The following is a 134,112-nucleotide window of genomic DNA, read 5'->3' on the forward strand; positions in this document are numbered from 1 at the left end:
AACTAAATATTTGTTTGTCATAGCTATCTACGATCGAGGCTAGAAAAGGCGAAGAAGACTCGAAATTTTTGTTTTATAAATCCGAGCTTAAGTTCGTATATACAAAATGACGACGAGGAGGCTTATTTGTCAAAACGAGTCAAGGACGTTGGAAACGTGGTACGACATTGCAAATTTGGTGAACTAGTTTTGATGCCGTATAACAAAGGTGCGCATTGGATGCTCGTTGTCCTCGACCTTTGGAGAAATAGCGCTATGTTCTTTGACCCGTTGAGAAATAAAATCCCAACGGATTTAAATCGATTGATAAAAAGGTAATATTTTGATTTCTTAAATAATTTTTATTATAAACCGTTCTAGATGTTTTTTCTCTTATAATCTCCGTGTTATATAGGGTTCTTGTTGATTTCAAGCTCGAGCATCAAAACGCCAATAGTAACGGGCAATCAACGTACATCAAGGCTTGGGACGCTCCGAGACAAACGGGAAACACGGAATGCGGGTATTTTGTCATTTCTTATATGCGTGATATAGTCGTAGGAGGTGTAGGAAAATTAGAAAATAAGAAATCCTATACAAAAGAGGATTTAGAGAGAGTTAGGGAAGAATGGGTAACTTATGTACAAACATTTATTAACTGTGACGATTAGCTAGTTTTTTCGAAGATGTATATATTAGATTTTGAATGTTTTAAAGATGAGGATATTTGAGATGAATGTATATATTAGATATTTTTTGTATTGAAGATTATTTTCAGGTGCTAGTATCGTGTAAAAAACAAATTGTGGATTGAAAATAAATGATTCTCGCCGCGGCGAACTATACTTCTCGCCGCGGCGAGACAAGATACCGAGAGCAAGCAAATTAGATATCTTAGTCTCGCCGCGGCGAGATTTTTTCTTCGCCGCGGCGAGTTTTTAAAAAAAAATTCATCGCCTTCCTACAACGCTTTATATCCGTTGTAGAATCATCTCGCCGCGGCAAAGATTTGACTTCGCCGCGGCGAATTTATCGCCGCGGCGAAGTATATTTTTCGCCGCGGCGACGTGCTTCTACAACGGATTGAATATCCGTTGTAGAATGTTCTCGCCGCGGCTCGGAACGTACCTCGCCGCGGCAAATAACTCGCCGCGGCGACGTATAATTCTAGCCGCGGCGAGGTCCTTCTACAACGGAAAATCAATCCATTGTAGAAGCACGTCGCCGCGGCGAAAAATATACGTCGCCGCGGCGACATGTGTGAAAATATTTTAAAATTACACAATGGAATTAGACCGTTGTAGAAGCTTCTACAACGCTTAAGATTCCGTTGTAGAAGCGTAGTTTCTACAACGGATAATTAAGCGTTGTAGAAAGCTGTTGGATTCTACAACGGATTTTTAAGCGTTGTAGAAGCTTCTACAACGCAGGATTCTACAACGCTTAAGAAGCGTTGTAGAATCATTCTACAACGTTTTTTAAGCGTTGTAGAATCCTATTTTTGTAGTAGTGATTGTAGTTTACGCTGTCTATGTCGTTTACTTTCTTTAGTCATTTAATCGCTTCTTTATACGACAAGTCGTTTCTTGTACTTGTCGTTTAAAGTATGCTGACTGATTTGACATTTCCTTGTAATTTAAATACGTTGAGCTTTGACTCACAATCAATACAATTGATTTTCTTTTTGGTTTCTCTGAACTTGTTTCGAGTATGAGAACTTTCTATTACATTCTAGGATTTGAGAAGATGAGAATCGAATCTTGGGATAACATGCTCTGTTCATAGACTATTGTGTACAACGGCTAAACGACATATGAACTAAACCTAAGTTCTAATACTTTTCCCAAATTTCATCTTCTTCTCCGATCAAATTCTCAGTTGCAATAAGAGTTAATAATGAACCTCATTTTTTCTGATTTAGGAAGCTTGAATTTTATTGATATAATGCGGTGAAATTACTTGTTTGAGCAGACATCAGTTGTATATTGCTCTTGATAAATTAAACTTAAAACATTATATTTTAGAACCTGTACGAAATCAGATGGATATGAAAATAAAGTCCTGAATATTTTCTTTGCATTATTTAGATTATAGAAAATTTGAGGTAAATGAAAATGATAGGAAAAACTTACAGCTAAATGTACGATTTTATTTTCTAAGAAAAATTATGGAAAAAGAAAAATTCATTCAAATGTGTATATGTGGAGTCCACATTTGTGTTTTCGAATTTCCGGGCTCTAAATAGACCTTTAATGCATGATCTTTTTTTTTTTTTTTTTTTTTGTAGAATATATAGATGCAATTATTTATGTGACAAGCACACTCTACTTTGCGCAATGAAACCATATAATGAAACTGCACCAAATTAATCCCTTTTTCTGTATGACCAGTGATGAATGAAAGCACCACTTTCAATAACACATTACTAGTCAAACGCAACAAAGTGAACTAGTTCACCATAATTAACAAACGACTTTGTCGGTTGAGTTTGGCTTTGTAGCTCCAGATAAATAAAGAAACATAATAAAAAAAAGGTTTTTTTTGTTTTTTTTGTTTTGCACAAAGCTTTAGCTAAGACCAAGTGTCTATATATACACACAGAAAATCTCAAGACTTAGTCTTTGTCTATTCCTTCATCTCCATTTTTTACATTATTAGAGCCGCCTAAGAAGTTGGAGCCTCATTTTGTTATTCACTGCCAACCAACCTGCAAATTTCCCACAAATTTTTTGTTTTATTTTCTATTTCTTTACCATTTTCCTGTTTATTTGAAACCCATTGATCTGTTTCTTGGTGTTTAATAAGTATTAGAACTTAGATTTGGTCATGTCGTTTACAGCTTTAGTTTAGTCTAAGCATAGTCTTTGTTATGTCGTTTTTTTGGTTAGTTTTTATCTGTCGTTATTTTTTTGTTATAAAGGCTGATTTGGTCATAACAAAGACTACTATGCTTAGACTAAACTAAAGCTGTAAACGACATGACCAAATCTAAGTTCTAATAATAAGTATTCCAAAAGCTTAATAGCTTAGGATTCTTCAGGATTTTCTTGTTTTATACGTCAAACAAAGTGATACAGCTGGCACGGTGCTTTTCTCCCATGAGAAGTCTGGTTGCGATTCTAAAGTTGAAAAGAGAGAACACTTCTTCTTTCCAAAACGTGGAACCGAAGTTTCTTGCCTCTTATATCCGAGAAATTATTTTCAACTTAATCCATCTCTTCTTTTTCATTTCTTTTGTTTGCTTTGATTGCTCTCTCTCTCTCTCTCTCTCTCGCTCGCTCTCTCTCTCTCGCTGGTTTGATATCTTGCTGTTGTGCTGCTATGGCAACCTATGGTAAGTTTTCATTTTCACCACATTCATTTAGTAAAATATGTTATTCATGGAGTGCTTATCTTTAAATTATAGACATTATACTGCCGTATATCATCAATATATATATATAGACCTCTTAATTATACGTCATAAAATTAAATAATGTTTATCTTTACAAATTCAAGAGAAGCAGAATTGGAGACTACAAATACAAATAGGTGGATTATACGATGTACTTTGCACGAAGGTCTTTTAAATTGTCTTCATGCAAATATATATATAAAAAAAATAAAAATAAAAAATTGATTGCGGATTTTTTTTTTTTTTTCGTATTGGCTACATAGGGACGAACTAGTGGTCTTTAACTTGTGGTGTGGTTACTGTTTGACCGTTCAATATTTTTTGTATTTGATATTCTTAAGTTTTTTGCTCATTATATCCGGACATCCACTTTTAGTTGTTCAAAATGAATGAATAAATCTGATTTTGGTTGCTCAATATTCCAGTTTCATATCTATCCTCATCGCACAATCCCTTTTCGGTATGACCAGTGATGAATGAAAGCACCACTTTCAATAACACATTACTAGTCAAATCCAACAAAGTGAACTAGTTCACCATAATTAACAAACGACTTTGTTGGTTGAGTTTAACTTTGTAGCTCCAGATGAATAAAGAAACATAATTTTTTATTTCCACAAAGCTTTAGCTATAAGAATATGAAATTGCTTCTTCTTCCAAGTCTTCAATCTCACTATTCTCAGCATCTTGCATTTCTCAATACCCATATTTTATTATTATATCAAAGTATTCAAGCAATTTCAAAGGAATATGAAATTGCTTGTACTTGACTAGCTAGCACTAGTACTAGTGTCCAGTATTTGGTTTTATTATTATAGAACAGACGAGATCTCTTCCAAGGAGGCTTTATATATGAATCCATGCATGGGAAGGTACAAACTTACAAAGTATGGGACTATAGAGTAACAATTTTTTATTTTGTCTTCTAGTGTTAATTGAGATGAAATGATTTTTTTAAGCGGAAAGTTTAAACTTGGTTGGAAACTTGGTGTTACATGTGGGATTGAAGCTGTCATGTACTGACTAGGTTATTAGAATATCATTAATTAAGTAATCCCATACAAGGGAAATAATAATTTGTTTAGGTTAGAATATCAAAAAAATAATTTGTTTAGGTTAGGAAGGTGATATCAAATTCCAATGGGACTGCCTTCTGAGCAATTTGCATTTCCATATATATACTGACGTGGACGTGGCATGGACTAACGGCTAGAAATTATTCCAAATTTTAATATTCACTTGATCATTAAGGTCCGTTTGAAATCCGAAAAATATGAGAGAAAAAAAAAATCATCATATTTTTCTTTTGTTGTTTGGATGGAAGAAAAATATGATGGAAAAAAAGAGGGAAATGGAAGGAAAAATGTATAACTAAAGTGGAGATTCCATTTTTCGGAAAAAATCGGATGAAAAATGATAATCTCTCCAAATTTGTTTATGTAGGAGACCAATTTGTGTGTATCTTTTTCACTAATCCTTCAATTTTCTCCTCTATTTTTCATAACTTCCAAATACAACTTAAAATTTTAATTTTCTCTCTCATTCTCCCTCATATTTTCATTTTCTCTTGTATTTTCACTTTCTCTCGTATTTTTCGAGTTCCAAGCGGAGTTAGGATATATATATATTTGGAATATCCTATGATTAATAAAAATAAAAACATCTTCAATAATAAATAATTTTTGGTGGATATAGAATTCATGCACCGGGTCTTATTGTCATCAATATTACCGATTTATGACCGGTTAATTTATAACTGTTAAGTTAAATTTGACCAGTTTTTTCCTAATTGCCCGATTTTTTTTTTTATTTTTTTTATTTTTAAGGCCTCTAGGAACGAAAAAATAAGGTTAACTTTAACCTTAACTGCATTGGACTAATTAAGGTCAAGTTGTGTACGGATTGATCTGTTTCTTGGTTCCAAAAGCTTAATAGCTTAGGATTCTCCAGGATTTTCTTGTTTTATACGTCAAACAAAGTGATATAGCTGGCACGGTGCTTTTCTCCCATGAGAAGTCTGGTTGCCATTCTAAACTTGAAAACAGAAAATGCAAATTCTTTCCAAAACGTGGAACCAAAGTTTCTTGCCTCTTATATCCGAGAAATTATTTTCAACTTAATCCATCTCTTCTTTTTCATTTCCTTTGTTTGCTTTGATTGCTCTCTCTCTCTCTCTCTCTCTCTCTCTCTCTCTCTGGTTTGATATCTTGCTGTTGTGCTGCTATGGTAAGTTTTCATTTTCACCACATTCATTTAGTAAAATATGTTATTCATGGAGTGCTTATCTTTAAATTATAGACATTATACTGCTGTGTATATCATCAATATATATATATACCTCTTAATTATACGTCATAAATTAAATAATGTTTATCTTTACAAATTCAAGAGAAGCAGAATTGGCGACTACAAATACAAATAGGTGGATTATACGATGTACTTTGCGCGAAGGTCTTTTAAATTGTCTTCATGCATATATATATATATATATAAAAATTGATTGCGGATTTTTTTTTTCGTATTGGCTACGTAGGGACGAACTAGTGGTCTTTAAACTTGTGGTGTGGTTACTGTTTGACCCTTCAATATTTTTTGTATTTTATATTTTAAGTTTTTTGCTCATTATATCCGGACATCCACTTTTCGGTTGTCAAAATGAATGAATGAAATTGATTTTTGGTTGTTCAATATTCCAGTTTCATATCTGTCCTCAGAACACTACAAGGATCCTTTGTGCCTGAGAGATGAAAAGCTAAATGAAAATAGAAGATGCAAATTATGCGAAAAACCTGTGGTGGCTCCTTTCTACGTCTGCAATCAATCATGCGAATGTTACATCCATAAATCATGCGGCGATTTGCCTATGGAGATCAACCACTCTTTTCATCCTTCTCACACCCTCCACTTGTACACACAAGTGTCCAGGTCATGTACAATTTGTCTCAAAGACTTCAAAACCCCTTCACTGTTTTACATATGCAGAGATTGCGATCTCAAAATGGACGTGGAATGCGCAATGATGATGATGATGTCATCAGTAGGGTCTGAACAAGGCCTCCAACACTTGAGCCATCCACATCCTCTGTCTCACCAGATTGTTGTTGTCTCAGAAAGTAAGGCAGTGAAATGCGTGGGTTGCGAGTCCATGATTTCAGGCGAGGCTTATGGATGCGATCACTGTGACTACTTCTTGCATAAACATTGCGCCGAGTCTCCGCTGGAAACGTCGCAGCATCTTTTCCACCCTCGTGACAACCACACTCTTTCATTCGTTGTCACCGCAGAGAGCTTCAGCTGCAGAATCTGCGAGATGACAAAGGAAAGCTTGTGCAACTTCAAGCTGGAGTGCAATCACTGTGATTTTGAGTTGTGCTGGAAATGCCACCTCACTGTGAAGAATATCATTAGGTGTGAAGAGCATGAGCACAACAAACTTTGGTTCGTCGAGAGAACTCTAGGCGGAGAGGATGATATCGATCGCTGCGACGGCTATGATGCTTATTGTAATCGACCTGATCTCATCGGGGACGCTGATATTTTGAAGGAGTTCAAACGTGGTATTTTATCGTCGAAACTGAAATGCTTGGATTGCAGTTTCAAATTCCACCTGCTTTGTGGTCCCTTGCCGTCCATAGTTAAGGACGGGTGTCATATCCACTCTCTCACTCTTCACGACTCTCTCATTGAAGACGGCTCTGTAGAGTTTTACTGTGATGTTTGCGAGACTGAAAGAGATCCCAGGATTCGCGTATACTATTGCGAGGAGTGCAAATATTTTGCTCATGTTCACTGCCTAATTTCCAAGGTGATTCCCTTTTTTCCATAAATATCAAAACTAGGTACATAAATTGTTTTTAGTATAATAACATATAATTTAGTGTTTGATGAATTGATATCTAAATATATAAACTGACAAAAAATACATGGTGATCCCTTCAAAATAATCGAAGTACCTGACCACTAAACCAACCCACTAAGTATAAGTATTATATTTAAAACGTACTTTTTTCAGTTAATAAATGAAATAAAATTTCATTACTATCAAAATATGGACAGAGTTTATAAAAAATATTTATATAAAGACTTTTTAGAGGAGAAAAAAAAATATAATTCTCTATAGATACTTAAAACGCCATATGTTAAAAAACTATTCTTTTTATGTTACGTACCTGCTATATACTAGGTAAGGTATCTTCCAAATTGAGTGGTAGAAAGAAAGGACAAATATATTATGAAAAGGGCAAAGAAGCAAAATAGTTTTCTTAAGACTGAGCGGCTATTGTAAAATAACTATATTTTGTTTAGTTTTAATGAGAAGTCAATGAGTCTATTAAAGTCGGATAAGTTTACTAATATACCTTCATAATTTCGAGTAAAAAAATTAAAAGTTACAATTTTAATTTTGAAGATCGAGTATAATTAATATTTATAAAAATAATTTAATATGATACAGAGATATTTGAACAATCTGAAGTGACTATTTATTTGAGCATAAATTGGGAAAGAGTAAGAAATATATTATCAACATGCACAATTTAAAAAAAAAAAAAACAAAAAACAAAAGAGACACGATACAAAACAATATAAAAAGGGATTTATACTGATTTTACTATAAAATAGGAAACCAAAATATTTTCAAACTTTGGCCTTTGACTTAAAAGACTCATTTTCCAGTAAAAGGAGGAACAAGCCAAAACTTCTAAATGCTTCATAAAATAGAACAGATTTTATTCATGGTTTTACTCAGTAACAAAAACAAGCATTTTCCTTAAAGTCTCTAAGCAGGTAACACGTTTCTATTTTTTTCGTTTTTGCTAAAAAAAAGTGTTTGTTTTTTGTTTTTGTTTTTGTTTTTAAATATGGCTTTGCTCGTTAGGAAAATGATGAAACTAGTCTATGTTGATATTAAAAAAATGATGATAGTTTTCTTGTTTTGATTCTTATTTAGAATTTGGTTGTTTGGTGTTTTTTTCCGGTTGATTTTTTTTATAGCCATTATTGCTTTGTTCATAATCAAATGGACGAAACTCATTTACGTTGATATTGTAGAAAACAATCATCATTTTTTAAAATTGATTATTGTTTGCAAGATTGCCGTTGTTTAATGTTTTTTTTTTTCATGTGTCATTAGTTGATCGAGAAATATATTTTTAAGAGATTTGTAACTAATAAGATCACTTTAAATATGTGATTTTGGATCTAGTTTATATTTGACAATTTTTAGTGATATAGTCAAATGGCTTATGTGCCAATAATTAAGGTCTGATTTGCGCTTATTTATTAATAAATTCGTCACTTTCTCTCTCATATTTTTTTTCAAATAATTTATTTTGCATCAAAACTTCAAAAATTCGTATCTTTCTCATACGAACTCGAAATTGAGTGATTTCAGATCCTACAAACTCGTGGCGTCGAGATCTTCAAAAATAGACCCATTGTGTTTGATGAAATTTTTTATTTAATGCATCATATTTACATTTCCATTTATTTTTTTGATAATTTCAAAAAAATTCAGTTATTTTCATAATTAACGTAGTAACTCAGTTATTTTCATAATTAACGTAGTAACGTGATTTTTCTACATCCATTGTATTAAACATGATTTTTCATCAAACACAATGGATCTATTTTGAAGATCTCGGCGTCACGAATCCGTAGGATTTGGAATCACTCAATTTCGAGTTCATATGAGATAGATATGGTTTTTTGAAGTTTTTATGTAAAAAAAAATGTAGGAAAAATATAGGAGAGAGAAAATGACGAATTTATTAATAAATAAGGGTAAATCAGACCTTAATTATTGTCACATTTATTTCCCTAAAAGTTGTGAAACGTATACTAAAAACAAATTTCATAGTTTTATTTTGGCTATTTCGCTACACTGACCTATTTTTAATGTGTTAATTTATTTTCTGGAGGATTTTTGTAATATTTTTTTTGGGAGTTTTGACTTACAACAATTATGCATTTTGAGTGTTCTTATACGGTAGTGATTATTCGAATTTAAAATTTGTTTAATTGAATGTTATTGATTTGTTATATCCTAAGTGTATTTTATATTTAATCATGAAAAGTTATGATTGGTTTGTGTTTTTCTTTTTTTTTTTGGTTTTTACAAAGTGCTGGTTTTTAACATGTGTTTCGATTGTTAAGTAATGTATGTAAGTCTGTTTGTGGTGAAATCTTTGTTGTTTGTTTGTTTAAAAACATATTCTTTAGTTTCATTTTTATAAGATTTTAGTAGTTTGTTAGCGTAAAAAAAAAAAAAATTATTTGTTTGCAAATAAATAAACGTAGTATTCGCGTGTAGTAGTACTATTCACATGTATTAAAAGAAAATGCTTAATAAAAGTAATGGACAATCATGTCATCAGCTCAATGGTCCATTCTCTTTTTAAAAAAATAACTAAAGTTTCATTTTATCTGTAAATGAATTAACTAAAGAGTAATTTAAATTAACTAAAAGAGTAAATTAAATTTACTTTTCAATTAATTAATTTATTGGGAATCTGGTGGGCTATTTTATTAATAAAATGAAATTGTGGCTGAATTTTTTAAAAAAATTAGTGAATTAGCTAGTTGCAACAAATTCTTTTAAAAATAATGACATTATTAAAACTGAAAAAAAAAAAAAAAAAAAAACTGCAAGAACTTGCCACTCCCCTAAACTTCCCGGATTTAGTTTTTAAAATAGGAAAGTCAATACTTATAACATCATTAAAAAAAATCAACATGATTTCTTAATTGCAATACAAAAAAGGTAGTAAATAACTGCTAATTAAAAGGGAAAAAAAAAAGTAAATTAAAAAAACTAAAGGAAGGAATGGTAAATCGAGTTAATAAAAACCATATGAATTAATGAAAATGGCTAGTTATTAAAAAATAAAGAAATTTGGACTATTTCTTAATTACAATAGTTCAGGTGGCATATATTCTCTTATTAAAATTCATATTTGACATGGATCTGGCACTATTTTTTAATTAATTTGTAAAAACCATTGCCATCATATCCGTTGTGTTTCAATGTTGTTAGATTTTAAGTGCATTGTGGGGAGAGCTTGAAGGTGTTAAGCTGAAGGCCCTCGGGAAAGAAACTTGCGAGGATGAAGAATCGACAACGCTGACATTGAAGGATCTACTAGACAAACTAATAGGGTGGGAGAAAGAAAGGCTCCAAATATTTTACAAATGGGAAAACACTACATCATCTAACGACAAAGGGAAATCATCGAGACTCTTGAGCGACGAAGAAATCGATGACACTCTACGGCTCTCTCGCTTCACACGTGAGGAATTCGCCCATTTCTTTGGCAAGCTAGATAATCATTACTGGTCAGTAATGCCCCTGGAACTGAAACCTAGCGATTTGGGGTTAAAGTTGGTCAAAGTGAAAGGCTACTTCATACCTCGCTCCCTTGCCGATGTACTCAAAACGTTGTTGCAGCATTACGGAGACGATATAATTCATGGGATTGAGTATAAGGAGTACAAAGGTTTCTTGCTTTTCATTCTGTGTCAAGTGGTGAAAAGAATGAACGAGACTATGGTGAAGGACATAACCAAAGAGCTTCTTCAAGAATGGTATTATCATTTGAGGTTCCTGAGATGGAATGATAAGAAGGCAGGGTTTGCTGGAAGGCAGTTCGAGAGCCTTGTGGAGGCTTTCTTGGGTTTTCAGGCGCAAAAACTAGAGAACGAGATCCTGACAGAGCTGGAAAGAAAGATTGCGGGGAAGAAAAGGGAGATCCTGGAGTTGGAGCTGGGGTTGGAGAAGTGCATGGAGTACAAAGGGCCGTCTGAGAAATCAGATTACATGAAGCATTGCCTAAAGAAAGCTTCCGAGCTGCAGTGGAGGGATGGTCGTTCATGCTTTGCCTAAACAACACGTTCATGTTAATTGGCCGAATTGGTAGTAATATTATATTCATGTTGGATTGTCGTCTTTGCTTTGTTGAGGTTGTTTGAACTTAATTAAGTGTTTTTTTTTTTTGTTTCGTCGTGTGTTTTTTTTTTCAAGTTATCCAAAAGCTAGCCAAAAAAAAAAAAAAAAGTTATCCAAAGTGTGTATGTTGGAATTTAGGATTAATTACTCTATGCAGACATGATTTTTCTGTAAATGAGAAGTCTGATTGCAAGACTAAAGTTGAAAACTATATTTCTAATACAAGTTCTATTACAAATATATATGTGTGTATATATATATATACATAGTAAAAATATTTAGTTGATTCTAAATAGTTAGATTTTTTTTTTAAAATTGTAATTCAGCACACTTATTTGTATCTAATTCAGTAGCTTTTAAATGTTGATTACCCAGATTTTTATTAACAAAAATCTTTAATTCTCGAGCTATAACTAGCAAGTTTTTAGTATGTTATTTTCATATTCTCAAATTTGTAAGTGTTAAATGTTGCCGTCCCTTTTTTTTTTTTTTTTTTTTTTTTCTTTTTTATGTTTATCACCCAAACTTGCATTAACAAAATCTATGTGAATAAATAACACGTGTTTTGTAAGCTGTATCTAAATCCAAATGCACGGCTAAAATTTCCGCTTCACTTTTCTCCTCACATTCAGCCAAACACCTTAAAATAAGAAGAATTATTTTTTGAAAAAACCAGCACATAATACCAAAAAAAAAAAGTAAAGAAAAATTGAAGTATGTTGAATATGCTTGTTTGTACGGGATTTTACTATTGTTGAGTCTTTGATTCAAACCAATCCAATCTGCGCACAAGATTGATGAACACAGAAGTAACTTGAATCGCAAGCAACACACGCAAACACAAACAATAACAGAAAAACAAGCGGAAAAAGGATAAGGACTCAGCGATTTTATCCTGGTTCGGTCTTGAATTGACCTACGTCCAGCCTTGGGGTTTCTTCACTATCAATGAGATCAATCGTCTCTTGTAGATATTACAGATTACAAGTATTTCAGGAAATCCTCACGACTGTTCTTAGATCTAACAGTCTTTCTCTCTCTCTCTATACTTTCTCTCACTACAATATGACTCTCAGAATACAGAATGAAAAGTTACGTCAAAGAAGCCAAGCCTAACTCTATTTAAAGACCCGGAAGAAGATTGCTTGCACGCCACGTCATGAAGATCCAACGGCCAACGCACTGCTGTCCTTAGCTCGCAGCTCGCTCAACTCCTTAGTTCGCAGCTCGCTCAACTCCTTAGTTCGCAGCTCGCTCAACTTAGCTCGCAGCTCGCTCAGCTCCGCAGCTCGCTAGGATTAGATCACTTCATAACAAATCTCCACCTTGATCTAAGACTTCTCAAATCATCTAGATCAGAAACCCCTTGTCCATTTACTCTTCTTTTTCACAGCTTCCAACATTGACTATCTTCAGACAATGTTGAAACTTTGTAGCTGGTAGAGACTTTGTCATCATATCAGCCGGGTTGTCCTCAGTAGCAATCTTCATCACATTAACTCCACCTGAGTTAATCATGTCTCTGACAAAGTGAAGCTTCACATCAATGTGCTTTGACCTCTCATGAAAAACCTGGTGCTTGGCTAAATGTAGAGCACTTTGACTGTCACTTGCTTTTGATTGTAGCCTAGCTCTGTCAACAAGCCCTTCATCCAGAGTGCCTCCTTAACAGCCTCTGTGATAGCCATGTATTCAGCTTCCGTGGTAGACAAGGCAACCACAGATTGAAGTGTAGACTTCCAGCTCACAACTCCTCCACAAACTGTGAATATATAACCAGTAAGAGACTTTCTGGTGTCTATACTCCCAGCATAGTCCGAGTCTACATAGCCTTGTACCTGCACACTATCAGACACACAGTTACCATAAACAAGACCATAATCTATTGTACCTTTCAAGTATCTCAGAACCCATTTGACTGCACTCCAATGTTCTCTTCCTGGATCAGACATGAATCTACTGATCAAGCTTATTGCATAAGCTAGATCAGGTCTTGAGCAAATCATGGAGAACATCAAACTTCCAACTGCACTTGCATAAGGTATTTTTGCCATGAATCTCTTGTCTTCATCAGTAACTGGACTCTGGTCAGCAGTGAGTTTGTAATGATTTGCCATAGGGGTTGTTACCGGCTTTGATGACCCTGCTTCAAATCTGTTTAGAACTTTTGACAGATAATTCTTTTGATAAAGCCAAAGCTTTTGAGTTTTCCTGTCCCTTTTGATCTCCATTCCCAGTATCCTAGTTGCAGGACCTAAATCTTTCATTTTGAATCTCTCTTTGAGCTGAGATTTCAACCTGCATATTTCTGATTTATCTGGACATACAAGTAACATATCATCTACATATAATAACAGATAAATCATGACATTGTTGGATACTTTCTTGTAGTAGACACACCAATCATATTCACTCCTCATGTAATGGTGCTGAATCATGAAGTCATCAAATTTCAGATACCATTGCCTTGGAGACTGTTTCAAACCATAGAGTGATTTGTGTAGTAGACAGACTTTTGACTTGGCATCTCCAACTTCATGACCTTCTGGTTGTTGCATGTAGATGTCTTCCTCTAGGTCACCATACAAGAAGGCTGCTGTAACATCCATTTGCTCTAACTCCCAGTTGAAATGAGCTACAAGGGCCAGGATTGTTCTTATGGATCTGTGCTTGACTACTGGAGAATAAATCTCATTGTAGTCAATGCCCTCTTGCTGTGAGTAACCTTTGGCCACCAATCTGGCTTTGTATCTTGGCTTCTCAACACCAGGTATCCCCTCTTTGACTTTGAAGATCCATTTGGATCCAATGATCTTCTTTCCTGCTGGTTTGTTCACAACTGTCCAGGTGTGGTTTAGCTTTAGAGAGTTCAACTCTTCTGCCATAGCTGATTTCCACATGTCTTTGTTCTTGCTTTGACAGGCTTCATAGAAGTTTCTTGGCTCTTCATCTAGGATTTCTGAACCTGTCATGTAAGCATATGCAGTAAGATCAAATCCAAACCTTTGAGTGGGTCCGGGGACTCTCATCTCCCTGTCTCTAACAAGGTTGTAGTCTTTTTGATTTTGAACTGCATTCCTTGGTTCATCATGTGGTTCCTGGTCAGCTCCACCTGGATTCTGAGCTTCATCTTCATGCTCAATCACAGGTTCAACTTGCTGTTGTTCTTGAGCAGGTTGGTTTTGTTGTCAATGATGCCCACAAGAAGAGTTGTAGTCTTTATTTTGTACATTTGATGTAATAAAGTCTCATGAAGACTCTTGCTTGTAATTGCCTATTCATTCATTAATAAAGTTGAAACGTTCATTCATTCTTTCTTTCTTTGTTTGAAGCTTTATGATAAAACCTTAGTCTTTTAGTCCATAAACAAACTTAACAACTTACGAAGAGACAAATGTAGATTTGCATGAACAAACTCTTCGTAGTTTGCTTAAAACGATATATTCGCAATCTTAGGTTCAAAGGACTATTGACCTCAGTACGATTGTTAGAAGAATCTATGATGTCTGGTTATGAGGCATTGAGAGTTGGAGACTCTATAGTTCTTCTAGGTATCTTCCGAAGGTACTGAATTGACCAGTGCACTTCTAGAGACAAGATAAGAACAAACCATTTAACCTCTTATGTCTCGAAGTCACTATGTATGAATTGCATCATGCTTACCTTAATCCTGAAATGAGACATGCCATTTCACACCTTAGTATTCTCATTTGAGAAAGTCAGAGTTCGGACTCACTATGTGATTCCGAACAGGGCCTATTGGTGAAGTACTAAGTTGTGAGTATGTCATGAGTAACTTTGTGAAGTTCTCATAGATATGGAATTCATGTACAAGATTGCTGAAATGCAATGTATGTTACCTCATGCTTTGTTCCTTGGAGTGTGAATAAATGAACTGGCCAGTGTCCAAATTGAGTCCTGACTCTTTTGGATGAAACAATGTGACTTGTTAGCTCCTCGTCAATACATTGTTTCTAACTTATTCACAAGCGACAAAGGAGTTGAGGAAATAACAGCTAGAAGGGTAAAATGGTAATTTAGTAAATCCCGACTAGCTGATGACATTCATGAAGGGTAGCATAGATAATATTCAGTGGATCCGCTCATTATTATTAGGTGAATTCTTGAGTAGAAAATAAATTCATTTGAACCGAGAGATTTTCAGTGTCAGCTCTTTAGTGGAGTCAGTTGGCATTAAGCTAAACTTGGAAAAGGTTTGTGAACTTTTGAGTCCAAGTGTTTAGCTCAAGCTTTGTTCATTTGGGTCCATGAGGTCACTGTCCCGAATCACATCGATAGGAATAGTTAAACTGGAAGCTAAGTCAAAACAAGAACGAAAATAGTCAAAAGGGTATTTTTGTCTTTTGAGACAAAGGATGAAATGAATGTCAATAAATTTTTTGACAAGTTCATTTGATGACTTAATGTCACTCGGCCATGACTTGATCATTGGGCCTTGTGAATTAATTTCATTTCATAAGAATTTTATTGAAAATTCTTAATGGGCCTTTCTTATGTTGTCATGAACAAATGAAGAAGCTTCTAGAAGCTCCTTCTAGATAAGAAATGGGCACCCAAATACCCAAGAGAAAGAGAGTTCCTTTTGTGCATTAATGTATGAAGATACTTGCCAAAAGAAAAAGAGGAAACAAATTTCCCATACTTGTATAGGGAATTTCGGCCAAGGCAACCAAGAGAGAAACAAAAGAGGAAACTAATCCCTTGTGGATGTGCATGAGGTGGGCGCCTATGTTGATAGGAATGGGTAATAAAAGATTGCTCATAAAGGCTTGGAAAATAAGAGGAAACTACTTCTTTCCAAGGCCAACTCTTCTCCTATAAATAGGACCCTCATTCCTCTTATTCTATTCATTCCACACAAGTTAGAGATTGAGAGACTCTCTCTCTAGACATTGTGGTTGCCGAAACTCCTCTCTCTCTCTCTAGTTTATTTTTCGATTTTTTCTTGTTTTGGCACCTAGGTCCTCACTCGACCTAGTGTTTAGCTCTGCGACTTCAAGACTCGTTCTTAAGTCGTAGTGTTTAAAAGTGCCCACTCACTAATTCCTTTATTTCGAGTGATTTAGTGATAGAAACTTTCGTGGTTGCTCGAGGTGCCGAGGAAAGGAAGAGAGACGTGCTGCGAGGGGAGACGAGCGTTGCGACTTTCTAAGAGCTTCTCAAAGATCAAGCTTCAAGAAAGGTTAGTAAACTTCTTAGCTCATATTAGTTTTAATTACATGTACTTGCTCCTTGTCTAGGTTAGTAAAAACTGTTTTACTTGAAAAAGAAAATTTTTAAAATTCCGCCGCTTCCCGAAGCGTTAATTATTTTCTTAAACCCTAGATCGATTCCAACAGGTTTGTGTCTTGAGCATTTTCTGGTTGAAGCTCCACCTCAATCTGATCATTATTGATGTGGTCTTGAGACACGAAACTGTCTTGTTCTGAAGACTCTTTTCTGTTCTGAAAATCTTCTTCATTGAACACCACATCCCTGCTGATGATGCATTTTCTTTGTCCTGGTTCTGTACACCAGAGCTTATATCCCTTGATCCCATCTGGATATCCCACAAAGATGCATTTGATTGCCCTGTGATCTAACTTTCCCTGTTTCACATGAGCATAAGCAGTACATCCAAAAATTCTCAATTTTGAATAGTCTGACTTGTGACCAGACCAGACTTCCATTGGTGTTTTCAAGTCTATAGCAGTGGGTGGGCATCTGTTTATTAGGTAACATGCTGTTTTCACTGCCTCTACCCAGAAAGTATGAGGCAGTTTAGCATGAGATAACATACATCTTACTCTCTCAAGTATGGTTCTGTTGAACCTTTCAGCAAGGCCATTTTGTTGTGGGGTATGAACAACAGTATGGTGTCTTTGAATTCCTTCAATCCTGCAAAATTCATTGAAGATATCTGCACAATACTCAAGTTCATTGTCAGTTCTAAGACACTTTACCTTTTTACCTGTTTGATTTTCCACAGCAGTCTTCCAAACCTTGAAGGTGTCATAAGCCTCTGACTTGTGCTTCAAGATGTAGACCCATACTCTTCTTGAGAAGTCATCAATGATTGACATGTAGTATCTGCTTCCTCCATGAGAGACTATCCTTGAGGGACCCCAAAGATCCGAGTGGATGTAGTCTAGAATGCCTTCAGTTCGTTGTGTGGCTTTGCTGAACTTGGCTCTTACTGTTTTCCCATAGACACAGTCTTCACAGAATTTCAACTTTCCTAGGGATTTTCCCTCAAAACAGCCTTTCTTCTCAAGTTCATGCATTCCTTTTTCACTGACATGGCCAAGTCTGAGATGCCACAATCTTGCCAGATTTTCCCTGTTAATCACATTTGCACTACCCACAACAGTAGATCCAATCAAGAAGTACAAACCATTTTTTCTAAAGCCTTTCATGTGAATCTCAGATTTCCATTTAATCAAGATATGACCATTCCATGAGTTGAAACTATAACCAAGGTCCTCTAATGTTCCTAGTGAAATTAAATTCCTTTTAAGATCAGGGATATAGCGAACATTGGTTAAAACTCTGTCAATACCATCATACATCTTGATTCGGATGTTACCTGACCCTCGAACCTTGCAAGCCTTGTCATTTCCGAGTAGCACTGATCCTCCATCTTCGAGTTTTAGATCCTCGAACCATGATTTGTTTGGTGACATGTGGTACGTACAACCACTGTCAAGAACCCAGTTCTTTGATGGATCTTGGTCGGAGATGTTCAGAGCTTCAACGCTTTCAAACCCTTCTTGAGCTATGGCAGCATTGGCGTGTTTCTTTGGCTTCTCGAAGGTCTTGTCTTTATCAGGGCAGTCTTTCTTAATATGCCCTTCCCTGTGACAGTGATAACACTTGTACGGAAATTCCTTTTGTTCATCGGATTTTGAGTCCTTGGAATCTCCGCCTTTAGGTTTGAACTTGCTCTTCGAATTCGATTTCGAATTTCTTTTTCCTTTGCTGTGAATGTTCAAGCCTTCAGCGTTGGATCGCTTATCTGATCTTGATTCCTGATCTTTTGCTTTCATGGCGATCTGCACTTCTTCAAGGGTTAGGGATTCTTTAGCAAATTTCATAGCTTCGACAAGATTTGAAAAAGATTTTGGCAATGCATTCAGAAGAAGCACGGCTTGATCCTCGTCATCAATCTTCACTTCGATATTCTCGAGATCAAGAATGATCTTGTTGAATTCGTCGAGTCCTTCGCTGAGGGATTTGTCCTCTTGGATTTTGAATCCATAGAGTCTTCCTTTCAAGAGAATTCTGTTGGAGAGTGATTTGGTCATGTACAGGGACTCAAGTTTTGACCAAATTCCAGCAGCGGTCTTCTCTTTTGAAACCTCCCTCATCACCTTATCTCCGAGGTGAAGAATAAGGGTACTGTACGCCATTTCGAGGATGTCCGATTTCTCTGATGCCGACATTGTTTCAGGTAATCCCTTCTCGCCTTCCAGTGCCTTGGCAATCTTCATCTGGACAAGTATGGCTCTCATTCTGACTCTCCATAGTGCAAAGTCACCCTTCCCATCGAATCTTTCGATTTCGATCTTCGTGAGTCCCATCTCCGTTCTTGGTGCGTGTGAAGGTGGCTCTGATACCAATTGTTGAGTCTTTGATTCAAACCAATCCAATCTGCGCACAAGATTGATGAACACAGAAGTAACTTGAATCGCAAGCAACACACGCAAACACAAATAATAACAGAAAAACAAGCGGAAAAGGATAAGGACTCAGCGATTTTATCCTGGTTCGGTCTTGAATTGACCTACGTCCAGCCTTGGGGTTTCTTCACTATCAATGAGATCAATCGTCTCTTGTAGATATTACAGATTACAAGTATTTCAGGAAATCTTCACGACTGTTCTTAGATCTAACAGTCTTTCTCTCTCACTCTATACTTTCTCTCACTACAATATGACTCTCAGAATACATTATGAAAAGTTACGTCAAAGAAGCCAAGCCTAACTCTATTTAAAGACCCGGACGAAGATTGCTTGCACGCCACGTCATGAAGATCCAACGGCCAACGCACTGCTGTCCTTAGCTCGCAGCTCGCTCAACTTAGCTCGCAGCTCGCTCAACTCCGCAGCTCGCTCGGTTCCTCAGCTCGCAGCTCGCTCAGCTCCGCAGCTCGCTAGGATTAGATCACTTCATAACAACTATCCTAACGGAAAAGATTAAGAAAAGACTTTTCGGACTTTGAATTTGCACTAGATGGATCTCCATTAAATCCATTGTGTGGTTTAAATAATAAATAGTGGCAAAGTTCGAAACTTGTTTTTTTACCCGAGACTAGGCCTCAAAATCGGGTCAGTTCTCAGTCCGATGCGCGTATGAGTGCCCTGTGGTGATGAAAGTTTTCGAACATTTCACCTCTGCTTGGCTGTCTTCTATGTAAAGAAGGCCATAATGCTTTGCAGCTTGAAGAAAGTCAAGCTGAGGCGTTCTGTTACTCGTGCTCTTTTGTCGAAAGGTCTGCTGAAAAATGACGTCTCGGTATTATCGTTGGCTTATTGTGCGGAAAAGAAGTTTGTTAAGGTGTTTTTCACGCCTTATGTCGAGGAAGCTCCGGAGATTCTTGATTTGTACAAAAGCGATTCTCGATTGTTGTCTTGTAAATGAATTAGTTGCTTCTAAAGAAATGTGTTTGTTTTGTTGGCTTTGGATTTATCAAGTAAAAAAAAAAAAAAAAACTTGAGCTTTATGTTGATTTTTATTTTTGTATTGTTAGATCAGGTTGACACAAATAGAGTATTTTTCATTTGAAAACTTGGTGAGAATCCATTTATGATGATAATACAATTTTAGAGTATTATCATCATCTCGATGATTGGGACTATTGAAGAAATCTCACTGTCTCTGTCAATAATGATCAGGCCTCATAGCAAAACCCCGGACCAACTATGAAGGGAAAAAAAATGATTGAATAAGATTCACATATCAAAATGATTTTGAAACAGTTTATCAGCAACAACTTTTTCACAGAGTAAAAACTAAAAGCAGTTCTAGACTAGCACAATACCATTTATGATACAAGTTCTATTTCTTTATCGTTTTCTTCTTTATTTGAAACAGGTTGATCAGTTACTTGGGTTTAAAGTATACCAAAATCTTTATAGCATAGGATTCTTCTTTAGGATTTTCTTGTTTTATACATCAAACAAAGTGATACTGATGGTACCATTCTTTTCTCCAATGAGAAGTCTGGTTGTGATAGTCTTTGTTCAAAAGAGAGAGCACTTATTCTGATAAAAAGTAAAATAAAAACTTATTTCTTTCCAAAACCTGGAACAAAAGCTTCTTGCCTATTATATCCAAGATATTCTTTTCAACTTAATTCATCTCTTCTTTACTTTTATTTGCTGCGTTTGCTCTCTCTCTCTCTCTCTCTCTGGTTTGATATCTTGCTGTGGTGCTATGGAAACCTTTGGTAAGTGTTTATTTTCACCGCATTCATCTAGTAACCAATATTATTTGTACGTGTAAAACTATATAATGCTTGTCTTTACAAATTCAATAAGAACAGAATTACACTTGTACTGAAAAGAGAAGACGATTACATGAATTAAATCGCTAATATTTCCAAAAGCCCCAAATAGAGAACATTGATTTCAGCATATAATATCTCCAAAGAGAGAGCTCTAAAAAAAAGGAAAAGAAAGGGCAAGTGAGAGACCCAGCAACTAAAAGTACGAAGAGAAAGATATCCATTTTCGATAATGTGCTACTTTTGGTACTATGCTCTCCATTCAAGTTTGTATGTGTTTTTTCCTGGGTTCACTCAGAAGAGAAGCAAGAAACTAACTTTTGATCGAATTTGTTTGGGTCTCCTGTTCTTAAGCTACGGAAACAGCTCTGCTTGAAACCGAGAATACAAAATTGAAGTAAAATAAGAGACTTGTCACACACACCGTAATTTGACAAATTAATTTAATACATGAAAGAAAGGAAAAACTTCCAGATTCAAAAAAGAGGATTTTGTTCTTCCTCTGTAATAAGTAATAAAAGAGAGAAAGAAGATGAAGTGGGTAATTTGAGACTTGATAGTGAGAGTGAGAGTGAGACTGTGAGTGTAGAGAGAGCGCTTTGGCAAAGGTTATGCATTGAGGCCACGCTTGCATAAAAAATAGAGCTCTAGATGATTAACAACCGCCATTGTAAAATATTATAAACAATCTTCTTTTCTCCCACTAATCAAGTTAAATAATAATTACTTTGGTACATTAACTTGTTTGTAATTTGTAATTTAGTTAAGATGAGTTGATTCTGGTAATTTGTACTTTTGCTTACATAATTTGTCATTTATAAAATATTTTAAAGCCTCTTATTTTCTCCAACTGTCTCCAAAACTCTATGTTTTTAAATTTATGTTTAAATTATGTCTATGTATGAAAAGTATTTTTTTTCTTATTTGTTGTTCAAATATCATGCGGGGTATTTTTTTTTTTGCGGTATACCTCGCAAAATGTGATTTATCACGTGGTACGAGATACCCCGATGTTTATTCAATACCGCGGAATACTCTAATACGAGACGAGATACCCTCAAAATCATAAGTGCGGTATAGCCGCGAGATGTGAGATTTCAACCCTTGATTTCAACTAATAATAGTATGACATGTAAAAAATTACATAACACATTTATTACTCTAATCAAATAATACTATTCTTATCAATCTATTCTGCCTTTTGTTTTCTGATGCGTAATTTCCTGGTTCGAGCTCTCAAATGCAAGAAAACCAGTGATCGTGCTCGTCGACGTAGACTGAGAGAAAGGAAGAAGAAAACACGAAGCTTTTTATCCTGCTTCGGTCACCAATGACCTAGTCCAACCTCTGATCTTCACTATCAAGGGATTACAGCTTACAATGAGTTTTTGAATTTCCAGAAAAGAAAACCCTAGAATTACCCCCTAAATTATAGAGAGAAAGAGAGAGTATATACTCTCTCTTTCTCTCTATAATTTAGACCCAGTGGAATGTGTTACAAGTGATTTCTCAATCCAATGCATTCTATTTAAAGCCGTTAGACGATATCTCAGAGCGCATGCTCTGTGAGTGCCATATATCCAGCCTTTGTTATTGATAATATCACCACTAACTGCAAGCCTGCTCTCCAGCTCACTACTCCACCACACACCTTGAACACATATCCGGTGATGGATTTTCTGGTATCAATACTACCAGCATAGTCTGAGTCCACAAAGCCTTCAACCTGCACATTGTCAGTTTTACACATGCCATATATAATACCATAGTCAAGAGATCCTTTCAAATATCTAAGGATCCATTTCACAGCACTCCAGTGTTCTTTGCTAGGACTAGCCATGAATCTTGACACCAGTTTGATTGCATAGGCTAAGTCTGGTCTTGAGCAAATCATGGAGAACATTAGACTTCCCACTAGACTTGCATATGGCACCTTGGACATGTAATTTGTGTCCTCCAAGGTAACAGGCCGCTGAAATATAGAGAGCTTGAAGTGTTGTGGAATGGGAGTGGCAACAGACTTTGAATATGACATTTCGTATTTCTCAAGTACTTTAGACAACTAGCTTTTCTGAAATAGACACAGTTTCTTGTCACTTCTATTTTTGATGATCTTCATTCATAAGATACTTCTTGTAGGGCCAAGATCTTTCATCTGAAACCTCTTCCTTAGTTCCTTTAACCTGTCAATTTCATATTATCTTTGCACACTATTAGCATATCATAAATGTATAAGAGAAGATAGATCATAGTGGTTTTATTTAAGCACTTAAAATAGACACATCAGTCATATTCACTCATATTGAAATTCACTAGTACAAAAAATAGCATTGGGTGCGACTTTTTTCGCACCTAAAAGTCAAAAGTCACACCCAATGATACCTTTAGGTGCGACTTTTTCGCACCCAAAAGTTCGCACCTAAAAGTCTTGGGTGCGAAAAGTCGCACCCAAAAGTCTTGACTTTCGGGTGCGACATTTAGGTGCGACTTTCCGCACCTAAAGTCGCACCTAAAAAGTCACCAAAAATAAAAAAAAAAATGGCGACAATTATCCACAGCGCTGTGTTTTTCTCCATCCAAACTCGCCGGAACTCTGAAACCCAGAGAATGAGAAAAGGAAAGTCAAACCCTAATTTTCAGATTTCAACCAAATAAATTAAAGACTCAACATCATTGTAAGAAGAGAAATAGATTTCAACCAAATAGCTAAGATTCAATCCGAAATGAAATAAATTAATAAATCTTACCTTTCAATGGCCTGACAAGGCAGCGAGTGGGAGGAGGTCGACGGGGGGAGAAGCCGACGCCGAGGGGAGGGGGAGATCTGGAGAGGAAGATGGAGTGAGATAGTGAGATTGAGAGGGAGACAAAAACTGAGATGGAGAGGGAGAGAGACTTACCGACAGGCGGAGATCAGGCGAGGATGAGGCCCATGGGGGGAGAAGCCGACGCTGAGGGGAGGGGGAGATCTGGAGTTGGAGATGGAGAGAGATAGTGAGATTGAGAGGAGACAAAAGTGAGATGGAGAGGGAGAGAGACTTACTGATAGGCGGACCTTAGGCGAGGATTAGGCCGACGGGGGAGAGGGGAGAAGCTGGCGTCGGGGGAGCGAGATTTTGAGAGAATGGGCTGAGAGAGAGCTGAGAAAATTGAGAGTTAGGTAGAAGTAAGTGGGAAAAAGAAGAAGGAATCGGTGTTAAAAGAGCAGAAATTTGATTTATATAAAACTGTGAATTTGGGTGCGACTTTGTCGCACCCAATGACACTTTTGGGTTTGTCGCACCCAAAGACCTGTGTCAGTACTTTTGGGTGCGAAAAGTCGCACCCAATGATATTTGTAAAAAGAGCGGGAAAATTGGCCGCGGAAAAATTTAAGACATTTGGGTGCGACTTTTCGCACCCAATGATATCATTGGGTGCGACTTTCCGCACCCAATGATATTTTTACAAAAAAGAGGAGGAAAGTTGGCCGCTAAAATGTTTTCAACCTATGGGTGCGACTATGTCGCACCTAATAGTTTTGATAGACTTTTGGGTGCGAAAAGTCGCACCCAAAGTTAAAAAAATCAGTGAAAATTTTCAAATGTTTGTTTGAGTTTTGGGTGCGAAAAGTCGCACCTGAAAGCCTTATTTGGTGCGAATTTGGGTGCGAAAAGTCGCACCCGAATGTCTTCCGCACCGGAAAACAGTATTTGTAGTAGTGATTGTGATCAATCATGAATTTATCAAACTTGAAATACCACTGCCTAGGAGATTGCTTAAGTCTATACAGAGACTTAAGCAAACCTTTGTTTGTTTGTCTCCTACTTCAAAACCTTCTGGTTGTCGCATGTAGATGATCAAGCTCTCCATATAGAAAAGATGTTTTAACATCCATCTGTTCCAATTCAAGATCAAGGTTAGCTATTAGAGACAAAATGGTTCGAATAGACCTGTGTTTGACTATAGGAGAATAAATCTCATTGTAGTCCATGACTTCAGTATGTGAGAACCCTTTAATTAGCAACCAATCTTGCTTTGAATCTGGGAGCTTCAATTTCTGAAATCCCTTCCTTGACCTTGGAGATCCATCTTGTGCCTGTGATCTTCTGATTTTGAGGCTTGTCAACAATAGACCATGTCTCATTTTCCTTCAAGGACTTCAGTTCTTCTCTCATAGCAGCTTTCCAGGATTCCTTGTGCTTGCTCATCACAGTTTCTATGTAGTGTCTTGGCTCTTCTTCGAGAAGTTCAGATGCAGTCATGAAAGCATAAGTAGTGAGGTCATATCCAAATCTCTGAGTAGGCCTTGATACTCTTCTTTCTCTATCCCTGACTAGGTTGTAGTCAGAGACATCTTGAGGCTCACCTTCAGGTTCTTCAATCTGATCTTGTATCTCAGGTACAGATTGATCATTGGCTTCATGCTCCTCTTGCACTTGAGGCTGTACATCTTCATGAGTGTGTGGCTCCGCCTCAATCTCTGTAGCTTGTACCTATTCTTCTTCTGCAAGTGGTTTTTCTGCTTCATCAGCTTTCCTTCCCTGAAAATAATTTTCATTGAATACAACATCTCTGCTAATAAGAAATTTATTGTGACAAGGCTCAAGGTACCACAATCTGTAACCCTTAATTCCTCCAGGGTATCCAATGAAGATACACTTTAGAGCCCTAGGATTAAGTTTTTCTTGTTTCACATGGGCATAAGCAGTACACCCAAAAACCTTCAGATTAGAGTAATCAATTTTGTGGTCAGACCACATCTCCATAGGTGTCTTGAGTTGTAGAGCTGCAGATGGACACCTGTTGATCAAATAACAAGCAGTTTTGACTGCCTCAGCCTAGAAAGAGTGAGGGAGTTTAGCATGGTGTAACATGCATCTCACCCTTTCCATAATGGTTCTGTTGAACCTCTCAGCAAGGCCATTTTGTTGTGGCGTATGGACTACTGCGAAATGCCTCTGAATGCCTTCGCTTTTGCGAAATTCAGTGAAGACATCTATTCAAGCCCATTATCAGTTCTTAGGGTCTTGACCTTTTTGCCAGTTTGATTTTCAGTGACAGCTTTCCAGTTTTTGAAACTGTCAAAGCCTCACTTTTGTGTTTGAGTATGTAAACCCAAACCCTTCTTGAGAAGTTGTCTATGATGGACATATAATATATTCTTTCACCATGTGAATTGACTCTGGCAGGACCCCAAAGATCTGAGTGAATGTAGTCAAGAACACCACTTGTTCTGTGAATGCCCTTTGAGAACTTGTTTCTGGTTTACTTGCCATAGACACAATCTTCACTATAGACAAGTTTTCCAAGGTTAGATCCACCAAAGCACCCTTTCTTGTTGAGCTCATTCAGACCTCTTTTACTGACATGGCCAAGTCTCAAATGCCAAAGACTTGCCATTTTATCTGTGTCAACAACATTCACAACAACAAGAGTAGTAGCATTCAAAAAATACAAGCCGTCATGTCTAGCACTCTCAAGAACTACCTTAGACCCTTTAGTTACTAACCATTCTCAGATTTGGAATTATAACTTTGAGATTCAAGGGTTCCAAGAGATATTAGACTCCTTTTCAAATGGAATATACTTAACATTGGTTATAGTCCTAACAGACCCATTTTGCAGTTTGATACGGATGTTACCTATACCCTTGACTTTGCATGAGTCATCGTTTCCAAGTATCATAGACTATACTTTTGGATCAAAACGTAGTCTTCTTAAAAAAAGAATGTAGTTGATAAACAGTTTTGTGGTAGTGTCAAACTCTATTTATTGATTACACGCACTAAATCAGTATTATTTATTAAATTATTTTTAAGATAAGGTGGATATTAATACAGAAGGTATTTTTCATAGGAAAAGTTGGTGATATTGAAAAAATTAGTAAAGTTCAAACCTAATGATCAGATGGATTTGGACTTCTTTTCTTTTCATCGTGAGGCATTGCAATTCTGATTACATCTTTCAATCCTGATTATCGTAGTATAATATTAATGCAATTTGAGCTGGCTTTTTTTTTTTTTTTTTTTTGTGCATCTCAGAATCTGGTATTTAGAGTAGACTAGAGGGTCAAAAACATGTAAAACCATACTTGTCTTTGTCTATGAATTTAGTCTCCAATGTAAAGCTATATTAAGACCAGAAATTATCACATCATGAAATCAATCGTAGATGTGTATGTTATTTTATTTTGAATTGAAAGCAATTTTATTTCTTTTCATACAATATGACATTGCTTTTTTTTATTTTCGAAAATCCGTTGTATCAACTATCAAGTATAAGTCTCTTGCAATACTGAAATGTATTGGTGAACAGTCATATTCATAATTCAAACAAACGTGAATGTCGATTTTGTTTTCTTTACAGTAAATTAATATCTTTGGTATCCAATGGTATAATTTAAACAATAGAAGATGAGAATAACACTGGTGATATAGCACTACAAAACTTAGATAATCCATATCCTTAAACGCAGCACTACAAAATAAAATACTTCTATTTTTCATAGAATAAGATAACTCCAAATTGTCAATATATATATATATAAGGAATTATAATAAAGTATGTGAAAAAGCCCGCCAATATTGAAAGAAAGAGGGCAACTATGACCGTTTACCTTTGAATAAAAATCATGTCGTTTAAACTCTTTTCATGTCATCTAAACTTTTTTAATATCATCTGTCGTTTTCTTTCTCTTCTACACTCAGTTTGTTTGGGGTACTTTTGTTTTATGACCTTAAAATAGATTTTTTTTTAATCAATGATATTTTCTTAACAAAAGTTTTTTCTATCGGCTCCCAATTTGTAATTGGACGAAATCCATAACCTGTAATTTATATATTTTAATTTAGGTATTTATTCATATTTTATCAAGTAAGCACTAACATAACTCGTACTCAAACAAACAACCATAACAATCCGCTTGTCCATGTACTTCAATGAATATTGTCTTAGCACAATACAATCAGAACTAAAACATCTTACAATAATAGATCCATATATTATATTGAAAAAAAAAAATTAATAAAAATGTCGCACATGCTCGACATTATTATGTAAATTTGGTGGCGTTGAACTTATTGCTTCCGCGTCGTCCTCAAATTCTGGTATCGACATATTTTCTTGTGATCTACATTTAAATAAACGAAATTTAAATGCGTAATGCTTATGAAATTTAAATAAAGAGTTAGAAGAAGAGTTGAAATAGGATCTAGTCTCAACTTGAATAGTTCAGTCGGACCGGTCAAACTATACATATTTATAAAACCCCCAGTTTTTTTTTTCTTTCTATATCACCTATAAGTTTTCTTTTTGTTTTATATCGTTTAGATGTATGTGATACGTAGTAAAATTCTTTGTATAACTTTCTAAACTATTATTCATTGAGAACACCAACTATTATTTTGATGTTATTTCGGATTGTTTAGAAGAGGCTTTGGACAAGTTGATCCAATTCCAACCAACATATCTTCCTTTATTTTATTTTATTTTTATTTATTAATTTATCTAAGTTAGTCCTTCTCTGTAATGTTATATAATTTCATATGGGATGTTTTTATTTAAAAAAAAATTGGCTCAGATTCGGAGAGAGAGGGTATTTGTGTAAATTTGAAAAATAAATTAGGAAAAAAATGATATTACGTTAAGTGAGAGGGTCACGAATTGAAAAAGGTGTTTTTCTAAAGGTCACTTGCTTAAAATATCCTTTTGTTTCGAGTCCCTCTCAACTCCATCGAAATTCATATTCCATCGCTAAGCTTAAACCCTAATTAATCGATAGCTTCGCACAGAGAGTCTCTCGATCATCGTCTCAGGGCTCATTTGGCTCGCTCACTCAGAGAGGAATATTCGGCTCTCAGCGAATCGTAAGTTCATTTCACTTTCATTTTCAATCCAACACATGTCTCGTTTTCTTCGCAAAACCACGCTGTGTGTTCTACTTAATTGTCGTAGCGCGAGATCTTTAGGTTTAGGGCAACAAACCAGTAATGTTGGTTTAGCGAGTACCAGATTGTTCTCAATCGGCTCAGAAGATAGTCTGAAACACTCTTTTACTGTTTCTTACTTGATGAACTCGCTTGGGTTTTCCAAAAGCAACGCTTTGTTGACTTCAAAGAACGTGAGTTTCGATTCGAGAGAGAAAGCAGACCAGAATATTGAGCTCTTCAAAAGACACGGTTTCAATCTCCCACAAATCGCAGACCTTGTTAAAATCTACCCTCAAGTACTCTCATCAGATACAGATAAAACAATTTTTCCCAAACTGGAGTTTTTGAGAGACAAAGGTTTATTGGGACCCGAAATGGTGTCGGTTCTCTCAAGGAACCCTACAATATTTCATTCCAGTTTAGCCAAAAAAATCGTGCCCGCGTACTATTTCTTCCGCCGCGTGTTTGGCTCCGATTTTCAGACCGCTTTAGCCGTGAAACGATCCCCGGACATACTTGTGTACGGCCTCGAGAAATTCCTGTTGCCGAACATCGAATGTCTACGACGGAACGGAGTGGCCGTCTCCAATATCTTCAGGCTGGTCATGATCTCGCCGAGATCCCTCAAGCGATCCCCGGTCGAGTTCAGGAAGGCCGTCGAGGAAGTTGTGGAAATGGGGTTTGATGCTTCGAAGGCCAAGTTCGTAAAAGCCACAATTGCAAAACTGTTGGGGATGAGAGAGTCGAGGTGGGAGAGGAAAGTCGAGGCGTATAAGAAGTGGGGTTGGTCCGAAGAAGAGATTCTGAAGGCCTTCAAAGTGTACCCGAATTGTATGTGTCACTCTTTAAATAACATCACGACGAGTATGGAGTTTTTCGTTGCCGAAATGGGTTTGGAGCCGGGACAGCTGGCCAAATGGCCGACTATACTCTCTTACAGCTTGAAGAGAGCGAAGCTGAGGTGTTCTGTTTATCGTGCTCTTTTATCGAAGGGTCGGATTAAGAGGAACAATGTTAGCGTAATGAGATTGGTTTCGTGTACGGAAATCAAGTTTCTGGAGACGTATGTTACGCCTTATGTCGAGGAATCTCCGGAGCTGTGGGATTTGTACAAAGGAAAGAGTGAGGCCAAAACTATGCCTTAAAACTGTTTTGGCGATTTTCCCATTCCTTATAGACACTGTATTGGTGAGCATATTTCATTGTTATTGATCTTTTGTTTGGAGGTTTACTTGGGTCTGGGGTGTTAAGAAGAAAAAACAACCGAGTTATTGATAAGCACAACATGGATTTCATCAACCAAAAAAAACTTGGAGCTTTTTTTTTTTGTTTGTTTCTTTTTTCTAAATCAGTTGGACACAATACAAATGATATTTTTCATAGGAAAAGTTGGTGATTGATAATAGGGTTTTTAGCTATATAGTCATTTAACTTATAGCATTTTGTATAATAGTCAATTTTTTGTTAATTTTCTATAAATAGTCACTTCAACTTATTTATGGTACTCAAAAAGACAAAAAAACCTAAAATAGGCGAGAATGTTTTTGGGTATTTTTGTCTTTTTGAGTGTCGTGAATAAGTTGAAGTGCCTATTTATAAAAAATTTACAAAATGTTGGCTACCTAGCAATTCTTAGATTTTCGGAGGCTTATTTGGCTAATTTTTTGTTGATAATATTAGTAAAGCTCAAACCTTTCAAATGATGATGAGATGGGTTTGGACTACTTTTTGTTTGTAGGCGTTGCAGTCTTGATTACATCTTTGGTGTGTAAATGAAATGAAAGGGATAGAGAGAGTTAAGTTAGGACATGAGGCTGTCTATTGATTCTTATATTTTGATTTTTTTTAATACAATCTGAGCTGGTTATTTTGGTATCTTGTTATCCCATTCAATTATTGCCTAGTTTTAATTTTAGTTAGTCTCCAGTGGATTGCTTTGGGTGAATGATTTTCAGTGAGCAACGAAACTGAAGCCAGAGTCTGATCTAAGAATAATTTATTTCAGTGGGCTAATCATTTGTAGATGTTTATTTTATCTTTACAGCAATTTATTTATTTTATACAATACGACTGCTTTTCATTTTAATTTCTTGTTTGTCTGTTAGTGAATAATAATTTAGTTAATATTGTAAAAAATTATTATTTTACTGAAAGCCCATTATTTCAGGTTTCTTGGAGGAAAAGAAAAAGAATAATTAGACGGACTAGCCGAATTTAAACGTTGAGATTGCATATTAATCAACGTTTACATTTATTTTGAGAAATAACAAATTTCGTTGACTTGGCGTTTCAATCAATATTTGTGCTTCCAGTTTTGCCTTTCTTTAATATTTATTTTTAAAATAAAAAATAATTAGAGAAAATCAAATTTGATTGCCAATATATTATAATGTGATTGCCAAGATATTCTACCTGATTTGATTGCCTAAAATAATCGTCGAGATTTATGGAGATCTAGGTCTCATGTTGTCCATATTTTTAGACCTGGTGAAGAGAAAAATGATACATTAACTAAATTCATAGAATTACAGTGGAGGTTTAGGTCTCATGTTACAAAACCCGAATCATATTCGTTAATCCTCGACTTTTTTCCTCTGCTCAATCATCTCCTCGGCTTTTATCTCAAACGCAGACCAAGTGTTCGATGGAAGGTCCGACTTCGGAGGCGGTGAAGAGGGCCAAAGAGCTTGTTCACCGGAAGATGCTAGTTGGAATAAAAGACGGTCGGTTCTTCCTCGGAAACTTTCACTGCATCGACAAGCAAGGGAATATCATCCTCCAAGACGCCGTGGAGTACCGGGGAACTCGTCGGAGCTCGCCGTCTCCGATGGAGCAGCGGTGTCTCGGCCTCATCCTCATACCTTTCTCTTGTCGCTCCTCCTGCCACGTTGATTGCCCCGTCGACGAACGTCTTTCTCTCCTCTCCATTTGATTTGACCTAGATTTTAAAATATTAATAATGTTTTTTTTTTATGGAGTTCTTGTTGAGTTTTGTTATCTTCAATGTTGTGATTATCAGATCAGTTATTAACTTGATTTTCAGTTTCTCTTAAAAAAATTCGTAGAACTACATACATATTTTTAAATGAAACTATAAAATTTGTTTTTAGCCTACATTTCACAACTTTTAGAGAAATAGTCAACAGGTTTATGTGGCAATAATTAAGGTTTGGTTTGCCCTTATATATTAACAAATTCGTAATTTTCTCTAACCTACTTTTTTTCCTACACTTTTTTAACATAAAAACTTCAAAAAACCATATCTATCTCATATGAACTAGAAATTGAGTGATTTCAAATCCTACGGATTCTTACGCCGAGATCTTCAAAAATAGATCCATTGTGTTTGATGAAAAATTATGTGGAGTGGTATATTTTTTCGATTAAATGTGATAACTCTAAATTGTCCAAAAAAAAAAAATTAAGTGATGATTTAATAATTTAAAGTAGGTGAAAAAGCCCGCCAATATTAAAAGAAAAAGGGCATTTATGACCGTTCCTTTCCCTTTTATTAAAACATCATGTCGTTTATTAAAGTCTTTTATGTTAACTGTCGTTTTCTTTCTCTTCTACAGTCAGTTTGTTTCGAGCCTCTCAACTCCATTGAAAAATGTCTTCCTTCGTTGAGCTTAAACCCTAATTAATCGAGAGGTTCGCTCAGAGAGTCTCTCGTTCATCGTCTCAGGGCTCATTTTGATCGCTCTCGGCGAGGAATATTTGGCTCTCAACGAATCGTAAGTTCATTTCACTTTCATCTTCAATCCAACACAATGTCTCGTTTTCTTCGCAAAACCACGCTGTGTGTTATGCTTAATTGTCGTAGCGCGAGATCTTTAGGTTTAGGGCAACAAACCAGTAATGTTAGTTTAGAAACTACCAGATTGTTCTCAATCGGGTACGAAGATAGTCTGAAACACTCTTTTACTGTTTCCTACTTGATGAACTCGCTTGGGTTTTCCGAAAGTAGCGCTTTGTTGACTTCAAAGTACGTGAGTTTCGATTCGAGAGATAAAGCGGACCAGAATATTGAGTTCTTAAAGGGACACGGTTTCAATCTCCCACAAATCGCAGACCTTGTTAAAATCTACCCTAAAGTACTCTCATCGGATACAGATAAAACAATTTTGCCCAAAATGGAGTTTTTGAGAGACAAGGGTTTATTGGGACCCGAAATGGTGTCGATTCTCTCGAGGAACCCGAAATTCTTTAAGTCCAGTTTAGCCAACAAAATCGTGCCCTCGTACGATTTCTTCCGCGGCGTGTTTGGCTCCGATTCGAAGACCACCTCGGCTCTGAAACGATCCCCGGACATACTCGTGTACAACCTCGCGAGATTCGTGTCGCCGAACATCGAATGTCTACGGGAAAACGGAGTGACCGTCTCTAATATCTTTAGGCTGGTAGTGATATCGCCGAGAGTCCTCGCTCGATCCCCATCTGAGTTCAGAAAGGCCGTCGAGGAAGTTGTGGGAATGGGTTTCGATACTTCGAAGGCCAAGTTCGTAAAAGCCACGGTTGCAAAACTGTTGGGGATGAGAGAGTCAAGGTGGGAGAGGAAAGTAGAGGCGTATAAGAAGTGGGGTTGGTCCGAAGAAGAGTTTTCGATGGCCTTCAAAGCGGACCCAAATTGTATGTGTATCTCTTTGGATAACATCACGGCGAGTATGGAGTTTTTTGTGGCCGAAATGGGTTTGGAGCCGGGACAGCTGGCGAAATGGCCGACTATACTCTCTTACGGCTTGAAGAGAGCGAAGCTGAGGTGTTCTGTTTATCGTGCTCTTTTATCGAAAGGTCTGGTGAAGAGAAATGATTTTTGCGTATTGACATTGGTTTCATGTACGGAAATTAGATTTTTGAAGACGTATGTCACGCCTTATGTCAAGGAATCTCCGGAGCTTTTGGATTTGTACAAAGGAAAGAGTGATGCCAAAACTATGCCTTGAAACTGTTTTGCATTTTCTTTTTCCCTGTAGACAGACTGTTTTGATTAGCATATTTCATTATTGGGGAAATTTAATAGCTTTTTGTTTCTTTAGAAATTATTTGTTTGCATGAACTGTCCTAGAGCTTTTTTCTTTCTTTTTTCTAGATCAGTTGGACACAATACAGATGATTTCCCGTAGGAAAAATTGGTGATTGATAATAATAGTAAAGCTCAAACCTTTCAAATGATTGGATGGGTTCGGACTTCTTTTTATTTGTAGAGAAAGTTAAGTTAGGACATGAAATTATATATTGATTCTCATATTTTGACATTAATACAATCTGAGCTGGTTATTTTGGTATCTTGTTATATATATATATAAATTTGGTTATGAACTAATTGCAATTTTAGTAGCCAATGGAATGCTTGAGTGAAGGATTTGCAGTGAGCAGCGAAACTGAAGCCAGAGTCTGATATGATCTTAAGATGGCTTGGGCTAAAAGGCTATTCCATCTTCAAATCAGTTGTAGATCTGTATTTTATTATGTAGCAATTTATTTCTTTTGATACAAAATGACTGCTTTTCAACATATGAATCATGATTTAATATTGTTATTATTATTATTTTACTGAGCCCATTATATTTTCAGGGTTTTGGAGGAAAAGAAAATAATTGTGAAATTATGAGCAAGTAAACAAGGATCTCTTATTTTTAAGTTAAATATCTATATATAGATAATGATTCACCAAACATTGATTTAGTTTGTGTTAAAGGCAATACTGGAATTGTGTATGTAACCATTATTCAAACCAATGTCAATATCAGAAACTTAATGTTTTCTACACCAATTGACTATCTTCATTACCCAAACATATTCTTGACATAAACCCTGATAAAATATTAACAGAAAGCATATTTACGTTGTACACACCCATACATATCGCATTCGCATGTACGTTTTATTTAAGTAAAAAGAATAAAAGATCGACAGAAGAATTTTAAGCTAAAAGAAAGTTAGTAGGTTAAAGCAATTGATGGCATATTCGAGATTGAACCGTGAATAATATCAAACTTAAAAGCTTGAAAAATCAATAACAGATACACCATCACAAAATTTAGGCTTCTGATAAAAAAAAAATGTATATCACAAAATCAAGGCTTAACGTGTATATTATATGTTTAACATATGCATTATTATTTAGTAAGCCAAACATATAAACAAAAATCTGGATAAAACAACCATTAAGCTTAGTCTTTCCACATTCTCATCATGGTTGGCCAAAAATCCCAGCCACATTTCTTTTTAAAACATGGTCACAAGTTCTATTAGGCTACTCTGAATAAACATGGAAAATATTCTTAATCAGAAGGAAAAAAAAAAAAAAAAAAAAAACTCTACAAAAACCTGGACCCGAGAAAGAAACAAAACGAAAAACAAAAGTTGCATGCTAAATATGCTCTTCTTTCCAAATCCTAAGTTTTTTTTTACCCCCGTCAATAATTTGACCATTGAAGAATATCATCTCTCCCTTTTTCTCCTTTTTTTTTTGTTCTTTCCGGGCAATCAATCATATACCTTACTTAGAGCGAAAGTATTGGATCGGCACGGCAGCGGAGTCAAGTTCCCAGAAGCCCCGGATCTTTCCAAATTTGTCTCCGGCCAAACGAAAAGCGGGAATCTGGTGAGAGAATCTGAGGATCTCGACCTTGAGAACGCTCCGCAATTCTCTCGGTACCCGAGGCTTGAAGACAGTGTTGTACCCTTTCACGCGCTCCAATTCCAAGACCCTAATCTGCGAATCATCTTCCGAAACGACTTCCACTACGTCGTACTCGCAGCTTTCGGGTCCCGAGATATTCAAGTCCACGCTCCAATCCCTGTACAACGCCCAGACCTCGCCTATCCTGGGCCGGATTATATAGTGGGTGCTCTTATCGAGCGTCTGGGTCGTTCTCACGAGGTGAGAGAAGCAACTAGTTGACTCGTACGCCTGAGAGCTCTTGGTTCCTCTGGGCCTGAACCGGCCGCAAGACACGGGAAGCTTCGGGTCGGACCACTGGACCACGTTGCTCCCCAATCCGGTGGAGACGAGCCACAATATGTGGAGCTTGAAAACCGGGGAACGTTCGACCTTCCATATCTCGCAGTAGTATTTCGGGTACTGGTCCTCGTCGCTGTACAACGCCCAGACCTGACCCGCCTGAAACTTGTCCTCCGATTTCGCGGCGTCGAAATCGTGGTACTCGGTTTCCGGGTAATCGATCTCAGTCGGGGCCGAAGCCGAGGAGGGATCGTTCTTCTTCACTTCCGTTGCGGGTTTGGGCGGAGATTTGAAGATTTCGGCGGGCAGAGAAGCCGGGTCTAGCTCGAAGCATCCCTCGGGGACTCCTTTTCCCTCGTCGCCTTTCATCTTGAAAGATGGAATCATGTGAGAGAATTTCAGCGACTCGCCCGGCGGGATCAAGAACGTCCTCTTTCCCACGTTCGCCGTCCGATCGAAGAGGCTCACGAAACCGTCCACCTTGCTCAAGAGAGCGACGTGGATTCCGGCGCCGTCCGAGTTACCGGACAACACTTCGACGAAATCGAATTCGAACTCCGTCTTTCGCTGGCGGTTCCACTTGATATCCCAGTCCTTGAATATAGCCCAGACCTCGCCTTTCCTCGGATGTATCACGAACGTGTTTTTGCGAACACCCTTGGCAAAGTCGACGACCCGGTGGGAGAACATAGGATGATTTTCCGTCGTATCCAATTCCCCGTACTTGAAATTTCCGCAAGAAAACGGCAAATCTGCGGCGTTCCATTTTTTTTCATTTCCGTCAACTGGGTCCGGCTCTAACCAGGTTATCGCCAACTTGAACACCGGCGATATCGAGAGAACCTTCATGATCTTGACATAGAATCTGGGCATCGCACCTTTATCATCGTACGCTGCCCATATCTGCTCCGCCGCGAAGCACTCCTTCGCTCTGCCCTTCTCGAAGTCGCTGAATTCCGGATCGGGATAGCTGAATAACGACTCCGAAGCCTGCTCTTCATCCTCGTCCTCTTCCTCGTCCACCGCAGATCCTGAGTCTTCATCTTGTCGATCTTCGGATATTTCCTCGAGTACAACTTTAGGAGCTTCCTCTTCCTTGCCGTTTTCCTCGGCGGCTCTCTTCCCTTTTTTAGCCCTTTTCGAAGCTCGGCCGTTCTCGTCATCGTTAGATTCCTCTTCGCTCAAGGCTTCTTTTTCCTGGTAAGAGACCTGCTGCTTCTGCCGCGAAGATCTGCGAACGTTCTGGTCTCCGGGTTGACCGGAATTTGCTCCGGCTTTAAGATCGCCATTCTCATCGACTTCGATCTCCTCTTCGGAATCGCTGCTGCTCTCCAAGTCGGAGGATTCGGACTCGGATTCGGAGTCCCGTCTCCGTTTCTTGGAGCGGTTCTTTTCCCTCCCGAGATTCACCTTCGCTGCTGTGCCTAAGAAAAGGGGAGCCAAGAAACGTATTTTAAAAGGGGGGTCAAGTGTCAAAACTAAAATTTTAAGAGATAAAGAAGCTTCTAAGGGGGTCAATTTTAAATACTATTCGATGAATAAAAGAAAATAGATTAACATAAGAAATACGAAAGCACTACCTCCTGCCCTGGCCGTACCCGTGCCCGTGCCAGTACCCACATCGGGCTGCTTCTGACCCGGGTCCGTTTTCGATTTCGAATTCCCGGTCCCCGCGTTTCTCTGGACCCGCACTTCAACATTGAACGAGCTCTTCGCCTGAGGGAACACAGGTTTGTTGAGGTTGACCGACGGCGGACGAGCGTTGATGTCGTACGCGACAAAGGGCTTCTTGCAACTCTGGCACTGAAGAGACCGCAACATCACGTCTCTGAAGTACTGATACTTCACTTGGCAACACGGACATTCCGTCCAAAACGTGGATTTCGGGTCGGGCTGACCCGGGTGGACCGGACGTTGGGCTTGAAACTGAGCCGAGGCCGCGCGGTGGGCTTGGTGGGCTCGATTAGCGTTCCAATTGGTAGTGTGAGGCGGGCGTTGAAGACCAGAGCCGTGCCTCATATCGTGTTGCCTCCGTTTTTCCTTGTCCAAGAGCGTTCCCTGAGCCTGAGTGATGAGCTTGAAAGCGCCCTCGGCGCCGGAGAACTTGTTCTTGTCGGGGTGGAGTTGGAGAGCGAACTTCCTGTATTGCTTCTTGATCGCGGCCTCGTCGGCGGTCTTCTCGATTTGGAGGATAGAGTACCAGTCGAGGTCGTCGCCGGCGAGTTTCTTCGCGGCGGAGCAGTAGACTTCGCAGACGATTAGCATCCGAGAGATGTTCTCGATCTCCGGGTAGAGCTGCTGGGCTTTCAGGGCGATTTTTCGGGCACCCGCGAAATCCTTGCTCGCCATCTTCTTCTCCGCGATGCCTTTGGCCCTCATGGCCTCCTCTCTATTACAGTCCATCGGGTTCAGTGACTGATTCGACTCGCAAAATGGATTTTTACGCAGATTTCGACACGAATCCTGCGAAACAATCATTTTTTTTTTTTAACAAAAGTGTCTGTTTTTTCACGAAATAATTCACAGAAGAGAACCCATTTTGTCAACACATTGTCCCCAAACAATTTTGTGAAAACGCTCCGAAAGCATGAAATAATTTATGACATCCTAAGACTCTCAAAAGTGTTTTTTTTTTTTTACATCGTGAAATTGTTCATGACAACTTTAAAATCCAAAGAAAATCTCATAGAAGATAACCCATTTTGTCAACATAATGTCCCCAAAATGTAAGCCAAATGAAAAAACTCCGAAAGTGTTACCTTCCAATCATAAATTCATCAACTTTAAGTCAGCGTGTGTGAAATAAAATACCAGGCACAGGGTCTCTCTATTATAGCTTGAGCCCAGACACAAATACCTGTCCACCACGATGCCAACGAGTTAAACATTGCAGTGTTGCAGTGATTGAATTTCGGAATTAAGCTCAGCGTAAAGAAATACAATGAACTAGAGCGAGAAATGAGAAGTAAGACTAAGAGATAAAAATAAATAAAAAAAATCTGATCAAGACCAAATCGGTAAATATATAGAAATGTTTTTCAAAATAAGGAGTTTACTTGTGTATCACGCATGAGCACTTACAAGAAATTTACGGCCGAGAGACACAGATTGCGTCTCTGAAAAAATTAGGGTTTCGGAATTCGAGAAGACGAAGAGTAAACTGATACCATAATTTGGGTTTCGAATTTCTCCTCTCTGTTTATGAAATACGATGTGCACTTCGCCGTAATTACATGGAAGTTCAAGGGTTGTTTGTTCAGGGGTATTCATGGAAATGACCATTTTGCCCCTGCAAACAAAATTGTTCTAATTTTTGGACCTAGGGACATTAAAAACTAAAAAAAATCATCGGTTTTGACCTAATGACGCAATATTCTCACGTATTTATTCTCTATCGTAAAAAAATATTTCACATTTTTTATTCTTCCCGTGTGTTTTACACGATAAAAATTCAAAATTTCACCTTCAGTTTTGTCGAATTTTTATCTAAAAAGTGGCTAGAAATACTTTTTTCATAAGCGTGCATAGTGATGTCAATTGGACCCCGAGGATCGAGGGCTTGGTCTTGGGTTGGGCCTAATGTCTTTTTTTAGGCCCGGCCCGACCTAGCCTTCTGATTAAAAGGTCGGGCTCAGACCCGATCCTCTCTTGGGCTTGAAAAAAGGGTCTTGCCGACCCGCTCCGACCCAATTAAAAATATCCTTCAACTACGTATACGAGATTCTGACAATTAGATCGAGAGACTTCCGAGTGACCTAAATTTTTTTTTTTTTTACACTTGTGACCTAATTTTTTCTTAGTTTATGAGATGTCAAACGTAGGACCATATGCTTATCCAAATATTCTCAGCATCGCATAAGATACTTTTCTATAAGTCTTACAATTATTCACAACGAATAATGCATGTGCTAGTCTAATTTATAAGAATTATCAGATGAAGAAAAAAAAAAAATCAATTTAAACTATTGTATGAACAAATAAGAGGTTGTTTCACTAAATAAAAAATAAATTGAGGATTTTTAAATCACAAGCATAAAAACTGAGAGTTTTTTTTTTTAAAGCATAATTGAGTGTAGAACATAAGGGATGATAGTGTATTACGTAGAGGTGGTGGTGTGGCCGTTGTTCTAAATTACATAAAGAAATTATTTTTTTTCTCTAGACATTAACTTGACTTTTTATGAATCTATTATTTTTAATGTTGGCTGTTAAACTTCCTAAATTATTACTCTCTCTTAATTGTTGCAGCGGACAACCTACTGGAAGTACTAATTTTAAATTTTTATCAAGCAAGGGGCAAAAACGTCCATCTCTATAGTGTGTAATGACCATATCACCCCCACTTTTTGTGTTGGTTCTGACACCAGGGTATAAATGTCTTTCACTTGAATCCAATTTCCCGAAAATTCACAAGTGCAAATGAAATAATATCTCCTTCAAAACATTAAAATTACTAATGACCACCGTAATAATATGAAATTAGCTCCTGAAGAACGGTCTATGCCAATGCTAAATTATAGCTTTTGTACAAAAGCAAGGCGGGTCTTGGTCAATACTTAGTACGATTAAGCTGTCAGAAGAACCCCGCTAGTACATAACATTATATATAATTATATAATTATAATTTCTACATACATATATTCCTACCGTAGCTGTACAAGAAAACAAGTTATTTAACTACTTATCAACTACAGACTCTAACGTTGTAGGAGAACCTTTCTTTTCACGTTCCGAGACCTTCTCAGGGACATCGCCGGAATCAAGTTCCGATTCTGGTTTCTGGACCTCTTCTTCGGCATTGCCACCTGGCACCGTGGGGTTGTTTTCGTCTTTTGTTTCAGAGGACTGTTGAGGCAGATCGGTGCTTTCGGGTTCTTTGTCAACAGAATCACTGCCAGGATTCACCAGCTCCGTTCCAATCTCTTTCGGTGCTTCCGATACTTCCGAAACACCTGATAAATCCTCTTTTCCCTCGGAATTCCCGTCCTCCGCGATCGTACTACCGCTCGATATATTGTTTTCCAGTGCAATTGCCTGAGTATGAACACACAGTTATCAAATATGAGGCACAAGATCAAGAGTAGCACACAACAAACACACACATCCTCAATTTAGTCAACTAATGACAAGAAGATCAATAAACCCTTCCAATGGGATTTATAAACTTTTTTTTTATTTTTTATTATTTGTTGTACCAATTAATTTTAAGCTTACAATGGTTATGGCATCTTTTGTCTTTGAGGACCAACTTCAATTATATTAAAGTAATCATCGCCTACTGGGTTGGAAAGCCTTTAACACCATAGAAAACATTGATTTTATTTCTGGCAGAATCCCACCAACCTGGGACGTGTCCGCTTGATCATCGTTGACCTCGACATTCGAACCCGCCACTTCGACCGAGCTGCTATTCTTCTCAGGCACGGTCTCCGTCTTGGTCTCGATTTCTTCAGTTTCCTGCGTACACGGAGGCGTATTTGCTTTTCCTATTTCGGGGCTGCTAGCTTTATTCTTCTCAGATGAGCCCTCGGTTTCTTCACTTTCTAAAGTAGAAGTGGGCGGGTCGGCTTTTTCCGGTGCCTCAATCTGATGACTTGTTTCAGCACTGTGATCATTTGATTCAACCGACGGTGCTGAGCTCTGATCTGGACACTCACCACCAATCTCAGCCTCGATAATTTTTTCTTCGGCCACATGGGACACGTCCATCGGATCAGAACGTAACTCTGTTGGATCTACTGGATTGCCAGCTGGAGACTCGACTTTATCTGATGCCTCGATCTGATGACTCGTTTCAGCACTGTGATCATTTGATTCATCCAACGGCACTGAGCTTTGATCTGGACAGTTACCGCCGACCTCAGCCTCGAGAATTTTTTCTTCGGCCACATGGGACACGTCCATTGGATCGGAACGTAACTCTGTTCGATCTACTGGATCGCCAGCTAGAGACTCAACTCTTTCGTTTAATGTTTCTGAAGTGTCAACTAGTCCTTTGACAGACGAGTCTTCGACATTTTCTTCCTCCGGCACCGAAGAAGATGAAGGTACAAGAGCCGGGGTATCTGTATCCATAGCCGTTTTCGACCCATCAAGTTCCACAGCGTCGCGTTCTGGGTCTTTCTCAGCAAGTTCATCGGGCTTCTCTTCCTCTACCACTGAAGATGAGTCAGCTTGAGCAACAGTTTTTCCGGAAGTCTTTGGAGGTTGAACATCACGGTCTTCTGTTTCTTCCATGGGTACCGCACTGCAAGGGTCTTTCTCAGTAAGTTCCTCGGACTTTTCTTCCTCTAACACTGAAGATGAATCAGCTTGAGCAACAGTTTCACTGGAATCCTTTGGAGGTTGATTATCACGGTCTTCTGTTTCTTCCGTGGGTACCACACTGCAAGGTCGGTCCTGTTCCGATGAACCCTCGATATTTTCACCGCTCGTCAATGCAGAAGGAGACAAACCCGTTACAGTATCTTCAGGGAGAGACTTGCCATCCTCGCCCGAGTCCAATTGAACCACCATTTCGGCCTCTGAGACTTTAGGTTCCTCGGGAGTTGAGCTGCAAACTGGATTTGTAGTCTCTGGAGAGTTTTGAAGACCACTACACGCCTCTATTTTTACATCCATGCCAGCTTCAGAATTTTTCGGCGACTTGTCTGAGACCGAGGACCCAATTGGGTCCTTCTCAGATGGACAGTCAGACTTCTCCCCAGACTTGGGAGTCTCTGAAGCTTTCATGTCCGTTGAGGAAACAAGCTCATCATCGGTCTCGGTCTCTAAGAATTTTGGTTCCTCGGGTGGTTGCAATACAGGCAAAGCTTCAGATGCAGAAACATTCAACTGAGCCTTGCACTCGGCCGGAGACTCGTTGGGTTCCTCAAGTGCTACACTGCTGCCAGCTCGAGTTTCCTCGGAGTTATTACACTTCTTTTCGGTGCCCAATGGAAAATCAACAGAACCTTCTTCCACCATTTTTTCCGATTCTGTATCTCCAGCATTAGAAGCATCAAGCTTAACACCCTCAGACAAGTCTATTTGACCGGTTCCAGATTCCGTGCCGCCACAGCTAGTGGTTTTCATGTTCTCTGAAACTTGCATTTCAACGTCACTTTCTGTTACAGGCTCAATGTTAGCTGACTCGGTTATGAGTGGATTCACATTAGCCTCCAAGCTTGCGTCCTCTTTGTTTCCAGATTCCGTGCCACCACAGCTAGTGGTTTTCATGTTCTCTGAAACTTGCATTTCAACGACATTTTCCGCTACAGGTTCAATGTTAGCTGACTCGATTATGACTGGATTCACAGGAGCCTCCAAGGTTCTCTCTGTCGAAGTGTCTTGCGGATCGGAATTCGCAGAGCCAGAACCAGAAGATCCTATACCAGCACCGAGATCTGCAGACTTTGACAAAGACTCCGAGCACTCCACGACGCTGTCACTGGTGCATTTAATCGAATCGGTTTCTAGAGGAGGCAAATCAGATTTTTCAACGCAGCCCTCCCCAGCATCAACAGTTCCGGAATCATCTCGAACAGCAGTAGATGTGGGAATCCCTGGCTGTACTCCCTTGATGTCAGAATCAGAAGTTGATTTGGGAGGCGCTTTTGACAGAGGCTCAGTTTTGTCAACTTCCATGGCCATTGGAGCATCCAAAGATGGCTTTAATTCACCAACAGTTGTCGCAGAATTTGTAGAGTCCGTAACAGGAGGTTGCCCATCACATTTTTCAACTTCCATGGCCGTTGGAGCATCCGAAGATGGGTTTAATTCATCAACCGTTGTCGCAGAATTTGTAGAGTCCGTAACAGGAGGTTTCACATCACTTTTTTCTACATTACTGACCCTCACTGGAGCTTCTTGAGAAACAACTGCGGCCAAAAGGGTCTTCTCAGAAACAGATACGTCGTCTGCCACCGATTTTGTATCTGCTTTACTGCGAGTATGTTTCCCATACTTCATCGGAGTGTCGAAACCCGGCGCTCCTGTGTCCAGAGTTTTAGCGATGGAAGGCGCTTTACCCTCCGTATTTTGATTTTTGGCACTCCTAAGTGAAGCTGCTCTGACTTCTTTCCCAGAGGAATCGGTCGTTTTAGGCTTCGGCTTGCAAGTTCCAGAAAATATTTCCTTCATCACACGTGCAACATCATTTACCGCAGCAGACTGTATCCTGTCCTTGGCAGAGTTTTTATCGGTGGATCCTGTTGCACTATCACCGCCAGCTGGAGGATTTGTTGCTGGCTTCTTCATTTGAGTATGACTCAATGGGTCTTTCCTGGCAATCTCGAGGCCGGCTAAACCTGAGCCGGAAGGAACTTCAATCGCTTGAGCCTGGATCACATTCGCCGCGTCTGGAGCTTCAGTTTCTTGTTTACCTCTCGTTGCAACAGATTTATCATCGGGTGATCTGATTTGGGGTTGAGAATTTAACTTTGGATCCTGACTTGCAGAAGCAACAGGAGGGGGAGGGATCGGAGTCTGTTTCTTTCCTCTGCGACGAGGAGCCGGAGTATCTGTTCTGTTCGAAGCCTTTCGACCTGATCTTCGGCTCGGCACTGGCTCGGGGGTAGACTGAGTAGCTGGAGGAACAGAAGGGTAAGTAGTGGTTGGCTGAGGGCTGACTGCGAGTTTTACGGAAGCTGTTGAAGGAAGATCCACAGAAACTGGAATATTCAAAGTAGGAGGAGCTGGAACAGATTTATCCCCCACATCTTTGTTTCTGGTAAGCTTGGGAACAGCGTTATTCGATGATGTCGCAGCTGCTGAAATCGGGCCTTCTTTGATCACGGGCTCAGTGATTTCTGGTTTGGATGAGCATTTTGCAGGCACAGTCTCTTGAACCACAGAAAGGACCTTGCTTGCATCAGCAAGCTGGCTTACCACCAAAGCAGGGCCTAAAGAAAATTAGGACCCCGTTAATTTTATCCATAGATTTAAAAATAAATAAATAAACAAAAATTCATTTAATATGGGAAATTCTTACCTTGCAACACAGCTGTAACATCAGGCACTGTTGGCGTTCCGTCAGTCGGTCCCCCTTGAGGTGTTTGTACTGGTGATTTCAGATCTCGACTAATCACACCAACAGGCAAATGAGCACCTTGCAGCGGAGCGGCACTTGCTGGTTCCTGACCACTATCTTGCTTGACATTAGCCTGTGCCGACTCCTCAGAGCTTTTCTGTAAAACCGGAGCCGGTTTCAAATCCTCAACGGCTGACACAACGGGAACAGGAGTCAATACCATTGATTGCTTCCTTCCCCGGCGCCGAGTTCCGGGTGCAGCACTTTGAGCCTTCCGGCCTTTGGTTTGAGTGGGCAGAGGGATAGGAGACGGAAAACCAGGGGCACCAGGTTGGAGAGAAGCAGAAGGAGAATTTATGGTCACTCCAATATCGGGACGATTAGCTACTGCAACGGCGCCTTGTAAAGCAGAAGAACCAGTCACAGGATCAGTGCTTTGGGTCGTACGAGCACTAGCAACAGTTCCAGCCACGATGGCTGTCTGAGTTCCAAACAAATTCACCGGATTAATCTGGGTGACATCGTTTGTCGTCGGAGCACCAGCAACAGTTTCGGCCGTGATGGTTGTCTGAGTTCCAGGCAAACTCACTGGATCATTCCGTGCAACATCAATTGTTTTAGGAGCACTAGCAACAGTTTCAGCCGCGACGGTTGTCTGAGTTTCAGATACATTCGCCGGATTATTCGGCGTAACATCGTTCGTATTCGGAGCAGTACCAACAGTTTCGGCCGAGACGGTTGTCTGAGTTCCAGATAAATTAGCCGGACTACTCTGTGTAACATCGTTTGTTTTCGGATCTGAACCAATTAGAGCACCGGCAACGGGAGGTGGTGGTATTGGAATCTGCCTTTTTCCACGACGTCGAGGAGCAGAGCCGTCTGTTCCGCTCTGATTTCTCCGACCCTGTCCTCTCCCTTGAGCAGCAGGAACAGAAGCGGGCGTGGTGACTGGTTGAGAACCAGGAGTGATAATAGCCTGTGGAGTAACAGGTTGAGAACCAGGAGTGATATTAGCCTGTGGAGTAACTGGTTGAGAACCAGGAGTGATATTAGCCTGTGGAGTGACTGGTTGAGAACCAAGAGTGATATTAGCCTGTGGAGTGACTGGCTGGGGCTGAAACCCTGGTGCACTCGCTTCAGCAACGTGAGGTACGGGGGTCCCACCGACACCTATGGGCGAAGAACCCACGTCTGTTTTTCTGGCTCCAGATGGAGTTCGGCGCGGAGCCGATGCGGTGGGTGGTTTATCAACCGTTGATCTTTTGGGCCTGCCCCGACCTCTCTTGGCAGGTGGGGTCACCTCGCTGCCAATCTGCAAGTTTTGAGGCTGTGACTGAGGCGACTGAAATTGTGGAGTTGGCAACTGCGGTGACTGCAATTGTGGCGGCGGCAACTGCGGTGACTGCAATTGCGGCGGAGGCAATTGCGAAGACTGCAATTCCGGCAGCTTCAGTGGAGGTGTCTGCACAGTCGTCGAAGGTGATAGAGGAGGTAGTGGTGGCGGCAGAAGTTCTCCAGCTGGAGCCGGAGCTGGAAGCTCTGTCTCGACATCACCCGATGCAGTCTGAGTCACAGCGGATGGTAACTCGGTAATTTCCTCCTTCAGTTTGCGAGGAGATCCTCCGGGGGACTCGGCTTGACACAGCTTTTCAAACTCTTCTTCGGTCCATTGTTCCTCGTAAGAACGAACCTAAAGGAATCAATGGAAAAAAGAAAGTGAGTGTATGGGACAAAGATATTGGAGTGAGTTGATGCGTCTTTCGGGCTTCGTACCTCTCTCGTCCTTTTGCCCCTTCCATAATGTGTTGTATCAAGACCTCCAAGACTCCCACCCTTTCGTTTGACCCCACTGTGTGATGCTGCATCAGGTTTTGGTACTTCGTGTAACTTCATAGCTTCGGAAAATTCCTTCAGGTCATCTTCTGTGACAAGACGAGAAGGCAATGGAGGCAAGGGCTCAGAGCTCCCTTGTCCCTCTCTTACAGCCAGGTCTCTCCATGTCGCCTGTACCATTGAATTCCATTATATTAGCAAGTTTATATATATATATTGTAATTAGGCTTAATGCCATGTTTATATAAAGAGTCTCGTTTCAAAAAAAAAAAAATATATATATATATATATATATATATATATAAGTGCTTTGTAGTCGAAGACATGCCCACATACCGCTTCATCTTCCCGCCTTTGTTTGTCAACTGATTCAAATACATCAATCTCCGACTCACTGTAAAGAGTAGAAGGCATCGTCAGTAAGAAAAAAAAAAACCAAAATAATGACAGACTGCTCTTTTATCTCTTACAAATGAAAATCCAAAACCCTCTTGTGCTGTGTAAATTTTCATAAATGACTGGTTAGCAAATTCAATGTTGCTCGAGAATCAAATGTGATGGTATATTGTACCATACAGCAATAATATGTTGCGGTATAAAATGCAAAAGATTGTGTATTAAAAATAAAAATAAAAATAAATAAAAAAATAAAAAAAACAGTACTAATGCGTGTATGACGTAACTTCACATGAAAAAACCCCCATCGGAGATAACGAAGAGTTGACCAATGAAACACTAGTAAAGTAACTAAATAAGAGAGACTAGTCGATACTGAACCACAGAGCAGAATTGCAAATATTTCAAAACTGCGGAGAAATCTACCTGCGGGCTATTTTGTCATTTAGCGCATCGTCGTCTAGTACAGGAGCAGCTTCCTCTTTTTTACATTCTCGTAGAAGGGACTCCAGATATTCCCTTCGATCTTCAGCACTGTTATATCAGTCACATTTACAAACACTTTTAAAATATGTTCTGCACTTTAAAGAAAAATGTAGTTGATGTAAAAGAACAAAAATCTACCTCGTATTATTGTCAAAGAAACCAGCAGTAATACTCTGATTAGCAACTCCGAGCTTATGCTCAGCTGAAGCTCTGACTTGCTCTTCAACAGTTTTGACCTTGGTGGAAAAAAATAACAAAATTTATGGTCCAATGAAAGTAACATTTAGATAAAGATTTATAAAATTTTAAAATAAAAATAAAGGCATGTTTCTTAATGGAAACAATTGTAAATAAAGCTGAACGTTTAGTGTCTGTTTGCATCAAATGTAGATTTACCAACCCAAGCTGTACACTGGGAGCTCTCATAGGGGAAAACCAAAAGGTAGTATTCTTTTCAACCACTATTTAAGACATCAAACACAAGAAGATAACGGCTTACTGTTTCAAATCGAAGAACAAGCACTTCCCTCTTTTGACCAATTCTATGTGCTCTTGCCTGTGCTTGCAAATCAACCTGAAAAGTGATTGCTTCCACATAAGCACACAACTTCATTCCAATAAACATACAACTACAAATTGAGAAAACGAGTGATGAGATAATTCCACATTACCTGTGGATTCCAGTCAGTATCAAATATGATAACTGTATCAGCAGCTTGAAGATTTACTCCAACCCCACCAGCCCGAATACTATAATGGTTACACATAATTGTCTCAGCATTCAACTTTTGCACAGGTATGCAAGCGTGGTGTCCAAGAAGATTAAAATAGATAGCATATTGGATTCAGAGAAAAAGAACACAACCAACAATTTTCTAAAAGACTTTTTCTTCAAACTAGATATATAGAATACATTATTCGTGTTATTCTTTTTAAGCCAATGAAGCAAAAGGCCTCCTTTTGGCCCTCCTTTTACCGCATTATTCCCCAGGATACAACTTCTTATTTTTTTTTTTTTAAAGAAACTAATTAACAAGTTAATATCAAGTAATGTGTTGAACAACTTATTATATGCATAATCACCTGAGAAGAAATATAAAATATGGCGAATCCGGTTTGTTGAATGCATCAATGAGAGGACCGCGATCGCCACCAGATGTATGTCCATCCAGCCGAAGGTACCGATACTGCTTCCAGTTGAGATATTCCTCCATAACATCAAGTAGCCGGGTCATTGTGGAAAAGAAAAGAACCTGCATATGATAATTTCAAGGATTCATTAATCAATATCAAATCCAAACTGATCAAAAAAAGATAGAAATGTAAAATAGAGTCATTTGAAGAAATAGTACACTTACTCTGTGATCAGTTGCTTTTAACTTTGGTAATAGCCGATCTAACATCTCTAGCTTTCCACAAAGTCGAACAAGAGGTGGCAGATAATGCTTCGGTATGTAAGTATCAACCTATGAAGAGTAGAATGTAAAATTATATATATTATAGGTACATAAACATAAATAGTAATGGGGAAAATTCCATAACCAGGATTAGTATTTTTGAGTGATGACAAGGATGAAATATGTGTAGAACAATTGAGCACATTAAAAGCCATTAAGCAGCACACACTCTCTGTTAAATTGTCCATACAGTTCAAGGACCGAATGAAGATAACTAAAGAGGTAAAAGAACATGCCTCGTCTGCGTGAAGCTGGCTGAGATAAGGATGATTGCATATATTACGAAGCTCCATAACCGAATTGTGCACTGACCGAGACTGAGCAAAAGAATTTAATATCAGATAAGTGGTAAATTAACACATTGTTTTTAGAATCTCTAATGCCTTAGAATGATGAGTACCTTTGTGTTTCCAATTGATCCAAGATTGTCTTCTACCCTCTTCATTAAAAGCTTCTGATAAGCAGAAGACTCGCAACGAATAAGTCTCTCAATTTTTCCAGGTAGTTGATTTTCCACCTGCCAAAGAAATCAATGACATCAATCATATATTGGTAGACAAGGCAGAACTACACAAAACATACCAATACAGACCAAAAAAAGCAAGATCGAAAATTTTGGAAGTAGAAGTTATACCATGAAATAAGAATATCACATTAATACCTTGTGTTTAAGCCTTCGAAGTACAAAAGGTCTAAGTACTTGGTGAAGACGGTTTATGATCAAAAGATTCTCCTCTTCGGAGAGTAATGCCTATTTCCCATTAGGATCAGGCAATGATTAACAAAAAATCAAATATCAACCCAAGAAAAGCAGAATACGAAGAATGAAAAATAACCAACGTTGCTTTAAAGACATTACTCACTTGATCTGCTGAATTATCGCCATTACTCTCAAAAGGTTTGTTGAACCATTGAGAAAAGTCCTCTGCCGAATTAAAAATATTTGGCAACAAGAAGTTCAACAGTGCCCATAACTCTTCAAGATTGTTCTGTAGAAAAGAGAGGCAAAAACTGATCATGTTGAATAGCCAAGTTACTCATAATTGCTTTCATCAATTTATCCAAATTTGCGATATATGATCATTGTTGAAATGTGCAACGCAATAGGAATAGATAGGAAACAAAAACAAGAACCACTTACCTGTAGTGGAGTTCCAGTTAGCAACAATCTGTGAGCACTTTGATAATGCTTCAACTCGGCGTTCAGCTTGCAGGAAGCATTCTTAATACGATGGCCCTCGTCGATTATAATATAGTGCCAATGAATCTTACTTAACTTTGGCCTGTCATGCTTGTTCATCAGATACTCGTATGTTGTCAGAAGGACATTGAATTTCCGTTGCACGATTCGTTCTCTGCAATGGAAAGAGAATTCAATATAATGGCACAAAAAAAAAAAAACAAAAGAAGAAGAACTCTCATGCTGTTTTTCCTCTTACTTGAACAGCTTACGCCTCTCTTCTGGAGGCCCAGAATAGACTATCCTATTCACACTAGGAGCCCAAAAATTTATTTCAGACTCCCATCCAGGTAACACTGAAGATGGAACAACGACTAGAAAAGGTCCTCTATCATTTTTGGTCTCCATCAGGTAACATATTAGAGATATAACCTGAAAGCACACAATGTCAAATGTGAAATATACGAACTGGGATCAAGAATGCACAATTGTGATACCTACCTGAACAGTTTTACCGAGTCCCATTTCATCAGCAAGAATACCATTCAAATGGTTGTTGTACAGTGAAACCAGCCACCTCAGCCCATTCATTTGATACCTAATGGCCAAGAAAACAGAATTATAGAGACTTCAATACGAAATAACCAATGGTGTACTTTTCCTTTCATTATGAATAAGTTATATATTATAAGTTCTCTAAAAAGCCATGAATAATAATTAACTAAAACAATAGTGTTAATAAAGTATCAATATAACAATATCTACTAATGTCATCTCTATTCACTTACTCTCTTAATTTTCCACCAATGAGACAAGACGGCTGATCGGCAATGCTCTCTTTTACACTGCAAAAAATCAAGACGGGAGTCAGCCACACTAATTAAGTTTCCATAGAGGTCATGAGAAGAACCTAAATGAGCAACTTAGAGGTAGCTCTCAAAGCTAATTTGAATACTATGGAAAATAAATATAGCATCTAAGACAGGGAAATGCAATCGAGAATGTGACAAATAAACTATAAAGATCACAATCAGTCAGTACCTATGGGCCATCATATAGTACTTTTCGTTGCTTTCCTTATAATGCTGCAGGAAAGAGATAAAACAGCAGGAAGAGTGATAAACTTTTGTTATTCTGCTAATGGCTTTAAAAATTTATTTACTTTGGCTAATTTGCAAAAAGAGAGAGAACAGAAACTTGCCTTTGCTTGGTCACTTTCATCATCATTTTCAACAGCAGAATCCATCCTGTCAAAAATGCTTGTAGTTCCTGGCTCCTCCATATCATGTTCAAACTGTGTAGCCATGGCCTTTGCTTCCTTCAGCTTTGATCCTAGTTTTTGCAGGTACTTTTCTGTCTCTTTCAGAAGTTGCTTCACACGATCAGATTTGGCATCCTATCATAAATGCAGAAGAGTTATGAAGACCAAAGAACTGACGTGTGTATAATGATGTCTTGTGTTCAGGAGCAGCAGGACTTCTAAACCAATATATGTTTCCTTTCGTTCACCAAAGAAAAAAAGAAGTACAAAACAAAGGACAAACCTGGACCATTCTTAGATACCCCTCTACATCATTGATCTTTAACAGATTAATCTTTTCACGCTGAATTCGATCGATCTTCTCACGGTGGATTCGTTCCTTCTTTTTGTGGAACTCCTTTGCGTACTTGTTGAAAACCCTCAAGCGTTCTCTCTTAAACTTGAATACATCATCCAATCTCTCCCTGCAGTTTTATAGGTAGTAAGTCAGCCTATAAGGCCAGCCTACTTGAGGCAAAATTGTACCCAGCTGCGATAAGAAAAAAACGAAGTAAAGAAATGCTTACTTGTGAACTTCTATTTCACTAAAGAACTCCTTCTGTCTCTCTCTTATTCTCTTCTGTCGCTCTTCCTTCATTTTTTGCTCAAATTTTTCCAGTTGCTTTACTCTCCTGCCGTGTTTATGTTTCTTCTGTGATCTCAAGCGCTCAGTTTCATAGACAATTGGCTTAAAAAAGTCATTCAAAAAATCACTGCAAACATGAAATAAAGCATTGTCAGGAGTGAGAACATTAAATGAATATAAAAGTAAACTGGAATTTCGATAAAGCTATTTTCAAGTCTTGAAAGCTGGTGATATTGAAAGTGTACATACGTTGTTTCGAAATTGTCTCATTTGACTGACTTAAATTTAAAATGTCACTGCTCCTCTCCAGTCAGGTGTTAAGTGATGAAACACCTTCAGTTAGTGAGTGTACCAAAACTCCTAACATTGCATTCTCAAGTATGTGCAGACACCTGTCTTTTTTTTTCAAAATTTATAACCTATTATTGTTAAATCGTTTTTCTTTTCTTATTTTATGACTGGTTTAAACCCGACTAAAAAAAATAAAAATTGTAAAATCTCTCAACCATTATCAATAAAACCGTCGGCTTTTTCATAAGATCAATAAATTTTTATAAGCACATATTGCTGCTTTAGAAAAATCATAACCTTCGGAGACGGCGTTGAAGATCCAAAAGTTGCAGCTTTTTGAGTTCTATGACACTTTTAGTTCTTGCAGCTATATCCTCGGATGTGCTCACATTTTCCTACAGTAAACAATAGAGACAACAAAATATAAAAAGAGATAATAACCCCATCCCTAAAACATTGATTTAGCATAATAGATCAGGTAATAGTTGAACAATAAATGAAGCACTACTTGCATGCCAAACCAGTAAAAAACTATCAAGTAAAACAATTAATTACGAACAACAGAAGCAATGTGGCCATGACATTTTTGCCAATATGCTCAATCACATACCTTTAATTTGTGAAAACATGTGGCCATCCGGTGCCTCGTTTTCTGCTGTTTTAGAGCCCATTTCTGCTCATTCATTATTTTCTTTTTCTGGTGATCCATGATCAATTTTTCTGCCATTGTGTACCTTGGTAGCGGATGTGAAATGTTTTCCTCATTTTGATGTCCTGCAGCGAAAATAATTACATTTTCCAATATCACGAGTAATTAGTAGCTTTTCGCATGTCTCATAAGCATCAGATTTGAAAGAAATAAATCCTAGCAATATCAAAAGTAATAAAAATATGCATAGCACTGTCATTATATAAGATGAACAATTATAATGATGATTTTGTTAAGATGTTAGGTTCCCACCTTGTAACACATGTTTCGAAACCATACTAGTGTTCTTCAATGGAACTACAGCGTGAAGATTATTGTCAATTCCAGGAACTGGTTTCCAGTGATCTCGTGAAGGCATAGACATATTATTAACAGCGAGCTGATTCCCTGGATACCCAGTGTTCTTAAGATTCTGGATTTGACTTGTTGCACCATCTCGTCTTTCAGGCATCAAGCCATGCTGACCAGAGGGTGCTGCTATAACTTCCTTGGAAACCCCATCGTTATTGCCAACCGCCGTCCAGTTAGACATTTCATGGTTCACCTGCTTACTCATACCCATTAAGGAGACGGATTGGTTACCCCTTCCAACTTGGAGGTTGCCATTTTCCAACTTGTCCCCATGGGCACTAACAGCTAATCCACTTTGCCCAGCCTGTGAGGCCACGGTTTCCTGAGATTGAGGCTCAACATCTGGCTTTCTCAGCGATTGGTGATGGTCTAACGGTCCACTGGTTGATTCCTCCATTTTTGAATTTCCAGCTTCTTTGGATGCCGGATTGGTATCTTGTACTCTTCCAGCAGATGAAGTCCCTGGAGGCATATTATTATCATACTCCTTTGCATTGTTCCTTCCAAACGGCATCATGTTCTCTTGCACATTACTTGGCTCGCCAGAAGATTGCACTTTTCCTTTATGATCGATCAATTCCTTATGGGACCCATCTGCACGGTGAACATATGTAATTTATATAGAATAACATCGGAAGCAACGAGCACGAGGAAATAACTCTTTATAGTGAAACATTAAAAGAGCACTTAAGTGGAAGCACAAGTTGCTTACCATCTTTCGGCAAGTTGTTCCCAAGGGCAATATCGAGATGCATCTTCTTTGGAATTAAACCATTTCTGCACGTTCACCAAAAGATGTGATTAAAATAGCACAACTATAGTAACACGGTGTACACTTGCACTGTTTATTCAAAAAAAAAAAAAAAAAAAAAAAAAAGGTTGTGGTTTTATATCAAAGCATTATCTACCTGAAAGCTAAAAATACAAGGCATTGAGCTCTCAGCTGTTTTAGTTGCTGTTCCCTGAAAGGCATTCCGGAACCTGCAGGAGATTTTCCTGTATCTCTTGGTACTGCATTTCTAAGCATGCCCATTTCGGATGCACTGTTCTGCCTGCCAGCCTACAATACAATCATAGAGAACAACCAACTCAATATATTACAGCAAAATAACGGCTTCACAAATAAATATGTTAACAAGAATAAGAAACATAAACGGATATGATATCGTGCATCATAAAACACAACAGTGACACTTAAGATTCTAAACTGAAAAGTCAACAGTATCCAAATCTGGCATGTTCCCATCTACTCGCACCATTACAAACTGCTTTTAACGGGTAGCAGGAAATTCATTACTTAAACTACATTGTAGACCAAATAAACTCAATACGATAAAAAAAAAAATTAAAAATAAATAAATAAAATAAAATAAAAAAATTTAAAAAAAGGAAGCCAATAATTACATACCTGGGCAAGTTGACCTGCATCAGCCGACCTATTTGAGCTTCCTCCATCATGGTTAAAAACCTTTCCACCAGAAAGAGTTGAGCCAGCATATTGCATTGTATTCGAGAATCCTGGATCTACTGTCGGAAATGACTCAGAAGCTGTAGCGACCCCTCCATGAACCTTTCCAAAAGTAGCTAAATGACGGCCTACATGTAATTTGAGGTTCCAAAAGTTACAGAAAGAAATGTCCTTAAAACACCGAAACTTCCAGGAGTGTAAATTTCAATTCACTTATATTTGTTCCTCCTACTCAGTTTAAAATAAAATAGTTTTCCGGCATATAAAGTAGATTGTTCTAGCACGGATTCCCTTTAAGCTTATTACCTAACCCAAGAGATTGAGCAGCAGCTGAGGGTAATGGAATTTCTGCATTGCCAGGAACATTGGACGGAAACCGAGGAACTTGAGGTTTTTCATATTGCATACCACTTTTATTTTGGTTCCATACACCCATATTGTCATGTGCAACTGAGGGTACTTGCTGATTGTGGCTAGAAGTAGCCTCCATTTCTTCAGGGAATTTTGAATTGGGAACACGGCTCATTGGGTCACTTGCAGGATCCAACTGCTTTTCAATCAAATGTTGACCTTCTTGCGTAGGTCTGGTCCCAGGTCTCATGCTGCCAGACATTGCTGCAAACTGTTCCATAGGACTGCTACCGGGATGAATATTAAAATTGGGATGCTCGGCTGCAGAACCAGAAGCTTCAACCTTGCCCAATTTCCCCTTCCTTGAATTAACCGCAATGTTGCGAGAATCAAGTTGTTGAGCGCTATCATTAGGTGGTTCTGCGGGTATTGATGTATCTCCTCTTTTCCTCTTGGCTGCTGTCTTTTTGCCTTCCTTTTTGTTCGTTTGTTTCTCCCGGTTTGTTGTATCACGCCTTTCCTGCGACTGTGAATTAGCTGACCTGGAGTCTAAGCTAGATGGACTTTCGTGATCGAAAGATTTTGCACTCCTATGAGCTCCAGGTCCTTGAAAATAATCATGTCCTGCACTACTTGGTCCAACTGGCGGTCTGCTGGAGGCAAATGAATCCATTTTGGGTGGCTCATTTTCGGGCAAGCCCCCTTTGGAATCATTGGCAACCCCCAAATTTTGAGCCCCCAAATTTTGAGTCCCCAAATTTTGAGAAGACCCTGCAAACAAATCGTCAGGAAAAAATATAAATCCTCAGAAGTATACTTACATCGGAACCACTCAACGTTAGTCTCGGAGTACAAAACACATGCTGATAAAAATTCTTTCAGTACCGCCAAATTGTGTTATTGCAGGATCAGCTGGTTGAGCTCCACCGGCCATAGGAAGGCGTGATGATTTCAAAGCTTCAATGTCAAGATTATGTGTAGTTATCACGGTCTCCATAGCCCTTTAAAACAACATAAGTTAAAATAGTTAAGCATGTGAATCAAAACGAAAGGCTTCGGGTGAATAATAAACAAGTAAAATGGAGAGATGAATCTATCTATGACTAACCAGATAAAAAAAATTACAAACACGTTTTATTTAATTCAATACAGATTAATGTAGCACAGTACTTGAAAGCTCAATAGGACCACAAAAATGTAATTGAATTATCTTGAAAAGCATATAATTGCTTCCACAGTTACAAACTTGGTGGTTCTCTAAGAAGAAAGTATAATCCAAATTGACCAATTTTTAGCTTTAGCACACAAAATCTGACCAAATACTTCACAATTATTACCGTGATATTACTTGGTATGGCATGGAATGTTCCTTTCCACTTGACTTCATGTGCTGCAATATCTGATATCCAATACCAACATTATGAGAAAACCAAAAGAAAATTTAAATAAATGAAAACTCATTAATCTCATCGAGGTAAATGATCACTTACCACATAGAGTTTAGTAGCCAGTTTAGAAGGCTCGTCCTTTGAATCGTGGATGAGCTTTTGCAAAAACTTTGCTGCCTCCAATTCAACATTTTGAGACGGCCCTGCCATCTCCTTTAACCTTTTTTTAAACCATAACAAACCACACATAAGAGATCAAAACCCCACAGAAGGTTTAAACAAAAAATTTATCGCATGTTGCTACAAAATTCAATCGACTCTGACGACATCCTATGACCTCTAATCAAATCAGAATGATTAAAAAAAAAAAGTAGAGCGACAGGCAACACCTAACATGTATCAACTCATGCTCTGAGCTTTTTCAAGAGGTACTAAATTTGTCAACTACATCATGTAAATTCAACTTCTAGAGCCTGATTCCAGAGAACTGTATCCTTTAATTCGCAGAAAATGCCAAGTAAAGTTCACATCCATAGCTATTCTTTCATCGGATATCAAATAAATAAAAAACCACGAAATAGTTGACAGAAATTTTCTCAACATTTCACGACCAGAATTCACTATATTTTGGTTGGTTTCTGAGAAAATGGAAAGTTGCAAAGAGCTAGCGAACCTAGAAACTACCAAACAAACAAAAAAAAAACGAGATAACCAACCAACCACCAACATTTCACCAAAATCACAAAACCCAATGCGCTACTGTGAAGCTCGAAGCTCACCTTAGAAGGACAACTTAAAGCAAACGGATTTAATCAAATGCCCCCATGTTCGGACGACCTTGAAGAGCTCGTACTGATCTCCGATCGACGGACCGGCGAAAGAATCAATCAGACTCCCTGGTGCGAGGCGTTAGGTCAGTTTTAGGGCTTTCTCACGAACAAAAATTGACAGTGAGAGTAAACGAGGAAAGAAGAAGGAGACCTTAAACCTGAAACACGAAAATCCCTATCGGCACACAATATGCAATCTGAGAATTAAAAAAAAAAAAAAAAAAAAAAAAAAAAAAAAAAAGCGACGTACACAGAGCTTGGAGGAGGAGATCGAGGACGAGAGAAAACGACCGACGGAAGAGAAGAACGAAGCGGAGACGAAGACGGCGTTGATCGGAACCGAGGCGGAGAAGAGGGCGGCGATGAACGGGATCGACAAGGAGAGGGATATTCAGATACGCAATACTCACTCACACATTTAGAGCGAGCTTTGAGACGACTGAGCGAGAAGAAGAAAATAAAAAATAGGTCAAATGGCTGGGAGAGAAAAGACCCCCCCACGAGCCAAGGCGTGCGTGTAGTAATTTTACAAAACAAAAATAAAAAATTAAAGGATAACCAAGTTGTATTTTTGAAAGGAAAAATTGTACAAAATAGCCATTTAAAACTCATTGATTAAAATAGCCAAAGTTTCAACTTTTCAGCAAAATAACCAAATTTACGCTTTCAAAATTTTTTTGACAGTCAAGATTAAATTTATTGGCGATTATTATAAGTAATTTATCGCTTTCAAAAAAATTAATTTTGAGTTCAAAATTTTTTTGGAAACCAATTTGTTGCACATTTTTTATATTTCACTCAATTAAGACAAACATTGGTTATTTTGCAAATTCATAACTTTAAATTGGCTATTTAGCTATATCACTCGCTTTTGAAATTCATTGCAAAAGTGCTTTTTTGTAAAAAAAAAAAAATGATCCCAAGTTGCAAAACACTATTACAAACATATTTTGTGCGGAATGGTATTAGGTGCGATATGTCGCACCTAATAGTCGCACCTAAGTCCATATTAGGTGCGACATGTCGCACCGGATACTCATCCGGATGACTAAAAATTTCGCTAATGTTTAGTGTTATTCGGTGCGAAACTGTCGCACCGAATAAGAAATTGTCGCACCTAAAACCTTTGTCGCACCTAATATCTTTAGGTGCGACAAATCTCGCACCCAATGGTTTTTAAATTTAAAGTCTTCGCCGAATCTCTCCGAAATTTTGATTTCATATTGGGTGCGACATTGTCGCACCCAATATGGTTATTAGGTGCGACAATGTCGCACCCAATAGTCCTAGAGTGCCCGAGCCTCTTCTTCTCTTTCACTCATTCACTCCTCTCTCAATCCGCGCCTCTCTGCAACTCGACCTCAACTCATCTCTCTCAACCCGAGCCCCCACGCCTCGTCTCTCCCAATCTGACGCTCTATCTCCGACCAAACGCCCTCCGGTACGTCCCTCTCTCTCTCTCTCTCTCTCTCTCTCTCTCTCTCTCTCTCTCTCTCTCTCTCTCTCTCTCTCTCTCTGTCTCACTGTCTCTCAATCTCACTCTGTCGCTCTCTCTCTCTCATCCAGCCTCGCACCCCGCCGGCCGTGACCAGCCTCCCCCGCCCCGCCGCCTGGACCAGCCCCCCGCCCGCTCCGGTACGTCCCCATCTCTGTCTCTCCGTCTCACCGTCTCTCAATCTCACTCTGTCGCTCTCTCTCTCTCAGCCAGCCCCCCGCCCCGCGCCCCGCCGACCGTGACCAGCCTCCCCCGCCCGCTCCGGTACGTCCCATTTTCTCTCTCCGTCTCACCGTCTCTCAATCTCACTCTGTCGCTCTCTCTCTCTCTCAGCCAGCCCCCCGTCCCGCGCCCCGCCGGCCGTGACCAGCCTCCCCCGCCCGCCGCTTGGACCAGCCCCCCGCCCCGCCGGCCATGACCAGCCTCCCCCACCCCGCCGCCTGCATCAACCCCCAAAGACGCCGCCTGCACCAGCCCCCCACCCCGCCGCCTGCATCAGTCCCCCGCCCGCCGCTTGCACCGACCCCTACAACGAGGTATGGGTTCCCCTCGTTGATGTTTTGATCTAGGAATTTGTTTTGTTGGTCATGTGGTTTAGGAATTGATTTTGGATTTGAAATTTTTTTTTTTTGAACGTGAGGTTTTTAATGCTTGGGTAAGGATTAAAAATCATGTTTTGATTAGATTGGTTAGAGATTTTGGATTGGTGAGATTTTGGATTGGTGAGGTTAATTCGTTAAGTTTATGTGAAGTTGAATTGGAATGTTTAATTTACTTTAGTTTTATATTATTGTACTTATTTGAATTGAAATGTTTATGTGATTGTTACTTAGTAATTTCGTTAGTTAAGTTGAATTGAAATGTTTAATTTAGTTTAGATTTAGATTATCGTAATTATTTGAATTGAAATTGAAATTGAAATGTTTATGTGATTGTTAATTAGTAGTTTGGTTAGTTATGTTGAATTGAAATGTAAAATTTAGTTTAGTTTTAGATTATCGTAATTATTTGAATTGAAATTGAAATGTTTAAATAGATTAATTAGTAATATATATATATATATATATATATATATATATATGAATAGAATAGTCTTGGTTGGTTATATATGTTGTTTGTTTTTAAATTGCAGATTTTGGTTAGTCAATATTATAGGGGAAACTTTGCCGAATTTCTGGCAGAATAAAACGTATTTTGCAGGATGTCTACTTCAGGTCATGACCCATTAGGAGGAGAGCGTGATCCCCCGCAGATGCCGAGGAAGAAGCGGGGACCAACGACTGGCCTCGTTTCTGCGAGAGCTGGTGTTGGGACCCCTGGAGCGAACATAGTTCGCTACGATCAGACTGCGCAGGCGTTCTACCAAGACGTCAGAGAGCAAAATCTGTTGATCAGGACGTTCCAAAGCCGATTAGGAAACCTGATCAAGAGTACCATTCCAGTCGACCTCCCAGATTGGAATCATGTGCCTGCGCAGAGTGTGGCGACTCTTATGAACTCGATTCATAACGAGTATCGCTTCGTTTATGAACAAACCGACAGTGGCGAGCTTGTGCCTGCAGATCCTATTCGCAACGAGATTGATATGGCTATCATTCGCGATGTGAAGAGGATGCGCCGTGGCCAGAAGTCGAGGTTGTCGCAGCTCTTCTTCAAGACATCTTGCGGGAGTAAGGATCTCGCTAAAAACGAAACTCTCAAAGGCTATAACCAGGAAGCCTGGTTGAAAGCAACAGAGACGTTCGACTCGCCGGAGCATAAGGTATGAGTTGAACTTCCGATGGTTATTTGAATTTCTTAATATTGAACTTAACGAATTTATGTCTCGCAGGCGAAGTCTGTCCGCAACCGGGAAAATTCGAAGATGAAGAAGACGAAGGCGAGACAAGGGTCGCTTAGTTTTTTTGGTCATCGCTCGAGGAACGTAAGTCGCTTAATATTAATATGCAATATATATGTAATTCATATTTTAATGTTGAAAAATTACAGCGAAGGGAAGATGGGAGTATAGGCTCGGCTTTAGCGATATGGTCAGAAAAACACCATGACGCTAAGGGATCGTGGACGACGGACTTCGCGAAGTCGCAATTCGTAAGTTATTTGTTTTATTTACTATATTTAATTACTTAAATTATTCTTATCTGATAAGTTTTTTGTGGTTTTTTTTTTTGAATGATCAAATCAACGCCCAAACGAGAGATATTTTGCGGCAAGCGGCGGAGCAAAACACCGCGATCTCCCAAGAAGATGCAGAGATGTACGCGATGCGTGAAGTTTTGGGAGTACGCAGAGACTGGGAGGTCGGTTTAGGGCCTTCGATCCCAAGGTCATCGCTGGGTGTTGCCCAAACGCTAGATAGAGGCTCGTCAAGTTCGTCATCTCAGACCGATCCATTGGTTGCCGAGATGCGAGCTCAGATGGATGCCCAACAAGCCGAGCTGCAAGAGATGCGGCAACAGATCGCCTTCCTCAGCCAGATGCACAACCAGCCTCCCACGACTCCCCAACATCCGCCTGCACCGCAACCAGGTGGGACTGATTAGCAGACGCCAGGTTTCACGCCGGGTTCTACGCCTGGTTCTATGGATTTCTTGCGAGACCGTCCTTACGGAAGCGGCGGAGCGAGCGGCAGCGCGTCAAGCAGAGGGAATTCTACTATCGATAAGTTTTATAGGAAAAAAAAATTAGGAATTCATTTTTCGCTTTTTTAGAATGAATTTGTATTTTTAATTAAGAATTCTATTTTTTGAATATTATTTATAATTAATTTAGAATTTTGTTAATTAATTTTTATTTAATTCTAAATGAATTTTGACTTAATTTTCTAATTTTGTAATTTTTTTATTAAAAAAACATATTCGGTGCGACATTGTCGCACCGAATATAATGGTGGGAATGTTATTAGGTGCGACATTGTCGCACCTGATATGAATAACCCACCAATTTTTATAAATTTGGAAGGGAAAATAGTTTGGGCAGTAGGTGCGACAATGTCGCACCTGAAAGTGTCGCACCTGAAAAAAACATATTCGGTGCGACATTGTCGCACCGGATGACGCTTTTTGTCCTAGTGAAAGTGTGTGTTTTTTTAAGGAAAAATTGTACCAAAGAACCATTTTAAACTTATTGATTAGCAAAATAGTCGAAGTTTAAACTTTTTAACAAATTAACTAAATTTACGTTTTCAATTTTTTTTACAACTAAAATTAAAAAAATTTATGATTATTATAAGTAATTTATCACTTTCAAAAAAATTAATCGTGGGGTAAAAAAAAATTGAAATCTAATTACTACACATTTTGATTATTTCACTAAATTAAGACAAATTTTGTTATTTTGCAAATCCATAATTTTAATGGTTATTTAACTACATCACCTTTTTTAAATTCATTGCAAAAGTCTTAAAAAAAATAATTGTATAAAATAGTCATTTGAAACTTATTGATTAGCAAAATAGCGTTGTGTTTGGTAGTTAACTCAAACTGTTTTTTGTTTTTTGTTTTCTAATTTTTGTAGTTGTACTGAAAAACTGTTTTGTAGTTGTTTTCAAAAAGCTGTTTGGTACAGTTTTCATTTTTGTTTTTGAGAAAGTGAAAAAACTGAAAAAAAGTGTTTGGTATAGTTTTCATTTTTGTTTTTGAAAGAATGAAAAGAGAAGAAGAGGAGAAAGAGGAGAGAATAGAAGAATTTTTTTTTCAAAAACACCTTTTATTTGTTTTCAGTTTTCTTTACTTTTTTCCAAAACAACTTCAAAATTTTTTGAAATTTTTTTTTCCGAAAACACCTTACCAAACACATTTTCCAGTTTTGTTTCCTATTTTCAGTTCTTGAAAACTCAAAAACAGTTTTTGACTTGATAACCAAACGCACCCCAAGGTTTCAACTTTTCAGTAAAGTAACCAAACTTACGTTTTCAAAAAAAATTTGACAACCAAGATTAAATTTTTTTGACGATTATTATAAGTAATTTATCACTTTTAAATAAATTAATCTTGGGTTCAAAATTTTTTTGGAAATCAACTTACTGCACATTTTTTCTATTTCACTAAATTAAGCCAAACCTTAGCTATTTTGCAAATTTTTAACTTTAAATTTGCTACTTAGCTACATCACCCTAAAAAAAAAAAAATCCCTTTTTATGGAAAAGAAGGTAATGTACTTTCATTCAATGTTTCAGTTTCAAATAGCGATATCGTAAATTATGTAACTTTGAATAAAGAAAAATTCTCTATACATTTGACATTTGAAATTCTTCCTCTTCGAATACCTTATAAACTAAGTATGCAAATAAACTTATCTTTGAGATTACAAACAATACCTATATAAATCTTGCTTCGGTTTAACAAATAGTCACTTTCCTCTATTGTCGAATGAAAATAAGAATGAGGTAAGGGGAAACGTCTTTTAATAACGAGAAAGATATATTTAAAAAAATAAAAACAAAAAAAAACTGAATGAGAATGAGATTGGAATCATAGACCCTGAAGTAATGATATAATAAAAAAAAAATGTACACATAGAATTAGGGCCGAAAATAATTTGGTTCGATTCAATTTTGACCCATTTTATGAATAAGAATCGAATTTTCAGTTTTAAATTTTTTGGATTGATAATCGGATCAAATTGGTCCAAAACCGAAATTCGATTTTTCGGTTAATCGAATTACGAAAACCGATATCTAGATATCCAAAAAGCAGTTGTACAGTTCTGAAACTTATTATCCAAAAATCGGTTATCCGGTTCATAAATGGCTATCTGATTCAAACCAATTTATTTTTCTTATAATTTTGTACTAATTTAAAATTAAAAAATTAAAAAATTTCAAAGGTTATCTAACTGTAATCAGTTATCCGGTTTTATAACTGGTTATCCGTTTATAAAAAATAAAAAAAACCAGTTAAATAACCGACAACCAAATTCTTTGATATTCAAAATCGGTAATCGATTTAGTTTCATAAATCGGATCGGTTAACCAAACCAAATTTTTTATTCGATGACTTGGCATTCTGGACCAGTTCGTTTATTTGTTTAACCTTTTTTTAATTTGTATACACTCTTAAGGTGAGATATTCTCATAATAAAAATGAGAGCTCAAGTATTGTATATAAAAAAAAAAGGAGGTGCTCAACTAACTTCCACAAAATATAATAATAATAATAATAATGCTGCTCAATCTATATACCAAGCTGTTTACCTTCTTCACAACTATATCTAATTATATCTTTATTTAATATAATAGCCAACTTCAAACTATAACATCTCAATATTCTTGAAACCTGAAATTTCATTGACAGTTAAACCAACATATGGGTACCTTAATATTGTTCATTGTAAATATTACTTATACTAATGGTCAAGTATTTCTCGATCCATTTCGTGGTTAATAATACCACCTTACTGCATGAAGAAGGCCTCAACCAAAAATATTTCATGACGAATCATTTGTCTGTTATAATTGTTGTCGACGAAAATCGGCAACATGGAAAGCTTCGGACAGTTCGACCCAAGGTCGGGCCAATTGACCATACCCGAGCCAAGTGTTCCTCTAGTCCAGAGGTGTTCTCCAAGGAGAGAATGGTGTGAATTGGGGGTGACTGCGCTTCTTATGAGATGCCTACGTACCTGAGTTGTGGGATCAAGTCATGACGTAGTTCAATGCATGTGTGATCGCTATGTGAGGCGCGGAGACGGAAAGGTGTACTCGACAAAGGAAACAGAGCGCAGAGAAGTCCTTGGCGATGTTTCAGACTCCAGAATTTAGTAACACGAGAGAGAGAATGTGTGTTTTCTCTTAGAGGCGATGGAGTTTCTCAGTAGATAATTCTTGGCACGACTATGCGCGAGAGATTAAATGCCCAACTTGAGAAACTGTGTGCAAAAAGTCTCTGACAACGTTTCAGAACTCTAAGAGCGAGTAATCTCGAGAAAGAATGAATGTGTCCTTGAACCTCTCTAAGGAGGGGTGTTTATAGTGGATTTGGAGGCCTAGGAGGGCTTATGGACACACATCATGGAGCGCACGTTGTATTTGGAGCGCGCATAAAGCACGCCGCACCATAACTAGGCGTGGCACGCCACGTTTTGTGCGTGCCTGTTTTTCGAGGCACACGTGCCCCTCTTGTGGAGCCATCGCGCTGAGAGGTAGGCGCGGCACACCGGGCCCCTCGCGCGCTGTGCACTTGTCGCGCGATGCGCGCGTGAGCTCTGCTTTGTGTGTGAGCTTGAACTTGAACTTGAACTTTTAGGTCGTTTTGTGTGGGTCTTGGCTTTCGTGGGCTTTAATGGGCTTTGCTTTGACGTTGAATTCCTCGTAAATCACGAGGCATTTTTGGAAGTTTAGTTTTTTTTATTGCAATCAATGCTTCGTCGAATTGTTTTTTTCTTACGAATCACACATTTTCTCAACATTTTGATTTTACAACCATCTTATTTGCAATTTTTTTTTTCGCTAAAATCATAACACATCTAAAATCATTTTCTTTATATTTTTAAAATGAGTGAGTAGGGCCATGGTTCCTTACTTCGACAGGATACAAATATCTAAATTTGATATTTTTAGATACTTTTTCAGGCCTATTGCCGTTCTGCTAGGGAAGAAATTAAAAAAATAATAAAACCAATAGGTTGACGCCACAAATTCCATCCCCAAAAACCATATTTTGATTGGGCCTCAAATATATCAACGCTACTTAAACTATTAGATAATCATAGTAGATGATACCATCACAATTTACATCGCTATTCCAAAACCGTACATGCGATTTTCACTGCATACGGCTCCTGGAGGACCTTAAATAAATTTAAAGATCGAGTTAGTTTTCTTTTGTTTTGATATCTTTTTAAGATGCGGAAAGGAAAACAATTTTGTACGATCTCGAATTAGACCACTTGAATTCGGTTTGTTATGCTTTAAAATTTTGAGATATTTTAAAATTAATTTACCTTAAAATGCTTCTGAATTCATCTCGTCCTTTGATAATTTAAAAAATCTTTTGAAATTTCATTTGTTGAGTAATAACTTAATTATTCTATCAAATACTCGTTATAAAGATATGGACCGAACTGTCTCACGACGTTCTGAACCCAGGTCACGTACCGCGTTGCTCAGGGTTCCAGACTTAACGGTGGCAACTAAACACGAGGGTTGTGCTCGTTGCGGGATTTTGATTAATCTATATTCTATAGCAATTTCAATATGCATATCTTCAATTTATAAAATTTAACTCATTGAATTAATACAACAAATAATATATCAAATCAAATAGTCAAACCTACCAAAAATTTAAGGATGTGTTTGGTTTTCATTCCAAAAACTGTTTTTCACTTTTTGAGTGGAAAAAATTGAAAACAAAAAGTGAAAATGGTGTTGTTTTAATTTTTCGGAAAAATTTTTCAAAAAATTTTGAAGTTGTTTTGTAAAAGAGTAAAGAAAACTGAAAACAAATAAAAAAAAATTTTGAAAAAAAAAAATTATTCTCTTCTCTCCTCCTTCTCCTCATCTTCTCTTTTCATTTTTTTCAAAAACAAAAATGAAAACTGTACCAAACACTTTTTTCAATTTCTCAAAAACAAAAATGAAAACTGTACCAAACAGCTTTTTGAAAACAACTGCAAAATAATTTTTCAGTACAATTACAAAAATTAGAAAATAGAAAACAAAAACCTTTTGAGTTAACTACCAAACAACTCCTAAAGTTCTCTAATTCATACTCCACTAGTCATAAACAAATGGGATTATCTAAAAAAGTGATTGGAAACTATAAAACAACTTGGTTGAAGTGACGAGAAAAATCTGTTGATGCAACAAAAAGTTTGTCTCACTATAACAAAAAGTTCATAACAAGCGTATATTTGAGTGATTTGTTAAGTTAAAGGGTTAATTTCATAATAAACAAAAAATTGAAAGGATGATTGTGATAGACTTCAAAATTCGTGGTATAATGCAACATTTGACTAAACCCAGAGGACACAATTGATATTTTCCCAAATAAACAATTATTTATGTTTGGAGCCGCAAAAGTCCAGCCCTTGTTGTTTCAATTTGATTTTTCTTTTTTCAATTTCATTTTCCCGCCCAGTCTCTCTCTTATCTTTTAATTTTAGAAATTTATTTTTCCAGTCTCTTATAATTATCACTTACATAGTAGTAACAAAATAATATAATAATCACTAAAGGCCTTTTTGTCTTTCACTGAATCGATCTTCGAAGCTCATTTCAAATCCTTTGCTCGTTTCTCGGAAAACATTTTTTCAAAGAAATTCCTTTGTTGAGATCACTGTTTACTTTCTTCTCTCTGATTCGAACTTTGACGATGAATCAGTACCATGTCTACGAAGCAATTGGACGAGGCAAATACTCGGTAACGAAGCTCAATTAACTTCTCTGTTTTATTTTTCCTTGTTAGGTTTGGTGATATTTTTTTTTTGAAAATTTGATTTCATTTTTGGTGTAAAATGGTGTAGAATGTCTACAAAGGAAGGAAGAAGAAGACGATAGAGTATTTCGCTATCAAAAGCGTCGATAAATCGCAGAAGAACAAGATTCTTCAAGAAGTGAGCTTTTATTTTTTTACACTGCTATGTTCAATTTTTGAATTCGCTTTGATTGTTTGTGTTTCGACCGTACTGTAGCTTTGCAATGTCGAAGTTGCTATTTTTGACACTTTTTTTATTATTTTTTTTTATTCCAGGTTAGGATTCTTCATTCTTTAGATCACCCAAACGTGTTGAGGTTCTATTCATGGTTAGTAACAAAAAACTATGATTTGAAAAACTTCCATGTGTGTGGGATTAGCTTCTCAGAGGGACTAAACTGTGACTTTTTCTTGGGTTGTTCAAAAAAATCTGTTAGGTACGAAACCTCTGCTCATTTGTGGTTGGTTCTGGAATACTGCGTTGGTGGAGATCTCAGAACGTTGTTACAACAGGTTTATTACAATGCATAAACTTTACATTGGTGTATCCCTTTTTTTTTCCCTTCAGAGAAGAATAACTATATACAAAGCAGTTTTTGATTAATGTACTAAATAAGTAATAAATGGATGTTGGATAACAGGATAGTAAGCTCCCGGAAGATTCAATTTGTGATTTGGCTTTTGGCTTTCTAAAGGCTTTGCAGTAAGATATACTCAACCGCTTTATTATTCCAATTGTTTGTAATTATGCACATGCTCGATTCTTTTGAGCTGGATTCTAACGCCGTTCCCTGATTTTATTCAGGTTCTTACATTCAAAAGGAATAATTTACTGTGATCTAAAACCTTCAAACATTCTGTTAGACGAGAATGGTCATACAAAGGTACTGGCGTCATGTTTTGTCAACTAGTCAATAAGTTACGAGTTGTTTCTGTTCAAACTACTAATTGACATGTTATGTCTCTGTCCAATGCAGCTATGTGATTTTGGTTTGGCTAGAAGATTGAATGAAGTTTCGAAAGTCCCTTCCTCTGCGGTAGGTTAATTAATCTTCTGATACAATCCCTATTTGAATAAGCATATACGGACATTGATTTTCATTTTTCATATTCATGTGCTCAGTTACCACAAGCTAAAAGGGGAACACCTTGTTACATGGCTCCGGAGCTGTTTGAAGACGGAGGTGTCCATTCATACGCATCTGATTTCTGGGCTCTCGGCTGCGTTCTCTATGAATGCTATGCTGGGCGACCTCCGTTTGTCGGGAAAGAATTCACTCAGCTTGTGCGATCCATCCTCTCCGATCCGACTCCGCCTTTACCAGGTTCTCCTAGCCGTCCTTTTGCAAATCTAGTGAATTCGTTGTTGGAGAAAGATCCAGCGGAAAGAATACAATGGTCGGAGCTATGCGGACACGCCTTTTGGAAAAGCAACTTAGGCCTGGTTCCATTGCCTCCTCAGCCTGCTTTTGATAGTATGATAGGACTGCCCGATAAGTCATGTCTTTCGGAGCGTAACGGCGACAAGCTTCCTCCACAGAATCGAACCCCTCCCAAGTCTCGGGAGAAAGACCCGAAAGGATCTGCGAAGAACGACGAGAACTCGTCTTTGGCCTCAAAAGGTGGTACTGAAACGCCTGTTAAGAGCACGCCGGGTAGTCGGAGAGCTCTACCGAAGGTTTCTGGCAGAGGTACTGAAGAGAAGCGAAAGAACTGTTCTGGTGCTGCCCGAGGTGTGAACCTATTGAGACTCTCGAGAATAGCTAAACAAAACTTGCATCGCGAGAACGACAAGGAAAATTACCGGAGGCCCCTCTGCAATGACGACGCTAAAAATGATTCCGAAGTCAAAATCGAGAATACCGACATGGAACTTGATTTTAACGAGAATGCTGAAGATGATTCGCACGACGAAGCCGATGGGTCTGACAAGCAAGCTTGTGCGACAGAAGATAAGTTTTCTAGTCAAGAACAGAATCATGGAAACGTTGAAGAGATGGAAAATGCGCAGCAATCAGAAACAAGCACTACAGTTGATATTCCTGGCTCGGATGATACAAGGCAATTTGAACAGGAGTCGCCTCAAGAACACAACGAAGTGCCTGCAAGTCTGCCAGCTGTCAGTCCTCTGATTAAAAACCAGAGACCAAAAGACGGCGTGGGTTCCATTCTCGAGACCGAATTTAACAAGCCATCTGATAAGCTATCGCAGGTTCTCTGGCATCCATCCGATCTCTCAGTCAGACCTGTGATGCCGAGTAGAAAGTCCGACAAAATGCTGGATGTTATTCCTTCTCTTCCTTTTGAGGCATTGCAAGCGCCCGATTTCGTAAAGATGTCGAAGGATCATTTGGATGCAGTGAGTAACAAGATTATATCTGTTTTACATGGAAATGGTAGCATCTCGGAAAAGCAAAATGTGGTCAGATACCTTGAGATGTTGAGCACTAACGCCGAAGCAGCCAATATCTTGACCAATGGGCCAATAATGCTTCTGCTTGTTAAAATGCTCCGACTGACCAAGACTTCAGCTTTGCGTATCCAACTTGCTTCGCTAATGGGTTTATTGATTCGTCATTCTACTCTGATTGAAGACAGTCTAGCGAATTCTGGAATATTAGGCTCACTTACCGAGGGACTCAGAGATAGACAGGAGAAAGTAAGGAGATTTTCTATGGCCGCACTTGGTGAACTGCTGTTTTATATAGCCACTCAAAATGAGCAAAACAAAGATAAAGTTCCGTTAGAATCTCCAGCGAAGGACAGTCGAACATCTTCTGGCTGGCAGGTTAGTTTCCCAACCATTAAAGTTTGAAACTTTATTACTATACATCTCATTCCATGAAACTCAGGAATTACATATTAGTGTTTTTTCCCAACTCGTTTGCTGCTCCATTTGCTTCCTTAATTGTTTTCTTGATACCAGGTTCCAAACTCGCTGATTTCACTGGTGTCGTCAATTCTGCGAAAAGGAGAGGATGACATGACTCAACTTTACGCACTGAGGACCATCGAAAACATTTTCAGCCAAGGAGCTCATTGGGTGGCTCGTTTCACCAGCCAAGATCTGATAAATAACTTGTGCTATATCTACAGGGCTTCTGGGAAGCAAGAGAGCATGAGGCTTACAGCCGGGTCGTGTTTGGTCCGGCTGGTTTTTTTCAACCCTCACAGCATCCAATCCGTCATAGACAAGCTCTCGTTTAAGGATATGGCGACGGCCCTCGTGAAGGGCAGTCTCCGTGAGCAACAGATCAGCTTAAACCTCTTGAACAAAGCCATGATCGAAAGTCACGTGTTCACGAATATCGGCAAGTATCTATTGCCGTTGGCGGAGGACAAGAACCTCGTCCCGGGTCTCTTGTCTCTCATCGAGCAAGGAAGCGAAGTTTTGAAGGGAAAGGCTCTGGTGTTCGTGGCGCTCCTTTGCAAGAACGGAAGAAGATGGCTACCTCAGTTTTTCTGCAACGCGAGGTTTCTCTCTGTGGTCGACAGGCTGGCGAAGGAGAAGGACCAGTTTGTGATCCAGTGTTTGGATGCTTTCGTGAACGTCGTTGCGTCAACGATTTCGGGTTTGTTGGACGTTATCACCGGAGAGATTCAGCAGATTATGGGAGGAAGGCTCCGCCACGGAGCTCTCACCAGCCGAGCTGCTCCGAAGAGTAATATTCAATTACTTCCGGTGGTTCTTCATTTTCTCGGGAGCTCGTCTTTCAAGCACAAGGTGGTCAATCTTCAGGTTCTGCGCCAGCTGGCGAGTCTGATGAAACTCACAGAAACTCCTTTCCAGGTAAAAAAAAAAAAAACACTTCCATGATGATGCTGAATTTATTGTAGTTTCTGGAATATGTTGTTTATTGGTACTTCTCTATTTTTCCATGATTCCAGGGAAGGGACGATTTCCAAATCACTCTTCTTCGTGTTCTTGAATCTGTGTCCGAGGAACCGCCCGTTGTTGTCGAAAATCCGGACATTTTCGTCCGAGAAATTCTTCCAAGTTTGGCTGTTCTGTACAAAGGCAACAAAGACGCGGACGCCAGGTTTCTGTGCCTCAAAGTTTTGTTCGACGTCATGATAATTCTATTGAATGAGAGAGTGGAGAACGAGCAAAGGCTAAAGGATTTGGACTTGGAGTCGATCGCCAACAAGCATTTCCTCCCACTATACCCGTCCTTGATCGAAGACGAAGATCCCATTCCCATGTACGCCCAGAAGCTCCTCGTGATGCTCATCGAGTTCAACTACATCAAAATCCCAGACATTCTACACCTGAAAACCATATCCCAGTGCTTCGAGTTTCTTCTGGGCGATCTCTCGAGTGCGAATGTCAGCAACGTCAAGCTCTGCCTGGCTCTAGCTTCCGCTCCGGAGCTCGAATCCAAGCTTCTCTCGGACCTGAAAGTCGTGAGGAAGATCGGGAACCTCCTCGAATTCGTCTACGCGAAGAACATGGAAGATTTTCCTGAGCCCACTCTCGGTCTCTGCAAGGCCTTTCTTCTCCGAGCCGTCGCGGGCAAGAAAGACTTTGTCTTCACGGACGATTATAACCCTCAACAAGACAGCCACGGGATAAGAGACATTGCAGATTTCGGGAGCAATGTCTCTGTCCTGCTCGAGATTTGTCGGGTTGAGGGGCCAGATTTGGGCGAAGTGGCCTCCGAGTGCGTGGTTCTGCTCCTCAGGGCTGCCCCGAGGGAAGCCACGGCGGGTCTTCTGACCAATCTCTCGAAGCTCGGCTCGATTCTCGAGTCGTGGAACAGAGGCACGGCGAACCTCCTCGTCCAGAGAATGGTTCACTCCCTCGGCTACGCTTGTAAGCAGTACTTGTCTCAGGCGATGATCTTGTCGATATCGATCCACGAGGTTTCGAAGATCGAAGCCATTCTTGCTGAGCTCAAAGGCTCGGGGATTCCTGAGCTGGCCAATGCTGCTTCGCTCGTGGCTGTGGAGTTGCAGAGACTGCCTCGCTGCCGGTGAATTATCTTCCGGCGATGATCATTATGGTCTGTTTGCTTTGCACCCTCCGAAAATGAATTTCACCTGAAATTTTAGGCTGAATGCTAATTTTCTTAACTGATAAAAAAGCAGATCAACAGTGTTAGCCGGTTTTTAAATTTTAACAGCAAAAAATTATTTCTATTAATTTTTTAAATGGCATTTTCTAAACAAAAAAAAAAAAAAAACTATTGATCAACTGAGGTTAACCGAAATCCCATCTTTAAGTCTATCGTTTATGTGTTTCTGGTGACTCAAATCACTCTTTTATCTTATAAATTCCCTTTTTGGTTTGTTACAGAAATTGTTTAGATCATCAGAAACAAAGGTTCTTTGGCAGAGCATGAAAACGATAAAGATGACTCATTTTTGGTGAGTCCTTATATATCTTATTATTTTGTTCTTTCTCTGAGCTTCTTCTTTGTACACTGTGTATTACGTTTCATGTTTAATCCTTTATATGTTGGTAACTTGGTATTCTCGATGAACTTAAAGCTCGCAATTTGGAGAGAACAGTCTTGTATACTTATATGTTATTCAAATTTTTTTTTCACCTCCTTAGTTATAAGTTTAATGTTTAAAGATAAAAAGTGTCAAATAAAAGGGACTTGGATTTTCAGCCCTTGAATTGCACTTTATTATATATTCTCTTGTGTCCTATTATCTACCTCACAGTCACACATGGTTCTGGTTTAACTCCTTAACATTATTAGGAATAATAGTGTTTATGAAAAAAAAAAAAGAGAAACTTTTGCTGTGAGACATGTATAATGAGAGCCAGCTAGATTCAGCGACTTTACTGTCGAATGATTGAAACTATCCATTGTCAAATGAGTTGGCTAATTTGTTTTTACTAATTAGACAAACCCTTGATTATGGTGTGTGGTTTTGTGTCAAATGTATAATAATAGTTACACGGTTGAATGTTTCGAATGTGAGCAGTGTTCTATATTTATTTATTTATCTACTAGGTCTGTAAGTCCGTGAGCCAATGAAATCATGTTTTGCAAAGTAAAAAAAAAAAGGATTATGCTTCATTTTGAAAACCTATTTCGCTTGTGTGAAACTATTTAAGATTTCCTCTCAAACTTGTCAAGTTCCAATTACCAGTTCATCAATCTGACATAGTAAACCACTAAAGTATTCCCTATAAGTGACATTTCTTTAATAGTCTCCGTCAATCAAGTCCCTTTAATTCCGGATGGAACAAGGGAAATAGGAGAGGAATAATTTATGGTTAAGGTAGTTTACAACATGTGATGTCAATTTTATTTTTTTAAAAGTATTTTTTCCCGCTCTTTGGGCATGACAGACTTAAATATTTCTGGTACGTATTAATTTACTTATGTGATGAAAATTTGAAACTAAAACTATCCAATATTTTTTCATGCATGTTCAATATAATTGTCGTGTAAATTTTATGTCGCACCATAACTATAAATTCAAGGCGTAGACTCTTATGAAAATTCACGAAATGTGATAAATATGTGCATCTATGATATGGTAGGAGTTTTTCATTGAAACTTAATTTGTATTTAAAAAAGGGATTATTCCCAAACTATGACCTACGCACTAATTTAGGACCAAAATCTAATATGTCTAATTTAATCCAAAACTATGATGACACTTTTTGTGCAATTATGTTTTTACCTTTTATCATTTTTCTTTGCTTTTCTTCTCTTATTTCTCTTCAAAAAACTGATCCACGTTATCAGAAACCCTAAGATTACCTAACCCCGTGACGAAGAGAAAGCTCACCAAGAAGTTTTTTTTTTTTTTTTTTTTTTTTGAAATCTGGAAAAACTGGGAAAAAGAAAAATTTGCGAATTCATTTAAAGATTTATTGACGTTTTTGTCTTTTATTGACATCGATGTCAAAAAATCTTCAAATGATTTTTCTAGAATCGTTTGAAGGTTTATTAACATCGATGTCAGTAAAAAGACAACGATGTCAATAAATTTTCAACGATTTTCCAGATTTTTCAAAAAAGATTTACAGACTTTAGAATTCTAAGAATCGTTCTTGAACATGAAGTCACTGAAAAATGTGAAATCCTTCTTAGCTAAGCGCTAGGAGAGAGAGAGAGAGAGAGAGAGAGAGAGAGAGAGAGAGAGAGAGAGAGAGAGAGAGAGAGAGAATGTTTTATTGAGCATATTTTTGTACCAAAAATGCAAGGTAATCATAGTTTTGGATTAAATTAGACATATTGGATTTTGGTCATAAACTAGTGTGGATGTCATAGTTTAGGGAAATGGCCGGATCTACTACTCATTTCAGTAGTTTGGACCAAAATATAGAGTTTCTTGTTTTGGACACTTTTAGTAGTTGCTTAAGTGAGCAAGTACATATTTGCCCTTCTTCTTCATTCTTCACGTTATCTTCTTCTTCTTCTCTCCTCACCCGCGCGACATTGGAGAGCAAACAGAGCAAGGAAAAAAAAATTCCAGACCACATCATCCAAGCTCTCTTCCCGGCTGGCCACCCAAAATCATCACCGCCACCTTTCCTCGCCTTCCTTCTTCTTTTCCTATTCCCGCGCGCCACCACCGAGTCTCCTCCATCGCGCGACTCACAGCCACCGATCCTCCACCGCGCGCGCCGGCCGAGAGAAGGGAGAACGCTGCTGCCGCCGAGGCCCAGCTTGGACGCGCACCTCGACCACTCCGATCATCTTCTCCTTGCTTAGCTCTCTCGCGTGGATCGCTGCCAAGGAACGAGCCCAGGCGCGCGACCACCGAGTCTCCTCGAGCGCTTGACCGCCGTGAAGTGTGCGCCGCCGCGAGCTAGGAGAAACGCCGGGAGGGAGAGAGAGCTTGTAGAGGAGGCTGGATTTCAGGAACATAGAGAGGTGATGAGATTTCTTCAGATTGGAATACATGTTGATTAGGGTTAGGTTTTGATTTGGGGGTTTTGGTTGTGAACGTGTTTTGATGATTTTAGTTGAAGATTTGAATTGCCTTCGGTGATGATTCTTCGGTTATGGGTCTGTTCTTGGTTTTGGACGAGTGTTGTTTTGGATTGGGTCTTGGCCGTGAGCTTGGTTTGCTTGTGTGTTTTTGGCCGTGAGCTAAGGTTGGCCGTGAGCTTGGTTTGCTTGTTTTTGGCCGTGTTTTACGTTTTGGCCGTGTGGTTCTTTTGGCTGGGAATTATGAAATGTGTTGTTGTTGATGTTGTTGTTTAGTGTCTTGTGATAGAAAATCTGAGCCTCGGGAGTTCTTTGTGTTTTAGTTGATGAATCGCTCAGTTTGATTTGATGATTGATTTGGAAAATGGATTTGGGAGTTGATATTTTAATCGAGATTTGATATTTCGTTCGGGCTCGGGTTTCTGTTAGTTATATTTTTGTATGGGACGTATGAGATTTCAACTATTGTCATTTATATTTAGGAATTAAAGACGTAAAAAAGACATAAATTACTGAAATTGTAACATATAATTAGTCATTCATCCATTATTGAAATACACTCCAAGTTTCAAAAAGACATATAATTAGTCATTAAACTATAATAACTGACATTAGTTCCAAAAACACATACAACTATAATAATTCATCCATTCCTCTCGGACAAAGGAACTGGACTGTTGCATGTAGTCCGATTGTGACCAACTTCTCCACATCGCGAACACTTCCTAAGAATAGGCTCTTCCCCTTGAGAATGTATCCGTCTCTTCTTCGGTCTACCGACGACACGTGATCTGTATGTCGGAGGCTTGTCTCTCATTTATACAAAAAATATGTTCACTCTCATACCTGAATAAGAAAATTCAAAAATCAGAATAACTTTAGATTGATATGTATAATTGTAATAAAAACTATCATAAATTGTAGACTTATAAGTCTACAGTTAACAACAATTGTAGATATCGACGTCTAGAGTTGTAGTAACTGTAGACTTATAATATCTACAATGAGACTATTTGTATATATGTATATCTACAATTACACCAATTGTAGATATACATGTCTACAATTCTTGTAATTGTAGACATATAGGTCTACACTTTCAACAGTTGTAGACTAATAAGTCTACAACAGCTGAAGGTGTAGACCTATATGTCTACAATTACAAGAATTGTAGACATGTATATCTACAATTACAATAACGACGTATGACGGGGACAGTCTACAATTTCAGAGATTGTAGACATGTATATCTACAATTCAAGAACGCGAAAAAAACTCAAATGTCCAAAAACATGAAGAACAACACACAAACAAACCCAGCAACAAACAACACAGAGACGGCGGGTAATGGCACCAACAAACCCAGAACGACACAGACTCGAGAAGGATTCTCCGATTGGTTGAAATCGCTGAAGCTCTTGGTTCGAGATCGGTCGCCGGATCAACGCCGGATCGCCGCCATGAACAGCGTCGTGATTTAGAAACAAAGCCATGTGCTGAATCTCAACAAGGTTCATCCTCATGTGCTCACGCGCTCGAGCTCGTCGGTGGTGAGCGAGGACGACCAACATAAAAAGGTAAGCTTTTTTTGTATGTCAAAATGAACGAGAGAGAAAAACAGAGGAGAGAGAGAGAGAGAGAGAGCTGTGAGAGGTGAGAGCTTTTTTGGCTTTATGAGCAAGTTTTGGATTAAAATGAACAAAATTAAAAATTAAAGGGCAAAGAGGGTAACAAAGATTTATCTCTCATCAGATTGGTAGTATAATTGTCCAAAAACATGTACCACAACATTTTGGTCCAAACTTTCCAACTCACTACTAGTTGTGGCCATTTCCCCATAGTTTAAGAATAATCCATTTAAAAAAATAATTTAGAACCTTTGGTTATGCCTTTTCTTGATATTCAAGTTTTTAAACGCCGAAAATATTGTTGATATTTTCTCTTTTTTATTTATAAATATGGTGATTTTTTTTTTAAATCTAGACATTAGTGATAAATATAAAGATATATATAAGTAATCGGGGCCGGCCCAAATTAATATGTGGCCTTAGACAAAAATAAAAAATTTAGGATTTTTAAACATATATTAAAAAGAAATTAAGTATAATAGCTTATTTTTTCAAAAAATTGAGACTTTTTTTACTAAAATTTAAGGCCTTTCTTTGGTTATTTTTTTTTCACAAAATTTGAGACCTTAAACCATTACTTAAGTGGTTTACACCAAAAAGAATATAAAGATATATATATGTATATATATTATATATATATATATATATATATATATATATATATATATATATATATATATATATGTAATTTCTCCTACGACATCCATTTCCCATTGAATAATAAGCCAAGATCCACATGCCAAGAAGAACAAAAGAGGAAACAACCCGATCACTTGCATACATGAATTATAATATAACACCAAACGAATAGTAAAATAAACATTAAAAAAAATAAAAAAATTAAACAAACTACCAATCTTTGCCCTCTCCCACAAAAAAAAAAAAAAAAAGCCATTTTGTATTTTTCTCACCATAATCCATTTCCAACATGACATATGGCTCTCAAGTCTCAACCCCACTCAGAGCCCCTACTCATATTATATAAACAAATAAACTTTTAAAAAGCCATAACTTTCACACACACACAAAAAAAAAAAAAAAAAAACCCATCTCCCTCAATTCCTCAATCTATTTTCCTTTCTTGAAAATCAAACTCTCAACACACTCACACACACACACACTCTCCACTAAGCCATATTGGCAAAGCCCTTCCCTTCCCTTTCATAATTGTAATATAATAAATGGCCTCTTTTTGGTTCCATTTAGTACCACTACTCATACTCACTTCTTACTCTCTCCCTCACCACTCTTCATCCAATTCCAATTCCAATCCCAATAAGAACTCATTCCAACAACTCACCCCTGACATCACACCACTCTTGCCCTCCCAAGGCGGAGTCGTCCCGACCCCGACCACGTCCTCCGTCTCCACCATTCCCTCCAACCCGAGCCCGCCAAACCCCGACACCATCACCGCCGCCGGGACCGCCTTCTCCGCTCTCGCTCCCATGCCGCCGCCCACTTCCGCCGCGGGGCCCACCACCGCCGCGCTTCGACGCCTTCTCTCTCGCCATCTCTTGGCGGGACATGTTCTTTGGATGGTTTTGTGAGATCAATGAATTTTTGTTTTGTTTTGTGTGATTTTTTTTTCATTTTTAGCATTGTTATTCTTCATTCATGGTCTATACAAGTATGTGTAGTTTTGTTTTTATTGTTAGAGCAATAATGTGAATGTATGTCTTGAAGCTGCAAAATAATAAAATGAGTGTATAAATGAAGTGAAAGTAGTTATTGTTCTTTTCAATATAGTTTTCAATGTCTATTTTTTTTAAAAAAAGCAATGGTTTTTGTTTTTGTGTGTGTGTGATTTGTTCATTTTTAGCATTGTTATTCTTCATTCATGGTCTATAGTCTATACTAGTATGTGTAGTTTTTTTTTTGTTTTTATTGTTAGAGCAATAATGGTGAATGTATGTCTTGAAGCTGCAAAAAATAAAATGAGTGTATAAATGAAGTGAAAGTAGTTATTGTTCTTTGCAATATAGTTTTCAGTGTCTATTTTTTTTTTTTTTTAAAAAGCAATGGTTTTTGTTTTTGTGTGTGTGTGATTTGTTCATTTTAGCAATTATTATTCTTGATTCATGGTCTATAGTATTTGTTGTAGTTTTTCTTGTTCGAGCAATAATGTTAATGTATTTCTTGAAGCTGCAAACAGAAAAATGTTTTGTACTACAAAGATGAGTGTATAAATAAAGTGCAAGTAGTAATCGTTCTTTTCAATGTAGTTTTCAAGGTCTATTTCCAAAAGCAATGATTTTCTCTGTGTGTGTGTTGTGATTTGTTCATTTTAGAATTATAATTCTTCATTCATGGTCTATACTCTATCGTATGTGTAGTAGTTTTTCTTGTTCGAGCAATAATGTTAATGTATTTCTTGAAGCTGCAAACAGAAAAATGTTTTGTACTACAAAGATGAGTGTATAAATAAAGTGCAGGTAGTAATTTGTTCTTTTCAATGTATAAAATTTATTTTCCGGAAGAAAAAATAAATGAGCCTATTATATTGTTCTTTGGATGGTTTTTGTGAGATCAATGAATTTTGTATGTGTGATATGTTCATTTTGCATTATTTTTCTTCATTCATATGGTCTGTGCTGTGATTTTTCTTGTTAGAGCAATAATGTTAATGTATGTCCTTGAAACTGCAAAAAAAAAAAAAAAAAAAAAAAAAGAGTTTGTACTACAAAGATGACTGTATAAATAAAGTAAAAGTAGTAATTGTTCTTTTCACTTTAGTTTTCAAGGTCTATTTTCTAAAAGCATAAAATTGATTTTTGGGCAAAAAGAAATAAAAAAACGTCTTTTCCTCGATACTGATTTTTTTTAAGAGAGAAATTTTTGTGTTGCTTATCACTGAGTAATCATCTCTCGCTTTAATTCTATTGGTTTCGTAAAATATATTTACATGTCACATGGCTTTTAGGCACATATGTGGATCACAATGGAGATAACTTCATGATCATGAATTTGGACCACATTACTCGCATGAAGGGAAATCAATCAAACTTTATATTTTATTTTAAATTTAATCAAATATTGATCATTTAGGTGATCTATTTAGTCTGTTTCAACAATGGGCCTCTTTGGTTACTTACACCAACCATGCACTTTCACCTATCACCAACCTTTTTTTCTATCAGCTTTTGCCCTTGGATGCTTTTTTTTTATTATATATTTATTTTATTTTCACATTTCATAGCACAAACACTAGTCAATTTTAAACAGAGCTATCCATAATAATACATGTAATAATAATGTAGTTGAAAGGTTCTGAGGCACTTTTTCTGTTCTTTTCCTTTTTCACTTTGGACTTTTTAGTACAACTGTTTTTTTTACCCATCAAGGATTTAGATATATTAATGCAAACCCGTGATCTCTTGCATAAGTAGTGTTTAACGGCCCTATTTTCTTTGAATTTCAAAACTTGCTTATGAAGCTTGACCTACAAGGTATCTTGTGCGGAAGAGAAGGATGTTTTGGATATTCTTATAGTCATTATTGGCAGATGATCACTTGTTCTTGGTAAATTAATTTTTTTATTTTTTATTATTAACAATTTTAGTTCTTTTGTGTTGAACTATCAACTATGTCCGAAATTCTAGACTAGCTATACCGAATATGTTTGAATCTTTGAATAACAAATATAATATTTAAACTTTTTTAGCCTGTCATATTAGTTGTCAATATTTGATTACTTGTTTTACACATTTAGTTTACCTTTTTTTACACATTTAGTTTAAGGTTAGCTTGAAAGTTTTTTTTTTTTATTATTTTATTTTAATGAGAAGAAATTTTTGGCAGAGAATGAAAAGACACAACAATGTGATTGCGATTTCTTGTAACTTTCACTTTTCATAGTTTTAAACAAAATGTATGAAATGGTAGAAGAAGAAGACGAAGAAAAAATAAAAATACCCTCTTAACAAAGAAGGAAACCAAAAAGAAAACAAAAAGCATTCAATAAAACATAAAAAGCCATTCACCATAGAGTTCCTCAAAAGATGAGAAAACAAGAGATCGAAAAGAAATCGGCTTCTCCGTGGCTGAAAGCTTTTAGTCACTCGCACTTTTGCTCGACCAGCTTCTCGATGAGATCCGCAGCATCTTGAACGGTTGAAATAGACTGAGCACTATCTTCTTCAACGCTGATCCCAAACGCTTCTTCAAGTCCCATCACAATCTCAACCTTAATACCCAAAAAAAAAAAAAAAAAAACTTATTAACAAAAAGTCTAAAACTTGGTCTCTACATACATATGATCTACAATACACGAAAAATGTCAACATTCCAAAAAAGACAAAACAGAGTTAACAGCGTAATTGATAAGCGAAACACGGGAAAGAAGACGAATTCTGAGATTCGGGTTTGTGATTATGTACCGTATCGAGGGAATCGGCGCCGAGAGAAGCAAACTGAGAGTCTCCGGTGACTTTAGTGTCTGCGGGCAGAGCCAACTGCTTCCTCACTATGGAAGACACTAATTCCACGGTCTCTGGTTTGGCCTGTAACCACGATTATATTATAAATAAATAAACATTCAGTATAACGCAGTATTCGTAATCAAACTCCCGCGAATTATCTTATCAATACGCTCACACGGAAAAGCAATGAGCTTGCAATCTTAATCCGATATCATTCCGACAAACCAAGACACCAAAAGTAAGACATTGGAACGAGTAATTCAGCATATAATTCTTACGAATCATGCTTCAAAATGGAATAAAAACTCAGAAACGCAGTATGCGTATACGAAATCAAAATCCCGCTAATCATATAATCAACACCTTCGCACGGGAAAGCAACGAATTCCCAATCCTAATCCGATATCATTCCAACAAACCAAGACAATAAGTAGTTCAGCATCTAATGGTTACTAAACATGCTTTCAAAATGGAATTACAAAGAAAAAAAACTTTGTAACGCAGGATCCGTTCACGAAATCGAATTCCCGCGAATTATTTTATCAATACGCTCGTACAGGAAAGCAATGAATTCCTGATCCAAATCCAATATTATTTCAACAAATCAAGCCATCTAGAGTAAGCCCGGGAACCAGTAATTATTCAGCAGCTAATACTTACTAATCATGCTTTCAAAATATAATTTAAAAATAGAATCAGTAAAGCAGTATTCGTGAATGAAATCGAATTCCAACGTATCATCTTATCGACGGGTTCACACGGGAACTCAACGAATTCCCGATCCTAATCCGATATCATTTTAACAAACTAAGACACCAAAAGTAAGACCCCGAAACCAGTGAATTCAGCATCTAACAACACTTACTAATCATGCTTTCAAACTGGGAAAGCAACAAAGCGTTGTAGTTCTCACGCAAATTATCAGTTCGAAACAAAACAATATACAGTACTCGATTAGATCATCATCATCATCATCGATATACTTACAGCGCAGGAAACTGTGAGTCGCCTAGGCTGTGGCCTCATGGACGGGAATCGGACTGCGTTGAGCGAAAACGAAACCAATTTCACCCCTGTGTTCCTGCTTCCAGGTACCTGCCAAAAAATATTCACCAAAAATAATTGATCAAACCTTTATTATTTATATATATATATATATATATATATATATATATTATTTGCGTGTGTGTGTGTATTTTGTGCATTACATAGTGGAAGTGTCTGGAAAGAGAGTGTTAAATCATGTTCAAAGATTTGAATTGAAACATTCTTCCACAGGGGTAAAAAAGACTAGTTGAATCCAAGTCTCCGTCTAAAATTACAAATCAACAAGCTTATGTTACAGAGATTGGAATTGGAACGTTGAATTGCATGCAAAAGAAAAAAAAAGCTTGAAATCAGAAAGGTATATTCACGTATGAATGAAACATTGATCCAATAGATAATAAGAAACGACAATGATCAACGTTCATATAAACAAAATCTAGCAGATATAATTGACCACATTTTTCACTAGGCAATAGTTAGGAGCTTTGGAAGAGAAGATTAAAATAAAAAACAATAAGATCAGAAACAGCTCGCGATTCGACAAAACGAACAGACGATATATAAACCTAAATCACAAACGAAACGAAATCGAAAGAAAAAGCGTGAGAGAGAATATCAATATATAGAAATGGTAATCGATTTCATTACGAGGCAGGGCTTGAAGGTGGTGGCGAGATAGCACGACGATGCAGTAACCGAAGTCATTATTGCGATACGAAGCGAAGATCTGAGATCGAATTAGAGAAACCAAAACCAGAGCTTTTATGAAAGTCTCTGAATTTTAGAGAAAATGAGAATTCGGAGAACACGAAGAGTGTGATATATATCGCGGAGAGAGCAATACAGTATGTGTGTGTAATGAATTATAATATTTTATATTTAATTATAGTTGAATATTATGTTGTTGTATTTATTGGGTTTTACGTCGTTTGTTGAGATTTGTTGAGATTGAGACTTTGAATGTTTGGCTTTGTTAATATCGAAACTTAGGCGTGTTTGAAACAGGGTTTATTTATTTAGGGAAACTTGATAAACCAAGCTTTGTAACATTACATTTGAAAATAAAGCCATGTTTGGATACTTTTAGAAAACCCAAACATTTTTACTTACGAAAAGTCAGAAATACCTTGAATTAAACCTCTCTTCTCTTATCCTTACCTTCCTTCTTCTTCAGTAACACTTAAATGAGCTCAATAAAATCAAAACAAAAACACGGAGCAAAACGGGATCCCAAACCCACGCCAAGCGAGAAAGGACGAAGCACGAACCGACGAAGCCCGAACCAGAGCGCTGACACAAACTAGTCCTCCTCGTCGCCGCCGCCATTTCGCTCATTCCTCTTCTTGTTCACGTCGCTGCTACCCTCACTACATCCATCCTATAAACAAAAATAGTGAGTTTGTTTTAGGGTTTGTTAAATTTAAATGGTTTCATAATTATTTATACGACATTATCTCAAAATATTCGAGTATGGAGTTCTTAGGGTTGTTTAGAGTATGAATTATTTTCTCTGTGATTTTAGGTTTTGTTTCGAAGATTTTGGGTCTGAGGGTTTGAAGTTTTCTATGAATTTTCGGTGATTAAGATTGTTTTGATATGAAATTTTGGGTATTTTTTGTATGAAATTTTGGGTATGTTTTTCTTAGACATTTCGGATTTTTTGGCCATGAAGTTTATACCGTTTAGGGTACTTTATGGTATTATTTGAAGGGGTTTCTAAGATTTATCATTGATTTGTTTTGGAAAGATTTGTGAGGATATGTATGCAGTTTGGATATTTTGCACCTACTTTAAGCAATATTTGTGTCAAAATTCGAAGTTTTTACCTTTGATTGATTCTTTATTTCTAACTTTTCTCACTGTTTTATGACAACTTATCATTTTTTTGTAGCCACCAAAATATGAATTGTTAGTTCCTATCTGTAAGGAGTACGGTGATCACGTACTTAAAGGAAACCAACACACGGTTTAATGTGTTCGGATTACTCGCTAGGTTGAAGGACACACCGTTTGCCTATATTTAATGGTTTATATTCTCAATTTCAAAGTTGTTTGTGCTTTTTAATTATTTTATGTTGGATTGTGTAGTTTCGAAGAGAAGGAGCAAGCGGCCCATAAAGTATGATGAATACACTCCGTTGAACACAGCCAAACTGAAAACAATGAAAAATGGGTGATGAAAATTGGATGAAAACAATGAAAAAGTTTGTACTGTTTTTGGAGACTAGTTTTTTGGATGAAAATTGAGTTTGTAATGTTTAATGATAATTACTTTTGGTAGTTTTGGTAGTTTAATGAAATCCATTACATAAAATTTCTGAAATGTCTGAAATCCACGACATAAAATAACTGAAAAGTCTGAAATTCATTACATAAAATACCTGAAATGTCTGAAATCCAACACATAAATAACTGGAAGTTTTGAAATCAAAGACATAAAATAACTGAAAAGTCTGAAATCCATTACATAAAAGAACTGAAATGTCTGAAATCCACGACATAAATAACTGAAAAGTCTGAAATCCAACACATAAATAACTGGAAAGTATGAAATCCATTACATAAAATTTCTGAAATGTCTAAAATCCACGACATAAAATAATTGAAAAGTCTGAAATCCATTACGTTAAATAACGGAAATATCTGAAATCCAAGACATAAAATCCAATACTACTCACGAAAAGTACACGACTTCCTATTATGCCCTCGACCTCCATAAATATTACATTTGCGCTGAACAACAATTACTTCACCTTGAGACGGCAAATGTTTGATCTTGCGCTTTCCTCCATTGCTCTTCTTCTTCGGGCGACCTGCAGGGTTTTTCGCAACAGGTACCTTGACCTCCATATTCAACAAGTCTTCTGGAGCATTCCACTCGTGTTCAGGACCACAAGGGTACACAGCATCCTCATCTTCCACATCATCACCATCCTTATCTTCCTCATCATTACCCTCTTCATCACATGGCGCCTGAAAATCATTCACCTCGACGCTAGTACCTAAGCATGCTACCTGATAATTTGGGGTTGGTGAAACTGCCCTGCTTGGACTTGTACTGAGAGCTGCATCAACAATGTTTCTTTTCACGGGGGTTACACACAACGAAATCCTCAGCTTCGAGTAACCAGAATTCTCTAAAATAAATGTCGTCACACTAGCGTCCGATGCCAAAATGAGAGGAGGCATTGGTCTTCCAACCCAAACATACGCAGCTTCAAGTTTCAAATCGTATAACGACTCATCGACACAAAAAGCTTCATACATAGCGATTAATAGCTCCGTCCGAGATATGTCTTTCGCAAGTGCACGCAGTTCGAATCACGATTCATTAGTATATTCCCATATTGTACCTTTGTTCACCCAAGTACCATCAAATAAACAACATATATTAACGTTTGGACATGTTAAGAAGTTAAAAAGTATACATTAGAAGTCAAATATGTACAAGTTAAAAAGTTCAAAATGCAATCGAAATAACAGCTATAAAGTTCAAAATTACAGACAACAAATTCGAACTTTTTCCTAGATCCCAAATAAAATGACGAACCCAAACTCCATTTTTCAGCAAATCAAACAATTCTCTTACAAAATATCATCGAATTAGGGATCGAAACTTACCCATTTTTCTTCTCTCAAGTGGTTAACTACATAGAAGGCCCAACAAATTTGAGTTTAAAGGAATTAGGGCGTGGGCATCGTCCGTTCTTGCTTCGTCATTCCTGCTTGGGCGCTCTGTGTAACGACGAGGAGGGCTGGACTGACTCGCGATGAAGTGGCTGGCTTGGGCGCTGAGCTTTCGCGTGGGTTTCTTCCGTTCTCGGTGTTTTGGGTTTTGCTCCGCGTTTTTGTTTTGATTTTATTGAACTCATTTAAGTGTTACTGAAGAAGAAGGAAGGTAAGGATAAGATGAGAGAGGTTTACTTAAGGATATTTCTGACTTTTCATAAGTAAAAATGCTTGGTTTTCCTAAGAGTACCAAAACAAGGCTTTATTTTCAAATGTAGTGTTACAAAATGTTTGGTTTATCAAGTTTCCCTTTATTTATTAGAAGACCTCATGTTTTTTTAAGGGGAAAAGGGTTATGAAAAAACCTTACCTCCCCCTAAAGGTGTGACGGCAAGGAAAAAGAACCCTAAAACATCTCATTAAAACTGTGGTACCCACCACACTTCTCCCGCACAAGGGACGGGAGTACCCTAAAGACCAAGAATCCGGAAACTCGGGATTGAGCCGCCCATTAACAAAGAGTATGGGCTGCGACATTCGAGCTCCTCGGAATCCAAATGAAATCAATGGAATCAAAACATAACATGGAATCTAAAATAGTGTGAAATAAACTAAACGTACTCCAGTGAAGGGAACTGTTAGCCGACTTCAAACTTCTCATCACGCCTTGATTGTCGCCTTCGAAGGTAACTTTCGTGTGATGCTGAGCTCTAGCTATGGTGCTAGCCATCAGAATGCCGAACAGTTCCGCCTCAGCCGCCGAGGAGGCATGGGAGCTGTCTGTCCCCACCCAAAGAACCGCGCCGTTGTTGTCCCGGGCAACCACGCTCACCACGGCGAGGCCGTTCTTGAAAGCGGCATCTGAATTCAACTTGATAACGCCAGGCTTCGGCGGGAACCACCCATCCCGAGGTTTCTCTTTGACTCCGACAGTGCTCCCTGGCATCCCTGCTTCATAGGTGAGCAACTTGTTACTCTTCGCCAAAATTCTGATAATCGTTTCATTGAACGCGAACTCAATACCGTTAGCCCATTTATGATTCCTAGAGAACCAAAATTCGTCCACGATGGAACTAGCCTGGTTAGGAACTCATCGGTGGAGCCGGAGTTCTTGTTCCAGTCGTCGTTGGCGTCAAGAATGGCCTCCATCACCGATCGCCCATGATGAAGAAGATTAACACTCCAACGTCTCCCGTGCGCCACTCAGAACCACAATCTTGCCAAAAACTGACAGTGGAGGAACAAGTGTCCCACCGTTTCCTCGTCAAGACCGCAGAGTCGGCACAAGGAATCACCTCCCAGACCTCTCCCAGTCAGAACCGTCGTCAGAGGAAAACCATTCCTCGCAAGCCTCCACATGGGAAATTTAGACATGTAGTGCACTTTGCATTTCCAGATTCTGTTTTAAATATCATCCTCGGGGTCGAAGCCACTGCTGCCCAGGATCCTCGCAGCTGACTTGACTGAGAAAATGCCATTCTCCGTTCCAGTCCATAACAGGGTGTCGTTTTGGGGATAGCGAAGTGGTCTCGTCTGAAGGATATTTCCCAAGGTAGCAGCGTCGCATACCTCAAGAATCCTGTCGGGGTCCCACTCTCGGCTGCCAGGAATGAAGAGATAGCAAACCATCAACGAAGACGAACCACCCAGCCTCAACGTATGCAAGACCAGATTTGTCGCACACCACCGGTCGCTGAAGACCCTAATTAACCCCATACCCGCCTCCCACAGAATATCTAGAATGATTGAGTATAAGAGCTCGGGTCGCCAAGATATCCTTCCACGCTGAAGAGTTACTCCGTCTCTCCGGGGTGTCAAAGAAGTTATGATGCTCGCAGTATTTCTTATTCAACAAGTCCACCCAATAGAGGTTAGTCTTGGCCGCTAAATGTCATCCCATTTTCGCTATAAGAGCCGTGTTACTGTCGTAGAATATGCGAATCCCAAGCCCCCCCATGCTTAATGGGTTGGCAGATTTTATCCCACGCGATGAGGGCCAAATACTTGCCTACCCCGTTGCTCCCCCGCCACCAAAAAGACCGAGATAGTTTATCCAGAGAGAGGCAAAAGGTCTTAGGCAGCAGAAAGGTAAACATAGCATACATAGGGATGTTTTGAATCACGGTTTTAACGAGTGTGGAACGGCCCACTTTGGAGATGCTCTTGGCCATCCAACCCTCCAAGCGTCCTTGAATTTTATCTTTAATAAATTCAAAGGTTTTAGCTCTATTTTTACCAAGGAAGAGAGGATTACCAAGGTAGTGAAGGTCGGACCCGCACTCGTTCATGTGAAGCTTCTCCAAGAGATTAGATTTGATCTCCTCGGTGCAATTCTTGGAGAAAAAGGCCCCGGACTTGCTAATGTTCACCACTTGACCCGACCATTTTTTTATATTTATCGAGACACCTCCCACACCGCCTCGACTTCGGACTCCTTGGCCCGGCAAAAAATAATGGTGTCATCTGCGAACATCAAGTGAGAAAGGCTAGGAACTCCCCTCCCAATGGCAATCTCGTGGATCGAGCCCTCGTTTTCCTCCCTCAATAAAAGCCGACTAAGAACCTCGGAGGCAAGAATGAAAAGATACGGAGATAGCGGGTCTCCTTGTCTAAGGCCGCGTGGAGTCTCTTAAGCGGAGCTCCATTAAGGAGAATCGAGCTAGACGTCGTGCACACACATTGTTCCACGAGCCCCACGAAATGATCCGAGAAGCCATAGCATCGGAGAGCTTGAATGAGAAACGACCATTCCGTTCTATCGTAAGCTTTGCTCATGTCGATTTTAATGGCCATAATCCCAGTCATGCCTCTCTTCCTCTTCATTTTGTCCACAATTTCCTGGGCCAAAATGGTTTTTTCGGCGATCCACCGGCCGGGGACAAAGCCCGGAGTCTTTGGGTGATGATCCTCGTGATAACCTTGAAACAAAAGTCACAAAGACTAATACGTCTCAAATTATCAAAGGAATCATAATCACCTTTCTTCGGGATGAGCACGACGTGAGCATAAGTGAGGGCCAGGTCGAGTCTTTTAGAGTGAAAGAACTCCTTTATGAGCTCCGTAAGCGAGACTCCCACAATATCCCAATATGTTTTGTAAAAGACTCCTTGGAGACCGTCCGGGCCCGACGCTTTGAGGTCATGCATCTCCCACACGGTGTCCTTGATCTCGATGCCGAAAGACACGCTCACAAGCAACTCATTCTCCTGGGCATTGAGAATGGGCAGAACCAGGCCTTCAAGATCCACCGAAAAGACCGGGTCGATGGATTTGATAAGGCTTTCGAATTTGTCTTCCACATACTTCCCGATGAGGGCCCGGGATTCAATGACTTCGCCATCCTCCTTCGTTATCCGACCAATTAAATTCCTTTTCCTTCTCACCATCGTAGACATGTGGAAAAAACGGGAATTAACGTCCCCATGTTTGAGCCATAGCTCCCTAGACTTTTGCCGCCAATGTTGTTCTTCGATACCTTGAATTTTGAGGATGTCCCGTTCAAGCTCTAGCTCTCGGAACACTAGGAAATCGGTGGAAGGGTGCCTCCTCGGCCTTGAAGCTAGTAGCAATGTAGTTCCCTCATTTCCTGAATTTCCTAGGATTTTTCTTCGTATCCTTCGAGTTGGAGCAGCCCTCCTCATTTTTCCCGGTTCTGTTCTTAGACTTCCCTTCCTTAGAGGCCGGTATCCTTCCCGTGTTGCTGCCCGGTTCGAAAGCCAATTTGAACTTCGAAGCCAAAGCTGAGAAATCCTCTAGAACATTCTCTACTTCCCTTTCTCGAGCAGACTTCTCCAGTCTCCTCTTATTATTTCCTTCACTGTGGTTCTTCCAATCTCCCGCCATAAATTTTTTCCTCTTAGATGCAGACCCATTGTCCTGGAGCGGGCTGGCTAAACTGTCCAGCAATTCGAGATCCTCTTGAGACATCAGTAAAGCTACATCATTTTCCTCATTAATTGGCCCATCGCATTCCAGAGAATAAAAAATCGGTCCCAGCCCATTCCCAATTGCTTTAGGGTAGGATTGGGCTTTTCCACTCTCAGGCCCAATCTCTAAATCCTTCTTTTTTATATCATCATTCTTTTTTTTTTTTTTCTGACATAGTACCTCTCTTTCTTTTTCTCTCTAGGAATCACGGCCAAGACTTTCTGAGATTTGATCTCAACCCTGACTTCTCTCACCTTATTAATACCATCCATAATTCCTTCGCCTCTTTTCGAGTCCATCCTGTTGAAACCAAGCCCATGACATACTCGCGGCTCAGAAAACCCCTTACTCCCACTAGGTAAAGCGGCGAACTTCAGTTTTTCACCAGCTCCCATGATGTTCAGAGTAGACAGGGGGTGGGTCGATTGGACCGTTGGGATGAGCGACTCTCTCTCATCCGCGCATATTTCTAGAGACCTCAGCCATCGATTGGCTACTGGCACCGGAATGGCACCGTCATTTTTAGGGGCCTTCAACCAGGCAACCGCTTCAAAAATTTGACGCGACCGACAAAGCTCTCAAGACCGTCGAAGCAGGACTTGGAACTGGACTCGCCGTGGATCCAGGGCCCAAACATGTCAACCTCCGGTGAGTGGCTCACTACAACTTTCACCGATTCCTTGCGTCGGTACGATTCCGACGAATGTTCCAGTCAGCCACATTTGAAGCATATTCTTCCCAGATTCTCAAATTTGCACTGAATCCAGAGTGGAAGTCAACCATCCCTGTCTAGGAAAAATTCAGCGAAAACAGGTTTGACCACGTTATTGTCAACCCTCATCTCATCGCTGCGAGTTCTCTGGCACTCGCAATGTTGTGGAACCCATAAGGGAGTCCGCATAGTCTAACCCAAAAAGGCGACGAGGAAAATTCAAGTTCTTCCACATTGAAATGAGCCGGCCACTGGTTTAGAATGAGCTGAAACCCCTTCAAGGTCCAAGGTCAACCTCCCAAGACACGCACCATGTCGTCTCTGTCGTCGAATTTGAACTGAAAAAGGCCCGGCTTGATCTCTCTAACAGTCCACGGCTTTTTGCATTTCCATACACCATTAAAGATGTCCTTCACTCGACGAGCTCCAAAAGGCACCATAGAAATAATCTTTCCTCCCAGAAAAGAAGCTTCTGACCTTTCCCCATCCCCGTCAAGTTTCCCAGTAATCACAAGTTTTTTTTGCCAAGAAAGACGTGGTTTGAACTACCTCATCCTCTTGATCTTCCTGTGAATCCATGTTCTCTCGCTAGTGTTTCCTCTCTCAGAACTGCCGAAAAGGAGTTCTCTCACCAACACTCAAACTGTTTCCCTTTATACTAACCTGAGCACTGCGATAGTAAATGCTATAAGAAACTTGAAATAAATGAACTCAAAAACCCCAGCAAACAGGTCAGACTTGCAGTGAAGACAAAAAGAAAAAAAACTCCTAACACTCTAAAAGAGCATTTGTACGGAGAGAAAATGGATTTTCTCTCACTTACCTTACTTTATCTTCTTAGAAGACCTCGTGTTAACACTACTTATATACTCATTCTTTTATTTCTTGAGTAAAAATACTCAAAGTTTCAAATTTAGTTACACGTAAATATTTTACCGTTAAAATTCTTGTTTGAACTTAACGGTCCGAGTAGTAACGGACCCACTATAATGTAACATGTAGTATTTTTGTCAAAGAAAAAAACTTTGAGTATATAAATAGTATTTTGACCAAACATTTAGTATTATTGCCACCATTTCTCCAAATAATTAATATATTTTAATTTAGAAAAAAATATAAAATATATTTGGAGACATATTCAGAAAAAATGAATTAAAATTTTTGTGAAGACACTTTTTTTTCTGATTAAAAAAAATCGGTACGAATGAATAATATTTGTGTTTAGGGGTCTAATTTTTTTTTCCTTTCTGATTAAATATATATATTATATATATATATATATATATATATATATATATATATTATTGTAGGATGAACAATAATATGAGTTTTAGGGGTCATCATCTTCTTTATATATTTAATAATAATTTATGAGGTTCGGCCATTAAAATTCCTTTTTCTTTTTTTTTTTTTCCTTTTGTAATTAAGTTCAATATGTCTAACTTTGATTAATATATATTAATTTTTGAACGGATAGATAAGTATCAATTTTTTTATTCTTATCTAATATTAATAAATAAAATTGATTCTTAAGTACATTACATTATTAAAATAATATATATATATATATATATATATATATATATATATATTCATCTATAAAAAAAGTCACATAAGTATAAACATAAAATTTATGTCTTTCACTCTCTCGTATTTACTTCTTTGTGGACTTCGACGACTGGCATGACACCTGCGAGTCTTTGGGGAACAATTATCTCGAACTGATGTTAAATCTTTCTTCGGGTCGGTGCTTTTTCTGGACCTGTTATTATAAATTCGTGGGCTTGGGCCCAACTTCTTTACATTGGGCCGAGTCCCTATCTTGTTATTTCTAGGACGAAGAATCGCAGTGAGATAACGAGTGTGCCCACACTTTATTCTTATTCTTCCGAATGATATGACTTGGAAGATTACTATGTCATATTTGGAGATCCGAACGTTGAAGAATCCTATCGTGTTGTCAAAGTAAAAGAAGGATATCCTGATTTAGAAAGCTCGAAGAATCAAGACTAGAGCTTAAAGCTTAAAGATCGAAAATCGGAGCTCAGAATTGGATCTTGAAGACTCGAATGCGGAATCCGATCAGTAGCAAAATGCCTAACCCGTAAGTTATTGAGATATCCATTTTCTGCTATTTAATTGCTTGGTTGATTGCTCCTTACTATAATCATATATTTAATTAGCTCTCGTACTGTAGTTATTTATTTTCCGCATGATTATATGGATAGAAATGTCATGACTATATGCACTTCTTTCACGACTACACGAGGTTTATGTGTATCCATCCACCACTACTAAAAAAAAAGATCTTTTGAAGTCGCTTCTAAATGTCATTTGCTTCTAAAAATTAGAAGAAACATGTTGCCTGTAGAGTCGCTTCTAAAACAAAAAATTTGGCACCAAAAATGGCTCTCGCGAAATGGCTGGAAGGGTTTAGAAGCGACATTTGAAGTGGCTTGTCGCTTCTAAATCGTTCCCGCCATTTCGCGGGTAATATTTAAAAGTGACTTTAGAACGTCATCGTTTTTGTTAAACATATGAAATTTTTTTGGGAGAAAACAAAAAAATTAAAATTTTGAGAGATTAAAAGCGACATCTAGCTTCTAATTGGCGGAAAAAATTTAGAAGCGACTTGTCACTTCTAATCTTAAGAGTATGATTTTTTCAAGGCAAAATATTTGTATTTCCGTGGAATAGTTTAGAAGCGACTAGTCGCTTCTAATTGACAAATGTCGCTTCTATTTAGAAGCGACTTGTCGCTTTTAATTCCAAGCGTCGCTACTTAAAGTCTTTTTTGTAGTAGTGCACTCAAATTGAAGTCTGAGGCACTTGACGGTTCAAAAAATTCAAGAAGTTTGTTGAAAAATCACTGAAGTCTAAGATCAAAACATTTAAGTGCGATTGTGGTGGCGAGTATCGATCATTTGCTCTTTTCCTTGCAAAACAAGGCATCATCTCCTTATCCACGTCCACAATGCAAGCTCAGAATGGCCGAGCTGAGAGAAAGCACCGCCATATTGTGGATATTGGACTCTCCGTGCGCGCTGATCTTTGAAGCTAAAAACCAAACTGAATATCGGTGAACCTTCACTCAATTTAAGGCGGGGTAAATGAGTAATATGAACACCCTCTGCCACGTCAGCTAAAGCGTCAGCCGGCTCAGCAGAGGAGTTAGCCACACACGCCAAGCATAACGTGACACTTTTCTTGGCACGTTTTCCGAATAAGTTAAGAATTTTGTTAGCAATGTGTATAGTTGTTCGGGCTTATGAATTATGTATTTAAACCAATGCAATGCACTCGATTCAAGGTTAAGGAGAATCGAAAGAAAATATGCTTTCTTTATCCCTCCCAAACACTCTCGTTAAAACTCAAAATCTAGCTGATCCAGTCAAATTATTGTTTAATTCTAATTAACATTTTATAATTAATATTTTTGGTCATAATCTCTAGGTTGGACTCAAGGTTCAAAATATCGCCGATATCTCACGAAATTATGCAAAAATTAAAAACGTTTATAACTGATTCTATTGTGTTTTAATAGCATCCCAATAATGTAGAAAATAAACATGCATTTTAATCTAAAGTCCCGAGCAATAAATTAAAAAAAAAATTACAAAAACAATTATAGCAAATTCATTACCCGAGTAAAATTAAGAAAACAATTTTCATACTCATAGTTTAAAGTACATGCACATGCTTAAACTTTGACCATAGCTCTGATACCATTTGTTGGAATAGATCTAGGATTAAGAATAATTTATCGCTTCTTATAAGCGGCGGAAAATAAAAAATATTCTTTAAAACATGTAAAACGATTTTACTACCTAGACAAAGTGCATGAACATGTAATCTAAAATAAAACTATAATGAGTTTTCACTCAGTATCAACATCGCTTGAAGCTTGAGCGTTGAGCAGCTTGTGGATTGGTTGAATCGCTCGTCTCCCCACTTAGCTTGTCTCATTCGTGTCTTCTTGAATCCGAGCAACCACGATAGTGTCTACCACTAGAGTCTTCGAGTTTGGAAATGATTTAGTGTGTGTGCACTATTAAACACAGTGACCTAAGAACTAGTCTTAGAGCCAAGGAAATAATACAAAACGCTAGGTCTAATGAGGACCTAGGTGCCAAAACAAGAGAGAGAGAGAGAGAGAGAGAGAGAGAGAGAGAGAGGCACACCAAAAACTTGTTTCAACATTGTGAATGTGGTGTGGTATTTATAGGAGAAAGAATTGCCTTGAATCAATTCAATGCAAAAGATGCAATTACATCTTTTCTATTATGGATGAATATCACATATTCATGAGCACAATATTTGTTTTTCATTCTTATCATAATAATACCAATGCTGGAAATTTGTTTCCCTTTCTCTTTTGGACGTGTACAACAATAGTCATGTGCTATAAATTTGTTTCCCCTTTTCCTTTTTGGCAAGTATCTTCATTCATCAATGCACAAAATAATTTTCCTCTTTCTTTATTTGATGATGACCACGAGATTTCATCTAGAACATGTTTCTAGATGTTTCTTTATTTGTACAACACAATACAAGAAAAGCCCATGTAGAATTTGTTGGCATTGGTGCCCACAAGAAGAGTAATAGTTGTTGTTGTTGGTGGATCGTGCGCGCATCGGACACGAACGATCGCTCCGATGCGACTCGTTTGAGATGATTCCACCATATAACCATATTAATGCGGAAAAATAATTAATTACGCTGATCATAAGCTAATTAAATTATGATTATAATTAACAAGATCTAGTTATGTTTAATTAATTTAATTCACGAGAGCATATTTATCAAGCAACCGATTTGAGCAAAACAAAACGAGTACTTACATTGATTTCCGGTTCAGCTACAGAACGCTCCTAAACCAATCGCGTACTCCTTGCGTCGTCTTGATGAAGGACTCGAGGATGACACCTTAGTCTTCCAAAACGTAATCTCCGAGACGAATAAGAAAGATGAGTGGACACAGTCTTTATCTCACTAGATCACGAAACTAGGTGTTTCGAGATCTCTCTCTTATTTTACTAAGAATGGAAACGAATTTCTGAGGGGAGGGAGAGGCAGATGTGCACGGCCAAAAAGACTAGGATGCACGAAATTTCTCTCAAAATAATTGCTTCTTTTTGCCTTCTCATGAACCACTATTTATAGTAGTAAAATGAGATATTCATGGAATCTTCCAGAATATTTTATTTCCTTTAATTGTGTTCACACCAGTGGATTAAATCTAGGCCATAGGATCTCAACCAGTGAATCCTACTTTTTCTCTCATCCATCAGATCAATATCTATGAGATATTATTCTTTTATTTAAATAGAGAATAATTTATTTAGTGAGATAATAAAGGAGAATATATTATTCTCCTAAATATTCTCCTAAATACTTTCCTTTAAATAAGGAGAAAATATAGGACAATATCTTATATTTTTCTCTCTCCTTTATTTAAACAACTAAAGAGAAAATATTGGTAAATACCAATATTATAAAATTCGAATTTTAGGCACACGGCCAAGGGGGAATTTGCGCAAACCCTAGTGTCAAAAATTCCGAAATCCGATTTTCATATTTTGTGCAAGGCCCAATTGCTTAAAACCCAATTAATTATTTATTTACTTGGTCCAACAATAAACAAATAATTAATAATTGTTTATTTATTTGATCAAACAATAAATAAACAATTCTACCATAAATATTTATTTAATTCCGCGAATACCCGTTTTCCAGAATTAATGCTGTCAATCACAATTACAGCAAGTGAGATTAATAATGATAAACATTATTATACGAAAGTTCTTATCCGCCTTTATCAGAGCCGAATCGGGGACTATGGACCTAGTAATAGAAGCTTAACAAATCCGATGAAAAAGATGAAATAGTCCTTTCTCTTTTTCCATCGATTCGTTTAATCTTGGTCAAATACTCCACCTTGTAAGCCAAGACTGAACTCTCCTTTATACTAGAGTTATATTTACTCATCGTGACGAGTGTCCACTGATATAGTCAGTTCGTGATCAAGATCCTCCAGGTTCAACCCGTGTCAAGAGAAGTCAATTTTTCCGTTATACTTCTCTTGATACATATCAGCCCTAAGCATTGTTGCTTCCCCAGCGAAAGATTCTTTCGAACGTTACTTACTTCGAAAGTGCTAGCAATCTATCGGTTCTGGAATCAACCCTTAGGTGAGTGAACATTAACCTTCTTTCAGGAAGGCTGGATTCCGTATCTGTAAATCACTTCCCACTCGAATTATGCTCTGAGAAAACTCCCAAGACATAAGCTGTGATTAGCATGAATAGTCTTTTAGCGAATGAGTCAAAGAGCTCAGTAACATAACCCAGTGTCCATGATCACTTCAGGATTTAGATCAAGTCTCACTGTGACCATCATAGTGGCCTCGGTTAGTGTGTCGTAACGGTCCTTAAACGACACATCTATACCAAGACCTGTCCAGGTCGTACACTTACCACAAGTGTAGAATGCTCCCACATAGTGATCAGCCTTCACCCATGTGTTCCACATATATGACTTTAGATATAGTTTTCCAGGCGTATATTAGTCATCGACCATGTTTTAGCACACCGCCCGAACTCAGGTGCCCAACACGTGACTCAGTTTAATACGGAGGCTATGGAAGATAGTTGTTATTGATTCTAATTGTTTAGAACTCTACCCACTAATCATATAATGCTAATAAAGTAATCTTATTATCGAATTTAGTAATCATTTATTCATTATCTTCAAGTGGGCAATATTCCCAACAATCTCCCACTTTGACCAGAGAAGATAAGTTTCCTTCAGCCAATTTAATTCTTTGCCATTATTATAGACGGTTTAGACTTTGACCCAGGATTGAGATTCCCATCATATGGATTCCCACTTTTATCTATACTCTATCATTTATGTCGATCTGACATATGTCCCATTTTCATATTATTCTAGTTCATGCATTTTTGCAAGTGATCTTTGACTTACCATTTAAGGTCAAGTCAATTTGTTCACAGTAAATAAATTTACTTTAGAACAAATTAATACTTCGCATACCTTTAGATTATACACCAGACTTTATATCTTAAGATAACAAGTCTTCCTATCAAGGTGTACATCCCTTTGGTGCCAAAACAGGTTGCACCATTGCATGGTTTGATCTCATCACCACTTACTATAGTGTGATTTATTGAACGTGTTTAAATAAGAACTTTATTGACCTATTTCCATTACTTGGTTATTTATAGTTCATCCTTGTTTGTCGTGTTCATATTCAACATATACACAGGACTTTAAAGATTTACTATATTTAAATAACTAAGTATCTCACTATTTCCAGAAATTACAGTGTTTTCAACACATGTAGTTATTCTCGGAAATACGACATTGTCTAAGGTCTAATTATTAGTCCTTTTAAAGACAATGTTGATAGCCTCAACATTGAGCTCATACCTTATATCAATAAGTATGTTTGAGACATAATGGAATGAGCATGTCGTTTCTAAATTTAATTTTAGAAACAGTTAGCTCAGTCAATTTACTTGTGTCATTATGAGGTCTAGAACTATAATAGTAATGACTTTATTCATGACACTTGTTTAGGAGCTACACTTATCGATCATTCTCAAAATATTGATTATAACAAACACTCATGTACAATCATGATTAGTTTGTTAAGTAATTAGGATATACCTTTCATATTTCAAAAGGTTTAGTAGTATAACTACTTCGATCCATGTCTTTATGTTATTGGAACTTCATCCTCAAAGGACAGTTCATCTTCAATTTTGAAGATCCCTAATGAAGTGGTTTGTGGTATCAGAAAGAAGAGTATCATTGATGATAATGTCTCTCCTTAAGGGCTCAATCCCTTACCTTATAGCTTATAAAGCTTAAACCATTTCATTAATCCTTTTATAGATCTCTCTATTCCTTTAAGCTAATAGCTTAACAGGTAGATCTATTAAATATGGGCTAATAACTTTCAGACAAGTTAGTATGATCGAGAATGATATCTCAAGATCATGTCTTTCCATTTAAGGAAAGTTTATTGTTGATGAGAGTGACAAGGATCCATTCTAGGATGCTCCCACTAGGTTATTGATTTTAACGACAAGATAATTCAAAAATATCCTTCCTTTCAATTCATTGATTTATGTGGCAAGGTAATCATTGATTACTCTTCCACTTTAATTATTGAATAATAGCATATACATTCCGGTTAAGGATGCCATCTTTAATGATGGGTTTAATCCTATGAAGGATGTTGCTATTTATTGAACAACAAGTGGCTAGATTTCATTAAAGAAAGCTCCCACTCTTTTATTGAACAGTAGTGACTAGAATCCAATTAAGGATACTCCCTCTCAATAATATTGGTTATTTAGTGGCTATGTTCCATTTATGGATGCTCCCACTAAGTCAATGAATAAGAGTAGCTAGGTTCCAGCTAAGGATGCTCCTACTCGATTATTTAATTTTAGACTGGCTAGGTTCCAATTAAGGATGCTCCCACTCAATCAATAAATCTAGAGTGACTAGGTTCCATTCAAGGATGCTCCCACTCAATCAATACGAATATTAGTGACTAGGTTCCAATTAAGGAAGCTCCCACTAATTTAATTCATCATCAACACTAACTCTTAGTTGTGTCTCCTTTATTTATTATTCGCACAAGTCATTGTCGAATAATGGTAATAATTATTTAGACGCTTTAAAGCTCTAAATAGTTCTTAAACAATAAAACATATTCAACATAAGAATTTAATGAAGCAATAAAAGCTAATTAAATTCTAACTGAGATAATAACTTAGAAAATATTTATATTTATTTATTGTGCTTCTATATAGCATACGAACGGAAAAACGTGACCTTCATATTATATATCTTTTTCATAAGAACATAAGCATTCATGCATATTCAAATATCATAAAAGCAATCAAGACATTCAATTATAGAAGGAAATATTTAAAGACACAACCATGTGTTGATAAATAATGTAATAAAACATAAAGAAAGAAAGATTCATCATTTCTGGAATAGCCATAAAGGCTACAATCCAGAAAATCTCGGATTATTAAATGACACATCCCATGTTCAAAAATAAATCCAAAAATGAAAGTAATAAAACTAGCGGGAAATTAGATCTTCAAACGGAGCATGAGCTTCTCTACAATTCGGGCTTGAATCCGACATTGTTCAGCAAGCTCGTCTACACATGTGTGCTCCATCAGATTTGCTCTGCAACAAGAAAAGAAGTATGCTCATGAATAATTATCCTCAAAACATTTTTAGGATATCTTTAATCATGAATTTTAAGGTACCATACCAGCATTCTTCTTGTTTTTCTCAAGCTCAGCCAAGTACAAAGGACAATACCTCTTCCAATGGCCTTCAGTGTTGCACTGGTGACATTTACCAATGCTTTCTCGCTTCTTTTCTTTTCCTTTTCCACTTCTCTTGAAGTTCTTCCTTTCCTTCTTAGCGGGACCTTTCCCCTTTGAAGTATTCGGACGTGCCCTAGATGACTCAGCACCAGAAGTCAACTTCTTCTTGGTCTTAGGCGAAGAACTCTTGTCAGCATAGAGAGCTGACCCTTTGTTCTTCCCATGTCGAGTGATAGACTCGAAAGTCTGTAGTTCATTCAACAGCTGAGACAGTCCATACGTCAACTTGTTCATGATGTAGTTGGACGTAAACTGTATGAAGTCACTCGAAAGGGAATTCAGGATTATTCCCACCTGAGTAACCTCATCCATCTGTGCCCCGTGGAGTTCAGCTTCGGTGAAGTAGTTAGTCATCTTCATGACATGATCCCTCACCGGAGTTCCCGCAGTCATCCTAGTGCTAGTGCACTTACGGGTGAGCTCAATGCGGGCTTGCTCGCTTTGCATCCCAAACATTTGTTGCAACGAGTCAAGGATCTCCACAGCGGTCTCCTTCCCTTCCATCTTAGTTCGCAACGCATCAGATATGCTTGCGAGCATGTAGGCCACCGCCTTGTTATTGGCAGTAGTCCACTTGTCATAGTCCTCCATCAAGTTCTTGGATGCACCATGAGCAGGAAGAGGAGGTCTGTCTTCAGTGAGGATAAAGCGAATGCTTTCACTCACAAGCACAATGTTGAGATTCGACTTCCACTTAGGGAAGTTATCTCCAGTCAGGACGTCTTTCGACAACAGGGCCATAATAGGGTTCGACATGATTACTAAAACCATAAAAGTACATTTATTAACAATATGAAAAGAAACAACTATCAATATAATTTAGGAAATAAAAACTATAATGCAAACATGCACGGGATAAAATACTAAACAAAAGAACCCAGTTTTTATATTCCAAGGTAATTCGACTAATAGCCACAGTCCGTTTCACTCTGGTGACGTAACGGAGTGCACCTAGTGAAAATGAGAACCATCTCAGATTAGTGAGCAATCATAGTACATGCACCTTCATAACTATGCTCACTAACTACCAATGTTATAGGAATCTTTGGCCACATGAGCAACCACCGGTTGGTTCATGCATGAGTCAACCCAACATTTCAGTGAAAGAAATCTAGCTCATACGCACTAGCGTAACTAGTACACGCAGAGATCAACCCTCCCACCTATCGTCAGAGACACAACCTTGGTATTGGAATCAGAAAAGCCCTTCCGAATGGAACTGACCACCATGTTTAGAAAACCGCCGGTCACGAAGGGATCTTTCATCCTCACGGTGTTGTGTCAATGCTGGAGACCTACGACTCAATATACTTTCAGTATTTTAATTTTCCTAGCATTAACTTTAATCTAGGTGATCCACTCGAGTTAACTAAGTCATATTAAAAACTCGAGTGTTTCTAAGCTACCCTTAAAAACAGATGTTTCGATATAGCTTAGTGATTAGGAATTCATGACATCTAGTCTTGATTATCCTAAAAGTATTCCATCACGGAAAAGCTCTCAGTAGAGAAGGTGAGACACTAGGTCTTCTTAAGTACCTCTCAGCTTAGCCTCTTATCGGCTTGGTGACAGAGCTCTCCGATCCGTTCAACTCATTCATTAATTAACTATCATAATCCAATTAGACAATTTTAATGAATGAAAGCCCATGACAACCATTAACATACGATACATGATCTAAGTTATAGCATACAAGCATGGCATAGTAATTATATAAGCAAGCAAGAGCATGCAAGAATGGTTTGATTCGGATTGATCGTTTCTTATTTGATTCTATAAAGTAAATCAAGATGAGCCCAATCATATTGGCCCATGGATTCAATTGGGCCCATTCTTATGTCCCTTAGAAAAATAAATCAATATCAAATTATTTAATTTTTCTAATTTTTTTTTATCGAAAAAATTAATTAAGTAAGGGTCCATTCCAATGTCCCATTAAAATAAATCGATATCATAATCATTTATTTTGTAATGTTTTAAATAAAAAAATCATTAGGGCTCAGGCCATACAATTAATTAAAGAAAACATTTAAAAACTTAATTTTTTTCGGTAAATTTTTTTTTAATGAGTGGACCCACGGTTTCCGGGCTGAGGCCCGGACGAATCCTCTAATCTTGACCTAGGTCAAGATTAGACTTGAGGCTGCACCGGACCGCCGCCGCCACGAGGGCGCGGCCCGGCACGAAGAGGACGGCCGAAACTTGTCACAAAATTTTGTGACAAGTTTTCTTGTGGCGTAGTCGTGGAGGCTTTCTTCGTCCGTCATGCTTCTTCGTTGTGTGTCCGTCTCTCGCCGATCGTCGTGATCAAGAACGTCGCACCATCGGATTACAACAATAATAATAATAATTACATAAAACCTATACCCTTTGAATTTCGGGTTTACAAAAAAAATCTAGAAAAGCGAGAATCAAATATTCTACGATAAAACCAGGAATCACAATCCACATATCATATATTGAATTGCATGAAATTCACATCCACATATAATTTCATTCAAACCATATTTAAATTAATTACAAGAACGAATCGATTAATTAATCATAATATCTAGCTCTGATACCACTTGTTGGTGGATCGTGCGCGCATCGGACACGAACGATCGTTCCGATACGACTCGTTTGAGATGATTCCACCATATAACCATATTAATGCGGAAAAATAATTAATTACGCTGATCATAAGCTAATTAAATTATGGTTATAATTAACAAGATCTAGTTATGTTTAATTAATTTAATTCACGAGAGCATATTTATCAAGCAACCGATTTGAGCAAAACAAAACGAGTACTTACATTGATTTTCGGTTCAGCTACAGAACGCTCCTAAACCAATCGCGTACTCCTTGCGTCGTCTTGATGAAGGACTCGAGGATGACACCTTAGTCTTCCGAAACGTAATCTCCGAGACGAATAAGAAAGATGAGTGGGCACAGTCTTTATCTCACTATATCACGAAACTAGGTGTTTCGAGATCTCTCTCTTATTTTACTAAGAATGGAAACGAATTTCCGAGGGGAGGGAGAGGCAGATGTGCACGGCCAAAAAGACTAGGATGCACGAAATTTCTCTCAAAATAATTGCTTCTTTTTGCCTTCTCATGAACCCCTATTTATAGTAGTAAAATGAGATATTCATGGAATCTTTCAGAATATTTTATTTCCTTTTATTGCGTTCACACCAGTGGATTAAATCTAGGCCATTGGATCTCAACCAGTGAATCCTACTTTTTCTCTCATCCATCAGATCAATATCTATGAGATATTATTCTTTTATTTAAATAGAGAATAATTTATTTAGTGAGATAATAAAGGAAAATATATTATTCTCCTAAATATTCTCCTAAATACTTTCCTTTAAATAAGGAGAAAATATAGGACAATATCTTATATTTTTCTCTCTCCTTTATTTAAACAACTAAAGAGAAAATATTGGTAAATACCAATATTATAAAATTCGAATTTTAGGCACACGACTAAGGGGGAATTTGCGCAAACCCTAGTGCCAAAAATTCCCAAATCCGATTTTCATATTTTGTGCAAGGCCCAATTGCTTAAAACCCAATTAATTATTTATTTACTTGGTCCAACAATAAACAAATAATTAATAATTGTTTATTTACTTGATCAAACAATAAATAAACAATTCTACCATAAATATTTATTTAATTTTGCGAATACCCGTTTTCAAGAATTAATGCTGTCAATCACAATTACAGCAAGTGAGATTAATAATGATAAACATTATTATACGAAAGTTCTTATCCGCCTTTATCAGAGCCGAATCGGGGACTATGGACCTAGTAATAGAAGCTTAATAAATCCGATGAAAAAGACGAAATAGTCCTTTCTCTTTTTCCATCGATTCGTTTAATCTTGGTCAAATACTCCACCTTGTAAGCCAAGACTGAACTCTCCTTTATACTAGAATTATATTTACTCATCGTGACGAGTGTCCACTGATATAGTCAGTTCGTGATCAAGATCCTCCAGGTTCAACCCGTGTCAAGAGAAGTCAATTTTTCCGTTATACTTCTCTTGATACATATCAGCCCTAAGCATTGTTGCTTCCCCAGCGAAAGATTCTTTCGAACGTTACTTACTTCGAAAGTGCTAGCAATCTATCGGTTCTGGAATCAACCCTTAGGTGAGTGAACATTAACCTTCTTTCAGGAAGGCTGGATTCCGTATCTGTAAATCACTTCCCACTCGAATTATGCTCTGAGAAAACTCCCAAGACATAAGCTGTGATTAGCATGAATAGCCTTTTAGCGAATGAGTCAAAGAGCTCAGTAACATAACCCAGTGTCCATGATCACTTCAGGATTTAGATCAAGTCTCACTGTGACCATCATAGTGGCCTCGGTTAGTGTGTCGTAACGGTCCTTAAACGACACATCTATACCAAGACCTGTCCAGGTCGTACACTTACCACAAGTGTAGAATGCTCCCACATAGTGATCAGTCTTCACCCATGTGTTCCACATATATGACTTTAGATATAGTTTTCCAGGCGTATATCAGTCATCGACCATGTTTTAGCACACCGCCCGAACTCAGGTGCCCAGCACGTGACTCAGTTTAATACGGAGGCTATGGAAGATAGTTGTTATTGATTCTAATTGTTTAGAACTCAACCCACTAATCATATAATGCTAATAAAGTAATCTTATTATCGAATTTAGTAATCATTTATTCATTATCTTCAAGTGGGCAATATTCCCAACAGTTGCTTATATGCATTTGATGTAATAAAATCTCACGAAGGCTCTTGCTTGTAACTGCTGAATAATTTATAAAGAGTTGAAACTTTCATTCATTCTTCCTTGTCTGTTTGAAGCTTTATGATAAACCTTAGTCTTTAGTCCTTAAACAAACCTAACAACAAATGAAGAGTCAAATATAGATTTGCATGAACAAACTCTTCATGGTTTGCTTAAAACAGTATATTCACAATCTAAGGATCAAAGGACTATTGATCTCAGTATGATTGGTAGGAGAATCTATGATGCCTGGTTATGGGACATAGAGAGTTAGAGACTTTATAGTTCTTCTTAGGTATCTTATGAAGATACTGAATTGACCAGTGCACATCTAGAGACATTGAAAGAACAAACTATTTAACCTCTTCTGTCTTAGAGTCACTATGTATGAATTGCATCATGCTTACCTCAGTCCTGAAATGAGACATGTCATTTCATAGCTTACGTACTCTCATTTGAGAAAGTCGGAGTTCTAGATTCACTATGTGATATAGACAAGACTTATTGGTGAAGTACTGAGTTATGAAGATGTCATGAAGAACTTTGTGAGGATCTCATAGATATGGAATTCATGTACAAGATTGCTGAAATGCAATGTATATCACATCATGCTTTGTTCCTTGGAATGTGAATAAATGAACTGGCCAGTGTCCAAATTGAGTCATGACTTTTTTGGATGAATCAATGTGACTTGTTAGCTCCTCGTCAATACATTGTTTCTAACTTATTCACAAGCGACAAAAGAGTTGAGTAAATAACACCTGGAAGGGTAAAATGGTATTTATAAATCTCATCTAGTTTATGATTTCATGAAGGGTAAACATAGATAATATTCAATGGATCCACTCATCACAATTAAGTATAATTCTTGAGTAGAAAATATATTCATTTGAAGCGAGAGATTTCAGTGTCAACTCTTAAGTGGAGTCAGTTGACATTAAGCTAGAACTTGGAAAAAGTTTGTGAACTGTTGAGTCCAAGTATACTAGCTCAAGCTTTGATCATTTGGATCCATGAGGTCACTACCACAAGTCATTAGAGTAGGATTAGTTAAACTAGAAGTCAAGTCAAAACAAGTTCAAATGTTGAACTAGACAAGTTTTACGAAAATTGTCTAAATGGTATTTTTGTCCACGAGGACACAAGATGGTATGAATGTCAATAAATAAGTTTTTTTATGGAATTTTATGTGAAAATTCTACATGGGTTTTTCTTATATTGTCATGAACAAATAAAGAAACATCTAAAACCATGTTCTAGAAGCTCAAAGCCGTCCACCATCAAGAGAGAAAGAAAATTTTATTTTGTACATTGATGTATGAAGATACTTGCCAAAAGAAAAAGAGGAAACAAATCCAAAGCATCATGCTATGTGATGGGCGGCCAAGCAAGGAGGAAAACAAATGAGGAAACAAATCCAAGGGCTTATGGCAATGAGATGCACGCCCAAATGGAGAAGGGGAAACAAGGGATTTGCTTATGAATATGCGATATTCAATAGAAAATAGGAAACTACCTCTTCAAGGCAATCCATCATCCTATAAATACCACACCTCATTCACCCCTTTCCCTCTTCAAGGCAATCCCTCATCCTATGAATACACAAGTTTTAGAGACTGAGAGCTTCTCTCTCTATAATTTTGGCCGCCCACCCCTTTCCCTATCTCTCTCTCTCTCTCTCTCTCTCTCTCTCTCTCTCTCTCTCTTCTGTTTTGGCACCTAGGTCCTCATTAGACCTAGCGTTTGTATTAGCTCTTTGGCTCAAAGACAAGTTCTTGAGTCATAGTGTTTAAAAATGCCTACACACTAAATCCTTTCCAAACTCGAAGACTCTAGTGGTAGAAACTATCGTGGTTGCTCGGATTCAAGAAGACACGAAGGAGACGAGTGATTCAACCAATCCAAAGGCTTCTCAACGCTCAAGCTACTAATTAACGAGGTTGGTACCGAGTGAAAACTCAAAGTAGTTTTTAAATTTTAAATTATACGCTCATGCACTTTGTTTAGGTAGTAAAATCGTTTTACGTGTTTTTAAAGAAATTTTTATATTCCGCCGCTTGCTAGAAACAATAATCTTTTCTTAATCCTAGATCTATTCCAACAGAATTTTCACATAAAATTCCATAAAATGAAATTCAATCCTCAAGGCCCAAAAACTCAGTCTTGACAGTGTGAATTAATTCACATTATCATCATATAATAATGTCCAAAATCTTATTTTGACATTTATACCATCTTATGTCCTAATGGACAAAATGACCTTTTAGACAATCTTCGTAAAATTCGTCAAGTTCAACACTTGAACTTGTTTTGACTAAGCTACTAGTTTAACAAATCATACTCTAATGACTTGTGGTAGTGACCACATGGATCCAAATGAACAAAGCTTGAGCTAGCATGCTTGGACACAAAAGTTCACAAACTTTTTCAAGTTCTAACTTAATGTCAACTGACTCCACTAAAGAGTTGACACTGAAAATCTCTCGGTTCGAATGAATATATTTTCTACTCAAAATTTTACTTAATTGTGATGAGTGGATCCATTGAATATTATCTATGTTTATCCTTCATGAATATCATCAACTAGATAAGATTTATAAAATTACCATTTTACCCTTCCATGTGTTATTTCCTCAACTCCTTTGTCGCTTGTGAATAAGTTAGAAACAATGCATTGATGAGGAGCTAACAAGTCACATGTAAGCTATGAAGTGACATGTCTATATCATATAGTGAATCTAGAACTCTGACTTTCTCAAATGAGAGTATGTAAGCTATGAAGTGACATGTCTCATTTCAGGATTGAGGTAAGCATGATGCAATTCATATATAGTGACTTTGAGACAGAAGAGGTTAAATGGTTTGTTCTTACATTGTCTCTAGAAGTGCACTGGTCAATTCAGTATCTTTAGAAGATAACTAGGAATAACTATAGAGTCTCAATTCTCTATGTCTCATAATCAGACATCATAGGTTCTCCTAACAATCATACTGAGATCAATAGCTATTTGATCATTAGATTGTAAATATACCGTTTTTAAGCAAACCATGAAGAGTTTGTTCATGCAAATATGTATTTGACTCTTCATTTGTTGTTAAGTTTGTTTAAGGACTAAAGACTAAGGTTTATCATAAAGCTTCAAGCAAACAAAGAAGAATGAATGAAAGTTTCAACTCTTTAGTAATTATTCAGCAGTTACAAGCAAGAGTTTTGTGAGACTTTAGACTTTATTATATCAAATGCGGCACTCTGAAGCAAGCCCAAACAAGCCCAGTAGCCAAAAGCAACGCTTTAATCTATCGCTACCAAATCTTATCAATATGTTTACTTTTCTTTACCTGTATATATATATATATCTATATATATATATTATATTTTTATATATATATATATATATATATATATATATATATATCAACAAAAAATAGCATATATATGTATCTATTTAACGGTTAAAGATATGTATATATAAGTAAATAAATGTAAAGTTTTATTTAATTACTAAACTAAAATTATCATAATTTTAAGTTGATATACTATAAGTTGATTATTTCATTAGGAAATCGAAAATATAATTATTGATAACTATTTTGTTATAAGATTTTTGTCAATATATCATCGATAGTCGATATTGAAATTATTATAGAATATCCGTCGATATCCGATATATCTTCAAATTCAGAACCTCGATATGGGTATCAGTATCAATATTTAAAATAGGAAAAATGGCATGAACTAGCCAATTCAAACTATGGCTTTTGCAAAATAGCCATAGTTTCATTAGGTTAACCAAAATAGCCATTACTCTCATCCCTGGACTAAATTAATCCTGCCTGGATTAAATTTAATCCCGATATTTTGTGTGGATTAAATTTAATCCTGCCTGGATTAATAATCGCAGCTTGGCTATTTTGCTTATACTTGATAAACTTTGGCTATTTTGCAAATCCTTAAGTTCTATTTGGCCATTTCGCCGCTTGACCCTTTAAAATATTGGTTGGACTAATGTAACTATATCACTAGTGTATTTCAATCTAAGCATACAGATATTATGAAAGACGGATTGTAACCCATTCAATTATTAATTCAAAGCACATAGCAATAATTGCACCGTGCACATCTCAGTCACTCGAGGATGACATTATTCCTTACTATATATATATATATATATATATATATATATATATATATATATATATATATATATATATAAATTATGATTTTGAAGATGATCAGATAAATTCGAGCGGTGCACGTTCGATGAGTGGTGGATCGGTGAAAGGGCCGTTGAGAATAGCATCGGCGATGGCGTGATAAGCAGCCTCAGTCAAGTGAAGGCCGTCCCAGATTGCGTACGAAGACGGGTCTTCACAGGTTGTAAATAAAAATACCCCGCAAAACGTCAAAATATTGAAGTTGTATGGGGGACCGCCCCCTCCACAGCAAGTCATTAGCAACGTGTCTTTGTTTAACCCTGCATTTCAAAAACAATATATCGTATCAATTCATGATTTTTATGGTTTAAGACTGAACACTAACAATTGCTCCTGGAAATAAACTAATGGACTGATGGTTTTACAGCTAGACCAACAATTCTTAGGCTGAGAGGGTGTCACTTTCTTAACAAAAAAAATGATTAGAACTATTTAATTAGAATCGACAAAAATATAACATTATAATGGAAGACATTTCGAAATGCTGCCACTAAAATCCAAAACCCGGCCTTGAGAGTCCAAGAAAAACTCCTAAAGTAGTGAGATGCTTCCAATGGACAAAATCAGTAAGCTGATACGATATATTTATATATATATATATATATATATATATATATATATATATATATATATATAACTCGTTAATTAAACAATTTTAGTGACTAAAATTGCGGAGGTAAATAGATATAGTTCACTCACCATGGAGTTCCGGGTCTCGAAGGATTTGCATAGTGGCGCCATAGTAATCAGCGTAAACTATTTTAGCCTGTGGGTATTTATTTCTGAGAGTCTCTACCGAGGCTTTGAGCTGCGAGTTGTGAATCTCCGTGAGGGCATTGTAAGCCGTCAAACAACCCAATGAGTCATAATCCGAGATGTTCGGACTCTTAAATTTAGTGAGGATTACAGCCGAGCAGCCTGGTGGGAAAGTACCTGCCACGACCAGCTCCGCCGCCCCTTCTTCTATCAGTGCCTGAGTCAAAACTGGTTAGAGAAGGAAACTAGTAACAAGGTTTTTAAGGGTACTCATCACAAAACCAAAATCACAAACCAGAAAACAATAGGAAACAAGAACAAACATTAGACGTACTATTGTTGTGTTTATTATTGTGTCAACCACCAGTGGTACAAATGCTTCGACTTGTTGCATTGTTCGGCCGGCTAAGAATCCTCCTACTGTATAGTCGTTTCCTCCGATTTCTCCAACCAGAAACAATGATTTCTTCAAGTACGCATCACAATCTGATAAATACAACTCGATGATGAATGCAAGAGAAGAAGAAAATGAAAGACTTTAACGCTGAATTAAGTAACCAACCATGTTGCGTTGCGCAGAGAGACGGTTTGAGGTCCTTGAACCATCCGAGCTGGACTTTCAGGGAATCATTGGTCGCTATTTTCGTTGGGAGGAAGAAGTCGGCGTCAAGCGCAGTGGCTCCCGCGACGGCGAAGTTGACTCCGGCTCCGCTCTGATTGTGTGCCAAGTAAGGCGGGAGATAAGGCAGTCCAAACGCCTCCGCTACATGTACAATTCAATGAGTGAGTCACAAGTTTGGATAGTTGAGTGAACAATATATATATGATGTTTACCGAGGAAGTCCACGATGAGCCGTCCATCGGACCACCGGCCGGTGGGGCGTCCGAAGAAGGTCTGGCCGTAAGGAAGTCTAGCGCTGGGCAAATCGCCGCCGACGAGGGAGTTTCCAGTGTCGCTGAAGGAGTCGCCGAAGTTGAAGATGGCATTATATTTCGCCTCTGATGAAACGGACATGCAAAAGGAAAGAGCTATGGCTACGTACAAGAGTGACTCCATGCTTCTCTGATGATTTGTTACGCAACAATGCTTCGGTTTTGAAGGCGGGGTTGGGGGATAATATTGTAATTTCGTGACAAACTAGACGCGCACGAAGGAGGCTTATATGTTTGAAAATAAGAACGCATTATTACTTTTTTTAATAATAAAAAGGCATAATATATTTTTTCAAGAAAATAAAAAAAAGGTTTATCATATTTTTATTCATTCTTTTTAGAGAAGTTTGCATTATTCTAACTTGAGAATTACATCACTATTCTATTTCACTTTTCACTGAACTACCACCGCTAAGGTCTCCTCAATGAAGACATTATAGTAACGCAGGGAAAGAAACTATACTCAAAATATATGGTTCAATCGATTCCAAGGTGCTTTAAATTTAAAACTCTCTCTCTGTCGGTCATGGAAAAATTATGCTGGAGTTCACATCAAAAGAGAATAAGATAATCGAAAGTGGTGGATCCAAAGGCTTTTGAAGATTTCAATAAAGCAATGTGAACGTAATATATTAAAATAAAGTAATAATAATGCTAATAAATAATATTGACAATGATATTATGATAAGATGTTATGATCCATTGAGTCACGGACAGCCAAGAGACGAGTGTCAAGCGTGGGAAAACGTCCCGCACGGACCGAAAGCCTTCTTATAAAATTAACAAGCTCGGACGAGAATCGTGGACATGGATCCGGACATTCACGTACGTGGTCGGGAAGAGTTAGTTGGCGGATGTTATCGGTCTCTATTCGGAGTACTTTGATGTAAAGCTCTCCACCATCCGACAATTTCAGTGACTGAAGTGAGTTTTCCGTGTGCCGAAGAGGCAGGCACGCGGGGCGGCCTACATACTCGAAAAAGACTAGTGTGTCGTTCGAGTTAGGATAGGCGTGGACCAGTATTGTCGTGGGAGCAGTACTGCGCGTCTACTATCCTATACGGTGATTAATTCATAGATATTCACAAGTTCTTAGTGTCGACCCCAAGAGAATCGGATTGATCACCGGATGGACATTCCTGTGCCACAGACAGCAGGAATGTCACTAACGCAAGGAATCCGAGGTCTGACTCTATTTGTGAGACTTGCAGCCTAACACGCATGTTCTGAGCGAGACGTGCGGGGATCGAAATGATGAGGGCTAGGCTTTTAGTCGAGTTGCTCCTTCGGATATCTGTTTGCATGTGTTGCGAGACGGGAGGTCGGAGTAGTGGACTTCGGGTGGGAGTGCCGCCCTTAGTCCAGTGTATGCCTCGAGAGAGGCATACGATAGCCCATCGGGAGGAACGAATGCTGACTTGATCTTGGAAAAGGCTTCGCACACGCAACCAGGTGTAGAGTTACACGAGAGGCGCTGATGCGGCATTTTCCGAAGTGACACAAGGGAACCTAGAGACGAGGTGAGTGTTAGCGAGATAATGCTCGAGCATGTCTTGACGACGAGAGGAAGTTCTAGTCGCCATGAGCTCTTCGAATGTAGTTCCCATAAAGCTATACGTGTCCGTGAGTGCAAAGTGTGCGAGGGTTTTCATGAAGAGACCGAGAAAGGTAGGCTGGCCTTGATTGTGATAGTCTTGGCGTCGCACAGGTATAGTATTCCGCTGAAAATTTTGGGCCCATGACAGTTGATATCAGAGCCTGATCACCATCAAAAGGATGGTCAAGGCGAAGGTGGAATTGATCGAGCATGGAGTATGCATCATGAAGTCCACGTGACCTCGATATTGCCGGTAGAAAGACCAATGCCATTGGTTGCAGGGAATGTCGAGGGAACTTTGTTCTCGACTATGAAGACCAACATGTTTATCTACCAAAAATAAGCATCGGTCAAAGATAGAGCTGGATGCTTGGATGCATCGAAGGCCTCACGCAAAGGCGTACCGGTGAATATGGTTGGTGTGTTAATAGAGTAGTAACTGAGGGCTTATGGGTCCCAATATCAGTTGTGAGAAGGTGTTAACAACCTTTGTGTAGAGACAGCGCCGACAAGCTAGGAAGTCAATATGGTTTGAAAATGAACCATGTTGCTGAAGAATGGCCTTGTGGAGGATGAAGCCGAGACAAAGTCTAAGAGTATATGATTGCTAAAGAGGCCCTGGTCAAGATAGGATATTTCAATAAGCGAACCATTGGCATGGAATGAAAGAAGAATATCTGAAGCGGATAGGTGTGCCAAGTTTGCCTAAGCGGTGAAGGCATCATCAAGTCATTTCCCCGAGGCAAAAGAGAATGCGTGCGATGACAAATAGATAGGACTCCACAAATGGAAGCTATCGAAGTGAGTCGATAGTTAAGTCGTCGAGGACATCGACAATATGAAGTTGAGGGGGGGGGGGCTCCCTTCATTGCATCGCATACATAGATTCGGACAACAAGAGTATGAAGATTGAGATATGGGAACTAACATCCTTCATACAAGTTGGACGAAGTCTGAGTCAAATGTAAAACTTGTGCAACTAGCTAGTATCGTGTTGGTAGGTCTGTGTAGATGAAGATCGCGCACCGGTCGTATGATGATCATGATTGGTGAAACTAGTGGGCGGAGTCGTGACTTATGGGAGAAACCACTCTTGTGCCTAGTCGAGCAAAGTTTGGGACAAATTGACAAAGACCGTGAACATAAGTTAATCGCTCAGTCGAAGCCATACTCAGTCAGGCGACTGAGTGAATGAAAATGATAAGGTAATTTATATCGAAGGGTCATCGAGAGTGGGCCATAATTCGAGTGTGGGAGAGACCTTACACGAGAGTTTTTTTGGAACACGCAGCATTGTGTCGAAGCTTGAGTGGGGGAGAGACCCTATACGAGATATGTTTTAGAAAGCTAACCAACCAGGTACCAAAAGTTGGGTGTTGAGGAAGGACCCGATGAGGAAGCAATTACAAGTGAGATAACCACGAAGAAAGACCAAGATAAAGATGCAGTAGGTGTCAATTCAAGGAGAGACAGCTCGAGTCTAAAACCCCAAGGAAGGCCATGAGTACAGAAAGATCATGGGCCACATGTTGCTGAGTCAAGCAAGGGCAAAGCTGCGTCTAGCGAAAGCAAAAAAGACATTGTGTATTGGAATAGTGGATGACCTATTGGAGACTAAAAAATCGAGTATACGTTATAAGAAAAGCTAGTGAAAGATCGGAGCATCGACACGCTGGGATCCTAGAAAGGAAGCACACGTTTGGGAAGGAAGACATTCAGCCAAGTCCAAAAGTGGGCGCAAGTAGACCATCAAGAATGAGATCAATCTCGAGGATATGTAAAGCCAAGTCAAAAGGAAGAGAACTAGTAGTCGACAATATTCGAAGAAGCCGTAAACGCAAGTGCAAAAGCAGTCACACTAGCCACAAGGATGGCACATCTAAGATCGGCAAGCAAGAAGAAGGACATGTACACTCCTAAATTGTAAAAGGTGGAGAAGCAGAAGAGTAAGGAAGCAAGTGTCGCGCGCTTGTCACCTCCCAAAGGAAAAGAGTCGAGGGCAGACTTGGGAACGGTCGTGCCTCGGCCATATCCCCGAGGGAAAGAAGTTACTCGACTAGAGCAAGCAAGAATGCGATCAAACAAATGAGCTAACATTAGAACTGTTCGGTCGCTCATGTAATCAACAAATTTGATGAGGGAACAACATCAAAGTGATGGAAGTGTTCGAGGGTCAAAGAGACTGATGAGCTGCCCACCGCAAGATGCCAAGCTTATGTTGGTGATTATTGCACCTTGATAACCATATTAAGTGCATAAAATATTAATTACACTAACAAGAGCTAATTAATATTATGGTTATCTAACAATATCTAGATTTACTTATTAATTATTAATGAAAGCAAAGTCAAACAACCAATAAGAGCAAGGTTCAGAGATTCAATAATACTTACATGTTTTGGATCAGCTACTGAATCTTCAAGCTTTGACTCATTCGTCTACAGTCTTAAAAGACTATCTAAAAGCTTTTAGCTCCTCGACACTCTAAACTTATGATACCGTAATCTTCCGAGACATAATTTCCAAGACCAATAAGAAAGATGAGTGGGCACAATCTTCATCTCACTACCATCTACAATGAGGTGTTTAGATCGCATCGTGTTTATGAGATTGGAATCACGAAGTTCCAAGAGGTGATGCGATAAGTCGGCCAAGAGAGAGAGGGAGAGAATCTTGGTCGAATTTTTTGAATGTAAAAGTGTGTTTGTTGCTTTCTCATGAACCCCTATTTATAGTAGTGGAAATGATATATTCTTGGTAGTTTACAAAATATATTATTTCATTTTATTGTGTTCACACTAATGAATCAAAGATTGGCCCTTGGATCTCATCTCATGAATCCTACTTTCTCTCTTAGTCATCAGATCAATATCTATGATATATTATTTCCTGTTTAAATAGAGAATATTTATTAATGAGAGAATAAAGGAAATACCTTATTTCATTTTAACTATTATTTTCTCCTAATACACATGAGAGAGAATAAATGACGATATCTTATTTTCTTTTAAATATTATTCTCTCATAATATTTATGAGAGAGAATAAAAGACAATATATTATTTCTTTTTAAATATTATTCTCTCGTATTATTCATGAGAGAATAAATGATAATATCTTATTTCCTTTTAAGTATTTTCCCTCTCTTTTATTTAAACAACTAAAGAGAAAATATTGGTAAGTACCAATATGACATGGACGAATTTTGGCACACGGCCAACGGGGGATTGGCGCAAATCCCAATCCCGAAACCACTAAAAAATCGTCCAACTCAATATGTGCAAGGCCCAATTGCTTAAAACCCAATTAATTATTTATTTAATTGGTCCAACAATAAGTAATTGATTAATTATTTACTTGATCAAACAATAAATAATTAATACTACCATAAATAATTATTTAATTATGCAAATACTCATATTTCATAATTGATGTTGTCAATCACAATTACAGCTAGTGAGATTATAATAATGAAAACATTATTATTCGAAAGTTCTTATCCGCCTTTATCAGAGCCAAATCGGGGACTATGGACCTAGTACTAGAAGCTTAACAAATCCGATGAAAAGACGAAAAAGTCTTTTCTCTTTTCTAAATCGATTTGTCTAATCTTGGTCAGACTCCACCTTGCAAGCCAAGACTGAATCCTCCTTGGTACTAGAATTATATTTACTCATCGTGACGAGTGTCCACTAATATAGTCAGTTAGTAATCAAGATCCTCTAGGTTTAACCCGTGTTGAGAAAAGTCAATTATTCCGTTATACTTTTCTTGACACCTATAAGCCCTAAGCATTGTTGCTTCCCCAGCGAAAGATTCTTCCGAACGTACAAACTTTGGAAGTGCGCGCAATCTATCGGTTTCAGAATCAACCCTTAGGTGAGAGAACATTTACTTTCTTTCAGGAAAGCTGGATTCCATATCTGTAAATCACTTCCCACTCGAACCATGTTCCGTAACTCCCAAGACATAAGTTGTGATTAGCATGATAGTGGAATTTTAGCGAATGAGTCAAAAAGTGAGGTAACATGATCCAGTGTCCATGATCACTTCAAGATTTAGATCTAGTCTCATTGTGACCATCATTTGTGATCTCGATTAGTGTGTCATAACGGTCCTTAAATGACACGTCTACAAGCAAGACCTGTCCGGGTCGTACACTTACCACAAGTGTAGAATGCTCAAACTAAGTGATCAACCTTCACTTGTGTTCCACATATATGATTTCAGATTCAGCTACCTAGGCATGAACCAATCATCGATCAGTTTAGTTCACCGCCCAAGCTCAGATGCCGTGCATGTGACTCAATTTGATACGGAGACTACGTGTTGATGAATGTTTGATAAATCTTAATATATAAGAAATAACGTTTTCGATTCGAATAACTTATAAATGTCAAAACTTTATTTTATTAATATTTCTCGAGAATTTACAAAACATCTTTTCGTGGGCAAGAATTCCTAACAGATTAATTTAACGCCAAGAAGGAAGCCATGGAGAGCTCCAGGTCGAGACCACACAAGAGTGCGCGAGTGCAAAGGCGCAAAAACCATGAAGGTAAGTAAGAAGACATAAGACAAAGCAAACATCAAGCTAAGTCTGAGAGTATGGCGCAAGAAGGCCATCACAAAGTATGATTTTTGCAAGAGCATGATGACGTTCACGAGTTAGAAGTCTGAAGATAAGCCAAGTTAAAGATAGAATATGACAAACATCCAGAAGCCAAAATCCAACCCATCGATGACAACATCGACTTAGTGAGTGTGGAGAATGTTACGATCCATCGAGTCACAGCCGATCAAGATGCCACCCGTGCACCTAGGATGGGTGGGAAACGTGTGCCAAGTGTGGGCAAACGTCTCGCACAGACAAAAAGCCTTCTTATAAACATTAAGAAGCTTGGACAAGAATCGTGGATAAGGATCCGTATAAGAACGTGGTCGGGAAGAGTTAGTTGGCGGGTGTTGTCGGTCTCTATTTGGGTAGCTTGGTGTAAAGCTATCCACCACCCGACAGTCTCAGTGACTGAAGTGAGCTTTCAGTGTGCTGAAGAGGCAGACACACATGGCGGGCATACATACTCGAAGAGGACTAGTGTGTCGTTCAAGTTGGGATAGGCTCGGACCAGTATTGTCGTGGGGGCAGTACTTCGTGTCTACTATCCCATACGGTGGTTACTCCATATAGATTCCCAAGTTGTTAGTGCCGACCCAGGAGAATCAAATTGATCACTGGATGGATATTCTCGTTCCACAGACGGTATGAATGTCCCTAACGCAAGGAGTAGGAGGTCTGACTCAATTTGTGGGACTTGCAGCCTGACACGCGTGTTTTGAGCGAGACGTAGGGGGATTGAAACGATGAAGGCTAGGCTATGAGTCGAGTTGCTCCTTCAGATATTTGTTTGCATGTGTTGCGAGATGGTATGTTGGAGTAGAGGACTTCAGATGCGGTTGCCACTCTTAGTCTAGTGTACGCCTAATCGGGAGAGGTACACGATAGCCCATCGGAAGGAACGAATGTCGACTTGATCTTGGCAAAGGCTTCGCACACGCGACCAGGTGGAGAATCGCATGATAGAGTGCTGATGCGACATTGACCGAGGTGACACAAAGGAACCTAGAGACGAGGCAAATGTTAGCGAGACAATGCTCGAGCATGTCTCGACACCGGGAGGCAGTTCTAGTCGTCATAAGCGAGACTCTTCAGATGTAGTTCCCGTCAAGCTACACGTGTCCATGAGCGTGAAGTGCGCATGGGTTTTCATGAAGAAGACAGAGGAAATGTAGCTGGCCTTGGATGTGAGAGTCTTGGCGCCACACGGGTATAATATTCCGCTAAAATTTTTTTGGGCCCGTGACATAAGAGCATAATATACATTATTTTAACCCATTTTCAAGCTTGAATCTCACGCGTTCTCGAGCGAGTTTCAGTGTCTTTAATATGTTTTTGAGTTGATTTCAGGTTTGAAAGAGTATTTGTGGTTAAGGATGTAATCTGAGCAAATCAATACGATTCAGACACATTTGACCAACGTAGAGCGAAACAAGAAACGCGATGTCCTCTTCTGCACAATTTTGAAATTTTATGTTTAAAATTTTGGATAAATTCTATCTACCATCATATAAAGAATTCTCTTATCTTTTCAATGCATATTTATTTGCGTAAATCGAACATCAGAGCTATGACTTATAGTTGTGGAAACAAACTAACTGAAGAAATTGCACTCAAAGGAAAGATCCCAACACAAACTCCATGTTGTGGAAGGAAGGAGCGCCGATGCGAGAAGAAGGAAAGCGCACCGCAAGATATCTATTGCGCAAAGCTAGGAATTGAAGGAGCGCGCCGCGTGAAAGGACAAAAAATTTCCCGAGCTCTTAGCGCGGAACGCGCACTCGATGCACATCAGATCAGGGCACCACGCGGGAGGCAATTCCAATAGTTCCAGAGTTTTAATTTAGCAAATTTTACACATCTTTGATTCGTCCAATTCAATCTAAAGGCTCACAAGCCTATGAAAATAGCCCTAAATACTATGTAAATATATTAGAGTACTCATAAACAAAAAGGGAGGTTTTATTTTAGAGTTTTATTTACTGTTTGGCTTGCTGGGAGAGAAGTGAAACTGGAACAGAAGACCACCACTAGTTGACGACTGACAACCGCGATTCAATGTATTTTCTATGCTTTGTTTTGGGGTTATTATTATGGATTGTTTTTAGTTAGTTTATGTTTATGTTACTCTCGACGCCATGTGTTGAGGCGTCATTTTCCGGTACCGAAAAATGACCCCCCTCAAAGCAAAATAGCCTTGCCACGCCTCATCGGAAGCTTGACATGCCTCATCAGAATCTTGACATACCTCGCCAAGCCTCCACGTACCTTACCACTGCATGCTTGACACACCTCATCGAAAGCTGACACGCCCTGTTGAGCCTCGACATGTCTTGCCCTTGCTCTGAGTCACCTTGACACGCCATGTCGACCCTCAAGACGCTTTGTCCTCACTCTGAATCACCTTGACACGCCCTGTTGAGCCTTGACACGTCTTGCCCTCATTCCAAGTCACCTTGACACGCTATGTCGAGCATCAAAACGCCTTGTCCTCACTCTGAATCACCTTGACGCACCTTGTTGAGCCTCGACATATCTCGCCCTCGCTCCGAGTCACCTTGACATGCCCTGTCAAGCCTCGACACACCTTGTCCTTACCTCGAATCACCTTGACACACCATGAGAAGCCTCGGCGTACCTCAACATCGCCCTGGATCGCCCCGACATGCCTCTTCAAGCCGCGACACGCATGGACCACGACCTTCCTCGCCGTACAGGCATCCCAAAGTGTGGTACGGCATTCCCCGGCATCAAACCTTGTCGTACGGAACCCCAAGGTGTCGTACGGCACTCCCCAACGTCAAACCTTGCCGTATGGCAATAAAAAGTGTCGTACGTCACTCACCCGCCATAAAACATTGCTGTATGACTCCAAAAAGTGCCATACGTCATTCCCAATTTCCGCACGGCCACCCAAGGTGCCGTACAACACTCCATGGCATTCATCACTACCGTACGGTACCAAAAAGTGTCGTACGGCATTCCCACTTGTCGTACGGCCACCCAAAGTTGCCCTATGGTAGTCCCCGACGCCCCTCACTGTCGTACGACATCCAAAAGTGTCGTATGGAACTCCCACCTGCCGTACAGCCACCCCAAGATGTTGTACGGCCACCCCAAGATGTCGTGCGACACCTCTGCATCACACTCATCACCAAGATGTTATGTACAAACACCCCAATCCCTCTCTTGCCTCCATTTCACACGTCCAAAGCCTTCACACCTCACCAATCCAATCCAAAACTTATCCTAATACCTCAAGGCACCTTTTTAGCAATTTCCACACCCTACACCTTGAAACTCCTATAAATACCCTGCATTCAACCACATGAAAACCTCTAAAGAATTTATTCATCACTGCTTTCTCTCAACCTCATACACCATTCTCAAGAAAGATCCATGAAAGGATACTAGAAAAGTACCATACCTCACCTATCTTCCATCATTTCCCCCAACATTCCTTCCTCACACCACCTCTCTAACACATCATCCCACCACCCTACACCACCCACGGCCAAATAAGAACTTTCCACACACCGTTTTTGTCATCATCTCCTATGCACCACACTCTCCAGTTCACACCCACAAAAGAGAAGTATCTTCCTTCCTTTCTCTCTAGAATTGAAGGAAGATCAATCGCAAACCTCCTTCTTACTCTACTATTTCTCTCTTTTACATAGACTCAATGTCACACAAATGTTCTCTCATTATAACAAAAAGCTTATGGAAATTCATTCCCTTGTTGTTCATCTAGAGAGATACATCCATTTTCCCTTTGTCTAACCATTTTAACATAGGAAATGAGGTGCCAACCATCATCCTCGGAGAGCCACCACTAAAGAAGATGATCTCATTCTAAGACCCCTTGAGAAACACGGTCTTTCACCGAGTAATCCATTACTTGGTGATCACGCACACTCATTGGCCTAGAACCTAATCTCGAAGATCACTCCCGAAGACCCTGGGAAAATCCACTGCCAAAGAAGACGGTTTTATTCTAAGGCCCCTTGAGAAGCACAGTTTCCACCGAGTAATCCAATACTTGGTCACCGCCTACACTCATTTAGCCTATGAACCGACCCCGAGGACTACCCTCGAAGACTCTTGGAAGACTCCCCACCAAAGAAGAAGAATCCATTTCGAAGCCCCTTGAGAAACACGTCCACGATCAATTAATCCATTACTCGATCGTCATGAACACTCGTTAGGCCAAGGAATCGACCACGCTCTCGCGGTCGACCGTTTCGGAGATATTTAGGAGTTTCTGTCATTGTCGGGACAAAATCCCAGAGGCGATATCTCTGTTTAAATAAAAGGAAAAGTCTACCGTCAACCCATCTCACGACACACGTGTCCGAACCTCTCTGCAGTGAAATACCGCATCAACACCATGAACTAGACCTCTTATGGGTAATGGTTTGGCTTGCTTGAATATGGTTGTGGATTCATAATTATTTAATTGAAGTATTTTTTTTTGTTCATCTTCTCAATCTCTTGAATTAATACTGTGCTTAATGCATGTTTGAGATTCATGACCTCATTCATGTTTTCAAGGATCGTTTAGTTGTTCAAGAGAGAATTAATAATCGTGCATAAGAATTATTTCACTGTACTACATTCCTAGGCTGCTATGGAATCGTGTGAACGCTCTTGCTTGTAATGCTTGTCGTGTTTTTAGCGTTTGAGAGATTAAAACTCGATATTGACATAGGTTGTTAGATGGTGGAGAGAGATTTAGCGATAATTACGTGAGTGTGATTAGTGAAAAGAGATAACCGAAAAGTCGTGCATATTTTTGCGAAGTGTTGCCATTGCCTTCTACATATCCGTTCACTTGTGTTTATTTTTTGCTTTATTTATTTTTCTTCAAATTAATCACCATTTTTTTACTTAAGTTTAATTCGTTGCTAGTTAAATGAGTTTCAATTTAGCATAGTCATCGTGGGATCGACTCGCATTAACGACTTTATTACTTGAGCTACTTTACTATACTAGGATTTCAGAACATCAAAAAAAAAAAAACCTCGGAGCTTGAACGAACCCACTTCAGCAAGAGGTGCCCCGCCAAGTAAGTAATCTAGCCCCTCGATTTTTATGTCCAAATATTGTGGGCAATGTTCGTTTTAACTTTGGGGGGAGTCTTATCAGAAGGGGATTTTATGTTTTATTTTTTTTTAATGTAACTTATTTTTTTTGTTAAATTTGGTGTGATTGCATTGTCTTGAGTTCTAATTTTGAATGCTTGTCGATGAGGCTGTGGGATTTTAGGCATATTTATATGGTTTTTAGCCGTGAACTTTTTTAGTGTGATCATGTTTGTATAGGTATGTGTGTTACTGTTATTGACCCCAATATATATGTCTCGAGAATCTCTAGAGTGCCTTTGTGATGTAGCTAGACCGACCACCTAAGTGAGATTGCACTACTACAAAATTGGCTATCTATGTCGCCCTCATAGCGTCGCGTGCATATTTGAGCGACGACAAAGAGCTCGGATGCACCGAGAACGGTAGGAATCCAGTACCGAGCCCGAGTCAAATAAGCCCAAGTGAAAAATGATATTAGGAACCACTCGTTGATAAGGCAAGAACAAACCCTACCAAGTAGAACTTCGAAGAGAAGGAAAGCTAGTAGGTCAAAGACTAGTCAAACAATAAAACACGTGACAATAAACAAAAACTTAAGCAAAACACACACTTCAACGGTTATTTCAAACACACGAAGAAGTAACCCACTACACACGTATGAGAGCGGTTATTTAAAAACTCCCAAAAATGGAGGAGGCTTAATTCTTTTGTTCAAAAACATGGCATCTGAATTGCCCTCTTTGGCTCTAAAAAACCCTTGTAAAACACCAAACTGGTCTTGGTGTCTGATTTCTTGAAATGTATGTTTCCATAACTTAAGTAACTGATAAAAGGGGCCACTTGATTAACAGATCCACCAAATTATCTTCGCCTGCATTTAGTTTCCTCATCCTCGTTAGGCTCCGCTGACTGCATAATTATTAGTATTACCCAGAAGTTTCCAATTATTTATCCTCACATATCATGTCTTGTATTTATTTTTAAGTTCATTTCCTTTTATTCTCTTCTTTATAGGTCCCCAAAGACTCGTGAACTTCTCTTCGAAGCTTTTCAATATTGTTGAGGGATTGTCTTTTTATTTGTTGAACAGATCACCTCAGACAGTGTTCTAGTCCAGTCCACGAACATCCCCGAATTGGTCGCCGGAATGAGGAGCGGCAAGTCAAGGTCGGCGAAGATGACGTGGTACAGCTTTCTCAGGCCTCGGAACCTTCAACGTCGTTGATTCAATGGCGATGGGAGTGGCTTTGACGATGTCTTCTCAATGGCGGCAGAAGAACCCCATGAGATAGCGATGTGTCTAAGCGGTTCCTGGACAAAACCATCAATGTGATTACGCTGGCCCAAGAAGAAACTCGGTGTTCGGGTCACAGCTTAGTGGGAACCTGTTGGAACTTATAAAGGAAGGAACCGGCATTGTTGTCGTGCTCAAGTCCATGGGCATCAGCCTCAAAGAAGTCCATGTTAATGATACGCCCTAGGTCAACTTGTGTAGCGACTCGAAATTTAAGCTTAATGTTGTAAATTAAGTTCATCAAAAGGACGAGAAAATTATGTGATTAATTTTCTAAGAATCATTTCCATCATTTTTGGGTTGGAATAACACGTTCATTGAATTAGTTTAAATATATCAAGGTAAGGAGAAATCTCGGAATAAAATAAAGGATTTATCGAGTTCGTTTCAAATAATAAATTATTTTCCGAGGAGATATTCCGGAATTTAATTTAAGAAAGTAAATTCTCAAGGACGAGAATTATTTCCGAGAAACCTTGAATATATTTGAACTAATCGAGAGAGAACGAGAAAATTCTCGGTTTGAATCATTTAATTAAAAGTTCGATCAGTTACGGTTTTAGTCACAAAATTTTGTGACAATGACGTGGTTGTCATGTTTTCTGGACTCAATTGAAATGAAAACTTGGACGTTAGGGTCAATGTGAGTCGGTGGTAAAAGTTGGAGGTTTTAATGGGTAAATACCCAATTTTCGTTTAAATATAAAAGGAAATTGTTTTTATCTTTTCCCTTATTTCCTTTTTCCTTCCTATTTCTTCTTTCCTTTCCCGGGGCGTGACAACTTGATACGAACTGAAATTGGTTTTCTTGATTGAACGGGAATTACAAAAGATATCGGACTTTCGAGAGGTCCGTGCTCTCCAAATTGAACTAACTTCCTAACCAAACTTTTACAATACTTTTTCGATGCCCATTCTCTTTCCCTCACCTCTTATTTATACTAAGTAAATGGCCTAACTAACTAATAATACGTAATTACAGTACTACCCTTACGGTCCTAACAATACCACCCCCCTAAAAGACCACCTTGTCCTCAAGGTGGTGCTTAAAATCAGCTTATCAGCTTAAAATCAGTTTTTTTTTTACCAGCCCATTTGAATTGGCCCAAAAGGCCCAATTAGGTAATATATTGAGCTCGTAATGGTACCCCGCAATTCAAAAGTCTAACCTAGGGGTCTTCTTATTTCACCAGCATAGCAGTCATATGGAATGTTGTGTTTGCTCTCCTCCTTTGTTGCGTTTACTCACCAGGATTCTCCAACCGCCTCAACTGCCGGAATGACGCCGCCGCTTCTTCTTCTTCTTCACATCCAACTTTCGAAATGTAGCAGCGAATCTCCTGAGTTCAGCCACCCTCGCCGGATTCTCGGTGCCACTGCCGAAGTCTTGCCGGTGTCGCCAGCGTGACGTCTCATCGCCACTTCTTCTCCACCTCTTCTTCTTCTTATATTTCTTTTTCCTTTCTGCTTTGGTTTTCTTCTGCCGTAATTTCTTGTGCCTTCGCGGACAGCACGCTCCTTGCCAGCGCCGCCTCACACTCCGACGAACACCAGAGACTCGGGCTAGAGACTTCTTCAAGACTCCACGCCTTGGATCTCCTCCGGCCGGCGGGCCTCCAAGTCGCCACGCTCCTCTGCCGCCGTGCCCTAGGTCGCCGCGAAATCCCGACCTAGAACCTAGGTCACGCCCTAGGTCGTCGCGCGCCTCATCCTCGCTCGCTCGCGGCCTGGATATTGGATCGGCTCGTGGTCGCTCAACCTCGCTCGTGGACGCTCGGATCTGCGCTTCCCAGCCATCGCCGGTCGTGATCTCATTCGTGCGCGCTCTCCGACGGTCCGACGCGACTCGATCTCCGCCATCGTCGGTCGCGGCTTACCTCGCGTGCGTCGCCAGCCACTCCAGTGCGACTCGATCGAGGATCTCCTTCTCAGGCGCGGCTCGAGCTCCAGCCTCCATCTGCGATGGATTCGTCTTCGAGGTCTGCAGAAATTGCTCCAACAGATTCGTGAGATGAGCGAATCTCTCGTCTGAAACGCAACGCGCTGGATCTCGTCGAATCTCGCCGTGAACTCGTGCCTCATTTCTTGCTGAGTCATTTGCACCTCTTGATACGCGTTCTTGATCTGCTATTGGATCGTTCCAATTTCTCTTTCTACGGCTTCGATCCTCGTCGTGTTGTTCTTCGCCGCCGCCATCGGAGTCGTCACTGCTCTGATACCAACTTGATACGCCCTAGGTCAACTTGATACGAACTGAAATTGGTTTTCTTGATTGAACGGGAATTACAAAAGATATCAGACTTTCGAGAGGTCCGTGCTCTCCAAATTGAACTAACTTCCTAACCAAACTTTTACAATACTTTACCGATGCCCATTCTCTTTCCCTCACCTCTTATTTATACTAAGTAAACGGCCTAACTAACTAATAATACGTAATTACAGTACTACCCTTACGGTCCTAACAGTTAAGTTGAGAAGATTAGGCAACGGCTTTGTTCCTGTCGACATTCTATTCAAGCCTCACGCTAAGCGTGTTCTCAAGCCCTCACTCGAAGAAGCCAGACAACTCGGTAATCCAGTCTTTTCTTATATCCTTGACTTGAGTTTGTCTGTGTTGATTCATTGATTGATTGGTATTTGATTCTGGCATAACTACAGGATCGGAGCTCCTGCTTTGAGAAAGCGAGGGAGTCTCTGCTTGTTTATTATATGCACTACGACGACGTAAAAGACTATTAGTTCCAGGCAAGTATTTTTTGTCTTCTAAGTTTCCTGTTGTGTTATTTTTTTATACTGATATTAGACTGAGCTAATGTAGTTATATTACTACTGTCAATCTGAAGTATACCCCGATTTAATTATAAAAAAAAATGCTCTCTTCTTTCTCCTATCTCCTTTCTCCTCTCACTGCCCTTTCGTCTTTCTCTATCTGACCATATTTCCCTTACGAAATCATGGCCGATAGTAATGTCAATCTCTTTGTCGACAAGTTTAAACTTGAAAACAAGGAATTTAGATGTTCTATAGGGAATGATGGCAATTTAGTGAGAATTCAGGAGGATTGCAAAGGGAAGCTTTTCAGCATTTTTGTCCAGAGAAAAGCAGCAGCATGGATTCGAGACAGGACGGTGGAGATTTTAGAAGCTTTTCAGCCGGCTTTTTTTTCGCAGACGCTTTTCCATCAACAACGTTTTTCTCTTCATCGATGTGTTAGAGAATCAGAGGGGAAGGTGCATCAGAATCTTGAAGGTAGCCAATGGAGATAGAATGATCATTCTTATTCTTGAAGGAAGGAATCTGAAGGGTTGGCAACTTTTTGCTCGCTCTCTCTCCAAGATCCTCGAAGACGTGAAGATTGTCCATCGCTTTCCGAAAATCGAAGTAGAGGAGATGGCTCACGGGAGATCAACCCCGGTCTCGGTGGTGAACGGACGGAGTTTTAAAGAGGTCACTGCCGGTAAAGGCTCTTCAGTTCTCTCTTCGTCTTCAGTGCCGAAAGGAAAATAAGTCTTTGGTCAACGAAACGCAACGTCTAGGGATGCATGCAGTTCCAGTTTTGAAGGGAAGAGTGAGGATATCAACGTCCGAGATTGGAGTGTAGCTGTGCTAGTTTGTATATTTGAAGGTGTGGACCAATGGAAAGATATTCTCCAAGAGATTCAAAAAAGGTTGGATAAAAATCTTTCATGGTCCCCGGTAGCATGAAACAAAGCTGTGATCTGGAGCGTTGTCGAGGAAGAGAAAGCCGCCCTCCTTTCAACTCCGTTGATCGTCAAAAAGAAGAGAGAAGTTGCCAGCCTTAGTCCATGGTCATACGAAGAGCTGAGAAGGGATCATAAGGTTTTTCTAAAAAACAGTTGGATTGGTGTAGAGGGTCTTCCTCTTGACCGCTGGAACCAAGACAGCCTGTATGAGATAGGAGCCAGGTTAGGTGGTTTAATTGAGATTGCGAGAGAAACTCTCGACTTTTCTTGTCTCCAGTATTCCAAAATCAAGTGCAGAGGAAGTGCCTCTGGTCTCGTTGAACAGGAACTGTTCGTAGGAAATACCCTGCGCCTGGGTATTTTTAATCTGGGTGTTTTTTCTGGTCTTTTCCAAGTTTCTCCGGAGGAGGTATCGTCGACATCAGCCCCTGTGTGTTCACCTCGTGCCGATCCAGCGACTGAGAAGGGGACGCATTCAGGTTCCTCGGGAATTGTCGCTATTCCTTCACGCGCCTGCCCCGAGGAAGATGTGGTGGCCGAGGTAGAAGATACCCTTTGTGCCTCTGGTAGCAGAGCAGCTTTTAAGTCGCACGTTGTCAGAGATGTTGGAAAAGGAAAGGATATTATTTCTCATACTTATTGCGTGCGCTTACCTATCATGCATGGAAACAGTCTCTCTCCTCTGGATAACACGCCACGTGTCCCTGACGCTGTATTATCTGTCCCCTCTTATTCAGTAGTTGGAGATAACGCTGGTTCAACAGGTGTTATGGGGATCCTGGAAAAAGCAGTTGTCTCTCATGTGGGCCCCAATCTTGAAAAATGGCTTCCTGTACAGGTTAATTTTTTTTCCCTGCTGGGTCTGATTTGGGCCCGCTCCAGAATAATTCTTCCTAGACTTTTGAGAATTCTGGGCCGTCAAAATCTGCTGTGAACGCAAAAAACATTTCCACAGCTAAGGCCAAGCCCAGTCGGTGGCATCCAAAACATAGGCAGCTCTTTAGTGTGGCATCCATAGCTAGATGGAATGATTTCCTTAGAGAGAAGAATATTGTCCCGCGCACGAGAAATTTTTTCACTGACTATGACAGCGACTCGGAACTGATGAGGGACCGGAAGCACGAAAAATTCTTCACTCGAAGACGTCAAGAGGACCAGGAGGTCTCTTCTCCTTTCTTCCAAGAGTTGGGCTTGACGAGTGACTCAGAGGGTGTTGAGTTCGTAGTGGAAGAAGAAAGGGGTTTGGTTGATGAAGATGGGGTGTCGGACCTGAAGGATGGTTCTTCTGAAGACTCTTTTGTGTCTTCTCACGAGGAAGGTGAGATCAACCCCGATACTTGTCTTGATGGTCTTGCCCCTACTTTTAGAGCTAAGACGTCTTTAGATCTTGTGCCCTTTAGCGGTCCGGATGTCGCTCCGATCCCTTTCACGTCACCATCGCCGATAGTTGTTCAGTTTCCTTCGTCTCCGGCAGTTATACCTCCTCGAGCACTTTTGGTCCAAGTGGGAGAGGGATCCGGCAAATCCCTCAGAGTTAAGGGCCTTCGCCGGGAGCTTCGGAACCTTGAAATTGAGATGTCCTTTGGTAAAAAGGAGGCTGGGTTTTTACCAAGGAATCAATGATGATTCTTTCTTGGAACATAAGGGGGTTGGGTGATCCCGAGAAGAGGAGAGGTATTAAGGCGTTGGTCTGTAGAATTAGTCCGGAAATAGTAGTTTTTCAAGAGGTGATGAGGTCTTTTATGGATAGAAGATTCGTGGGTAGCGTGTGGAGCTCAAGATTCAAAGAATGGATATTTTTACCCGCGAACGGTTCATCCGGTGGTATTCTTTTGGTGTGGGATTCGACGAAAATCAGCGTCCGGAATAATTTTGTGGGTACTTTTTCGGTTTCGGTTGAGGTGGTGTCGGCTGATTCTTCTTGGTGGTTTTCGGGTGTTTACGATCCTTGTCACCCAGGCGAGCGTGGGGACTTTTGGGACGAGCTCGCTGGCCTGGGCGAGCTGTGTGATCCGGATTGGTGTGTTGGCGGTGACTTCAACGTTGTCCGCTACGCTCATGAACGTTCTTCCCCGGTTCGAGCTAGGAGATCGATGAGGCACTTCAACGAGTTTATTTCGGATTTCGATCTTTTTGATCCGCCCCTCTCCAACGGCAGGTTCACGTGGTCTGCTTTTAGAGGGGTTTCCATTTGATCTCGGTTGGATCATTTCTTGTTCTCCGAAGGTTGGAAGCAGCGTTTTCCCTTTTGTACTCATGAAATTCGGTTTAGAGGGGTTTCTGATCACTTCCCGATTACGATCAGTACGTGTCCGGTGAAGTGGGGTCCGAGCCCCTTTAGACTCGATAATTCGTGGCTTGACAACAAGGTCTTCAGGGATCTAGTGAAAGTTTGGTGGGGACAATGAGAGCAGGTAGGCTGGGACGGTTTTTGTTTTATGCAAAAACTCAAAGTTTTGAAGGAAAAAATCAAAGCTTGGGCCGGTGAGGAAAGAGATAAAGCTGCTGGTAGTGAGTATTCAGCGTGATATACAGCGCCTGGACAGAGCAGAGGAAGGTTCGAATTGGTCCCTTGAGCTTCGGAATGAAAGAGTGGAGCTGAAAGCAAAGCTAGCGGGGATTCTAGCCGAGGAGGAACGAGCTCTCAGACTTAAAGGTAAAGTTGCTTAGGCCAAAGATGGGGACAGCAACTCCAAGTTGTTTCATTCCATTATGTCAGCTAGAAAAGCTAAAAACGCTATTCGTAGTTTAGAAAAGGAGGATGGATCTGTTATTGTCGAGGAAAATCTTATTATTGAAGAGGTTAATGGCGCTTTTATTCGCGGCTTTTTTCGGCTAGCCCGGTTTGTACGATCGATTGGGAAGGGGTGGAATGGCAGGCTATCTCTCTTTCTTGTGCTTCGGAGCTGTCAAGACCTTTTGAGGAGGAGGAAATCAAAGCAGAGGTTTTCGGTTGAGCCAGTGATAAGTCTCCGGGACCCGACGGCTTCTCTGTAGTGTTTTACCAGGTTTTTTGGGAGATTATCAAGGACGACCTTTTGAGGGTCTTCTCGGAATTCTGGACTAGCAGAGTTATTAATAATATAACCAACGAAACTCACCTTTGCTTGATTCCAAAGAAGCTAAATTCTTGTAGAGCGAGGGATTTTCGACCCATCAACCTCGTCACGAGTTTATATAAAATTATTGCGAAAGTCTTGACAGAAAGAATCAAGTCGATCATGGAAGATACAATAAGCGAGTTTCAGGGAGCTTTTGTGAAGGGGCGGCAAATCACGGATTTGATTCTCATCGCAAATGAAACGGTGGAAGAAATTAGACGAGCAGGCAAAAAAAGAGCGATTCTCAAGTTGGATTTCGAGAAGGCCTACGATAAATTGAATTGGGACTTCCTCGACTTCGTTTTAGAGAAGAAAGGATTCGACTCGCGTTGGAGGAAGTGGGTCAGGGGCTGTGCTTCGTTCGTTTCTTTCTCCGTTATGATTAATGGCAAGCCGCGCGAAAGGTTTGGAGGGTCGAGAGGGATTCAACAAGGAGATCACTATCGTCGCATTTCTCGCGGAGTGCGTAGAGGTTGTTGGTTCCAAATATAAGATCGTTACCAATGTAATGATAAGGAGTTGAAAGTGGAATAAGGAAAACACTATATTGGGAGAAAAGTTCTTTCTCTTTGTTTAGAAGATAATATGTCAAATACAAGCTTTTGAGTTAAAATGAAATGCATACAACTATGGCTATTTATAGGAAATGAAATACTACATTAAAATCCTTGCTCATCATGTATCCTTGCTCATCAAGTTTACTTGCTCATCAAGTTTGCTTGCTCCCCAAGTTTGTAAAGACTTGCTCACCAAGTTGAGCTTATTAATCTCACATTCTCCCCCTTAAGCTTGACTTGGTTCGAGGTTCTTCACACCGCGCAGCTCTCTCATCTCTGCGAATTTAACTCTTGCCAGAGCCTTGGTGAGTATGTCCGCACGTTGCTCTCTGGTGCTGACAAATTCCACGATGATCTCTCGCTTCTCCACACACTCGCGAATAAAGTGAAAGCGGGTGTCGATGTGCTTACTGCGTCCATGAAACACCGGGTTTTTCATCAGTGCGATTGCGGACTTGTTATCCACGTAGAGAGTCACTGGTTTCTGCTCGGCTCCAGTCACTTCACTCAATAAACTTCTCAACCACAACGCTTGACACGCTGCTGCGGTCGCTGCCATGAACTCAGCCTCACATGAAGATATAGCCACAGTTCGCTGCTTCTGAGATTGCCAGGTGATCAAATTCCCGTTGAGATAGTATGCCATCCCTCCGGTACTTTTTCTGCCACTGACATCACCGGCTTAGTGGATCCCGTAGCTCGTCGTTCCTTTCACGTAACGAAGGATATGCTTCATAGCCTGCTGGTGTAGACTAGTGGCCTTTTCCATGTAACGACTAACTATACCGACTGCATATGAGATGTCAGGCCGAGTGTGGGTCAAGTACCTGAGACACTCGATAACACGCCTGTACTCCGTGGGATCCACTAAGGTTCCTTCTGCATCTTTCCCGAGCTGCAACTTTGCTTCCATCGGGTACTTGCTCGGGTTGCAATCCGCCATCTCGAACTGCTTTAAGATCTTCTTTGCATAAGCCGTCTGTCTCAACGTGATGCATTCCTTCTTTTGATCGACCTCGATGCCGAGGCAGTATGAAAGTAGTCTGAGGTCGCTCATCTCGAACTCTTTCATCATTTGCTCCATGAATCCGTTTATGCCTTCTGCACTGGATCCAGTCACGATCAGGTCGTCGACGTACACACCGACGATGAGGGCCTCATCTCCGTTATTCCTCGTGTAGACTGCTTGCTCCTGAGAGCACTTCTTGAACCCAAGACTCTTCATACTCATGTCGAGTCGAGTGTTCCATGCACGTGGTGCTTGTTTCAACCCATACAGGGATTTTGACAACTTGTACACCTTGTGCTCTGCAGTCTGATCTACAAAGCCTTCTGGCTGACCAACGTAGACTTCTTCTTCCAATTCACCATTTAGGAATGCCGATTTGACGTCCAGGTGATGGATTTTCCAGCCTCGATGAGTTGCGAGGGCTAGGATTAGCCTGATTGTGTCAAGTCTGACTACTGGAGCAAAAACTTCCTCGAAGTCAACTCCCTTCGTCTGCACGTATCCTTTTGCGACCAATCTGGCTTTGTGCTTGAGGACCTTGCCTTCTGAATCCTTCTTGAGCTTGTAGACCCACTTCAGACCAATGGACTTGTGACCTTTTGGAAGGTCGACTAGCTCCCATGTCTGATTCTTCTCAATGGACTCTAGCTCTCTCTCCATTGCTTCCTGCCATTCCTTCTCAGTGGCTGCTAGCTGGTTCCTCTTCACTAAGCAACAAGAGCTCATCAGGGCTCAACTCAAGCTCTCTTGCTTCTCCATAGACATCGGATAGGGGACGGAACCCTCTTGGTCCGTCCTTGATTGACGAGTCTCCCGAGATGATTCTTCCTGAGCTAGAACTCTCTGGTATCGGGGTGCTCATCCTTGATCCTGGGTTGGGCGAGCCTGGTGGTGAGCTGGTTCTAAGGGAGCTAGTTTCTGTTGAGCTGGACATTGTTGGTCATTGGCTGGGACTTTCCCACTCTTCCTGCTCGACCGTTTCTGCCTCTTCGAGGATGAACTCCACTGAGTTTTGTTCGGGCTCTCCCTTCTCGTCGCGCCAGTCCCATTTTTTCTCCTCTTCGAACACGGTGTCTCTGCTCACATGCGCTTTGCCGCGTCGGGGGTCGTAAAACCTGTGCGCCTTGCTCCCTTCTTCGGCGCCAAGGTACACCATCGGAAGACTACGATCATCGAGCTTCTTGAGGTGTGGTCCCACAGTCTTCACATGTGCGGTGCACCCAAAGACCTTCAAATGCTCCAGATGAGGTTTCTTCCCTTTCCATGCTTGGTAAGGGGTGCGCTCGCCTAGCGCCTTTGTCGGCAAGCGGTTGAGCAGATAGACCGCGTGTCTAACTGCTTCTCCCCAGAACCTTGCCGGGACTTCCATGCTTTTCAGCAAACTCCTTGCTGTGTCCATCACAGTGCGGTTTCTTCTCTCCACCACACCGTTCTGCTGAGGCGTGTACGGTGCAGTAAGGTGGCGTTCGACTCTCTCTTCATTACAGAATTCTCCGAATTGCTGGGACGTAAACTCTCCACCTCGGTCGGTTCTCAGAGTCTTCAACATGTGTCCAGACCGGTTCTCCACGAGCCTCTTGAACTTCTTAAAAACTTCAAAGACTCCACTCTTCTCCTTGAGCGTATATACCCACATCCAACGGTTGTAATAGTCAACAAGTAGGAGAAAGTACTTACTTCTGGCTAGGGTCGTCGGGATAATTGGACCACACAAGTCCGCGTGCACCAGTTGGAGGGGTTGCTCTGCTCGGAACTTGGCCTTGATCGGAAATGGCACTCTTGCCTGCTTCGCGACCATGCAGCATTCACACAGCTGGTTGGGGTGTTCGATCTTCGGTACCCCAAAGGCCATCTCCTTTTCTCCCATCATCTTGAGCACGTAGAAGTTTACGTGCCCAAGCCGTGCGTGCCACAACCAAGCCGGGTCTGCTAGGGATGCCATTAAGCAGACAGGTTGGCCTGTCTCCAGGAGTATCTTGTACAACTTGTTTGGCGTTCTCTTCACCTTCATCAACAAGGCACCACTACTGTTCCACATCTTTAAGTACGAGTCGGCTAGCACCACTGTATTTCCGACCTCCGTCATCTGACCAAGGCTGATGATGTTACTCTTCAGCTTCGGGATGTAGTACACCTGGGTCAGTAGGCGTTGGTCCCCATTTTTTCCCTGGAACAGGATGGATCCTCTGCCTCTGATTTCGACGATTGATTCATCGCCAAACTTCACGTTCCCTGTGATCTTCTCGTCGAGCTCTTCAAACTTAGCTCGGTCTCCCGTCATGTGGTTGCTCGCACCATTGTCTAAATACCAAACGTCGGTATAGACTTTCTCTTCTCCGTCTCTGAGGAGGTTCGTAATAACCTTGTCCTCGACAAGCATCACCGTCTCGGTGGCCGTCTTCTCTGGGCTGGGCCTCTTCTTGGCCATCATC

At 39.1% G+C, this 134,112-nt stretch overlaps 9 protein-coding genes across 10 annotated transcripts; 5 read left to right on the forward strand and 4 right to left on the reverse strand.

Moving 5' to 3' along the window:
- Positions 1-6,032: 6,032 nt before the first annotated feature.
- On the forward strand, positions 6,033-11,252 carry LOC149392877 (uncharacterized). The gene is made up of 2 exons (XM_089617077.1): positions 6,033-7,178; positions 10,407-11,252. Exons 1-2 carry the CDS (start codon positions 6,033-6,035, stop codon positions 11,250-11,252), a joined length of 1,992 nt encoding a protein of 663 aa, XP_089473203.1.
- A 17,423-nt stretch (positions 11,253-28,675) lies between these two features.
- Positions 28,676-31,493, forward strand: LOC149392878 (uncharacterized). Its single transcript, XM_089616317.1, has 2 exons — positions 28,676-29,918; positions 31,363-31,493. The coding sequence occupies exon 1, from the start codon at positions 28,703-28,705 to the stop codon at positions 29,873-29,875; it is 1,173 nt and encodes a 390-aa protein (XP_089472443.1). The 5' UTR covers positions 28,676-28,702; the 3' UTR covers positions 29,876-29,918; positions 31,363-31,493.
- Positions 31,494-32,461: 968 nt separating this feature from the next.
- LOC149392879 (uncharacterized) lies at positions 32,462-33,763 on the forward strand. Its single transcript, XM_089617449.1, has 2 exons — positions 32,462-33,489; positions 33,580-33,763. Exons 1-2 carry the CDS (start codon positions 32,501-32,503, stop codon positions 33,671-33,673), a joined length of 1,083 nt encoding a protein of 360 aa, XP_089473575.1. The 5' UTR covers positions 32,462-32,500; the 3' UTR covers positions 33,674-33,763.
- A 1,134-nt stretch (positions 33,764-34,897) lies between these two features.
- LOC149392880 (uncharacterized) lies at positions 34,898-38,918 on the reverse strand. Its single transcript, XM_089617081.1, has 4 exons — positions 38,779-38,918; positions 38,457-38,554; positions 37,278-38,160; positions 34,898-37,121 (listed from the first exon to the last, which is right to left on the reverse strand). Exons 3-4 carry the CDS (start codon positions 38,098-38,100, stop codon positions 35,233-35,235), a joined length of 2,712 nt encoding a protein of 903 aa, XP_089473207.1. The 5' UTR covers positions 38,101-38,160; positions 38,457-38,554; positions 38,779-38,918; the 3' UTR covers positions 34,898-35,232.
- Positions 38,919-40,082: 1,164 nt separating this feature from the next.
- Positions 40,083-57,805, reverse strand: SYD (P-loop containing nucleoside triphosphate hydrolases superfamily protein). Its single transcript, XM_089616757.1, has 35 exons — positions 57,584-57,805; positions 57,283-57,491; positions 56,606-56,723; positions 56,453-56,514; positions 56,001-56,116; positions 55,071-55,886; positions 54,705-54,892; positions 54,205-54,356; positions 54,009-54,073; positions 53,198-53,890; positions 52,847-53,010; positions 52,534-52,631; positions 51,887-52,072; positions 51,604-51,784; positions 51,261-51,455; positions 51,101-51,144; positions 50,848-50,904; positions 50,561-50,657; positions 50,319-50,491; positions 50,021-50,234; positions 49,743-49,868; positions 49,541-49,630; positions 49,280-49,396; positions 49,116-49,196; positions 48,781-48,888; positions 48,506-48,675; positions 48,094-48,172; positions 47,922-47,996; positions 47,561-47,658; positions 47,363-47,470; positions 46,877-46,934; positions 46,481-46,711; positions 44,669-46,397; positions 41,041-44,579; positions 40,083-40,731 (listed from the first exon to the last, which is right to left on the reverse strand). The coding sequence occupies exons 3-35, from the start codon at positions 56,711-56,713 to the stop codon at positions 40,375-40,377; spliced, it is 10,575 nt and encodes a 3,524-aa protein (XP_089472883.1). The 5' UTR covers positions 56,714-56,723; positions 57,283-57,491; positions 57,584-57,805; the 3' UTR covers positions 40,083-40,374.
- Positions 57,806-66,990: 9,185 nt separating this feature from the next.
- LOC149392882 (kinase family with ARM repeat domain-containing protein) lies at positions 66,991-73,174 on the forward strand. The gene is made up of 11 exons (XM_089616973.1): positions 66,991-67,188; positions 67,292-67,381; positions 67,519-67,571; positions 67,680-67,755; positions 67,884-67,945; positions 68,048-68,126; positions 68,220-68,279; positions 68,366-70,030; positions 70,169-71,032; positions 71,131-72,245; positions 72,539-73,174. Exons 1-10 carry the CDS (start codon positions 67,141-67,143, stop codon positions 72,217-72,219), a joined length of 4,086 nt encoding a protein of 1,361 aa, XP_089473099.1. The 5' UTR covers positions 66,991-67,140; the 3' UTR covers positions 72,220-72,245; positions 72,539-73,174.
- Positions 73,175-77,856: 4,682 nt separating this feature from the next.
- LOC149392883 (uncharacterized) lies at positions 77,857-78,557 on the forward strand (the record flags this gene model as incomplete). The annotated part of the gene is given in 1 exon segment (XM_089617080.1): positions 77,857-78,557. A coding segment is annotated over 1 exon segment (465 nt), but the record flags the coding sequence as incomplete, so codon positions are not given.
- Positions 78,558-80,580: 2,023 nt separating this feature from the next.
- Positions 80,581-83,099, reverse strand: LOC149392884 (acyl carrier protein 1, chloroplastic-like). The gene is made up of 4 exons (XM_089617149.1): positions 82,888-83,099; positions 82,180-82,287; positions 81,151-81,273; positions 80,581-80,957 (listed from the first exon to the last, which is right to left on the reverse strand). The coding sequence occupies exons 1-4, from the start codon at positions 82,942-82,944 to the stop codon at positions 80,829-80,831; spliced, it is 417 nt and encodes a 138-aa protein (XP_089473275.1). The 5' UTR covers positions 82,945-83,099; the 3' UTR covers positions 80,581-80,828.
- A 25,764-nt stretch (positions 83,100-108,863) lies between these two features.
- LOC149392885 (GDSL esterase/lipase At5g45910-like) lies at positions 108,864-110,903 on the reverse strand. 2 transcript variants are annotated; one of them, XM_089616307.1, is made up of 6 exons: positions 110,619-110,903; positions 110,347-110,547; positions 110,119-110,270; positions 109,728-110,001; positions 109,003-109,288; positions 108,864-108,966 (listed from the first exon to the last, which is right to left on the reverse strand). In XM_089616307.1, exons 1-5 carry the CDS (start codon positions 110,839-110,841, stop codon positions 109,047-109,049), a joined length of 1,092 nt encoding a protein of 363 aa, XP_089472433.1. In that variant the 5' UTR covers positions 110,842-110,903; the 3' UTR covers positions 108,864-108,966; positions 109,003-109,046. The 2 variants fall into 2 exon arrangements, with proteins under 2 accessions (XP_089472433.1, XP_089472432.1); XM_089616306.1 differs by having other exon boundaries at positions 108,864-109,288.
- Positions 110,904-134,112: the final 23,209 nt, after the last annotated feature.

Source organism: Urtica dioica, chromosome 6 (genome assembly GCF_054948205.1).
Source record: "Urtica dioica subsp. dioica isolate 48M chromosome 6, U.dioica_male_clone48M_v1_H2, whole genome shotgun sequence".
In the NCBI taxonomy this organism is placed as follows: domain Eukaryota; kingdom Viridiplantae; phylum Streptophyta; class Magnoliopsida; order Rosales; family Urticaceae; genus Urtica; species Urtica dioica.

Excerpts from the sequence above, each read along its gene's own strand:
- LOC149392877 (XM_089617077.1), top strand. The coding sequence starts at position 6,033 with ATGAATGAAATTGATTTTTGGTTGTTCAATATTCCAGTTTCATATCTG. Across the intron at positions 7,179-10,406 it reads TTCACTGCCTAATTTCCAAG|ATTTTAAGTGCATTGTGGGG; the intron begins GTGATTCCCTTT and ends CAATGTTGTTAG.
- LOC149392878 (XM_089616317.1), top strand. The coding sequence starts at position 28,703 with ATGTCTCGTTTTCTTCGCAAAACCACGCTGTGTGTTCTACTTAATTGT.
- LOC149392879 (XM_089617449.1), top strand. The coding sequence starts at position 32,501 with ATGTCTCGTTTTCTTCGCAAAACCACGCTGTGTGTTATGCTTAATTGT. Across the intron at positions 33,490-33,579 it reads TTGAAGAGAGCGAAGCTGAG|ATTTTTGAAGACGTATGTCA; the intron begins GTGTTCTGTTTA and ends TACGGAAATTAG.
- LOC149392880 (XM_089617081.1), bottom strand. The coding sequence starts at position 38,100 with ATGGACTGTAATAGAGAGGAGGCCATGAGGGCCAAAGGCATCGCGGAG. Across the intron at positions 37,122-37,277 it reads GGGTACGGCCAGGGCAGGAG|GCACAGCAGCGAAGGTGAAT; the intron begins GTAGTGCTTTCG and ends CCCTTTTCTTAG.
- SYD (XM_089616757.1), bottom strand. The coding sequence starts at position 56,713 with ATGGCAGGGCCGTCTCAAAATGTTGAATTGGAGGCAGCAAAGTTTTTG. Across the intron at positions 49,397-49,540 it reads TTCGAAGGCTTAAACACAAG|GTGGAAAATCAACTACCTGG; the intron begins GTATTAATGTGA and ends TTTCTTTGGCAG. Across the intron at positions 47,659-47,921 it reads TTGTTCTTCGATTTGAAACA|GTCAAAACTGTTGAAGAGCA; the intron begins GTAAGCCGTTAT and ends TTTTCCACCAAG.
- LOC149392882 (XM_089616973.1), top strand. The coding sequence starts at position 67,141 with ATGAATCAGTACCATGTCTACGAAGCAATTGGACGAGGCAAATACTCG. Across the intron at positions 67,756-67,883 it reads TCAGAACGTTGTTACAACAG|GATAGTAAGCTCCCGGAAGA; the intron begins GTTTATTACAAT and ends GTTGGATAACAG. Across the intron at positions 68,127-68,219 it reads ACGAGAATGGTCATACAAAG|CTATGTGATTTTGGTTTGGC; the intron begins GTACTGGCGTCA and ends TGTCCAATGCAG.
- LOC149392884 (XM_089617149.1), bottom strand. The coding sequence starts at position 82,944 with ATGACTTCGGTTACTGCATCGTCGTGCTATCTCGCCACCACCTTCAAG. Across the intron at positions 82,288-82,887 it reads CCACCTTCAAGCCCTGCCTC|GTACCTGGAAGCAGGAACAC; the intron begins GTAATGAAATCG and ends ATTTTTTGGCAG. Across the intron at positions 81,274-82,179 it reads GACTCACAGTTTCCTGCGCT|GCCAAACCAGAGACCGTGGA; the intron begins GTAAGTATATCG and ends TCGTGGTTACAG.
- LOC149392885 (XM_089616307.1), bottom strand. The coding sequence starts at position 110,841 with ATGGAGTCACTCTTGTACGTAGCCATAGCTCTTTCCTTTTGCATGTCC. Across the intron at positions 110,271-110,346 it reads TCTCTGCGCAACGCAACATG|ATTGTGATGCGTACTTGAAG; the intron begins GTTGGTTACTTA and ends TGTATTTATCAG. Across the intron at positions 110,002-110,118 it reads CAATAATAAACACAACAATA|GCACTGATAGAAGAAGGGGC; the intron begins GTACGTCTAATG and ends GTTTTGACTCAG.